This window comes from Aythya fuligula, chromosome 2 (genome assembly GCF_009819795.1).
Source record: "Aythya fuligula isolate bAytFul2 chromosome 2, bAytFul2.pri, whole genome shotgun sequence".
Lineage (NCBI taxonomy): Eukaryota > Metazoa > Chordata > Aves > Anseriformes > Anatidae > Aythya > Aythya fuligula.
In genome coordinates this window covers 69,572,475-69,715,186 of record NC_045560.1, presented here as the reverse complement: position 1 = coordinate 69,715,186, position 142,712 = coordinate 69,572,475, and the positions used below count along the sequence as shown (strand labels likewise).

Genomic DNA, 142,712 nt, shown 5'->3' with positions numbered 1-142,712 from the left:
TCCCACACCATGCTGAATAGGGACCTCAGAGCCTATTACCATTTTAATGATGGCATTGTTAAGCAAAGTAGTCTCAAGATGAAACCATTTACTTCATTACGAAAAACATGCTATTTGTTGAGTGTTGTACCTTTAGCTACCAAAATACAGCAGTGTCTATCTTTCTTTTGAAACTCACTCATGCTGTTTCAAAGCTTTTTGCAGCTGAAGATTGTCAGCCGCTCACTGTACTTACAAAACAGGTTTAAAAGCAGACACGGTTAACAGGATGTGACATAGACTCTCTTCAGAGCACTATGTGACACATCCTTGTACTTTTCTAATACCTTTGAAAGAGTCTGTTTAAGCCTGTAATGCAACAACTCTCCTTAAAGCTTGGGTTCAGCAAGAAAGTCTTAATGAAGGTATATTCCATATGTATCTTATTCGGAATTATTTCAGCGAACTTCTGCTTATCAGTACTGAAAAGATGTGTTAAAACCAGTCCGACAACTTTTTTTTCTTTTTTTTTTTTTTTTTTTTCGTAACGCCATGTGCTGGAGGGCCTTGAGAAAACAGTTTTGAAACAATATCAGAGCTGAACTAGTGAAATGCTTTGAACAAGAAGAATGTTCATTAAACACATTTCCCTGATTTTTGTAGTGTCCCAAACAACAAAAGTCAGGTATTGAATGATTTATAGCCCCTTTTCCAGTCAGATGCTTCAGAAGGAGCTCAGAAGATTTGCATCTTGCAAGTAAGAACATGGTGGACTTAAAATGTTTAACCTACCCAATTTTTTCAAAACTTTAGCCATGAATTTACTGGATCCTGTTTCAAAACATGCATATAAAAGTCTTAATTACCCACCCAGCTCCCCTTATCTTAATTCACTGTAATTCAGCCAACACCCACGGGAGAGGCTATGTAGTGACTGGACCACGGGAAACGTAGGTTTTCGTACTTCATCAGAAACAGTCAATCCTCCTTTCTCTGAGTTCTCATTAACTAGAACTCCTTGAAGTGAAAATAGGTTTCATTGCCCAAGGTTGTACTCTTTGCTCTCCCGCAAAAGGGCTGTACTTCAGGTCACAGGGCTGTGCATAGGTCCTCCCACACCAGCCCCGAGCAAATGAGTGCCTGGCAGATCAGCTCCTCTGCAGCCACCTGGCAGTGCTCGCTCTACTCTGTAGGGTTGAGGAGGAAGGACACAGGTGGATAAGGCCTTTGCAAAGTGTGCTAGCTTCCTATTTGCTTCCCCTTTTCCAAATGCAAAGTTCTCAGTACTTCTCATCACCCCTTTTTGATGGGTAGCAAAGCATTTCAGGTCAGAATGAGTTACTCAGCACCTCTGAAAGACATAGTCACACTGTACGTGGCTTGCTCTGAAAAATAAGAACTGAGTGGAATAGAAAAGTAAAACAGGATTTAGAAGAAGTTGCATACATCAGTTTTCAGGATAGGGACATGAAAAATGATGCAAACAAGCAGTAGCATCATGTCAGAGCATGGGGAGCTGGGTTTAATTTAGTCTGAAGCATACCAGCTCAGACTAAAAAAAAAGTTTTCCTAAAGGTGGAAGGCCTTCCAGTGCGATCAGTCAGTAATACAAAAATAAAAATGATAAAAAATAATAATGTAAAAAGTAAAAAAAATCAAGGCATTGAGAGAAATGTACACCTTGTGTTATTATAAAAATATAGGGCCCAACTCTGGAAATGTACATCTTGTGTTATTATATAGCGCCCAACTCTGGAAACATGCATGAGTCACTGGAGATGCTTCCTGAAGTAGCTAGCCAGCAGGGAACAGTAAAGGAAGAATCTTCTTTACATCCAGGGCTGTGTTTTGAAGAGCTGCAGTTGATGGTGCTTCCTCCTAAGCATTCCCAGGAGCTGTGTCTATGTCTGCTTTGGTAAGTAGAGAATAGATGGTGGATCCTGGTATTGACATGATCATTTGCACATGCATCTTGGTATTTTCTTTGAAGTCTTAGGTAATAGCAAACACGAGTCTCTGTAGAGATGACTTTTGCAACACAGGAAACACCTGTACACCCTCTTCAAATTATTTCTCTGTGTAACAAACGCACACCAGAGCTGCTGTGTCACAGGGCCTTCTCACCCTAAAAGCTGGGGTCAGGAGCTACCTCAAGGAAAAACATCGGACGAGGCAAAATCTTTTCCCTAAGCCTTCCCTCCTCTCATCTCCCACTTTGTTTTAAGTTCTGACTCTCTGCTTTTTTCTTCTGTATTCCTCAACCCCCAGCTTGCTTTCATAAAAGCATCAATCCATCACTCCCTATATTTATTTCTGTATGTATTCCTGAGTGGCCAGGGAACAGAAGATTCTTCTTTATTACCAGTGTGTGCAGACTCCAGCTACAGTCTGGTTTGCATTCAAAAGCTGTAAAAGTAGAACTGCATCAGTCAATGATGTGACTTCTGTAATTTCTAAGGTTTTATCTTTTCTTTTTTTTTTTTTTTTTTTTCTTTTTTTTTTTTAATTTTAACATGGCTATATGGCTGACAGCTCTCTTCCTCATTTAATGACAGCCAGTTCTATTTCCTGTGCTAAAATGAGCGCTATTGATATAAGCAGGCCAGGAGCTGGAAGAGGTGGCTCTTATTCCTGGCCTTTCTACATCTTGTTGATTAGTTCCCCTCTCATTGCTTCAGTTCCTTCAGCTGCAGAACGAGGCTCACAAAACTGTCCTTTTTATTGTAACGTACTTTAAGATTCATCACGAAGAACATGACATGAAATTAGGCAGCAATAGCGGCTGCAAAAGTATTAACACACCATTGTCACTGCATGAGGGAGTTCTGGCACATTGTATTAGTATACATGAAGCAGCAAAACTTTTTTCACAGTTAGCATCTTCTACTCTTCAACCTGGCAGGGGTACAATAGCATCTTAGATAAGAAAATGTTTGTGCAGTGTGATATCATTACTGTGGTCTTCTTAAGATCTTGTCAGGATCCTGGCAGAAGTGAGCATCAGGTATTTGCAATAAGGCCAAAAAAAAAAAAAAAAAGAAGCAATTTCTCTTTTAACCAGTTATTAACCTTGAGACAGTCTATATTTACAGGGAGGTAGTTTAGTGTTTAAGCATAGTATCTCTTCCTTTGATTTGTGAAATCAGTGTGGTTTCTAATCATTTCAGTGTTGTTATTTTATTACGAAGTGCTACTGTATTTCTTTCAGTGTTTTACAAAAAACTGATATTAAGTGAACTACACAGTTCTGGAATTCCTTACAGTTGGGAATGTCAGCATTTCTACAACTTCATGTGCTGCAGAGCAGGACTAAGAAACTGCTCTTGGAGGATGTAGCTATCATTAGGCGATTCAGTAATGGTTTGATAAGCATTTAGACCTCTCAGCCACACAGCCTGATTTTCTCTCTGAAGAAGCTCAATGCCCAGCTTGCCATTGAGTTTTTTTTTTAAGATAAGCTCAAAGTAACTTGGAGTGAGAATCATCCAACTAAAAATAAATGAATAAATTTGTTGCACTGAATCGTGGGCCAGTACAAAACTTTGATACCAAAGGCTCTGTTCCTTAATCTGATGAAATCTTAATGAAAAATCTTTCATTTTGTTTTCAAAGTAACTAAAACGCATGTGCGTGTTTAGGGTTGGTATTTTTCTGGAAGGAAAGTAATTGCATTGCACCTTCATCCTCCCCCAACCCATCCCTTAAAAAAAAAAAAAAATCCACCGAAGCAGCAGGCTGTACAAGCTGTGCAATGATTGTATATGTTGTATGTTTATTAATCTGACAGTGAGCCTCTTCATCCTTGGAGCATTTTGTCCCCAGGTCCTGTAACTGCCTCGCACTGGGTCAGACACCCGTTTTGTAAAGAATGCCCCAGAAAGCACTGTGTGGGTGATGCTATAATGCTGCATATTCCTACAATGGAGCAGTGTGTCTGCGTAATGGTATCAGGAATTTTGCTTTGGAGAGTTAATGTGAATGCCAAATGATAAATAAAATGCTGAAATGAAAAATAGGCCCTAAAGAATGGAAAGCATTGTAATAAGACAACATTTATCTTTCTAACCGTGGGCCCTCTGAAGTCTGCAGAAAGGGTTTATGGATGAGACATGACCAGCAGAGAGCACGCGGGATCATTGTTAAGAGCAGATCACCGGAGTTCTGTAGAGACCCTGTCACAAAACACAAGGCTATTTAATGTTCAAGTTAATAATTCATAAAGCATGGATTGTGATATTCAGAAGCATTTGGCAAACATCATCTAATATTACTGGATTGTTTAAAGATGTTTGCAGGTCACGTTCATAAGCAGATGTCTTATCTGGTATGTTTTATACGCAGTATTTTTAACAACTCTTTTGGCTGTTACCTGTGCACTACCTCCTTCCCTTCATAGATAGCTAACTCCATCCTCTCATTTTTCTTGCATAATGGCTGTCGCGAACAGCCTTTTGGGGAGGTCATTTTGTTATCCTGTTTGCAAATCCTTATCATAGGTGCCTGATAATCAAAGTAAAAACTTACTAACCATATGTGTTTTGAAATTATCTAAATAAATAGCTCTCACCTCGTGCCACTCTTCTTTAAAGTTCAACCCATTTCTTCATTATATTATTTGCATTCCTTAAAGCCTTTTCTTTCGTGTTCATGGTAACCTTCCTATCTCCCATTAATTGCAGTGGCCTCCATCACTTCTCCCAACCGTTTAGAATTTGTTGGGAAGAATTCATCTTGTTTTCTTATTGTAATAGTTTTTCAAGTGTTTCAACGTGCTGCAGCACATTGGACAAATTGTAGAGGATTCTCAATGAACACTTCTTCCCAAGCTTCATTTTTAAATTAACCTCCTGGTATTATTATGATAAGTAGATTTGCTTTGGATTTTTTTCTGCAAACTTTTGAGATACAATTCTCTCACATCCCAAATTTTTCACTTAAATGTCTGAGCGCTGATCAAGCCCTTCTTGCAAGGATTTCTTTGAGTCAAAGGTGTCTCATTCAATATCCCAGGAGTTTGGGCAGTTACCTGAGATGCAGAAGAGTGTTTCCATTCATTTTCATTCCAATTTTCATCAGAGATCACACAACTAGTTATATGTGTTATGCCATTAAACTTTTAAATGGAATGACCATAGTTCAGCATCTAACTCATACTCATATGCTTAAGTTTAAGGGTTGTTCAGAAGCCATTTAAGTAATGAATGCACTCAGTATCTCTGAAAAGCAGGCTATGTAGGCACCTAGGAAACATAGAATCAAATATCTAACTGCAGGCATCCTACCTGGAAAAAAAAACGTTTGCCTTTTATTTTCTAATTAATTGAATATGGCTGAAGTATTGGTTCCCAGCAGAAGCACAGTACATGACTTAATGGATCTCTTGCTCATTCAGATATGGTAAATCTGATACACAGGTCTATGTTGTCCAGCAAATTTTGTGTCTTTTCTATTCCAAAGCTAAAAAGTGGTTACTGAATTCTGTAGTCTGATTTTCAACATATTTGTTTCATTTTCTAAATTATAAAAAAAATCTGTTATATTTTGTAGAATTTGGGGAGAACTGGCAGTGTGTGTTGTGCCATGATGTATTTTACTGATCCTGAAAGCTTAGTGTAGGCCCTCCTAATTACATGAAGTTCCCTCTTCTCACGTAGCCCTGGGATAATTGGGTGGTATGGCAGCCTAAAGCCTTTGGGATGCTAAAATAATCATGCATTAACCCTATAAACATGCTCTTGCTTTGATGTTATCACCACTAGCTGCTAGCTGAATAATTACAGTTCCCTTGTGATCAACTTTCATATGATAAGCGTGATAGCAATGGTTTAAATAAAAGAAAAAAGTGAAAAAAATGCAAGACACTCGACATGTTTTTAGTTTATATGATGAAAGTATATCAATTTATAGAAACTGATGTGGAGGGTGCCGTGTAATTAAAGCTTTTGGTCCCCATTTTGTTACTGCAGGCAAACAGGGCTTGCGCTCCATGGTGGGGAGCAGCCACGGGAACTGGTTGTGGCTCTCTGGCTGAGATAAGTTTATGCCGTTCCCTTTGGCAAATCATTGTCTTTTAAATTCCTCAACGCTTTGTTCAAAGTACAGCTGTGTTTCAATAATAACTTATTTCTGTATAATTCCAATTCGGTGGTTTTTATTACATATGCTGCTAACATTTTCACACGAGTACTCCAGCTGTATACCAGTTCTCTGCAGTCTGCACTACCCAAAAATCATGCCAGGAACTGTCTCTATTAGTTTCCATGTTACTAAACTTTTGTATGCTGAACTGTACACTGCTCTCATTTCATTTTCCCTTCATTCCACCGTTGTCCTGGCCCTCCAAACCTCTTTTTTTTTTTTTTTTTCATGTTTAGGCTGTTTGCTGCCACAAGCTTTTGCTGCAGTTCCTATTTACACACAGCATTATCCAGGTAACAAGCTTTAAAAGAACTGTCCGTTTCCAGATATGAAATCTGAGCCCGCTCTTTTCTTTCCCAGCGTGGTCAGGTAATGTGGTGTTCGTAATAGGACGGGACTAATGATACCAGCTCTACTTAATCACCGCATGCAAGTAAGCACAGTGTGTATTTCCTCTGCTTTGCTGTGTCAGTAACCAGGAGTCTAGACCAGAAACATCATCTGCAGATCTGTCTTCAAGATTAAGCCAAGAAAAGTGTGCAGACTGTGGTGAATCGTGCCCGTTGGCTGGTGGGTTGAGGGTTTAACAACTAACACAAAAACAAGTATTTCTATTGATTAAGTCTGTGCCCAGAGAACGATGGAGAAGATCTTCTGAGGTGAATCATCGCCACTTATAGCAGAAACCACAGTTCAGAATTTCATGTCTTTATCTGCTCTTTATTACATGTAACTATAACCATAGCAAAGCCCCAATAAATACCAAGGAAAAATGAGCAGGAAACGAAAAGAAGGGTTACTTTTCAGTTTGAGAGACCTTAAATGCAACTTTCTAGCTGTGTGTGTGCATGTATAGGATAAGCAGTGGTGGAGGACATCGGTGTCCTTCAACAGATGGTATTTTTACATGTGGACATGTGGACTGCTCAGAAGACAGTAGGGAGAGTTCATCAGATTCATTTCTATGCGTACTTTAAGTCATTCGTGTCTCTAGAGGTAGAAAGCCAGTGCTCCAATCCATTGTGCTACTGGGTGCCTTACTAGTGTTCTCCTCAGTCCTTCCCTTGGGTTGTCTTCTATATGACGCTTCTTTTAGTGGTTAGGCTCCACCCTCAGGCCTTTTCTTGTTTCTTTCTTTGCATTTTACCATTTTTTTCAATAATTTTGCTGAACTATTCAGACTATTCATTTGCACTCTATATTTTCAGTTACTTCTGAGGGCAGGATGGTATTGAGTAAAAGAGACAGCTTAATCAAACAAATTTGGAAGGTCACTGTGAACTGAGTACATAAGACTGTTCATAAAATTATTAAAGAAAGACTTTTTGCAGTTGCCATCTAATCAAAAGTAATATCTGTGAAGACTATTTCACCAGTGAAATTAGGGAGCCACAGCAGTGTATTATCAGTTCACAACAGGTTGCAGGAAAAAATTTGTATGACTGTTAGGACTTCAGGATGTTCATGTAGGTATTAATCACAATTTACTCCTTTGCTGTAGGCACGTGGGACACTGGCTGCAAGCTGAAAATGTGGACTTCAAATGTCTTCTGCCCTTCATAGTTACTCGGAATTCTGTAGAAGGCACAGATGTCTGTGCACTGTGCTTAGAAAACATTTCTTTCAAGAGTCGAGATTTCCATACAGTGAATCATTTCAGGTAGCAGCTTTCTTACGCTCATTTTAATAATAGTGGTTTGGGTTTTTTTTTTTCCTTTTCAAGTTTCAGTTTAGATAGAGCACAGTCCCGTCTGACCACCAATGTAATTGTAATGGGGAAAAAAAAACGTTTAGTAGCATATCTACCAAATCTAGCTTCTACCAAATCTTTGCTCTCTAGATACTCATTAAGAGAGTTTTCACCTCTGTAGCTCTCTGTAGCTCACAGAAGGAAAACAAGATTACGAACATTATCTATCATACAGGCTGAAGACAGGAACAACCCAAAAAAAAAAAAAAAAAAAAAAAAGTATTGAGAAAGGTTTCTTCTCAAGAATCCTTTGTCTAAAAATCAGGATAATTTAATGACAAATGAATGTAAAAGTGTCAGTATTGGGACTCAAATCCTCTTAGCCATGTTTTCTTAATATTCAGACACTTTGCAAGCATTGAGTCTTCTTTTTGTGGAAGCAAGTATTTTCCTATATGAAAGCTCCAGCAATGATCTAAAACACTTCATATCTGATGGCCCTGTGGTCTACAAGCCTGCATTGTTCTACCAGGAGAAACCTTCTGCTGACAGTTTTTGCTATAGCCTGGAAGCAATTTTATTATATCAGTAGAAGTCCTTTTACCTGTCTTAATCATGTCTGTGTTACGGACAGTCTGCTAGCTGTGTGAGTGTGACTGTTTTGACAAGCAAAGAGCTCTTCCAGCGTAGTTACACCTCGGTATGCTGTAGCAGAGGTATATCTACCATAGATACAACTTGCATCAGCAAAACTGTGCTTTTGCCAGTGTGGCTTATCTTATCGTTGTCCGAATGACACAAGATGTGCTGGTGAAAGTATAGTTCTGCCTGCATAACTGTGAACATTAGCTGCTTTGGGGAGTGTGGCTCAGTTTTAACCTCAGTTGCAAATCATACCCCTTTGTATATCTGACTAGCATAAGTAGGCCTGCACAACTTTACAGCAAAGACCTGGCCCGAGGCAATTTTGCCTCTGGTTTAAGGAGGCACACAGATTTAAGTAAGTACAAAGCTCAGGGGGCAATTTTCATGCTCATTTACCTGATGTTTTTTCTGCTCCCCATTGCTTCTTTGTTTATCACATCCTCCGGCCATTTCTTCCCTGATAGTTCTGTTCCTCTGTTCTTTTCCCCAAATCCTGTCACTGCATCCTCCCCTGAGTTACATTAATCTCTGCCCTTGAAAGTCGTCCTGCTTTTTCCTTCCCTGCAGGGTTGCTGCTCCCTTGCATACTTTCTTCATGACTGCTGCTTCACTTCCTATTTCTTCACTTCTCTGCTGTTTCCTGGCCCTCTCTGCCTGGTTTCTCCTGCTCTGTGGGTGCATCTCGAAGCGCTGCCTACCATGTTTCCCTGAGCTGGCTGGGCTTTCCTTCTCCCCCACCCAGTTTTCTACTTGCAGTCTGTCAGCTATAATTAGCTATGACATGAAGTTAGGAAAATACAAATGTAGGCTGGAAAAATCAAGGAAAACATCCCAACAGCGAAGTCTGAAAGAGTATGGAGCAAGATCCCAAGGGAAGCTGTTGAACAATCCATAATTGAGGATGTTTAAAACTAAACTAAGATAGTTCTGAAAAAAAATATATTGTGTAGAGCTATACTGTGGCAGCCTCAGATGATGAACAGCAGGTATTTTTCATCTGCCTGTGACACCAACAGATAGTAAATACTGCTTTAGGTGGATATCGTTGCCTTCCTTCAGCTCCTGATGTCTCTGTTGGTGCTTCTGAACAACTAAACATGAAAAAGTTGCTGTTAAAAAAAAAAAAAAAAAAGGATTGTGGGAATTTATTTTGTTTGTCAGAGGTTTCAGAATCAGCTCTCCATAACAAATTGGACATGGGGAAACATGCAGCTGGCTTACTGCTTGCCTTCACTGGGGAAAATAATCACATTTAAACTAACGACCAATTAGGTGTGAGAGGCTGGGTGGTCAATAAGATTGAAACGTGTCATATGCAGTACCAAAGCACAAACTGGGCATTAAACACTAACTTTTTTTCACGCATGTGTTTTTTGCATTACCTGGCAACAAAAGCTTCTCGGCAAAAATGCAGAGCTTTAAAAGAAGCAAAAATATTGCAGTGGGTGGTTTTGCTTACCGCTGTTCTTTTTCCTGCTCTGTCTCTACACACAGCACATGGGCTATACAACCTGTTTCTGAAACTGTACATTAGTGATCAGAGAACTGTTTGAGAACGTAAATGTCAAACATCTGCTTGTTAGGTTTTCACGCTATGTTTTTTGAACAGTTTGGGCAATAAGTAGGCTGTGCTGTTCCAAAATTTGCTAAGTAATTAAGTATGTGTGAGTAGGTCTTACTTGGTTGTATCCAGTTGAAACATACTGTTTTTTTAAACCCTCCTCTTTCAAGAATTTCAGTTATTAGAATTGTAATAGCCCTCTTTTGTGCGCCTGCTCTTTGCTTCACTTATGAGGCTCAAGGACATGCTAGTTGCTTGCACATCACTGCAGCCGTTCTCTGCAGTTACCACTGTATATAGGATATAAACCTCCGAGTCTCCTCAAAGAATAGGTTTTGGTTGTTATCTTTTCCAGAAATGATTTAGAAACATTGGCCACTGCTAAGGTAGTTCTGTGGGAGAGTTTATGCTACCTTTTATACCCTGAAAATCAGGGCTGGGGAGGGGACTTGTTCATCAAGCTGGTCCAGTCCCTGGGCTGCTCTGCATTGCATCTGCTGGAGACTCCCACAGTGAAAGGAGAGGAGATGGGGGCAGCAGCTGTGGCAGGCAGAGGCTTCAACCGGTCCTGCAGTATGCCCTACACTCAGTGACCTATGGGGAAAAAAGCGATGTGGGTTTCACACTGTCTTCGTGTTGCCAGATGAGTCTTGAGACAGGAGGTACTCTTAGCGGGCCAGGTGAGCCAGCAGCAGGTCTCCTTTGCACTGCTGGAATGGCTTGAAGCAAGCAGGGAGTAAAACTTAAACATTCAATCTCTAATTTTTGCTGTGTGTACTCAGTAAAATACTGTATGCTGAGGATAGGACATAAACCAGTGGGGATGGCTTAGTACCTGAAGAACCACTCCAGGATTTCGAGGGAAAGCTGGATTTTATTTCCTGCTCTACAACTGCTCTCCCGTTGAGATGTCAGGCAAATTGCTGAAGTTCTTTGTGCTACCTCTGGTTTTCTTTCACTCACTAAAGGCTAATGTGAAGATAAATTTGGACTGAAATGTAGGTCTTGGCTTTCTGATCATCCAAAGCTGCCCTTGGAGATTAATGGGTGGGGTGGCTGCAGGAGCAAGTTCCACCCCTGTGCACCCTAGCTGCAGGATTTCCAGAGGCCAGGAGAGCAGAGCATGGCAGTACATCACATTAACCCAGGTACCGAAAATGGGAACGTTGTATGGTACTGTGTTATCTGACAAATGCTGGGAGACTCTGCTCCTGCTATTACACCAAGTGCCATTCTGTGTTGTTTTCCTCTGCTGGAATTCATTAAGTTTAGCTTTCCCAACATTTTGTTGGAAATATATTTAATTGACCATGCCACCTTTTATTCTGTATAATTACCCTGCCTGTATAGCGGCCACTGTTGACAGTTCTGGTTCTCGAATGGAGTTTTTGATCCAAGAATTGTTGGAGAAGAAACCCCTCACAAACAAATCAAAACAAAACCCCGGCCCCAGAGGAGACCCAGCAGTGGCATGTTCGTTCATTTAAAGAAATGCTTGGTTGATATGTAAAGGAAATTCTAGAATTTCTTTTGGTCTTAGGTATTACAAAGACTTATTTCTCAAAGCCCTCGGGGCAGTGTTCTCTGATCCTTCGAGTACGCTTTTCCCTGTGTTAGTATGTCAGCTGGATTTTGCCTCTCGGCATGAGCGAGGACATCAGAAGTAGGATGGAGGCTGAGGGGACAAGGGGATGCCAGTTTTGTTGCACCAGATGCTGTACAGGCGTAAGCTCAAGCGGCACACAGGGCCTCTGATACTCGTAATCTCCTCTGCAGCTGGACAGGGTGAGGGAGCTGGCCTCGCCCAGCCTTCATCGCAGCCTAGAAAGCCAGGGCTAGAAAGTCAGGGGCCACCGCTGGCTCCCCAGTGTGTAAAACACTCCTGGCTAGTAGAACTGACTTACCAAAACTGCTTTGGTGGAAACGGAAGTGTAAGCATTGGAAGAAATTGAAGTTACTTCTAAATGCTATGCTCTGAAGCAGAGAATACTGGTGATGTCTAGTAAGAGAAGGAAAAAAAAATATTTTCTAGCTAATCTTTGCCTCTTCTTTTAATGCCATTGTTTGCTCTGGTCTCTTCACTTTAAGACATCATTGTATCCTCAAGCTGTGGCCTTTATATAAGCTACATATCCTGTTTTTCTTCTCCCCTTGAATACCTTTAATCAGCATCTCTGATATTTGAATTGTGGGTGGGGGCAGAGTTGTCCTTTCCTTGGGACCGCAGCAGGTGATGTTTATGTCACCAATATGGCTACATCGCCCACTGTTTTTAATGAAATTAAGACCACACAAAATATCATCACAGAACAATTTATTGTGTCTGTACTACTGTTAAATGTATTTAACAACACCGTGTAGGATCAGAGAGGTGTGTGAGGGTTATATAGGAGACGGAGGAAGTCTTCTTGCTCCTTAGCATGCTTACCATCACTTCTGAGTGCTGATGTCACAATTCCAAAAAGCGTACAAGCCGCATGCACTCTTAGGCAAACAGTGACGTGACGCTTCAGTTGTCACACGCACAGTGATCAGAGGAGATGGGATGAAGCACAGGAATGGAAATGGAAAAAAACTGAGAAAGAAAAGGAGATCTGTATCATTTAAGCAATGTAGCAACATTTTGGGGGAGTTGTTTTATTCATAGTAGTGGTTTCTATCAGGCGAAATTATATCTACTTTCCCTTTCACTGAAATACAAAAAAAATGAAACCATTTGCTTGAGATTTCACATTCAGCCTGCGACCACAGTGGGTTTTGACCTCTGCAACAGATAATAAAATTTCAAGTGAGGGGAAGTTTGAAAACTGAGTTATTTTAATTTCTCTTGCCCTGCGATAGCCCGGAGTTAAATCCTAAACCGTTAAAGACATATCAATCTTTTGACACTTTCATAAACCTTGGTAGTTAATTTTTTTTTAGTTATTATATCGCATTTTTACTTTTTTTTTTATTATTATTATTTACAGCATTAACATAACATAATATATACTGATTTACCCTTCATTATTACATCTGTCTGTAAGAGTAGGGATGCTTAAACCATAAAAATATAAATGCGATTAAAAAAACGATCTACCTATTTTCCCCAAACAATAAAATCCTCTGATTTTTTCCAGCGAGAGGTTTACAGTACCTACATTACTTGCATTTCCATGTTTCCAGAGTAGGTTTCAAATGCTGAACTGATCAGAGCTGGTTTCCTACACTATCAATGCCCTGGCTAAATTTCCTGTGCCGGGCTGCTGAAGGACCTCTGAAGCTGGAAAGTCTGGGGAGGGTGGATCAGAAACTTCACCAAGAGGTGGTCCAAAAATCCCCGAGGAGTATTTGACAGAGATTAGCAGCAGGTGAGTTGCCAGCCTCTAAAGAACTTGCACCAGTTTAAACGAGAGCAGTTTATGTAAATGTCTGTGCAAACGAGGCCTTAGGTTGTAAACTCTCAGGCCTAATCTACAGCCAGCTTGTATGGATGTGCCATGCAGGCTGAAATCATCGCAGTCTGCTCATGCGAATAAAAACATGTCGAAGGCTGAGCCTGAAGTGGACAACTGTTCCGTTTCTGGTTTGAGGGGATGCCTGTCAGCAAGAGATACTCAAGTAAAGAGGTAAGGTGGCTACACTGCTACTCCATTTACCAACAGCCTTATCACTGTGGGTTGGCAGTCAGGACAGCGGCAAAGATAGTTAAAGGCACCTTACAATTAATTTATTTGCAGTGACTTCCCTCGATTATTTTTTTGTTTGCTTGCTTTTTGCAAAACAAGAACCTTGTAGGAGAACAGCTGGAATGCACTTTCTAATGTTGGCTGTCTTGCGGGGACAGCTTTCTAGAGCTGTTCTGTCAGTCAGCATCCCAGCTTTAACAGACCTCGTTGGCACTGAAATTTATACACAAAACTCACATGTAGTACCGCACAAAGCTCAGCTGACAAAAACTCAGCTTGCAGAAACCACTGCGGCAAACACATGTAAGTTAAAGCTGATGTTTTGTGTTGTGGATACACGTGTGAGCCTTTCAGCCTTGTGGTTGTGGCCTTCCCAGGTCCCCGATCACCAGAACTGCAGATGTTTTACTTGGAGGCTGGAAGGGAAGATGGTTATTCCTGGCCCAAGACACAGCTGATGGCCTTGGGATGGGTTCTGTCTATTCCCAACATGATGAAGCCTTCATCCAGTGTGTGCAAAGAGCGGTGCTTAGACAAACTTAACGAGGGCACCTTGCAGGCAAAAGGCTCGCTGTCACCTGCCTGGAATGCAGCCCTCCTTTCCATTTGATGAATCCCTTTTCAGGACAGAGCTAGGACACCACACCGTGTGGGCTGGTGCAAGCCGCCTGCCTCCAGGCCAGATCTCAACTTCTTCACACGCCAGCCTGCGACTTCAGGTTCCACCTCGCAAGGAACCGCTGCGAAAGGCCTGCCTGTATGCGCTCAGAAACAGCGCAAATACCCATTTCCTTGAAGACTAACCCAGTTCCTCCTAGAGCCACGACCTCACTCCTCCCATCCAGTTTTACTCTTCTCCCCCGTCCAGCTCCGAGTGCTCGGTTTCCACGCGCTCTTCCCACTCACCACAGGGCGAGTGTGAATCCCTGCTGCCAAGGGGCATCCCTGCGCCTCCCCCCAGCTCCCTGCGTCCCACGAGGAGCCCTCCCCAGCTCCCCAGCTCCTGGAGGGTGCACCCCCCGCAGCCTTGCTCCCAGCCGCTGCCGCTGCCGCTGCCGGCGCCGCTCCGACCCCGCAGGTAGCGGCAGCCCGCGGGGGGCGGCGCGGGCTGCAGCCCCGGCACCTGGCGGCCCCCCGCCGAGATGGGATGGGATGGGGTGGGGTGGGATGGGGTCGGGTCGGGTGGGATGGGATGCGATGGGGCGGGACGGGATCCCAGCCCAGCCGCGGATGCTGCCGAGCGGCAGCGGCGCGCCCCCGGCCGGAGGCGGCCTCCCCGTCCCCGTGAGGCGGCGCCTGCCCGGGCCGCGGGGCTGCGCGGGGGCGGGCCGGGGGCGGGCGGGCCGCGGAGCGCGCCGGGGTCCCGCCGCGCGCCCATCGCTCCCCTGCGGGGCGGCGCGGGCGGACGGCGACTTTAGCGCCGACTTGATGAACTTTGCACAGCCACACAAACGCCATTTTGAGCGCTTTCCTTTCTTTTTTTTTTTTTTTTTTTTTCTTCTTCTTCTTCTCCTCTCCGGGAGCGAGGCCGCGCAGCCTCCTCCCCTCCCCTCCCCTCCGTGCCCCCTCCCTCCCTCTCCCCAAGTGGTGCCCCCCCCCCCGCCCCGGCTCCTCCCGGCATGTCGCGCCGCAAGCAGCCCAGCCCCAGCAAAGTCCGGCGTAAGTACCGCGCACAAAGGGCAGCCCCGGGACCCCCCCGGAGGGAGGAGGGCTCTTTCCGGACCCGGGGAGGGAGGTGGTGGTGGTGGAAAGAAAATTAAAAAAAAAAAAAAAGGAAAAACTTGCTTGCTTGCTGGGGGGGGGGGGGGGGGTGGTGAGGAGGTCGCGGCGTGCTGTCGGCCGGCCGGGAGAGCGGCGAAAAAAAGCGAAACGCTCGTCCGGGGGGAAGGAAGGAAAAAGTTTCCTTGCGAAAAAAAAAAAAAAAAAAAAGGGGGAGGAAAAAAGTTTGGCTGGCAGCGGTGGAGATGATGATGAGTTCGTGCAGCCTCCCTCTTCCCTTCCCCCGCTCCTCCCTCTCCTCTCCTCCCTCCGCGGCTCCTGTTTTTTTTTTTTTTTTTTTTTTTCTCTTTCTTTTTTTTTTTTTTTTCCTCTCCCCCTTCCCTGTTGCAGACTTTCTACCAACCAGCGGCACCAGCCGCGGCGTTTTGCCTCCAGGACCTGATGCTCATCCATATTAAACCGTCTGAGCTCAGGAATCCGGCCAGCTCATCCCCCCCCTCCCGCTGCAAAGTTTATTTTTAACCAGCCACAATTTGGATGGGGCTGCGAGGAAGCCACATCTTCTAGCCCAGCTCCGGCAGCCCCCCCGGCCCGGAGCCTTTTCCCTTTTCCCTTCTTTTTTTGCCCCGGGGCTCGGTGCCCCCCCCATTGCTCGGGGGGGCCGGCGGTGGGAGCGGGGCCCGGCCGGGAGGCCCCCGCCGAGCGACGGAGCCGGGATGAAGGCGCCCCTCCGCAGGTAGACCGGGCATCCCCCCGACACACCGCCGCCCCCCTCCTCTCCTGCCTCCCCTCCGCTGCCCCGTCCCTCTTTTCTCCTGCTTTTTCAGGGCTTTTTCTCTTTTTTTCCCCCCTCTCTTTTCCTCCCCCCCCCCCTCCTCTCCCGGGACGTGCGTGTCCTTTCCCCTCCCGGCCTGCGCGGCGGGGCGGGGAGGTTTGGGATGTGGGGGGGGTTATGGGGGTAAGGGGGGCAGGGGGACGTGGCCCCGACCCTGGGGGTGTCCCCCGGCCCTGGGGATGTCCCCTGCCCCCGGGGTGTCCCCCAGCCCCGCCGCCTTTGTGCGCCGCTACAGGAAGGAGCCGGGCAGCATCCGAGGAGGGGGGGGGGGGGGGTCCCTGTTTCTTCTCCCCCATCCCCGTGCCCCCATCCCGTCCCCTTCTCGGAGAGCCCCCAAATCCGGCTGCCCCGGGGCTGGAAACCAACTTTTGCCCCCCCCCACACCCAAACTCTCTCCTCCGCGGCCAGCCTGGGGGGGATGCGGCGTGCGGCGCCGGACCGGGGGGGGCCGGGTTTGGGGTACCGGGGGGCTCCGCTGCCGTGCCCCCCGCCCCGGCACGCTGCTGGGGGGCAGCGCAGGGCGGCGGGGAGCGCCGAGATGCTGCTGCAGCCCCACGGGCTGCTTTTCTCTGCCGAGAGCAGAGGAGGGAGGGCGGTGGATTGAACTTTGTCATGTCGCAGATAAGTTTCCTCTGGCTTCTTCTCCCTGCGCTTCTCCCCCCGCCTCCCCTCCGCACGCACGGGGGGTTGGTTTTTTTTTGTTGTTTTTTTTTTTTTTCGTATTTTTTTTTATGCTTTATTTTTTTTTTGTTTAGTCTTTTTTTTTTTTTTTTTCACCCTAAAACGAGCCAACTTTCCCTCGTTTCACCTCTCGGCTGCGATATCCTTGTCTGCTCGGCATCCTCGGCCGGGAGGAGCGAGCAGGGCGCTTCCCCTGGCTCAGCACATTTCCCTTCCCGGCCCACCGAGCCCCCCCCAGCTCCTCCAGCCCAGGCTGGGGCTGATGCTGCCTTGGTGCCGGCCGCCCAGCAGCCAGCATCCTGCCGGGGAGCCGCCGAGCTGATCCCCGGAGGGAAGCAAACCAGGAGAGTTTGAATCCCTCGCAGGCAGGCGGGCAGCCGAGCCGTGCCCCGTGTGCTCAGCCACAGGGCAGGCTGCAGGTTTCGCAGGGGCACCGAGGGCTGCTAGCGCAGTTCCTGTTTTCCACAGGGTCAGCCTGCCCGAAATGCAGGGATGCAGGGGCTCGGGGTCAGGCCAGCCATATTTGTTTTAGGTCCTGGGTTTCCCTTTGAAGGCTGGAGGGTGTGCAGCCTCTTCTCGGCGCGCCTGCATAATGCCCAGCAGCCCTAACGGGGGTTAGGTACGTCCAGGGAAGAATGGGGCCTTTTGTCTGCTAGAAACCCAGAACCAGCGTGAGCCCAGCACCCAGTCAGCCCCAGTACCGGGGCTCTCCCTCACCTGCCTGCCTTCTGGCTGCGGGGCAGCTTTGCTCAGCCTGGTGTGGCCTCTTTCGCTGCCTCACCTTCCTCCTCCCAGCATCCGTCTCCGGAGCGGAATTTGCATCGTGCAGTTGGAAAAACACCGTCCCGTAGGTGCAGTTGAGTAAACTTTTCTGTTGCTCCTACTTCGCAGGAAGCTTCTAATTGTCAGGCTGCCGTTTGTCCGTCAGGAGTGGCTATTTTTGTCGCCACTATTTCACATTTCCTTTAATAACTGACGACCCTAAAAAATACATATGTGTATATACGTATCATGTATTTACTATATACATATAGATATCACGCATGTATGTATACGTGTGTATATATACCTACTTTTTTAAACAATATTAATTATTAAGACAATATAACAGGGTGTTTGCTGACTGTTTTGTTCTTTTTTTTTTTTTTTCCTCCTCACCCAAACCTGGGCTTTGGAGCTTCGTTTGCTTGCAGATTTTGGTGTAGTGGAGCATCTTACTGCACCTCTGCTTACTCAGGTCGTGCACCCCTTAACTCCTTGCTGTGTTTGCTGGCCCTCTGACCAAATAGCTTTTGGCTGTGATTTTGAGGGTTCAGGAGATGCTCGAAGTTTCAAAACTGTGAAAGCTGAATGTCTTAATTATCTGTGAGTAATATCTGCAATCGCCATCGGTACCAAAGGCAAGTGTAGTGTTTCCCAAGGCATACAGACAGTGACTTCTGTAGTGCTTTTCTCAGTCCTTAAGGATGTTATCGCTTTGTCTACATTGAAGTCACAGGGCAATCATAACAAAAGCTTGACTTTAGCCAAAGCAAGTTTCTTCTTAAGCAGAAATGCAGTTTGGATTGCCCTCGGTTGGATTTCTTATTTAAATAAAAACTGTTCCTGTACTTACATTGTGTAGATTAAAAACATATAGATAAATCCCTTTGGTTATATTCATTATCCCTTGTAAAAGTAGGTGGTGCTTAGAAGGTCATAGGATAAGTGTTGCTAAGCAGCTAAACAGAAGGATGCTAAAATTAACCTGAGTGTTTTTGTAAGGGATTCACTTTTTAAGTTGCAGTGGTCTTTTAATTGACGTAAAATGCAAGTTTCTGATAGTAAGACATCTGAAAAAAAAATGCTTAGATGTGTGAATAAAGCTTTCCAGAGGACTGTGCTGAGCAGTCAAGTTGTCTAAGTAGAGAAGTAATTCCAGCCTCCCCCAGTATGCCTAAATGTTACCAGGATCGGGCCCTCCATTTGTGCCCTTTGCAAATGTCCTTCCAGAGTTATCTGTTGCTCACTTCTCCGAGAGCATCTGATGTGTATTGGATAGCAGCCTGTAGGGACGGTCTTGGAAAAAAAAGAAACTGCAAAGGCTCCCCAGGAGCAAGCAGAAAACAAGTAAATCCTGTTAGTCTCAAATCTATGCAAGTGCAGAAAAAAAAGCCCCTTTTAACTTTTTGATGGATGATGCCTGAGATTGGAAATCTGTGTTTTAGGTGTACGCTCCTGCAACGTGTGAAGTCATGTCTGCTGCTTCCCGTGCAGCAGAGGCTGCTGCGAAGGGAGCGTGCTGTCGGACCGTGCTGGTAGCAGTTCGAGACGGCTGCCTTGATGATGTGGTAGTTTCTTTCTTGGGAGGTAATCGTCTTCAGAGGAGGACGGCAGCGCTGCTTGCAGCTCTCGGGAGGCAGGGAGAATGCCTGTTGCTCCGTGTCCTTTTCTTTTACCTCTTTTGTGAGTTCAAGCAGAACGGCCGGTCGTGGGATTACAGCTTTAAAATATGCTTTTTCAGGAGTATTCTGCGCGTTGGAAAGGGGCCAGGAACTGCTTTGCTTCATCGTGGATGTAGTGCTCAGGTACCCGGCAACTTTTTTGAGAAGTGTCTGGAGGAGCAAACGTAAACTTGTGGGGGTGAGAAGGAATTGCCTCCTGAGACTGTGCGATGATTTAAACAGCCTTGTTTCTGGCTTTGAGGTGGGAGGTTTGACTTGCCGTGTTGTTGTCCAGAAGTTACAGCAGATTTTCTTTGGGGAGGCGCAAGATGAGCCCTTCCTGTGTGTGGTGGTTTGTAATATCCTACGTGAAACGGCAGCTGTGGGAGCTGCCCCCTGCCTTCCATTTAGAGGTACCTTTATAGGCAGCTGGTCCTCTGGAGCTGGGGAGGGCTCAAAAGTTGCCGAGCTTTGCCGGGTCCGGTTTGGTTATCAGCCTGTGGTTACAAATGAAGGGAGGTGAGCTCGGCTGAGCTGCAAAGTGCTGGCTCTGCTCTGGGGTACTTCTGGAGAGGAATTGTCCTGAAACTGTCCTCTTGTTTTGAGGGCCAGCGGCTCAGAAATGAGCGCGGGGCAGCAGTACCAGAGCATCTCAGTCACCTTCCCTTGGCGTGTTGCTCAGAGCAGGGTGTGACAAAACTTACCTAGAGCTCACGCTAACGTTTTATGGGGAAAGGTGAAAAGTGCAGGTAATTGCCAGCTGGGCCATATGCTGTGGACTCCTGTTGGGTGGCTCGTTTGGCTTGTGCTGCACTACCCCAGTGGTGGAAAAGGGTCGGAACAAGAAAAAGGGCCTGGACAAAAGGGAGAAGAGTCAGTGGGATACTTGGCTCACAGCTGTGCCAGCAGTAAAGCTGTTACAGATGCCTGCTGCAGTCAGAAGTGAATTGCTTGATGTAACCGAACAGCACCTGGACCCGTGTTTCCTTCAGAAATGACACAGGCACTTCTGGTGTATCCTACTTTTTTTTTTTTTTTTTTAGTAGTAGTATTTCAGCCTTCAGGTTGGCCAGCCTAGGAATCAGTAAAGGTGCTTGCCTTTGAATAGGTGCTTTACACAAAAGAAGTAGTTGATGGGTGGAGACTGTTTATTCAGAGTGATTCAACTAAGTAATGCTAAGAGAATCTGAATACCTCTTTAGAGATGTAGGGAAAGGCAGCTGTTTTAACAACAGGATTCACCTGCAGAGTCCACAGAGATGCTAGAGCAAGGGAAAAGAAAAGCTGTCAATATCCCCCAGGGGCGTTGTTAGGCTCCTGGCCTGAAATAGGTATTCAAGGACCATTAGAGAGAGAGGCCTTTAACGCCTTGATTGCCTCCCCCATCTCCTTTGCTGGTGTCCCTGCAGGAGCACCTGGAATGCAACTTTCACATTCCGCTGCCTTCCTGCATCTAACCTTACTCACCAAAACCACCTCGTGCTTAATCTTATTTGCTTAGCAACTTGAAAGATTTTTTCCTTGTGAAGAAGACATTGCCTGCCTTGGCCTGGTGTCTGATGTTGCTCTGAAGATGGGTTTGCACGAGGGATGTTACTTCGTGCAGAACGCGCAACAGGTGTTGGGAGAGCTGATCACACACTGACTTACCAGCACAATCACTGGCAGCTTCAAAAAATTAAATTTTGGCTTTTCAGTGGCTTTGAGTAAAAACTACATTAAGCCATCCTAGAAGTTTTCTATGCTGGTATGCCTGGGCGACTTGCTAATTTGCCGCTGAAAATAAATGTATTTTGTGGTTAATGATGGAAGTGTCAGCCCCTGATACATGTAAGACTTCTCCGGTTGGCATCTCCTGGTGGAGATTTTAAAGCATGCTTTCTTGATACAGCACAAACTGACTTGTAGGTGTTGTAGGAATGGGTGGCCTGCATCACCCCTCCTTTGAAAACTGAGGATGATCAACTGCTGACAAACTTTTTTTTTTTAGTTAATTTAGGTATGTATCTCCTCTGTAAAGGTGAGAGGAATGAAATGTTCACGTTGAAGTGTAGCTGGCCTTTGCTTTTACCGTGTGTGATGAGCTGGCGTTAGCAGGAGCCCTTGTTAGTCCTGCTCCTTACGGCAGGTGATGTCAGTGCTCAGATGTATCAGCGCCTGGGAGTGTTTTGCTTGCAGTACTTGCATCACAGCAATAAATCCATTCCTGTGTTGAGGCCGTGCTCCTTCACACTGCTGGTGCTGCAGCTCAGGCAAGGGAGAACTGCTTTGGATTTTGCAGTAATCAGCAGCAGTACTTCCTTTTGCTTCCTTTGGGGAGCAACATCACTGTTAATTTGGACCACTCGCAGCTTTGGGTAGGGGAAAGAGCCTAGTTTAAGTTCCTCTCCTTGTTCTATTACACAAAATGCATTTTCCTCCTCAAATTAAGTTTATTGTGTCTCGTTGCTCTTAGGGTTTTGAGCACATGAGAAGCGGCCAGGACATGAATACCCATGTACTGTTCTTCATCCAAGTGCACGTGTTTTTCTGCTGCTCATGCAGTTGCCTGTGTATTGAGGACAACAGGTGGCTGTGGCGTCTTGGGCATGTGCTTGCTGGCTTTGTCCTCTTCTTCTCCCCAAAAGCCTTAAGGGATCCTGAACTGGTGTGCACTTGGATAACTTGTGGCACCGCTCAGATGTTCTGCAGTCTGAGCGTCCTGATCTTTTTGGATAGAAGGAAGGAAAGCTGCAGCAGGAGGCTCACTTTTTAGGTGAGACTCTGAAGGTCCAGGAGGTGGATCTGCGTGCTGCAGAAGACAGTTGTGGACGAGATGGAGCTGGGTTACTGGGGGCTTCTGTTTATGAGCTTTGACTCTACTTTCCAGGCAAGGAAGTATGAGTGCAATTACGAGTGCTTCTCAATGGAGATGTAACTTATGCCTTGTGTTTAGTTGATTTGGAGGACACATTTCTTTTGTTCTCTTTTTCTAGCAGCTGCAGGTATCAGTGGTTCTTCTTCCTTATCAGACGGCCCAGCCAGGTGCCAGCTAGTACCTCTTACCACGTTTCCAAGTAAGGTTCAAAGCTCTGGTCCTTGGCAGCTTCTGGAACAAGTCTTGGATCAGCTTCCAGCTTTCACAGCAGATAGGTGGCTTTTCTGCTTGGGAAGATCTCTTAGCAGTGTTTGAACTGGCAGGAGCCCGACTGTCGTGTTGCGAAATGGTAGAGAGAGCTGTATCACCGTGCCCCTAATTCCCTGATGTAAACTTAGTTTATTGTTGGAAACCGTGCTTCTCTTTAAACTGCGAGGAATTTCTCATTTTCATATCAGTGTCACCTACATTTTGAAGTAGAAGCCTTCTCGGTCCTCTGTCTCCATTCCTCCTTTTTGGGAAGCATCAGTGTTGTTTTGCTGCGTGTGAAGTGACTGGGAGTGGCTGCTGCATTCTGCCTACCCAGAGGGTGAATTCCTAGGGGTGGGCGAAGTGATCGATACCTCAGAGTGGATGCCAGTTACCGCAGAAGGAAGCCATGCAGATTATAAACTCTGCAGGAAGGAACTGGTGGATTCTGTACGCTTGGTAGCCCCGTTAACTGCACCTCAAGCCATTCCCAGTCTGTACTTTCAAAGCTCTTGGAACTTTTAAGCTCTTTAAATCTAGTGACTCAGGATTTTCCATGGCTCCCTTTTCCCTTGAGAAAGAAAAAAAAAAAAAAGATTGGAATAAGTGGTAAGGTTTCTCATCTTAAGTGCTCCATAGTCAGCAAATGCGTTCACGGAGCTGCTAAGTGGGCCAAGCTGAACACAGATTGTGTCTCATTACGGTTGCTTTTACGTGTTTAATAAATCAATAGATGTGTAAATAGTATGTAGAAGTGGAAAACATGGCTTCACTCGAATCAACAGCAAAATTCTTTCAGACTTCACTGGACTGAGGTTTTATGTGGGGTATGTACAGCTGAAAGCTCTTGAGCATTCATAGCATGAAAGACGCCAGGAAACTTTAAAAAACTGAAACACTAATGGTGCCTTTGTATTTTTCTGCTGCTTGAAATTCCTACAGGTGTAGTTACAAATTCAGTGTATCTATTTTAGGAGCTTGTTCGATAAACAACAAACTGAATTTGAGCTATAATAGCCTATTTGACTAAATTCTCTTCCATCCTGGGTTTGGACAATGCTGAAACAGCGTGGGCATCCCTTTTCTAAATCGTAGAGGCTATGCTCTAGCTTTCGTGAGTATATTCCCTCTGTTGAGTGGGAGGAGGACTTGTCCTTCCCAAGCCTGTTGTTCCCTGCAGGAAAAGGAGAATGCAGAGAATTCTCCCCAAGGATGGATCTGGGGCAGAGATGGCCCCTGCGTCTTTGGGGATGGAGTTTTTATTTACACCCTTGCGTAACCCTTAATCTCCATAGGAAAAGATGTGGGCTAGTAGATTTGGAACGCCGCAGGCTTGCATGTGGCTGTGGTCTGCCCGACGGCCGACGTGTGCTGGTGTGGCATAGCGAAATGTCCTGCTGCCTGCCTGGGGTCGTCCAGCGAGGCACCCCCTGCAGAAGGATCTGCTGGTGCCTGACTTTTGGCCTGGTGCGTTGGCAGCCTCTGTCTTGCCTGCGCTTGACTTGCAGTAAATGCTTCCGTCTGTGTGCTCACTGTCTTTCTTTTCCAAATGATCACTAAAAAGTGTGTGGGCCAAAAATAATTTACGTTGGACAAGAGGATGCCAGCAGCACGTACAAACGGCGCGCTGTATTTGCCGTCCCGGCGGGTGATTCGAACAGGGCTGCGCAACTCGGTAGCACAGATGTGGATTAAGAAAGTCCAGATTGCTGATGTAAAAATTCCCCCTCTTTCTGGTAATGGATGTTTATACGAGCTGCCTAGTCCACAGACCCGAGAAAAGAGCTGGTGGTGGTCTTTGTTTAATTCCCACTATACAGATGCCAAGTGTTAGGCTTTGATTTCCTACACTGTAAACTCTTCGGGGCAGGGATCAGCATTCAATTACTGAGTTTTGAAAAGCCACCTAACACACTGTGGAACTGACCTGCTCGGCACTACCTCAGTATAAATGTTTAATTATAACTATCTCCTTACCCCGTGGTGGAGTCTTTCCAGATATCAAGGTTGAGGCATGCTGGGAACCTGCGCTGCTGCTGCGGACGTGTCCGTGTATAAACAGAGAGCTTTGGTTGCAAGGCACAATTTGGGTAGCTCTCCTGAATGCCTAGGTTGCACACGAGGGACAAGGATTCGGGTGGTTTTTTTCTAGGTAATAGTGCAAGAATATGCACATGTTCAGGGGGCTGCGTGGTGCTTGGTTTAGAAGGAGGTATGCTCCTCAATTTAATACTAGTTTGAAAACATCAGTCAGAATGCATCCTCTCTCGCTTTTGCTTTAGGTCTGAATGTAAAAATGACAAATATTAAAGTTATGAAACGCAGAAATTAGAAGAAACTGGGATTAGAAAGGTACCACCCCTCGACACGTCCTGTTCCCAGGACTGAAACGAAGTGCAGTTGCTGGCTCGTGCCGTTCAGAACATAATCTAATTCTCTTGCCTTGAGTGACTTGCATTGTAGCTTTAAAATGAGTTCTTAAATCACCCCAACAGTGATGTATGTATCATTCGTTATGTTTATATAACATGAAAGCATATGGAGTAATGGAAACATCTAGAAATTAGACCTCCGGAGAAGACTCCCATTTTAATCAGGTTACTTACTTGGATTAAACCAAACCAAATTTAAAACATGTGGGCTCGTGTACTAACCTAGTCGTGTTTTCAGCACTCCGGGGGTCCGTCTGGGAGTTTATCGGTGCGCTGTCGTAGGCTGTTGCAGCTGCCTTTATAGGAGCAGTTTGGTGTTACTAAGGTTGGAATAAGCTGATGTCAGATTTTTGTCCACAGTGCATAGCAAGTAGAGGTCAAACACTTGCACAGCCGGTGATACTATGACTTGTTAAGAATGTACGCAGCAGGTCGCTTTTCAAAACATCTTTTGAAAAGCAGCCTGTGAGAGCGGTGCCACGTATAAGAGACATGCATCTTCCTCTGGCATCAGCAAATGGATGCATCCTATCAAATTGGACTGCTGAGCGTGTTTAGTCATGTTTCTGTAATAAGCTCTGGGAACAGGAATGGGTTTTACCCTACTGCACTTCATGAAGATTTGAATGAATTTGACTGGTTTGTTCCAGAGAAACTTGTGTTTGTTATCTGCCACTTTTGTGCTGGGTATACAGAAGGAAGGAGTCAGTTTTGTTTCTTGGCTGAAGGGGGTTTCTTTGCAGTGGAGGATTTGCTAAGATTACTGCACTCAGTTGGACCTCTTCTAAGGAATAATAACTTTTAACAAAATCCCAAGCGATTCCTGGAAGGGTCAGTGTTTCTGGAGCTGGTGGTGTATGTGGCTACTCGATCTTGAGACTCACCTTTGCCCTGATAAACCAAGTGGTGGGGACCCTCCTCTTGCTTCCCGCTGTAGCTTTCAGGCGCCTCTACCTCTCCTGTCCCGATGTCTTGTCCTACAACATGCACAGATGTAAAATTTGCTGTGCTGGGTGTTACCATCTTTACCTTTTTCTTCTTGCCTTATCGCAGCTTGGCCTGATGGCTCTCACGGTATTTTTAAAATTTGCCTCTGTGTGTATGTCGGAGGCAAGCCTAGATCATGCCAAGCACTGATCCTGCAGACACTTCAAACATAGATATAATTCTGCTTCAGGAGGCTGTTCCATTTAAGTTAAAATGCTGGCATGGGTGAAGTTAAGGGAAGTGTTTCAGGACTGGGGCCTGTGTTTAACTTGCAGAAAAAGTATTCGTGACACAAGCCAGAATCTTTAACCCATTTGAGCTGTGTCTCTGAATGCATCTTGCTGCCTTCCATTTCTGACCTACTTGAGGAAGCAGTGCTGAGCTCACGGAGGTGCAGCTGGTCTCGTGGCCTGAGAAGAGCCAGCCTTGAGGAGACGCAGCGCTAGACATGGCTGCAAACCCAAACTCCTGCGGCACACGGTGTCTGCAAGAGTTAAAGCAAAGCGCTCCAGCAGCTCATGTGTTCTCTGTGTGTGCATACTTTCCTAATCTTGACATGGGGTCTGAGCTGCAGGCTCCGAGGCTGTACGTGAAGTTGGCTTGGCTGCCACCTTTTCGCTCCCCGAGTCTGGCTGCGGCTCAGCGGAGGGATGCTCTCTGCCGCTGGGATTACTGCAGGCAGCCAGCTGCCGAAAACTTGCGCCCGTGGGGCCGGCCGGACCAAAAGGTGTCCTGGCACAGCTCACGCATCCTCGCGCTGCCTGGTGCCTTTGCAGGGAGCAGCAGAGGGAAGGAAAAGTCCCACAGTGGCCCCTTCGCTGCTTCTGGAAGACATCTCACACCCGCCTTGCGCTCTCGGGTTGGTCTGGGCGAGCTTTCTGCTGCTCTGCTATCATCATTTGGCTGGAGAACAGCTGCCTCCGAGGATGGGGGTCTGTTTTAAAACAGGGGAACAGCTGTACAGAGCGGGGCCTGCGGGCTGGCAGGCAGTCCCCGCGTCTGGGCAGGGGGAGGACAGAGCACGTGTCTTTCTCCTCTAGGTGACAAAGTCCTCAGGGCAACGTGGGCCCTGCCTGTCCGGGAAGAAGAACTGCAGTTCCTTCACCCCACAGCCCGGCTGTCAAAAGTTACTGAACGCTTCTGACCAGAGGCTGCAAATGAAAACAGCCTTTTTTTTTTTTTTTTTTTTTTTTTTTTTTTGCTAAGGTTTCCTTGGAAAGGCTGCCAGTGGCCACCTCGCCCCACCCTGCAGACGTGTGGGCGGGAGTGGGGGTAGCCGGCAGGAGGGAACATCACCAAAAAGGCAGAGCGACTTGGCTCCCGGCCACGAACAGGAGCAGGAACAGCTGCCTGGATGGCCCCCGGAGCCTCACTGATGTCAGCACAGCCAGCGCTCCTTAAAACCCCGCACCGTGTGTGGGGGGCGCAGGGGGGCACGGCTGGGAGCAGGTTCGAGGGGGGAAAGCAGTGCATAAAAAAACTGCTTTTTTTTTTTTTTTTTTTCTTTCCCCCCTGTGTTTGCTCTTCGAAGCAAACCTCTGTTTTCTGTAGCAATGGGAAGGTTTTGGATGAGTGAGTGTGAGTTACGAGAAATTCGTAAAAGTCGAACGAGTTTCCAAAAGCAAGGAGCAGAAAGAATAAGCGTTGTAAAGTTTGTGTGTGTCTGCGGTGTGTCTGTTTGCTTGCCTTTTTCCTCTTAAGAGAAGCGTGGCTAAGAACAGTTGGGTGCTGCTGGAGAAATCTGTCAGTGCCATTCCCTTCTCTCTCTCCTGTGTTGTCTCTGAGAACTTGTCATACTGTGACAGATCATACTGTCAAACATCATACTGTGTTTGAAAAGTATCTGGCTTGCCTTGGGGAGCCGCATGAAGTATGGCAGGATGTGGCATCCTGCAGTCAGCGTGTAGCGTAGGCTCACTTTGCCTCCTGCGCTGGCTTGAGCAGGGGCAGGGAGCGCACATAAGAGCAGCGTTGTCTGTGCTCCCTTCTGCTGATCCAGAGAGATGGCACCCGCCTCACCCTGTGGTTTACTGAAGCTGTGTTTCCCCGTACGTGGATAGCCGGAGTCCCTCTGTGAATAAGGGCTGTGGGGGTGTCTGTGTAGCCGCCCTGATGTGGGGTTCACAGTGCAGAATTACCCTCGGCTGATACTGAACCAAATGAATGCGAGTTCCTCTCAGGCCTGAGACGGCTTCTTCCTATTAAACACGAGTGCAGTAGTTTCCAAAAGTCACAGGAGAATCTGACGTGTGGCTTGCAATGCTGAGGGAAGAGGATACCAGCTTTTCCAGAACTGTACAGCTCGATCGCAGAACGAGGTTGGACTGGACATGAAACTGGATTCCAGGGTGACGTGGTGATTGCAGTCTCCGCCGGCTCTGCTTCTTCCCACAGCTGGGGAGTTGATTTTCCCAGTAGGCCTGTGCCAGCATGGTCCTGCTGCTAGTCTTGTGGTGTTTCCCCAACACAGAAGTCGTGCTTGAATTGCTTGCAAGTGGTGTGCAGCGCACAAATCTAGGCGACAGGGGTAAGCCAACCTATCCAGGCTTGTTGCAAAGCTGAATTTGCAAAATGCTGTCTCCATCAAGGCCAGTGTAATAATAAGTTGCAGAGAGTCTGTCTTGAAAAACAAACAGCGTGACACAGGCGTTCAGGGAGGAGGTCGTTGTGCTCTTGTGTAAGGCTGATGCTTTTTGTTAACTTTACAAGTCGGGTTAACGTCTCCTGTATCGTTCCAGAATTCTTGTAGCAATTAGCAGAAACGACACAGGGTCATAGAAGTTGTACAGGCCAGGATAAGCATCTGTTCGTGTGCTTTTCGATCCGGAGAGTGGCATGAAAAATATGTTTGCTGAAGGTGACAGAGAGACAGGAACAGAGTCAGGGAAAGAATCCACACACTCTAAATCCTGCCCCGTGTCTTCACCATTAGATCCTGCTTCCTGTCTAGGCAGATGAACCCACATAAAACCCCTGGTTCACAAACAGATGACTTTCAAGTACTACCAACATTGGAAAATACAGCTAGGGCTAATATATTTGTCCTGACTTTCATCTTGAGTGCCTGGTGGAACACCTGTAAGTATTTACATTTTAACACGAGCTTTTGTACTTGTGAAAGCAGACAGTTTGACAGCAATGACCTCTCGCACAAAAGCCTGAATAAGTGATGAACTTCCAACAAATCCATGACCTGAACTCTGCTGGATGCATATTGAAGGCGACAAGTTAATATGGCCCGTGGCAGTACCAACAGGAGGCCTGGCTCTGTGCTGGGCTCTTCTGCTGGAGGTGGCCTGCCTCTCGCCACCCAAAGGCCTTCATGTAAGTCCTGGGAAATAAGGGTGCCTGTGCTTGCTGCCTAGGTGAGGGCCTCAGGCACATGTTTGCTGCAGATTTGACTTCAGTGTTCCTGGAGGTTTCTCGTCCTGCTGCTCTGCTCAGACGCTGGGTGAAGGGCTTGGTTTGAGTAGCTGAGAAGGCGGGAGGGTGGATGTGTCTGGGGCCTCCTAAGTGCTGCACTTCAGAGTTTGCTGTGCTTAAATTGAATTGAGAGATAGTTAAGACTTCAATTATGGGCAGCCCTGGTGTTGGACACGTCTCTGCTGCAAGCGTGGTAACCTCTGGCTGTCAGACAGGGAAGACAGCTGTGGTATGGTAACCTCTGAATTCACTCTGACCTGAATCACGCTGAAGCTGCGGTTCCAGGGATGTTTCCCAGTTCTGCCCTGCCCTGGAATAAGCAGTTCCTGGTACCTGCTTCTCCACTGAAACTTTGGGTCACAGCAGGGAATGCCTCTTCGAGCTGGCACTGCTGCTGTGAGAAATGCCTCTGGATCTCTGGCTGGAGGTTTTTCAGACCCATGGAGTACGTCATGCTGCATTTTTCAACTGCAAACCTGAAAACTCAAGTGAATGCTATTTGTGTCTAATACCAAGTCAGACCTAAAGCCCATCTAGCCCAGGTTGCCAGTTGATGTGAGTTTATCAAGACAGAGTATAGCAAAAGGGCACCTGCTGCTGATGCTTTTCCTAGTGAAGTCTTCCAGGATTTTGTAGCCTCTGGAATCTCTTCAGCCAAAGGGTTCAGTATTTAGGTTCAGGAATCCTGTTTCCTGAGCTTGCCCAGTGGCTCTTTGAACCTGTACAGGCACTTGGCATGTGTCTCACAGTTTCACTACATGCTTTGTTGGAGGGAAGGTGAAAAAAACAACTTTGTAGACCTGCCATTTGATGCTTCCACTTGGTACGATATAGGACGTGGGCTGTGGGAAGTAATGCGTGATTGACCACTACTAACCGTCCTCATGCCTTTTGGGGTTGTGTGGACCTCTGTCGTATCCCGTCTGTGGCCTTCCTCCCAGGCTGGAGCCCCGGTCTGATATCAGTGGTTATGCAGAAGCTGTTCCATGCTCTTGATTACGTTGTTCACTGAACACTTGTTAAAGCCATGGTTTGCCTTGTTAACATCTATCACAGACACATGCCAAAAGTACTTTATTTGCCTACATATTTATTGCTGTAAGACATATACTTGGAGAGGCTTAAAGATTTCCAGGTGCTGCCAGGATTCTCCTCTTCAGCAGCTTTTTTAGTGGAACTTTCTCTGTATTGGCAGGTTACAGGCAGGAGATGCTGACTGGTGAGGGTGTTTGCAGATCTGGCTCATCTGCTGAGCTCCTGATTACTTGAGAACTGCTTGTTTAGATGGTGCTTAGCTCTCTGCCTTCCTCCCTTCTGGTATACTACTGGTTTCTAAGAGCAGTGTCCGGGTATCCCTCCACTTAATATCTTTTTTCCCCCTACAGATGGCAGCCTGAAGCACGCCCTGCACATCTGAAACCTTAGTGAGTGGAATTTAGTCAGAGACAATGGGCATCTGTCCTTGCCAGCTGTGGGGGTATTTCTTTGAGCTCCGCCCGAGCCAAGTGATACTGCCCACAAAAAAGTTAGCCTCCTTTCTTCATCTGCACTGCTCACATGGGATGGTAACTGGGATTTGCCCATCTGTACGGTCTCAGCAGCTGTCAGAGGAATTGTTTTGAGCTCCTTGAAGTGAAATGCTTATTGATGTAACTCTCTTATGTTTGTATCCCCTTGTCCACTTGTAGGACTGCTGCATGTTGCTGAACTTGGTGATTTTAGCTTCTTGCAACCGAAGGAATGTTGCTTCAGCACTACCATACTGCTGGTATTTAATTACGTTAGATCACTCCCAGGCCGCTTCACAAATCAATGCCTACAATACTTACTGAAACGCAGATACTTGTGAAGTGCAGAGTGAGAACGGGGAGCTGTAGATCAGGTCATGCTAACCCCTTTCTCTGTGTAAAGTGCTGCACATTCTTCAGTACTGACATAGCCTAAAAAGGAACCGTGGCTTTTAAAGCCCTACCTTACTTAACCTGTGTAACAAATGATGTGTGCTACTTGATTCGCCTTTAGTTGGTGTAAAACTTTATTCTGACTTGCCAGAACAGGGAACTTGGTTCCAAGTAATATGAATGGTGACAATAGTGATTCCAAACCTTTTGGTAAAGAAAGCATTTCACAAACAGAACTCAAATTTATCTAGGTTACTTATTTCCTTTATTAAGCATGTGAAGATTTATGAAATATAGCGGTCTTATGAGAAACAAACCCTGCTCGTCGTGTAGTACTGGTTTATAATGATAATCTTTCAATGTAGCTGTGTATAAAACCATTCTAATAAGCCGTTGAGCACTTAGTCCTGTACTCTGTGGGCCCTGTGATTTATGTAGTGTTTGGAAGTAGCTAGCATATCTGTTCGCAGAAGGGAGGCTGGGGCTGTCCTTTGAAACTATCAAGCTGTGTCTGTAGTTCTTACAGTTGAATTCGGAGCTCGTCTTGCAGCGCGCTGCTGCTGCCCTGTGCATTTAGTATCCTACATTTAAATTTAGTATCTTAAGGGTCGCACAAGGACCAAGGAATGTAGCTCTAGCATGGCATTCGCTTTGCAACTCTCTCTCTGCTGTTGGGTGTCGGACCAGGAAAAACTAAAAGCTAACATGGAGTCACTGTGTATGTGTAAACAGTAGGGCACATCTTTGTTGCTTTAATTAGAAGTATTTTCATTACTGCCTTTTTTCTTAGGGTACATATCTGAAATATTAAAGGTCTTAAATTTCTTAAAGGTACATCTTACAGTGCTAGACCAAGAGGCTGATAAGGATGTTTTTTTTACTTGTTCCTCTGCCTTCCAAAAGAAGTTTAAACTTGGCTGGATCAATTCTCTAATCTGACTTGCTGTGCAGCTGATGTAGCTGTGCTGGCACAAGGAGGCCGTGGAGAAGACATAGCAGAAGAGGACAGGACTTCTGATTGCGACACAGACAGGAGAGATTTAAAATGACCATGCAACCAGCATTAAAAAGACCAGTGCTCAAGCCATCAAAACCACCACATCCTTGTAGCAAAGCAAGGGCCAGGAGGAAAAGTGGAGGAACTGCATGGAATGCCTTTTTGCCAGTTCATCTTTGCTGGGGCCTCAAATCAACCTTAGATGAACCAGAAGGCATTGTTTGCTAGGATGGATCCTAGACTCCATGCAGCTATGCTGCTGGGTTGATTAATTCCTGCTCACAGAGCCTAATCCAAGCTCTGCTCCATGGGTGGGGGGTCATTAGCAATGTCTGTTGTATCTGTCCTGGTGTATAGGAACTGCATCTGCTCTGTTCCTGTTGTTGGGCTTAGGATATTTGCTGGCTTGGAGTTGCAATGTTGAAAAAACAGCATGGCCTTTTTTTTTTTTTTTGGGGGGGTGCTTTATTTTTAATTTTAGTATCTTCTTGTCTGCATTCTGGCTTCCAGAGTCACTGAGGGTAAGTGTGAGCATCCAGTCCATGGTTGCTTTTAGTTCAGAGGCATCTTTGTACCATGATGAGAGCAAAGTACTGAAAGAGTGGCATGCTTATGTTAATAGAGTCACTTTCCTCCTTCTTCCCCCTTTTCCTTTTCCTACTTGTCCCTGTCTTTCAGGTACAGTTGTGGTATTTGCCTTCAAAGGTTGTGTTTAACACCACTTGTGTTTAATGCTTTTTCCTCCCACCACTTCAAGGCAAGTATTCTTCCAGGTATGTGACTACAAACAATGCAAAGGGAAAATCTCAATGGAGATCTGTGCGTGATGTTTGTTATCTCTTTGAAGCTGCCTTTTTCTTAAGAGTCTTTTGATATTTAGGTATTTCCTTCCATCTTTCCCTTCTGGTATGTTTTTACCTGGATAATTAAAAAAATTCATAGTGATGTCAAATTACTGACCTCGGAATGGTTTTGTTGGCAACCTAAATGTGTGTTTGGCATCAGAGCATGAAGAAGCAGTTTACAATCTACAACAAAAACAGCTTTGGAGGGTTTTTTGTTATTGTTTTCCATAATTTGTTTACCCCCTCTCCTCTAGCCATTCACTCCTGCCTCCTTTCCAGAGGTGCTGATACAAGTGTTTGTGGGGTTTCCCTCTAAGCCTAATCACTAAAGTGATCCAGGTCGCCAGTCCTCCTCCATTTTTTTCTTTCTTTAAACAGTCACACCCTGCAAAGTTCTGTTTTGTTCACTGAAAGGGAAGCAAACTGTAGGCTTTCCCTGACAGGGGAATGAGCATCTGGAGGAAGGGGAAGAGCTTCTGGAGAGATGTTGACCCTAAGTGCAGGCATCACAAAACTACATGCTGTTTGTGTAAATAGGTTTTAGAGTTTCAGCTGTGCAGATAGACTCGTCTTCCCACCTTACCACACATTTGCTGGCTGCTCTCTTGATGCAAATAACTTCATTGTATTAGCTGTGCAAAAAATCTGTTGCTTCTGTAAATTGTGTTGTCTTCAGCTGTTCTTTCTGCTCCCAAAGTAATTTCCATCTTACGAGAATATCTGTCTTAATTACGCTTGATATTGTGTAAGGAGGTCATGTTTCATCATGTCAGACTGTGGTCCAGGTTTTGTTCTGGCTGAACTGGTACAAATCGGGTGCACCTACTGGTGCCCCTGGGTTGCCAATGCTGGTGCAGTGTCTTCTGTGGGAGAAGTTGGTTTGTGTAGCCAGGAGCAGAGTATCAATCACTGCATGGAGATACCGGGTTAACTGAAATAATAGTGAGAACTGATGGAGATTTTATTTGAATGGCAAGGTTTCTGCTATAAGATAAATAATTAAATATATGGTAAAGGCCAAGTAAGAACTGCAACAGCACATTTCTACGAAAACTGTCCTGTTAAAAATGAACATGGATTGTGAAGGGGCTTTGTGGCATATGCAGGCTTGATGCAGGCTCTATCAGCAGCTATCATCACTTACAATAGTCCATTTGTTTTTAGATTTCTGAAGTTACTTCTTACTGTTTTGGGGAGTAGCATGTAAAACAGGACGGCCTGTAGAAATCTAAAACGCCAGCCAAAAGACACCTCCTTTTTGTGTCTACGTGTTGCAGCTGTCTATCTCTTGGCAGCAGGCAGCGTGGTGTAGAATGTGAGGTTTCAGTGCTGAAGCATGAAAGAGTGAAATAAGGCAGTGCAGGACTTAAAATGCTTTTCTTTTCTAGGGAATTTCAGTCTTCACCGTTGCTTAGTTATTTGGGAACTATTTGTAGAGTTTGTTTTTTGGTTTTTTTTCTGACGGTAACTCCTTGCATTCACAAGATGAGAAACTGAGACAGGTCGCTCTTTAATTTTCTCAGTTATTCTGCAGTTTAGTAATCAGATGAATTGTAGTCAGTTGCATTGATACCAAGCTGGGAGGAAATGGAGCACGTGTGTATTTCTTACAGGGAGGAGGGGAGGAAAGGGGAGACTGAACTTTTTTTTCCATTAAATAGACTCTTGTATACGCCAAATGACATTTTCATTTAGGAACATCAGCACTGGTAATATCATTTTGGTTTGGATCACATTGTTTCTGGATAAACTCTGGGCGGCATTGTAGCACCTTTTAATCTCCCCTAGTTCAACCTGGCAAAGCAGGGGATTTTGCAAAATGAGCCACCATAGATTCCCTCAGCTTGCCAACGTGACATTGAGAGCCTTTGTGTTCCGGGGTATGTAGGTGCACAGTTTCATACTGTGCATGTACAGGAGATGTGGGATGATAGGCTGTGAGGTTTCCTGGTGAAAGCTGTTTTTGCAAGCACGCCGTGCGTTCGGTTAGGCGGGTGTTCTCAGAACGTCGCATGGACACAGTGTCCGGGGGCTCGGAGCCCGGTGCTCCTGCACACGGTGTTTGGGGGATGACTCCAGTCCCTGGTAGCATTTAGTATTGGACCTTGCCTTTTGCAGAGGCTTTTCGTTATTCCAGCCTCGCCTGGGACACAGTTTCCCTTTCGGCTGATGGGTTTGTAGTAGTGCAGTTGCTGTGCCTGCACTGGGTGGGCTGAGAAGGCAGTCGGGGGCTGCTTGGTGTGCCTGTCATGCTGTCCCCATGCTAGCCAGGGTTGTGCAATGCTGCCTTGAAGAGGTACGGTTATGATCGCTCAGTCTCTGTGTGTGTGGATGAAGCCTGACTTTTCTCTCCCTGAAACGCAACTTAAAGGCTGTGTGGTGTTTTGGAAGTCTTGGGCATTCTTTTACCTTTTTTTTTTTTCCCCTCTTTGCTTCTAACTTCCACACGGTTTTTGAGCCTTTCGAGAGGCTGGCATTCGGGGGACTGGAAGTCATCTCAGGGAGAGGAAAAGGACGAGCTAACCTTGGCACCTGGGGCCTGGCTATTACGTTGCACTTCCCTCGCGCGGCGCGCGGGGCCAGCCCCGGTGATGTTCTCGCAGCAAATGGAGGAAGTGGCGCTGGCGGCGGCCTCCTCGCACCAGGGGGATGGGGCTGGTGGGCTGGATGCAGGCCGCACACAGCACCGAGGGGGGGGAGAGGCAGGAAAAACCCAAACCACTTGGCTACGGGCGAAGCGAGGCCAACTTTTCCAGAACTCCTCGTCCCTGGGGGCAGAGATTGTTTCCCCGGGCGGGAGGGCGGTGGGGAAGGTACCACGGGAAGGAGCTGGGGAAGGATGGAGGGGGGGCAGCCGCTCCTCTGCCTGCTTGCTGACTAAACAGTTATGTCAGCTGGCAGCCGGCGCAGCCTGGGGATTTGCGATAGCTCCTGCAGGGTGGGGGCGGCTGCGCGGGGGGAAGGGAGGGGAAGGGAAGGGCCGGCCATGCTACAGCGCCAACTGCTGCTCCGGCCTCCCTTGGCGCAGGGGGCAGAGGCCAGGCCTGCGGCTGCACGCTCCTGTCCGGCACTGGGAAGCTTTCGTGGCGATGTCCCAGCTCAGGGGACGAGCCATCCTTGCTGGCTAAGATGCCACACAGCAGCCCGCTGGAAAGCCGTCCGGTGGGGGAAGGCCTCCCAGCCTCTCCTGCAGTGCTGGAGCCCACACACCAGGGTGTGAGGAGCAAGTGCTGGGTGCTGCTGCCAGCTGCTCGGGGTCAGAGCTGCCCCTTGGTCCCCCGGTGGCCCCAAGCCCTGTTAGTGAGGCTTTGTCACTGCTACCTGCTGGCCTGCCACGGGGAGGGCCCTCCCTGTGCAAGCACAGCCCGAAAAGAAAGTGGATGGCGAATCCTGGCTACTGTTCAAGTTTAATGTTTCCTCCTTGGCCTTGAAGGCAGATGGAGCCCGAGGTAGCCTTTAGACAGAGCAGGAGCAGTTTGTAATGATTCCTGCAAGTCGAAAGTGTTCAAATCCCATTTTTTCTGTGCTTCTCATTTTGTTTTCCATAAATCGGATGCTGTAAAGCTGGAACAGCCTTGGAGCAGCTGTGGCTTTTCGCCCATGTGCTTCCCTCCCCTCCACCCCCCATCAGGAGTATGCGAAGGATGGGTTACTTGTGAATCACCTCCCTACCTACCTAACTTCTCCTGTCCCAGCAGCAAGACAGAGAAGGACCCTGTCCTGACAGGCAAAAAGGGTGTGTGTCTCAATTGTTTGAGGTCAACTGAGTTAGCTGAACACAATAATAAAAAAAACAGCCCTCTTGATGCTCCTTAAGGTACAGCCTGCCATGTCCGAAGCCATGTTTGTGGCTGCGTGAGACCAGTTAATGTGTTAACCTGCATCTTAATGAACATTCAGACAGATTTTTAGTAATGTTAGTCTGACTCAGCTGAGCTGACACGACTGCAGTCGTGAGTGAACCTGTCTAGCCCACTTGGACAAGCTTGCTTAAGTTAGCAATACAGCACCAGTGGTTCTAATGGCCTAGTTAAGATGATTTGCTTTAATTTTTTTTTATTTATTTTTTTTTTGACAAACACGGAGCAAGGTGAGTGAAGGCCGTAGAAAAATGTTTATATTTGCGATGTGGAAATCTACAGATCTCAACCAGGAGTTGCTTTGTTTTACCTTTGTGCAGCTCTCATCACCTCAGCGCAGTTCTCAAATGGGTGTGTTGTGCCTGGCACTCCTTCACAGCACACCTGAATGCTATTTTATGCGCGAGTCAAATGGTAGCATGATTTCATAGGGCCTTGCAATCCTTTGCTGAATGGCCTTACAGATGAGCTGGGCAGTTGGGCTTCTGGCAGTTTGTTCAAAACCATCTAGGAGTTTTTTAGTTGCTGTGGGAAGGTTAAAAAGCACTGAAATACCTACGTGACACCTCAGTCTCCCTTTTGTTTTAAATGTTCCACTTAGAACAATCCAGGAGAACGAGCACTTCGTGAGAGGGTGTTAAAGCTGATAAAATTTGAATCCTTAAATCATCCCTAAATCCATCTAGTTCTTTTTTTCCTGCTGGATGTAGGTAAAAAGGCTTGGTTGTGGTTTGGTTTGGTTTTTAAGCAGGGGGGAAAGTCTCCTGGAGATAGGAAACCACTCAGAAGTTACTGTTGAGGCAGCTGTATATTATCTGTGTTTTAAAGCAGTCAGATGGTCTGTGGTTGTATGAAAATGGGATTATTTTGAAACAAGAAGGGTATATAACTGCTTGAGTACTTAGATGTAGGGTCTGAAATGCTGAATAACTGCAATCGCAGCTAACTTCTCAAGGAACGCTTCTGGAAACTGCTCTTGATGCACTGGGTACAAAGCACTACAAGTGCAGGTAAATAGATCTCTAAAATATTTTGGCACACTGAGAAAACTTCAGTGAGTGCTACTTGGAAGCCGAGCACTTGACTTTTTGTGGCTAAGATCAGTTTAAATAGGTGGGTTTTTCTTCCTTCTGTGTGTAGGAGAGAGGGGAACAGAAGGGCAAGTAAAAAAATCAGAGGAAAGACCTCACTGCTGACTTGGGAGACGTGTTTGACCTTCTTAGCCTTATGCGCTTGTCTGTGGTTTCCAGCCAAAGGCTCTCACTTTGAGAGAGCCTTGCTTCTCGTGCTGAACTATTTTTTGACGCAGTGAATGAATGCAATATGTTAACACTCCTGTAAGTCCCAGAATTGCTTGGCTGCCCCTTGCCCTGCCTGCCTCATACTGGCTGAAAAGGTACCATTGTTTGTTCTGCAAACAGTGGGTGATGTTTGTTTCCAAGGTGACTGTGGCTCTGTTGCTGCCCTCTAGTACAAAAAAGAAAAAAAATAATTAAAAAATTGGTTTTAAACACCTGAGAGCATCCCACTGTCACCAGAGATGGTGGGAGGGTATAGCTCTCTGGGCTGTTTATTAGAACAAAGACAAAGAAAATGACAGTAATCTAAGAAGTGGTGATGCATATGTTTGCTTTATGCTATGAAACATTATTCCTAAATAGTACACAGGTATCACTGTTGAGACACTTGATTATTTCTAAGGACATATAAAATTTCTATTTCTATGTATGTCTTCAAGGAGAAGAAGTTAATATGAATTTCACGTCTCTCAAACATCTTGGTCAAATGTTAGCTGTAGGTTCAGTTTACAGCAGTAATGCTACGCTTTGTCAGTTATTTAAATGAGAGGATATTTTGAAGACTTTGCTCAAGCAAGGATGTATGAACTTCCTAATAGGAAAGCTGGAAGGGAAAAATCAGTAGTTCTGCTAAACTTGTAGGTTTTCAGATTGTTTTGGAAAACTACTATTTGGCAATAAAATATGCATCCCCGAGGAAGAAAACTCCAGTAATCGGTTCTCTCATTCCTTTTGTGTATTCTTGGATTCCGTGGTTCTATGTATATGATACTCAGCATAGTGCTTTAAGTGTTTAGGTAGATGGATTGGAAGCATTTTGAAGTGCTTCCCCTCTGCTGCTTGCCCATCTACTGATGTCTGCTTTAGTATGGAGGGAATGAGTTGGAGAAAAACAAGACAAAACTTTTTTTTTAAGCTGGTCATGGATGCTGCTAGCAGAACTTTGCCTTCCTCCCCATCGGGTTTAGTACAGTTCATACGCAGGTTTCAGTAAACATTAACTACTTTTATCAGGGCTCGCAGCATGTTGAATGGTTAGCAAAGAGCATGTACCGAGAGAGACAGAGAAAATGAACAAGTCCAAGGTCAAAAGGATGGTAGATTTTCCTTTACTAAAATACGGGGTGAAGAAGGTTGACACCACTTTGTGGAAAAAGGTCTGTGAAAAATCCAGTTCTTGTCCTTCAGCTTTCCTCAGGGTGAAAGCACTTGGGGCCACTGCTAGGAGGATGTGCATTGTAAGTGTTTTTCTGCTGTAGTGAGATGATCAGAAGACATCAGCTCTTTCACACTCGCACCGGCTGGCAATGTGAACTCCTGACTTGGATCAAGTCAGAGCAGGGTATGATCTTTGTTATCGCTGTCACATCTTTATGTGGCCTGCTCCTGCCCAGCATCACCAGAACTCCCGTTGACTTCAGCAGTGCACAGCCGAGCACGGGCAGCAAGAGATCGTAATTTCCTCCCTGCCGTGCCTGCATGAAGCGATGTTACAAAGCCATCCTGATTAAGAAGAGTTGGTTAAGAAACTGTATGGTTTAGCAACTTGCCTCACCTTTCTTTCTTCTGGGTGGCATGGATGTTTCTTTATTACTTTTGAGGGGTGCAGTGCTACTAATTTTGATGCAAAGTGATATGCTGTAGCGATTAAAAAAGAGTTGATCAGCTTACGAATGAAAAGGGGGAAAAATACAGTTAATTAATTTTAAGTTGAGGTGTGAAAAGGAGCATTTTGAAAAGAGTGTGCGACATGCCTTAATGAGCTCTGTTGAAACATCCGATGCTACAGTTCAAATTCTAAGTTATTTTTAATTGTGCAAATCAACATATCCTGTCCCTCCTAATTCCAGTCAAATAACGTTTTGCAAAAGAAGGAAGCAGCAGTGTTCACCTGTGTGTTTCCTAGAAGCTAGAATTATTGAAAGGTTGTACCTCACTGGAAAAACACAGATTTACTTAAATGACACATCAAACACACAAGAAATCCAAACAGTCTGTGGATGATCTGACAGTAGTTTGAGAAACACCCTCTGCTGCATGCCCCTCAAATAAGAAACGTGTGCGCACAGTTAAAAATCTCATCTTTGTGGTGACACAGATGATTCAGTGCAGGAAACGAGAGGAATCTCATTCAGCAGCTAAGCATTTGTGGGGCGGGGGTGTGAGGAGGTCATGGTGTTCAGCACCCGGCTAGAAAGCTTTGGGCTCCTTTCTCTCTTGAATTTTCTGCTGATTTGAATCAGCATCGGCGCGAGATGCAAATCCCTTCCTGTTCGTTCTACCTGGAGCAGCTGAGAGATCAAAGAAAGACAAGACGGGAATCTCCTGCTGGTGCTTTTTTTAACTTTAACTACAGATATTAGCCATCCTGCTCGAAGCTGTGCCCTGCAACAGGAGGTGCAGGGGCACAAGTGCCTGCACCCTTGCCACAGCCGAGCTGCGGGGTGGCCAGCCTGGCAAATGGAGGAGGCCAGCGCTGCAGCCCTGCTGGTGGCCTGAGCCCTTCCTCCTGCGGTGGCTGCACATCCTGCTGGGGGTGGCAGCGGGAGAGGAGCTTGAAGTGCAGGCTAGCAGTTGTTGCAGCCTCTTGGAAGATGCCACCATTCGTCTAAATATAAAATACGGACTGTGGTTTTGGTCTTAAATATTTGTGGGATTTTAGCAAACCACTACAAACAAACAAACAGCAGCAAAAAGTGACACGTTTGAGGCAGGATATATTTTTTATTTTTCTTTTGCAAGGTAATACGGAGGCTTGTATTCTGTGACTCAGTGTTCAAAGGGAAGACATTTCTCAATTTGAGAACTTCTTTGTTCATCTCTTATTCACAGACTTCCCTTAAAGAGCTTTATTTTACTTTTTTTTTTTTTTTTTCAGGACGCTAGGATGTAATTTTCTTTTTAACTCTGATGATGTTCTTCCACAGCTTCCCAGGTGTTTTCGCCTCCCTCTGAAGCTTAGAAAAAAAAAAAAAAAAACAAAAAAACCAACTCCCTTCCTTTCCTAATAAGTAGATCATGTGTGGTATTAGCAGCCTTTATAAAGCCTGCAGAGGGAAAAAATCATGTGTTCAACTTGAACTCCAAAATATATTCATTTGGTACTAAGGGCAAGTTTAACTGGAATGTGGACAAAACATTACATGTGTGTTAACTTCTGTCTTGCCTGGAAACTGACCAAGGAATAAAGTAAGAAAAAAGATTTTTAGATTTTTTAATGTCTCCGCAAAGGCATTTGCAGTTATGTGGTTGCTGTAGGTCCTCCACTGATAAGCAGCATTAATGAAGCGGCTTTTCATGCAGTTTTATTGAAATTATGTATGCAAATACAGTGCAAACTTTATTGCAAGCACAGTTATTTACAATGCACAGTTGGTAAACAAAAGCATTGCCATTCATTCTCCAGTGCCTTGATAGCTTGTAGAAAGCCGGCTCACTTCTCTCCACTTTAGCTGGCCGTGTGTGCTCCCAGCTTTTATTCCTTGTCTCCAGCATACCCACAGGTTTTGTCAGCTCGTAGCACTGAGGTGCAGGAAGGGCTCACTCTTGAAGAACCGCTCATCCTGTTTTGCCTTTTTTTTTTTTTTTTTTTTTTAAAGCGCTGTGGAAAAATATGTGTGCTGTCAGTCTGTGAGACCACAGTCCTGTTCCCCTCTGAAATTGTTTCATGAGAGGTTCTCAAAGAAGAGCTAGGTACGCTGTGGGCAGGAAGAATTACATCTGTGTCCTCTTTTAGATACCCTTGCAGAGGCTTCAGTGCGCAAGCACTCTCTGAAATCTCTGATGTACCAAGTCTTTTGATAATGTCATGTAGAGACTCGCTCTGTCAACCATTACCAAAAATGTGTCCTCTCTCCTTCAGCTGGGCCTCCCCTGGCTGGGGAAGACATCTCTTTACCACGTAACTACTGTGTTCAGGCTCGACTTGTTGCAAAATCTTTGGTCTGATGGTGAGATGTGAGAGGCCTCCGTGCTGTGCAGGCACTCACAGAAGACACGGTGGATGCCCCACCACAGCCTTGGGGCAGCCAAGAGGGGTCGGTGTGACTTTTTTCATTTCCTATCGACGTGTAGGCAGGCCTCAGTGCATTTCTCCTCTTAGAGAAACTCTTGCTGGCTTTCCTGTTGAACTTTAGGTACAGTCTGTGACTTTGGGCTGGTTTTTAATGGCCAACCTTAGTAGAACAGAGGAGGTCATAAGTATTTATTAATACGTTGTACTTCTTCTCTGCCGTTTAGGAACCCTTCTCTGTTGACTTGCGTGGGTGCCTCACGTGTCCGAGGTTCAGGCAGGATTCCACCTCAGCGCTGCAGAGGGAGGCGATGGTGCCTGCTTCCTGGGCCGAGGGCTGACTGTAGGGCATGGCCCCATCCTGCAGCAGGACCTGGCCATCCACAGGACCTGTCTGCACACAGGGATGTCCTGGGATTTTGGGCACTTGCTGGTTTCACCCACAGCTGGCGTCTGGCAGCCTTCTGTCCAGGAGCACCTCGGAGCGGGAAGTGGTAGAGCCCAAGATGAAGGCTGCCACCCTGACAGGGTTTCTGCATCCTGTGGCTTGTTAATGGACACCAGGCGTGGGGTGTTGGTCTGGTGAATCCCCCATACGGGTACACAGGGCACTGAGCATCCCCATTGTGAGGTGGTGGGCAGCCCGGGAGGTTCCCTGTTCACGCCGAAGCCCCCGGTCTGCCCAGCTGAAAAGCCTGGATTGTTTCAGTCCTGCAGCTCTGGTGCAGGGTCCTACATTCAAAGCACTAATGACTTCCTCGTTAGGACCCAGACTCTTTAAATTTTTATTAAAGGGATTGTCTGTGCTGACATTTAGCTATTACCAGATGTTGGCTTTTAGTTACCAGTGTGGAGGTGGCATGGCTAATAAAGGCAAGGGTGAGAAACTTGTGTGAAGCTGACTGTCAGATGCGGCTTTGTGTACTGCAGCCTGCGTGATGTCTGTCGCGTCTTCATGGGCCAGTGTTCTAGAAGAAAGCCATTTTTTTTTTCTTCTTCCTTTTCTTCTATACTCTTGACTGGCCAAGTGTTTTCCAAGTGCTTGTCTTTTTCAGGTGGCGTCGCTCTTTTGTTAGAGTCTAGCTAATGCAGGAAGAGTGCAAAGGTAGCTCAATGGCAGCTTGTGTTTTTTTTTTTTTTTTCCTTATATTTCGGTACATAACTTTACTGTAGATCATACTTCTCCCCCTCAACCTCTTTTCGCCATACCCTCCCTCAGAAAATGTCAGCAACCGATTGTTTCCTTTGCAGAGCGTAGAGCCCCTAGACAGAGGCTTTTCCAGTTTTATGAATGCACCATTTGTTGCTGAGGGCACAACTGTTCGATATAACTGGCTGCATCCCACTCTGCTTGGGACCAGCATGCACTACAGCCAGTCTGTGCATAAACCAGATTTTTGTATTAAATGGCACCATTTTGTCCACAGCAGCAGTCTGTCTGTCTTTTGTGTGTGCGCGTGTGAGACTTGCAGCTTTCAGATGCAAAATATATAAAGAGCAGCAGTTTTGCAGAAGTATGTGTTTCTCAGTGAGCATACATTTCCATTTTAAGGTTTATTTTCCTAGGGAGTTCCTGATGAGTGATATTTCTTCGTTATTTTGTGTAGGCGGACCGAGGCAAAAACAAGTTTTTAAATATTTTATAAAATGGATGCAGGGTGTAACATTACCAATGTAGTAGTGTTATTGGGGGCACGCTCAACTATAACTTCAGTGAAAATGCATTTAGCATGTTGAAAGCGTATGTGCTCATTTATGTTTTATTCTCTGTCATCAACCCGCAGTATTCCCCCTCCTCTTATTTTGTTGAGTGCTGTAGGGTCGGTGACTGTATAGATGTACCAAATTAAAGATGCTCTGTGCTTCACATGTTCCAGCAGTATCTAAGAAGTGGCATGTGATGTGAAACCCGGTGCTTTTCCTCACTGCCTCCAGCAGCTACCCCCTTTCCAAGGTCAGCACAAGTCATCAGTTTCGGACAACAACATGTGCGGGGCAGCTGGAGGGGCTGCATGGGCACCACTCCACACTGGCTGCATGTCTGCAGCCGGCGTTTTGTGTGTATAACGTGGCATCCGCAGCCTCCTGGCAGAAGGGAAGGTGCCACGATGGGGGCAGAGTTGGCTCTGGGTGAGTGGGTACCGTGCTGTTTGTTTGCCTTCTCACCACCCTTCCCCTTCTCCCCTTAAACGCAGTTTCTGGAAGCGCAGCCCCCGTGTGCAGTGCTGCGAGTGCAAGCTGCAAACCAGGGAGGCTGCGTGGGGCTCTGGCCCCAGCGGCTAAGTCACGGCTTAGTCCACACTGCCTGCCTCGTTTGTCTCAGTGCCAGGAGTTTCTCCTCGGAAGCACAAGGCATTGCTTCCCCCGTCTCTCCACTTACGTACCTGCTGAGTGTCCCCAGCACATAAAAGCACCTCCAAAGCAACCCCGCTGCCTCAAAGATCGCCCACTTTTACATCAGTAAAAATGCTTTCCCTGCTCCGCCTTCATGGTATTTAAGAAATGGGGAAAGCTAGAAGCACCCCTAATATTCCTGCTTGTAAGAAGGCAGTGGTACAGAAGATGGGGATTCCCCACCTCACCCTCCTTTGGGTACCCAAACGACTGAGCATTGGGCAGGCTCGTCTGAAATGTAATAATCCCTCAGCTAAAGAGAAATAATAAAAAGTACAGCTTTGCAGCCTTTCTGTGGAGGTTTCCATTGCCCCCCTCTCACCACGTTCCTCTGTATATTCACTGCCCACATAATGTTGCCCACGGGATGAGGGCGGGAGGGGGAAGCTTGTTCTCTTTCATGTGACTGCAGCACAGTTAATAGTTGTAGCAGACTTCAAGCGCTCCTGTGACCAAAGGGATCGATCAGATTCGTTTCTTGTAACTGGAGGGAAAATTTTCAGGCACATCTTCGTGTCTCGGCTTCCTAGCAGGTCCAGGGAAGGAGCCAGATCTGCCTTCTCTGTGATTGCTCATTTGTTAGGAGCTGGCTAGCGTATAGTGTGCAGAGACAAAGGCAGCCCTGGCCTGAAAAGCCCCCAAAGACAAGTAGTATCGTAAATACATCTGTAAAACTCTTCAACTTACAGGCTGCATGCGTCTTGCACTCGTGCTCCATTTCTCCCCCCACTGTCTTAAAAAAGGGATGGCAAAATAGTTTGATAAAACGCATCAAGTACTAAACTGTTGATACAATTTAAAAAAAAAAAAAAAAAAAAAAAAAGAGAGAGTCACAGCTCAAGCATATGTCTCCAGCACTTTAATCTTTTATGGGTTGCATACTTGCTGTGGGAGTGGAAGGGGATGTTGCAGGCTTACTTTCAGTGTACTTAGAAACCTTTCCCACAGCAAGAAAACTCCCCGGAAAACATGTGAAACAACTGACTGGAAACCAGGACATTTCTTATGCCCAGCACTCATTGCTCTGAGGGATTTGCTGTGCTCTGAAGGTCATTTAATAATCTTTCTTCTTTGTTGGTTTCTTTCAGCGTAGCTCACGCATGGTGCTGCTGCGATCGAGTTGTTCATGTGTTGCGGAGCTTTTAGGGGCCCTTGTTTCTCTACCATGTTTTTTGCCCCTGGTTCTTTTGTTACGGTGCTCCCATGATTACTACAACTGTTGCTTAAAATGGCTACCGAGCAAAAACACGTTCTTGCCATCAGTAAGAAACTGCTTAGCCCGTGTCAAAACCACCCTGCAAAGCTTTGAGTTGATGCCTGCATTACTTAGCTGGTATATTTCTGGTCTTCAGGCTATCCATTAACCCTGTGTGTACTGTTCACAAGGAAGAAATAAATCTGCTGCAGTGATGGAAGTGGGTCCTGATGCTGTGATCGCTGCTGCTGCCCCTCACCGCACTCTGGTTAGATTTTTGTGGCATGCAGTCCTTTGGGTGTGTGGTTTGGGGTTGTTTTTTTTGTTTGTTTCCCCACCCCTTACCGCTTTGCATAGTTTTTATTTTTGAGGTGCTGCAGAAGTTGCTAATGTAGAAAAGCAGCGACGAAGGCGGGAAGTCTGGCGCTGGAGGGCTGGCGGTCCTGACGAGTTGATAAGGAAGATCCAGTTCCCTATCATAAAGAGGCTGTGTGTCCAGTTTCAGCCTGCGACGGACTCGGCATTTTGCTTTCTGGCATCTCCTTTCCGTGGGCCGATGTTTGTGCTGGAGTGCGATGGAGTGTGAAAGGTGTCAGAGGAGAGAAGGGGCTGCAACCCAGCTCTGGCTGCCAAAAAAAAAAAAACACAACCCAGACCAACAAAAAGAGAGTTAAACGAAACATACCACAGAACAGGTTAGGCAGGACTCTGAAGCCAGATACGAACCTTCTCCTGCACTTTAAGGCATCTTTAGTACACCCTCTACCCTTTCAGGATTTCCCCCCCCCCCCCCCCCCCCGTTATGAAATAGTCCTGCGCGGACTCGTGGCTCGCATGCGGGGCAGGCGGGGAGTTGCAGTGCTTGCTCGCCTGCTGCCAGCTGTTTCTTAAGAAAGAGAGGGTGCACTTGTCTGTGCCCGTCATCCCGCGGCAGAGGCAGCGCTCCGCGCGGCATGAGCCCCTGTGTGCCTTGGTGCCCGCCGCCTGGCTGCCTTGCGGACGGCCCGAGCCGAAAAGTAGCGGGGGAGGAAGAGAAGCAAGGAGATGGGGAATGCTGGCGGGTGGAGCTTGCTGGGCTGATACTCCCCGTAGTTAATCATTACTTGCAGCATAACCTGTTCCTGTTTTCTAGAGGTTTCACTGGCACCCGCAGCCAGGAGCGTATGAGGAATATGTGACAAACTGCTCTCCGAGCGAGACAGCTCGCCTTGCAGCAGCAAGCCCGGCGTCTAATACGAGACATCCTTTCTCCTGTAACATGTTTATGCCTAATCGTTCAGTAAACATACCATATATAGTCTGGTTCGTGCTCGCTATAACACCCTGCCGCAAGGCGACTTCACCAGTACCGTGCAGATTCCTCAGCTCCTGGTAACCGGCTGACAAATAGGATGGTGCCATATGTAACATAAATATTCCCCACAACTGTTTTTTTTTATAGTCCTGCCCATAGAGCGTAAAGCCTGTGGTGCTGACCATGACAGTCTTAAGTCTGGCGCTTTGAACAACGAAGAGGATTGCACAGAACAAGTTGCCTGTGGAAGGATGGGCTGGGTCCCATGCATGCACGGTTGTTGCAGAGCAAAGATGCTGCTCTTGCCATACATGTCAGACAAAGCTCATATTTATGAATCAGTGGTTCATCGACTCCTTTTTTTTTCTTTTTTTCTTTTTTTTTTCTTTTTTTCTCCTCTCTCCACTTCAAATATCTGTTGCCTCCTATGGGTTGGGTCCCAAGCTCGAGCTATGATTCATTGAGAACTTTCTCTTTTCATTCTAGCATCTTTCGTAGAATTTCTGCCCTTCCTCTTTCTCTGTGCCCTCCTTTTGTTTACCCAGCACTAGCAGTGTACTCAGCGCAGCAGAGGACATGAAAATCAGCATTGAGGTGGATTCACAGCTTTCTTAATCAGCTGTTATGTATGAATAGCCTACAGCTTTTTTCTTTTTATTTTTTTTAATGTTGTGAAATGACTTTCAGTAACGTTCTGACTCTTTTTGTGCTAGCAGAAGTGGTTTGGGAAAAGGAGATGAAGCCTGTCTACCTAGACTGGGGTAGGTTTTGTTTGCCTTTTGCTCCCTTCCCTGGTCTATGCGAAGACAGCACAGTGGTGCGGACCCAAGATAGCCTTGCACAAAGCTTTTCGTCTCTCTGCTTGGTAATGGCTGCTAGCACCTGGTTCCAGCAGTTTAGTGAGTGGCGGTGCCTCCTACAGCACTGAGATGATTTCTGAATCGGAGAGGGTGCCCATTAGGTGCCGATGGATACAGGTGGATTTTCCTCCCGTGGCCTGCTCCTCATTTAGGCAGAGCTCCAAGAAGGGGAGCGCTTGCAGCAGGGGAATGTTTAGGTGTTACATAAATGGACAGGACATGCATTTCTCTGACTTGTCTCTCATTGGCCTCGTCAGAGTGAATTATGTCTGACTGCCTGGCAGTTAATTGGACCATCCTTCCCATTTCCTAAGCTGATAAGCCCCTCACTGTCTGCCTCAATCAGGCTTCTTTGTTTGAGAAGTTACTAATGCTCCAGAAGAAGAGAATAACTACTTTCCTATGTACTGTAAGCAAGTGAGGTGCTCTGATCATTTAACTGCTGTGATAAGTCTGTGAAGATTCACCATCTCTCTTCAACAAAATCCTTTCATGAGAATTATTTGTACCGTAACACCGACAGGAGTTGGCAGGCAGTGAAAGTAGGTACAGCTGGTGTATTTACTACATACCTTGTCACTTTTTGAAAGAATTGCATGTGTACATAAGGTATCCTGTGAGCAGCTTTATTCTGGCAGATCCTGGTAGCCGTGCGGTGTACTGCTGGTGTCTGTAATGCTCTGCCCATCAGGATCGGGTCTCGTTTTTATGGCTCCCTTTTAGCGCAGAGCCGTCAGACTGGGGCCGTCTTCCTGATGAGTCTGGATGGTGCCTAGCTTAAAGTGGGTGTTGCCAGAAGGTGAGTAATAAATGATGATTAATCGTCTCTGCTCTATGGATGAGTTAGTATGAAAAAGCACTTGGCTAAAGGCTTCAAGCTCATCAAAATTAGCCATGCAGGAGACAGTAGTGCACCATCCTGAAGGCCTGATTCTTGCATCTCTGACTGGTTTTGTGTTGACTTCCGTGCACTTGCTGCTTCTGGTTGAGGGAGAAATGTGGCTCCTCTTGTCTCCTATGTAAAATGGTATCAGTACTACAGGTTGCAAATGGGTTGAGTGATACTGAATTGTGTGTATTAAAAGAAAACAACCTTCAGTTAGATTGGTCAGTAACCTTTTTGATGCAGAGGTATGGTTATGAACCTTGCAGATACCCATCCTCGTGTTTGTACCATTGAGTCTGTGCTATGAATGCAAAGATCCTGTATGATATTGTGTCTTGAAGTTGAAAACTCATTTTATTCCATGGGAAATGATTCATCTTTTCCTGTCAAAACTGTAAATAAGTAGAAGGAGAAAACCTAAAGCCGTACCAATTTTTGAAAGAGTTTACATTTTGAGTTTTCATATTGATTTGAGCAATGCATTACATCTGTTTGATTATGCAATTCATTCTAAAACCTTTTGAAAAGCAGGATTCATCACAGAAATCTTTCTTCTCCCCCCATCCTTCAACTATTTCTGGCGGCTTACAGGGCCCTAAGCACACAAAGGGAGTATTGGAGGACTTGCTCCTTGCACAGAAGTTGGAAGGACTGGGCTTTTTTTGTTCTTTCTTTTCTTCCTTTTCTTAAAAAAAGCTTTCCAAGGACATTAAAGTATGCAGAGAAAATAAATGTTTGCGCATTGCACTGTGTGCCTGCATTTGTAGGTACACTCTGACCTCGGGAAGTGACCACCGGTTTATTTCTTGCTGTAACTCTGAGTTTGTACTGTTGAGCCCCAGAATGTCTGTGGCATAGCTGGAGGAAGAGAGGGCACACACACTGTCCATGCGAATTCAAGCCACTGTTAGTGGTGCTCAGTGGTAAGTCATTCATTAGGTCAAAGAGAGGTAAGGGCTGTGGTGAGCTGGACGTGGGGCCCAGCCAGCAGGACAAGGTCTTGTGGAGAAGCTAAGGGGGGCAGGTGTTCAGAAGCCCCATATATCCCACCAGTGGTGGCAGCGTCTCTGTGCTCTCCTCCCAAGGACTTGTCTTGAGCCTCCAGACAGCTAGCTGAGGACTTCTCTTACTGGGACATCCTTTACTAGCATTAATGTTGCCTGGCCTTCAGGAGGATGGGCAGAGAATTTGCATTTGGGTTTCAAAGTTTTTGGAGGAGTGTGTGTGCTTTGTGTGTTGTCCAAACCTCAGTGAGGCTGGTAGCTAACAGCCATTGAGTGGCACTCTGAAGGCCTTGCCATCTCCTAAGGGGGCCGCGAGCTGTGGTCGTGCTGAATGGAGGTGCTGAGGAGAGAGGGGGAAGAAGTGTCCATGTCCTGCAGGAGATGAAAAGGGAAAACTGGAAAATGAGCGACTTATCACTCAAAAGTTATTGGAAAGAAAGGTGCTGCAGATGTAGTACTTAGTGCAAATGGCACTCTGCGTGCATGGAAATGCAGGCTGGCTCTGGTTTTTCAGAGGGCAAGTCGGGATGCTGTAGTGGCGTCACTGCAACAGTGAACTGAGAGAATTCGGAAGGCAGTCTGACTTCCCTGAAAGAGTTAAGGGAACATCAGGGATGGAGAAGTGTAAAAAGTGTTTAACCTCAAAATTAAGGCAACTTGAAAACAAATTAACTGCTGGGCCTGGAGTGATCTATGAATGTATAGGACCTTAAGCACAGAAAGTATTGGGGTGAATCTGGAAAGGGTCCACATGTAAGGAATGTAGTTCTTCTGGCTTCTGAGATAGCTTTTTGTGTAGACAGCATGGAAAACGATTACAAAAACAAGTATTGCAAGACACTTAGATGGCAAACTGGCAGTGCTAAAGCCTATGGCTTTTGGAATCGAGTGATTGTGGGAGAAGTGCAGCTTTGCTCTGCTTTGTTTTTCCAAGCAAACATTTTCTGACTCGTGAATGACCATGAGTGGAGTTTACCCCATGGGCTTAAAGTCAGCAAGCACCAAAAATGCATTGAAAATCTCTCTTGGGCTGAGGGGCTATGACAGCGACTGGACTTGGGGAAAAAAGATATTTTTGATGTTTGATGGCAATTCCACCAGTGGAGTCCAAGATTTCACTTCATCTTTTGAGAAGATGTTGAACTTGTCCACTTGTGCTGGTTAGGAATGGGGTTGACTGGGACTGACCTAACCAGTTTTTAGGGAGCTTAGTTAGCTTCCTAATTTCCAGGTATACTGGGAGAGCCATGAGGAACAGGAGTGGGGAATGGTGGTAAATTCCTCTGCATGAAAGAAGCTGGGCTGCCGGGAGTATTTTCGATTGGAGATCACCAGGCAGCTTTATTATGAGCCCTGTTTTCACTTGCATACAGTTCTACCAAGCTTTAACCATTTGCACTGGAACACCACATTTCAGGTGTTTAGCTTCAGGCCACATTTGTTTGAAAGAAAAACAAGTAATAATAATAAAAAAAAATCCTTCAGTCATTTCTAAGAATGCAACTAAGGGAAAAATAACTTCAGCTTTTGAATTCTCTTTTGTGACCTCTCTTTTCTTATTAGAAAGAAGACAAAACAAACCAAGAATAGCTAAAAAGGGGGAGAAAGCCTGACCTTTTTTCTAGTCCTTAAAGCACTACTGCGGGAGCACTGAGATTTGGGAAGGGGGTGGGAGGTTGCAGTTACAGCTAATGGTTGAATAAGCTAGCAGAGGTGTCAGCAGTGACGCTTAGTCTGGTGTGTTCTGTGCCTAACATCTGTCGTAATGTGTGTGGGGAAAAAGGGCTGATGAAAGCCAAGCATCCTCTAGTCCCTCTGACCCCGGACTGGATTAAGTTGGTTCAGCTCTGTGAATACTCACGTTGGCAACCTAGCCCCTTATCAAGTTAGCAGCCTCGTGTGCCTGTCTATTTGTGTGCTCTTTCACTAGCGAAAAGTGTGGTGAATGCCCAAATATTTCTCTTGCGCTGTGACATAAGGGTATAGACCTTCTGTTTGAGGGGTTTGCTGGTGTAAGATGAAAATGCTTCTTGTGGATGTGTTGAGCTTTATAGGCACTTCTGTTCCATATGGAGTAAGGGTAGCTTGAAAGTTGTCTGGCGAGATTTGCACACCTTGCCAAGCACAGCTGGTCTCTTAAATTAAAACAGAGGCCCAGGAGTTCATAAATACCTGGGCACGTGACATAAATAAGCCTGATGATGCACAGGCCCTGTAGCCCTCCCTTGCAGACCACAGCTTGCCCAGGGACCTCTCAGCCATGCCGATTAGAAGCTTCTGTTGACGTTAATGGGTCTCTCCCGTAGAAGGAGCCTGTTGGTATGAATTCATTTGCAAGGCCGAGGCCTTGATTTGTAGTGAGCCCTGCAGTGTGGTTTGCAGTGGCCTGCCTGCATCTTCCTGAGCTGCTGTGGGTGTGAGAGGGAAACAGAGGAAGGCTGCAGAAGCCTCCACCACCTTCACTTCCAGCCAGGAGCACAAAGGAGCTGCGAGCGCAGAGGATGAGATTCCACCGGTGCTGCACGCACAGGGCATAGGCGGCCGCTGTCTGTAAAAATATGCATATGAAAACGGAACTGGAAGTGACTGCAAAGCTGCATTTGCAGGTATCGTAGTTTTTAGAAACTAGGTCCGAGGGGTTTAGCAGCAGAGAGTATTGCAGGACACTCCCTGATCTGTTTCATTTGTTTTGCCGAAGCATTAAAAGGACCCCTGGTTTCCATTGCTAAGGCTAGCAATTAATAAATCAGTTCAGGGTTTTACTTTATGTTTTTGTTTTGATTATATACGGTATATGTGTATAGTGTGTGTTTTAATATACACCTTAAAAATAACTCCTTTATTGCTTGATTATGGAAGCAGACACAACGGAAAGAGTATTTTGTACATTCTTTGACAAAACACCTGATTGAAGACATTTATTCTCGTTAACCACCCAGGAGCAGAATTGATTAGCTCTGTCCATCTCTGTTTTGAGAAACTCATCAAAACGAAAGAAAAATCACTTTTTTGTTTGCTTTCCAAGAGAGAAAAAAAAAAAAAAAAAAAAAAAAAAAAAAAAAAAAAGAGTTTGAAGAGGGGTTAAATAGCGCTTTGTATTCCTTTTCTTGCAACCTCCTCCCTCCCCCCAAAAACCCTAACCACTCTTCCCCTCCGCCGTTGCCCACAGAATTACCATGCATCTAATTTTAGAGGTGGGTTTACATGTTTGTTCTAAAAAACGCCGTCGTCTCCCTCTCTGGTAATCCACCAGGTGGAAGCAAATGTGTAGAGTATTTGTATACGTATTTGTAAATCTGAGTTTGTGCAGGGCGGACTTCTGAGAGAGCAGCGTCCGCGGAAGGGCGAGGGAAGCCTCCCTCCTCGGTGCAATACCCTCGGTAAAGCAAAAACGTGCAGTTAACCACCGGCTCGGATCGTTGGTGGTTTTTGTTCATGTGGTAGGCCGGGTGACATTGTATTAGCCAATTCTTCTGATGGATGGTTAGAGATCAGTTGCCTGGTTGTTCTGAATTGCAGGAGGGAGCAGGCTGCCTGGGAGGGGATGGGGAGGATCGGATAGGAAGTGGTTTCTTAGAGATGGGTGCTTTTCTGGTGCTAACAGAAGTTCTGGTCTGTTAGCCACGAGTGTGCTTTTCTGACCTGCAAGGGTACGTTTGTAGCTTGCTGCTGTGCTTTTCCCTTCCTGCTGTCTTCCTGATAGCCACCTTGCATCTGGGTACATCTCTGCCCTTGCAAAAAATGGCAGCTTTGAAGTTTGGGGAGTATCCCTTTGCATTCAGCCCTCGCAAGCATTTTGCTTTGAAGACACCTTTATCTAGAAGTGCTAACGGGCTTGTTCAGTTGCTTTGGTGAAAGGGGGAGTCCACGCTCAAATGGGGAGCTTTAAGTAGCTGTGAATATCTTGAAAGCATCCCTCTGGCCTGCAGTTGTTTGGAAAGGGACCGTGCTATCAAGGTTGACATTGCCTGTAACATTTCGTTTAACATAAACCCTTTGTCCGCATACTGCTGCAGGTTCTTGGTCTGCTTTAATACAATTTTTGTTGTTTCTCTGCTGACTTGTCATACTATAATTAATGTCAAAGGGTGACAGATCATGTTCTTAATAACTGAAGTTTCACTCGTAGGGCAAAGCCTGAACAGTAAGTCATGTTGAATAGGTATTGGTTTAAATCACTTGCACAGTTTGGGCTTTGCTTTACTCTGAACACGTAAGAGTAACAATCCAATTGCTTAAAATTTAAGTGCTCCTTTCCAGCTGTACCAGTGAATATATTTGCATTTTCAGTCCAGGGTTGCAAAACCTAGCCCTGTGCTTGTAGTTAGTGCATGTTAGGACAAAAATAAAATGGAGGAAGAGCTGAAAGAAACTGTTTGCATCACTTGAGGCCCATGGGAGCTGAGGGTCAGGATCACTCTGAAAATTAATCAGTTCACTAGAGAATATGATAATTCAAGGAAATGATGGTATTGCAATAAGGTTTTATTTTTTTATATATATATATATATATTTTTATTACTAGCAGAAACTTTAAAAATAAGATGAGAGCGAGAGAAAGCACGGGAGCAGAAGTGGCTTGAAGGGGAAATGACCAAGTCCCCTTTAGAAATGCAGAGCGTGATGGTTCAGGGGTACTGCTTTCTTCCTTAGAAACTCCTTTCTGTCTTGGGGAGGAGTTCACAGCCCTGTGAAATCTGATTTCTTAATACTGTTTTGATTAAAGCAAAATAATTCTGGTCCCTCCACTTCTCTGGAGGATTGAGGACTTAAACAGGGTGTGCTGGGCCTGCAGAAAAGCGAGTGTAGTCTCAAATCTGTAAGCGGTATGCAGCCTCTATTGTTATTTTTAACAAATTAAAACATCACAGAAATCTGCGCAGGCAAACTTTTGGTCCTGCTGTACCCCAGTGCAATAATTATAATGCAGAAACAGCTGATGGGTCACGTCTCCAGCCCTGCACAGCGTTATGACTTGCTACCTACATTCCATGTTTAGCTTTGAGCGATCAGATGGTGCAAGCAATGTGAGCTAGCAGCGCCTGAGGACATGCAGCCAGGCAACACGTCCTTTCTCCGTGCAGCTTTGGTTTCTTTTCTCCGCTTCTGTCCCACCCCATCCCCTTGAGGTGATGCACCGTACAATAAATGCCGCTCTCTGGAGGTGGTCAGCTGCTGGCGTGGGAGCATGTGTGCCATTCCCACCGCGCTGCATGTTAAGTCCAAGGGTCCAAGGTTTGTAAATATTGTTTCTAAAGTACCTGAGAACTCCAGGTGAGCCGTTTGCCCTACTTACCAGGTACTCTGTAGCTCTGGTTGAGACATGTGGTGGCACGTGGTGGCAGACTGTTTCAGCTTTGTTACTGATGTGGCTTAACAAAGCAAGAGTTGTACTTTTTTGGGAAGGGGATAACTTCATCTTTGTGCATGGGGAAGGGGTCATTTACAGAGGTTTACAAACAAAAAAAGGTTGAAAATGCAGTTTTATTCAGCCCTGAAAAATTTGAGGGAGGCCAGAGGGAGATATTGTAGACTTCTGTTTGTTTTGTGCTTAGCACTGCACAAAAGGTACACCCAGTCCTTGATCTGGGAGAGATTGGACAGGCAAGTAGAAAATGGCTAACTGGCTGCCTGGGACTGCTCCTGCTCTCTTGCTGCCCTCTTGCAGGGATGCCTTGGAGAGATGCAGTGCAGACATTTTAATTGTTGTAGCTCATTTTATTGTGAGAGTCTTTTCACTGTGTTTAATTGGAGAGCTGAACTTCAGGTAGACTTTTAAGTGGAAGGAGTTTTCTTCAGTGGCAGAAGGACTGCAAACGAACTCCAAGCTGGAGCAAAGGGAGAGAGGAGGAGCAGGAGGAGGGACTGCAGATGGAGCTGGCAGTGAGTTCGTTCCCCGACATCTTTTCATCTTTCCCTGGTACTGCTGCACCGCAGGAATAGAGTTACAGACAACATTCTTGCTCAGGTCTCTCATCCCGCACTCAAATAGAGGGTGTAATTTGACGATGCTTCAGCTACCCTGTTTGAAGGCTGTTGATGAAACTGTATGTCTGTGCATATATAAAGAAAAACAACCCCCAAAAAACCACACATCCCAAAACAGTGTGACCAATTCCATGATCCCAGATCACTGTGCGGCTGTTCAAATGCCAGGACTGGCACAATGCTGGAGGGGGAAGGTGTAGCTGGAGCTGAGGGGTGAAGTGAGGACTGGCTTGTCTCTCCTTCTGAATGACAGCCGTGGCTTACATCAGGTTAAATCAGCCTGTACTCTGCAAGCTGAGGCAAAGCAGAATGGATTAAAAACGGTTTTCCACTTCTAACCTTGAGTTTCCTTGCAGCTGTAGCTCTAAATCAGCTTGTGTGGGGGACATGTATTCCTGCATCTCAGCAGAGAGACGTCTTCTTACAGGTCAGTTCTTGCAGTCGGTATTGGCTACAGTTTTTTTCTTATTGGCACGTCTGTGTTCACGACTTCCACAAATAGATTTTGAACTGGATTTGCATCTCCTCCTCCATCCGTATCGGCGGGTTAGCAGTGAGGCCTGCAGGGTGGCTGCATGGGTGGCCGCCTCGCGCCCTGCTTGGGCTGATGCAGATCTTCTCAGTTGGCCAAGGTTATCTTGCTGCTGACCTTGTAGCCAGAACTCAGGCTCTCAGAGGCACAGTAATTGTGAAAATGAGGGGTTTTGAAAGAATCTGCAAAGGCTGATTGTCCTTACTTGCTTTTGTAAAAGCCACGGTTTATTTTCAGCACCACGCTGAACTAGGAAAGAAAGCGACTTTGTGTTAAATCCACAAATTCTGAGAAGGTCCCGTTTGAAGATTCTTACTTCTGAAATCCACTGTGGAGACTTCTTAAATTTAGCATGACAAGAGGCTGCTTTACCACAGCTCAGCCTAAAAGCCTGCTCCTGGTGTACTTTCTCGGTTGTTTGCTGACGGGGCATTGATAGCTTGCTGTACGTGATACATGGCATCTGATTTCTTCCTAGCTGTGGCCGTTCATACCAGAATGTCTTTGCCTTGGTTGTATTTGGTTCAGTGTACTGAACTAAATATGTTTGCATGCTTTTGGGATGAAGAGGGACTTCTGTTAGCTGTGTGTCAGAATGAGGCATGGGGATTAATGGGGGGAACGGCGAGAGAGGGAGGAGTTGTATGGGTTTTCTTTTTTTCTCGAGGCATCAGGCTCCTCCTGTAGCGAGGGAGAGCACAGTACATCGAACCTAAAGACCTTTAAAGTACATGCTGAAATGGATGCTGGGAAGATACAGTACAGTGCTTGGGCACAACTCCAAGGCTCCCAAGGCAAGTAATATTTAAACAAGCTGAACAGCCCCTTTAGGCAAGCAGCAGGAAATCCAGCACTGAGCTTTGTGTTGTTGCATGGTCAGCAGAAGATAAAAGCTCAGGCTATGCAGCTGGGGTTCCCTCCTATCACTGGATGGCAAACTGTTAAGAAAAGATAAAAGGACAGAAAAGAACAGGGGGTCGTCTTACTGAAAAGCATTCCTTCATATTGTAAGCTGTCGCAGTACTTTGAAATACACCGGGCCTGGTGTAAGTCAGAAGCATCGTCATTCTGGTGCTTGTTGGAGCTTTTACATCAGTTGGCAGGTGAAAGGCGACTTCGGCCCTCGGCTTCACCGGAGATCAATGTTTAACATGGGCAGGATCATGACACACATAGGTGCCTCGCAGCAAGCAGGAGCCTCCCACGTACGGCCTTTCCAGGTTCCGCTTTCTGCAGCTTATCCTTGATTGGGCACTATTTTAACAATGAGGAAAACAAATTTAACTGAATGAGATTACTATTTCAAGTCTTCTAATCACTATTTACTGTGTTCCTCCCCTCCATCCCTCCCCCTTTTTTCCTGCATCACAGCACTGGTGTCTTGGGAAAGAAAATGCTTCAGAGCATTTGTTACCAATTTAGCAGCAAGTACGTGCTCAAATTTGGGATTTCTAAGATCTGTGTGTGCCATATGTAGGCAAAATGTAATCTTTGCTAGTTCCAGTAGAAGGGAACAAACACAAATTTGCTGTTCTTCAGATAGAGATTCTTTAATCTAGTGAGACTTACATTTGTGCAGCCTTTTTGTTTTGGTAAGACAGTTAACTGCCCTCCCTGGGGTGCCTAATTGCTTATCATGAACTAATCAGTCCCCAGGGTATATGAAGGAATGAAATGCTGCCGAGATAGAGCCTCTGACTTCCCCCAGAGGTGTGATAACCCTCCCAACTACCCCACCCTTTCAGGAGCTTGCTTATTTTAAAGAGCTTGCTATTTCAGAAATTATCCATGCTTTGGTGTTTTCAGGGAGTTTTAAAGGGCTATATGTGCTGAGGAACTTTTGAAGTTGCCAGCTTTTTTTTTTTTTTCTTCTGTCAGATGTGTATTGAATAACATTTCAAGTTCGGTGTGAAATATGCTGAACATGTTGCTGCTGCTGCTTCTGTTTATGGAAGTGTCTACCTCCGTAGTCTCCATGTCATGCAAGACCCTAACAAATGAGGAAAGGCCTCCTTTCTGTCTTCAGCTGTCAGTAAGCTGGGCTGGTAAAATCTTCTAGCTTCAGAAACCCTGTTTGAAGTTCAGATGAACGAACAAGGGAAACAAATCTGGTGACTGTCTTCTAATTTTTGGTAGAATGGTACTTCCACATTACCATGTGTGAAATGAGTGGGTAGGCTGAGAAAAGTTTTTCACCTTACCGTGAAAAATTATTTATTTGGCTGGTGTTTTTTTTTCTTTCTCCTTTTAGTTTCTTGTTTTAACTCATTCAAATATGCACTTCTCTGCTCAACAGGTGAGACTGCTGCTAATTTCTTGTTTTCTTCCCATGTACCTCTTTATACTGAACAGTTGAGCTTCAGAAGGCTTTATAAAGCAATACAGAGCAATAATGTCTGAACTGGAAGTGGAAAATAGCTCCTGCTATTTAGTATCTGACTGAAAGTGTGAATTCTGGCATTGAAGTTTTCTTCATCCTTTACTTTTGCTTGGAATTAACATCCATTTTCTGTGAAGTTTGGAGGATGAGATCTGTCAGTTAGGTAGCAATACTGTTTGTGCCTTTAAAGAGTTGTACCCCATTCAGAGAACCACCTCCAATGATTATCGTTTCTTTTTTTGGCTCTCTTAAAACACTTTTGTTCTTGTTTACCTCTTGTCATGGAACAGATCCTAAATGACCTCAGCAAGATTGGTGTAAACATGTATATATTGCCATAATATGGACTGGCTTATAACTGTAAAGCAAGGTGATTTCGTTTTTAGAATTAAAGGAAAATGGCTGTGTGGGTGTGTATGTATATGAACAAGAAAATGTTCATGTGAGAACATCACTCATGAAAATAAGTATGAATTTCAGTATCACAAGTTTGATTCTAATACTTTAGTGTTGCTTTGCTATGTGTGCACATGTAAAAGCAATTGGTCAGGGCTCCACTTAGCGAACTGTTGCTCTTCTGCTGTTGAATTGGGGTGGCCATGAGTGGATGCACAGGTCACTTGGTTGATATTTTTGTTTGCATGTGTTGTTGGTCATTTTTTTTCTTTGGTTAACATCAGCAACTAGTAGAGAATCGGGTTGAACCTTTGCATAATTCATGCTACTTTGTTCCAGATTAATATTGTGGTGTGCAATCTTACATGTCAATGGGAGTGAGCAGAAGGAAATAAGCTGCCCTTTTCATACATAAATTGTGGGAAGAATTGTCTGTGTCATCTGTTTGATGGTAATGTGTGAAGCGCTAGAAGTGAAATTGTTTTTTTGGAAGAGAAGAATGATTTTGGACCAGCAGCAGACGTTTTTGGCTGGAGGAATAGCAACTTGAAACTTCACTTAGTGAAGAAACCTGTTCACAATTTTGTCTGTTTTCCTTTTCTTTTTTTTTTTTTTTTTTTTTTTTCCCAGCTTTCCTGAAATAAACTTCCTACAATTCTTTGCAGTGTGCAGGTGTCCAGACTCCCCTTTACTCATACTCACTTGTGCAGCCCGTCAGCCAACTGAGGGCTGTGCCTAAAATTCTGCCTGTGGGTCTACACTGCAGTGGTCTTGGCGGAGTTACAGTGGATACCTTGTGCACCTACAGGCTGCAGCATCCCTCTTAAGCTGAACAACTGAGTATTGCATTCCAGAAGTCTACACATGGGGAGCACTGCCCATAATAGACAAAAGAAAGCTGCAGAGGTTGTAAACTGCTACTTAATCCCTGTGGCTGTGGTGCCGAGGAGCATCAAAACTTTGCTGGGTGGATCTGACAGCTTATTGTGGAATAGAGGGTCAGTCTTGCTGGTATTTGCAGTTACTAACCTTAGCGGATTTTTTTTGTTTGTTTACTTTGATTTTTTGTTTTTCTCTGCGTGTGTACGAGGCTTGTGGCCTTGCCACCGGAATGCTCGTGTTCAGAAAACTTAAGACTGTTCCCACTGAAGAGCTTTGAAGATCAGCAGGCGTTTCCTCCAGGGGCTACAGCATTGTTGGAGGAGCCAGTTGCTGCAGAAATCTTCAGGCCTATCCGCCCGACTTTGGTCATTCCTTACCTCACCACCTCACGTGGATTATGCTGTTTGCAGACTGTCTAAGCTCCATGATGACCTCCATGGATTCCTCATGAGCTTTTACAAGGCCGGGCCTGTGTACTTTGTAAAATCCTTTTGAAATGCCTGCTAGGCTTTTAAAGTCCCAGAGCAAAAGCTATATTACAAGGAACGTAGAAGGTCAGCAGCGGGATGTGGTTGTGGATGAAGGGGGATTTATGTTTGTGAGTGTGTAGGCAATTCTTGGTTTTAGTATGCATCTTTTTCAGATTAGATAGAGAGATGTCTTTTCTGAGGAGGCTTCTTGTATTCATCTGATAAAGCTGAGGGACTTCTGAATTCCATAAAAAACTGTAGATCTGGATTTCTGTGCTCTTGTTTGGCATGTGTGCTGCACTCTATGAAAATTGACAGATGCTGTTTCATTTTGTCAGTGTGCAGGAAGCACCTCCCACAGGTTAGTTTCACTGTGTTTACTTCAAAATAGAATGAAAACTCGTACTGAAGAATACCACTGACAAGTAGTTCTGCTGTTTAAAATTTCCCTGCTGGCTCTCCTGTGAGGATCTCAGCTTTGCCTGCTTGCCAGCACCGTCTACTGCTGTAACTAATTTACCTAACTAAAACAAGAAGCAAACACTGTATTTCAGAATTTAGAGCTCCACAAACAACCCTGGAGGCTACCTGCCCAGCTGGTATAAGCCGGTGGGTGTGCGCACAGGGCTGCAGCAACTTGTTCATCAGCGATGGAGAGAGGTATTTTTCTTAAGGCTGGGTTCTTCCTTCACCTTCAGGAGGCAATAAGCCTCAGTTTGAGTGATTTCTGGTACTCCGGCATCTACGGCAAACATTGAATTAGAACACTCCAGGTAAAATTGAACACCTAGCTTGTATCTCTTGTCTCTGCTTGAAAATAGTGGGAGAACAGTATCCAATGGTCATCTAAACTTAGCATCACCTGGAGATGTAGATGGCATATATGTGTTTCTGGTCTTTAGCAGATTGTAGGAGGTGGTTGACTTAAAACCTGTTGTGTCTCGTGCAGTGCAGTGCAGGAGGGTGGCTTTGGCTTGTGAGTCCGTGCAGGGTCTGCCTGGTGTGGGGATACGAGGAGCGCTACAGGTTGTCTTGCTCATGAAAAAGCTGTGTAGTTGTGTTGGATATTGCACTGGAGGCTGACGTTAAAAAGAATGAGGTTTGTGCAAAAGACTTCTGACTCCCTTTGCTCCAGCACATCTCTCTTTCCTCCTTGTGACATGTGGTTTTCCCTCCTAAAATGTCAAACTAAAACCTTCTAATTAAAAATCTCTTTCAGTGTGTGTGTGTGTGTTTGAACATTTTAAATTGTCTTGGTTATAGATTTTTTTGTTTGTTTGTTTGGAAAGTGTGATAGAGGGAATAGTTCCTGTGCTGACCAGATACAGAAGACAGGAAGATAATGATGTTAACAAGGTGAGGGAGAAAAGGAGGTGTTTGTTTAGAAAAAGCCTAGTCACTAAAGCCTGTGGAGCAGAGAAACCCTGCTGATAACACAGATGAAATTGTCTGCCTTGCCTAACTTTAGAGGAGTGGAGCTTTGTAATAAATGGCTGCCATGTGGCAGCTGTCTCCCAGCTTCGTGAGCCTGGCAGTAGTTAATCCTGTCAGCAAGTCATGCTCCCTGGAAAAGAGCAGCAAGAAGAGCTGCAAACTCTTGAATCATTCTCTCTGCAAAACATTTGCATGTTGAATCCCTTTCTGCTTAAAACGAGTTTGGTAATTTGGTGGAGGCTCTCATCTTTAAGTAGCATTAGAGTGCAGCTGTGTTGGCTTTTAAATAAAAAGTTAGAAACGTGCCGAGATGTAGAGATTCTGTTCCCTCTTAAATAAATAAAAAAAAAAGAAAGAAAGAAAGAAAGAAAGAAAGAAAGAAAGAAAGAAAGAAAGAAAAAAAAAAAGCCATTTTAGTTTTGGAGGGTGTATGTTACAGGGTACAAACCACACTGTACAAAGAAAAGACTCCATGTTGATATCTGTGTGTTAATTCAGGTTTAACATCTGAGGTCATGATTATCCTTAAAAACTTGAGCCTTTAAGATACAAAACCATTCACCTTGGTTTGTTTTTTATATTTTGTCGAGCATCTAATGTTTCTGACCTTTCTCCACAACCCGGAAAACTAGAACTTTTGCTTAAAAAAAAAAAGTTTGAGATTCTTGTGCAGTAATGTAATACCATCAGATTTTTACAGGGCTCATGATAAAATCGTGATGGTTGACAACACCACCACCAGGAAATGAGTTTTAATCCCTGTAATTTCCGTCTTTCTTTTCACGTCGCGCATCATTTTACTGTGTTACCCTGTGAGGTGTAGAGTGCTTTGGCACGCTACCTGGTAAGGTGCTGCATGCGGAGTGTGCTGGCATCTCCCTCGCAACCAGCACTGTCGGGCTGCAAAGGATGCAGTAAGTGAGCTGATGCTGTCCCCTCTGGGCTTGCCTACACAAGGAATGTTGCTGCGTGTGGATGCACTTACAGTGGCAAAACTCCATGCAGGACATAGTGCAAAAGGAAAATGTCTTTTCCTGGTTTAGCATGCCCTGTTTCCAGAACACTTCTTGTAAACTCGCCTCAGTGAAGCCTTCTTTAAATCCGTCCCTGGAGGAAGAGGATCGTAACCAGGGTGCTGTGCAAGAAACAGGGCACTGGCACAGGAGATTTTCTGTGCCTTCCTCTGCGTGATTCATCCTGCCTCTATAAGCCTTTCCAAACCTGTCCTGCTGCACACGCACAGCTCCAGCTACGTGCAAAGAACAGGCGTGAAGGAGCGAAACATTTGCTCGTTTCTCCTAGCACTTTCCTCCAGAGCTTTGCCTGGGACCTTCGCCCAGAGCCGCGGGTCCGAGGCTGCCCTTGGCCAAGCTGTTGGCCATCAGGGCCGCAGGGGCGAGGGCTGGGGCCGGGCCCCCCCTCCTGCCCCAACAGCTGCAGGCACCGATTGCCAGAGAGCGGCACAGCGGCGGCGTTTTGTGGCTTTTCTTCCTCTCACTGTTACTGTTCCTTCTTCTTTCTGTGATGCTGCGAGGAGGAACAACCAGACTGCTTGTCTCCCTGCCGGGTGTGTGCCTGGGCATCTGCACAGCCAGTTGGTAAGGCACAGAAGCCCCTGTTTTTTTAAGCGACACCAGGGGCTATTGATTGCAGGCTCGGGCTGTGCTGCTGCTGCACAGATGCTTGCTTTTGGCCCACCTTAAAAGGACAAGACATCCCGCGGTTTAGACTGGCCATATATTGTCGGGGATGCCAGCATCTCCGTCACAGCTACCCAGCAGAGTTGAGCGTCCCGTTTTGCCCGCGCCCCGTCCTTGCATCCTTTTCTTCATCGGAGTCGAGGGGTGCTGCAGTTTGCCTTGGCTGGAGGGGAGGTGGCTTTTCTTTCGTACTCTGAAATGTTTTCCATCTGGCTTTCCCAAGTGCAGTCCATCTAGCTCACCCCTCAGACTCTTGGGCAAGCATCCCGTTCTCTCAGCACAGTGCTTGCTTAGCTGTCTAGGTTATGGCACATCAATGTGTAGCTTTTTTTGTTTGTTTCTTTCTTTCCCCCAGGGTTTTAAGTTTACTGGGTTTGGCTGTGTTGAGATTCTTCCTCTCAGCACAAGGCAAAAATGTAAAAAGAAAAAGAAAAACCCACAGGGCTTTCTACTTGCTTCGCTTCAGATTGTTTCCTCATTTTACATCCCTTGCCCCTCTCTCAGGCAGCAGCAGCAGCAGCGAGTGAGGTTTTGCTTCCCCAAGGGCTGCTGGAGGGGCTCAGCTCCCATCTCAGCAGGGGGACATGCAAGGCCGAGGGGTGCCTGCTGGTCACCATTTCGGGCTCCTGCACCGCTAAATTTTCCTGAGTTTTCCTCAGCTCCTTTTGGGTAGCATCTATTGCAGCGGATGGTGCGGCACTACGTGCCCGGCCTGCTTTCTCCTTCACGCCAGCCCGGCATCGCTCATGCCTTCGGGGCTGGGTCCTCCAGGCCCTGGCGCTGCCAGGGGATCGCGGTCCCGGGCTCCCACGCTCTCCTGCACCACGTCCCACGGTGTCTCCTCGCCCAGCGGGACGTGAGCCAGTCCCGGCCCAAGGGAGGGCCGTGGTGGCTGGGCTGGGGAAGGCCCATCGGTCCGGGGAGAGACCCTGCGCCGTGTCTCAAGGCACGCCGCCGTCTTGCGGCTTGCCCGCCCGGGGGGATGCGAAGGGACTTTCTTGGGTCGCCACTTCATCTAAGGCAAATAAACTGGAGTCGAAGCCAAGAAACACATCAACTTCCTGGAACTCTGCGAGCCGTCCACACAGCTGTCCTAGCTTGCCGAACACATGCAAAGCAGAGCTTATAAGGACAGACAGTATTGCTTTTGTGTCCCTCCTCGGCACGCGGGGAGGGAGCAGGGGAGGGGACGCTCTGGGTAGTGCCGAAGGCCCGCCTTGCCCGGCGTGCTCCTTGGCCGCATTTTGGGGAGCTGAATCCCTCCCCAGAGGCCTCTTTGCACCCTGATGGTGCACAGGGAGCTGGCAAGGATGAGAATGGAGGGGCGTTTGTACACGGGAAGGAGTGGAGGGACGTCTGTTTACAGCTGCTTGCATTACTTCGCTGTTTTCCCGACTTCAGTTTTTTGCATGTGTCTGAAACCGGCTCTCATGGCCCCAAGTTTGTTAAGCTGTCTTCAAATCTCAGTGTCCTTTTTGCCTGAACAAGTTCTCAAAGCTGACTGCAGTTTGGTGACAAAGGCTTCCTGGAGGGCCAGGTGCTAGCCCGCAAGCTGATACAAACGGTGAGGATGAGGAACAGCTTTTAGACACATCTTTGATATGGGGGAGGAGGGATAAGGCGTTAGGCAATCTCAAAATTTTTCAGCAGCTGGTCAGACAAAACAAGGGGGGGTTGCAGCTCCTGCAGGGCTGTGCGTGTTGTGTGGCATGGCCATCCTGGGCATGGTGATGCTGGAGAGGTGCTCGTGCAGGCTCAGACTGAACCCCTGGAGTTGCAGAGCATGCTGGCAGAGGACTAGGCTTTCCCATCAGGGGCCTGGGGGCTGTCAGATTTTGCTTTCACTCTCGAGCAGCATGTGCCTCGCTTCTCTTTTCTAGCCTAGCAAGACCACAGGCTGTTGTGTGAGCTGCGATTCCCACAGCACACAGCCATTGTGAAAGAAACAAATGGGGGGATGCTGTGTAAGTTAGAAAGCTGAGTGCAGGGCCAAGGAGACAGGTATGAATGCGTCTTATATTAATGCTGTCTAGTGTCTCCTTGTATTGCTGTAAACCAGTTGGAAAATACAGAAGCATTGCATCCAGGAAGCCTCTCTTTGCCAGTACAGCATCTGCCTGTTAGATTAGTGTAGCTTCCTTGTTTTCAGTGTGACTTTATCAGCACGGTACCAGGGTATCATGATGATTCAGAGCTGCAGTTCACTTAAGGCAGTAACAGAGTTCAAATTCCAGTGTGTTTTATGAGAGATGCTTTTGGTCAGCTAAGTCAAAGTCCTGAGGACCACTAACGTTCAATAAGTCATCCAGACATGGATTTCAAAACCTGCATATAAACTAAATACGCTTGCATATCTCATCGTGCTTGCAAAGGAATAAAACCAGAGGATTAAACATACTTGAATATTCAAAATTTAGGCTGGCAGTTAGGTGTTGTAACAACAGCGTGCAAAGTGATCTGTATACACAGGGGTCTTCTTGCTCCTTTGGTGCTTCCTCCCCTGCCCTGCCCTGCAAACAGGTGGTGCTCCCCAGCTCTGCTTTAAAGCATGTCCGTGAGCATGTGCTTCACTTGTTTATTCAGTGTCTGTGCATATCTGTCTGTGTCTGTGTTAAATAAGAAGAGGCATATGGCCATGGTGGGTCGTAGGGTTATTTTTCAGGGCAAGGTATGCTAACACAGGTAAAACAACTGTATCGGTAGTAGCTCCAAGAGGTTAAATAGGAAGATGAGCAATCTGTCTTTTAATGCTCAGAGAGTGCCTTTCCAGAGATATAGCTCTCTTTGGTTGGTGTTTTTGAAGGTTTGTGGTGTTGGCTTCCCCTTGGTCCCCCCCCATGGTCCCCAGAAGATTGTAGTTAGAGGTACAAGTTCAAAAACATTGGGGTAATATTCTTAGTGTCTGTTTTTTTCCAAATACTAAGCGAACAAACGACCACCAAATATTCCCGTGCCACTGTCTTTTTTTTTATGCTTGTCTTCCTTTCCCCGTAGGCTGCTCTGTACTGGTGCTCCAGCAGTGGTGACAGTGAGGTGACGCTGCCAGTATAATTCTCTACCGCTGGGGTGCCGAGTCAGCACCAACACTTCAGTAGCAAGGGCAGAGTTGGTATTAAAAAGGTCAGTTGGGAAAACTTTCTTCTTTTGGTTTTCCTTTGCCTTGAGGCAGTGGCTTTGAATACCATTAACCCTTTTTTCTTCCCACACAACGCATTTTCACCCTCTTTCCTTCCTGCCATCTTTGAAGCAAAATCACATTCAAAAAGTAGTTGGAGCGATGTGCACATCTCTGGGGGTGGGAGTAGCTGTTTGTGCTTGGGAGTGTCACCTCATGCCCTGGGAAGAAAATCTGCTCCTCCGGGTAGAAACTTGGTGCGAGACCAGTGCATCAGAAACATTTTTGAAAGTGGTGTAGCAGTTCTCAGGTATTATAATCTCAAGGGTAAACCATAAACTTTTGTTTATTCAAATGTGATATCCCTCTTTGAAGTTCTGTTCTTGTCTAAATTTGTATACTAGAAGTTCTGGCCTTCATTTAAATGATCCTTGTGTTTTTTTCTACCACTAAGGGGAAAAAAAAAAGAAAAAACAAAACAAAAAAAAAAACAAAAAAAAAAAACAGCGGGAAAGCCTTGAATAAGCTAATAGCATTGCTAAGATGGAAATGATGAGGAAGGCTCAGGATTCCTGTTTTGGCCTCATGGGAGAACGTGGTTTGAAATGCGTGTGTGTGGGGGGGTGCATTCCTCAAACTGTCATTTGTTTCCCCCATTTCTCCTCCTCCCACCGTGTTCTGTACTACGTACTGCGGCATGTTTAATGAAACCAATAAAAGTATTTGGCGGAGAGTGTTAATCTTTCCCTGGCCCAATTAGTGCATGGCTTCTACTTTAACGTTGATGTGGACTGTTTTTTTAGGGCAGAACAATGAGCAGCTTTGTGCTACACGCAAGGTTTTCCCCCTCCTTGCCTGTATTGTGTATTTCTTCCTATCTATTCCGAAGGGAGAGCTCATGTGCAGGGACAGTGGAGCAAACTGGAGCAGAGACTTGTACCAGCTCCACGCTTGTATAGCCACCTCTGGCTGGCAAGTCAGGTGACTGTGACTCTGAAGACTCATCATCTCTTCTCCTTTCTTCTTCCTTCCCTTGTGGCCTGTGTTCTCCTTTTTGCTTCGTCTGTGATGCTCTTCACCAGAAGGAGAAGCAGATATAGCTGTTGAGAGTGGTCTTCAAACAAGAAAATTAAATATAAATAACTGCTGATGGGCTTAGTACAGTGGACACACTTTATCCCAGAGGAGGAAATAGGTCTAGCAAGTGTCTTCCTGTACAGACTGAATGGGAAGCAACAAGGCTTTTTTTTTTTTGGTGGTGAGCCCTCTGCTTTCTCGATGACTCTCCCATTAGCTGGTTATGTGCAGCATCAGGGGTGGGCCTCTGGCAGGAGGAGGAGCTGAAGGCCCCTCAGGTTTCTCAGTGGGATTGCAGTTGCCCCAGTTACATGGTTTTAGAAACAGCATCACATGGAGGGAGCCAGGTCTCTTGATATGGCCGGCAAAGCGGGCTGTGGGGATTTTGTATTGTGTTTTTTTGTTGTTGTTGTTGTTTGTTTTGTTTTTTCTCCTCACATGTCTTAGCACTCTCTGCTTTCATAAGAGAGGATGACTCGGGGGGGGGGGGTTCATCAAAGTAGAAGATGACTTGAATGCTCGTGACCACTTCCCTGTTTCCTAGAGGCTCTGGTCAGATGTTGAATGCAACCTGAGGCCGCACTGTTTGCCAGCCTGTTTCCTGTTTGTCCCTCTTTCCTGGAGGTCTTTGTTCTCTTTTGGGGAAAGGGAGGAAGGAGGCTCCATCAGCACGGCCTCTGCGCTGAGGCCTCCACTGTGAGCTGAGAAGGCTTGCAGTCCTGCAGGCAGCCTGGTGCAGGGCATCCATGCTGGTCACTGCCTCACAGATTCCCTGGGTTTCTTAGGTCTGTGGAAAAAAAACATTTCCCCATCCTCAGTGATGCATTTATTAAAAAAAAAAAAAAAATCTGCAAGAGAAACCTCTCAGTATGTTCCTGCCTGAAGGCTTTCTGCCATGGGTTTTCCCACAGGAAGGAGTGATTTGGCCCAGTATCCTTATTGTTCCTATATCCTATTGCAAATAGAAAGTTAGGCTTCTGAAATTGGTGCGTGCTGCTCATGCAGTTGTCTTTGTTTCAGAGGCACATTTTTATTTTGTGCAAGAAAATGGAAAATACATATGTAAATAAAAACATGCATAAATCTATTTTTTTTGATAATTTAAGGATTTTTTCCAACTGCTTATAAATTAGGAAAATTTTAATGTATTGAAAACAATTTTAAAAACAAGGTCTGTTGTTTGCATTAGCAGTAAGATGTTTTAGATTCAGAAATAAAATAGCTGTTGATTCATAGAAATTGTGAAAGGCTGTAATAGCACAAATACAAAATTTTCCTCCTGAAAGAAGAACAGAAAGCAGGCTGGCAGGTGTTTCAAAATCAGGAGGTAGGTTTCTTAATGTGTGCCTGTATGCCTGCCTCTTCTCTTTTTGATGAAAAAGTCACGTTTTCACTCTCGCTAAAACCATCACTAGGAATTCTGACTCCAGTACTCTGGGAAGATCCTCAGCAATTTTAAAGTTACCTTCACTGACACAGCAGTCTTCACACTTATACAACAGATTAACTTTTTCCAGGATGTAACAGTGATAATATTAATGTTATTGGTATTGACTGAAAGAGAAAAAAATAGGTCTACTTTGGAAGGAAGAGGGTTTTTTTGTTTTGGTTTTGTTTTTTTGGTTGGTTTGCTTGTTTGTTTTTAAGTGCTGAAACGCTTATTTGCATTAATTTTGACAGCAATCCCTCCAAATAATTTAAAATGGTGGTACTAAGCAGATATAGCAGCAACTTAGAATATTTATACCAGTCTTGAAAATAACTATAGTGTTTGTTCTATTCAAGATTAAGCCAGCTACCACATAAGCGGTTAAAAAGAATAAAAAAATAAATGACTGTGTTGCTCTGGAATAAGATGAACCTTTTTTAAAGACCCTAACAAATCAATAGCTCTTGTGCTTGCTGGAGAAAATACAGAAGGATGGATGCTTGGCTTCTCTTTGAATCAGGCAGTCCCTGCCATCATAGGGAACACTAGTGTTTTGCTTAGCAGAAAAATACAAAAATGACCAGGGAAAAATTAACTTAAATTGTTTAGGATAGCATCAAAATGGTCTTTTTGTCAGTTTTTGGAGACTTTAACCAAAAATGCTGTTTTAAGAAGTTAATGTTATCTAGAGCCTTAGTCTAGCCTTAGTCAGGTCCTGCATTTTGGCTCTATCCTGTGCTGGTTCACTGTGTCAAACCATTCACCCGTGTGCAGCTCCCAAGAAGGTAGGCAGTTAACTATAGGGAGCTTGAGCCTATTGCTTTTTCTTGTGTTGGGTGAAATAAGGATCTGCTTGACACAAGTCAAGAGAGCAGAAGCTGGGCCTTTTCTCTTTGTCTGCCTTTTGGTGTGCACTGTGAAGTGTTAACAGTTAGGATGCTGTGATTTCTTGTTTGCAAATGCTGTTCAGAAAGCATTTGGAAGTGTTATGTGAGTGACCAATTTGCATGTCACCCTAGAGAGCATGTTTTTTAAAAGGAAGAAACCCCGTCAACCCCAGTTTGAGACTGAAGGCCTGTGCTTTCTGAAAAAAAGGGAAATCTGTATTAAGTCTGCTGGATGCAATCTGGAAATCTGAGATGATGCAATGTCCACAGTGTGTTAATTTACGCAATGAACCATTTTGCTTGTAAAGTTATAAAGGTGTATTTCTCCATTAAAAATGTATTAGTATCTTTCAATATTACAAATGACCTTTTTCAGAGGCTATCAACATGGGTGCCACAAGGCAAGAACTCCTCTCTTTCTCCTGTGCCGATCGTTCACCATCACCTCTCAAAATGGTGTTCAGCTGCCCTATCATTCTCCAGCCAGAACAGGCATCCTTCCTGAAACCCCAACGATAGCATGATAAGGTTGTGGTTTCAGAAAGGGGCGTGGAGAAGTTCTGTCAGCAAATATGGTGGTTGCTTATGTCTTCAGCTCACCTAAAGCCCTTGGGCCGTGGGTGTGAGGAATGTGCCAAATGGGCCCAGAAACCTCAGTAGTCATTTCACCGCTGCTGGAAGGAATACGGTCACCATGAAGTCTTCTATTGGAGTAAATGTTAATCCTCCAAGAAGAGAAATAGGAGGGTGGGATATTCATGAATGAAAACAAATTACTTATTGTATCTTTAGCTGCAGAATGTTCTTCCAGCCTCCTAACCAGATATCACAACTGTCAGTGATGTGCTGGCTTGTTCTCTCCTTTGTTTCCTCCTCCTTTTTTTTCTGGATGAATACTGGGGACCATGTTGGGAGGGTTTCCTCGCTTTGTTTGCCTGGTTTCCAGCAGAGGCAGATCTATCTCGTGCAGCTGTATCTCGTGCCAGGCCACTCCTGGGGGCAGGCGCTTGGCTGCGCTGTGCTGGCTGTTTACGTGCTTCCGTCATCAAACCTACGTACCCATTGGGAGAGCTCTCAAACTGAGGGATTGTAGTCTTACTTTGCTAAAACGTCTTCCAGCAAAACTTAACCCCTTTCTCTCTCTCTCCATCTCCATCACCTAGTGCTAGAGGGTGCTGCTGAAGAAGAGGCTGAAGAGCCTGACGCTACTAAACCTACTACACTAACTGAGGAGACCAGCAATCAAGAAGAGAGCCTCAGTCAATCAGGGGATAAAAATGAAGGTAACTGGTTTGACTAGCTCTGAGTAACTCTCTAATTTAGGACATTGATTAAAGCTTGTAGAAATATTTCTTACCCAATCCATAACCCTTATCTGTGTGAAGGGTGTAATACACATTGAGCAGAGGCACTGGTGCATACATTTCTCTCCCCATCCCTAACCTTTATCTATGTGAAGAGTATATGCTGAGCAGAAGCATGGGCACATAAATTCTCAACTACCACTGCAGGCTTCCAAACTAAAATTTTCTTGGCTCCAAGTAACTTGGCACCACATTACTTAGCCTCAAAAAACACCTGTTTATAATGCTCAAGCTTATCTTTCAAAGACAGTATTATGCAGAGATCAAATGTTCACAAACATTTTCCTCCTTGTTCACCCTCACATCCTCTTGTGTTAGAGTGACTCTCACAACACACATTAAGATCCTGTGCTGTCCACCTGAGATGACAGAGCAGTAGACTCACAGGGTGTTTCTGTTCAGCTGGGAGACTCCTTTTCAGGGAAAGGAGCATTTAGGTTGAAAACATTCTGCTTTTCAAACTCCAAAAGAGGAGAGTGGAGGGCCTTACCTATATGCTTGATGCACTAAATAGAGAACATGATGGAGAAGTCTGAATCTGAACAGCTTTGCCTGCAAGGCAACATTAGTCGTGGATGTAATACATACTCCATGGACTGATAGGAGTTGGTAGACCAAAAAGAAAACAACTCTACATTGATGACAGCTGTGGCAGTAAAGAGGCATTTTAGGGGATTTGGGGTTGGATTTTTGCTAATTTAGTTTACTCATATGCAGAGCTGGCTTAAGCTATGCTAGGCTGAGAACCCAGTATCCTTTGCTGTGTTACTAATGCCTTAATTGTGCAGTTCTGCTCAAAACACATGCTTGTTTGGATGACTCTGTTTGCCGGCATGTGCATTCATCAGTACTGCTCTAATAGTTCATTGTGATCACTAGGTACCACAAATAATACCATTTTATAGCAAGAGAATTTAAGGTAAATCGCTCCATATGTGCCATACTCAATTAAGGTTGAAAATCAAGATAACATGGATGTTCTGTGAGAAGAAATGCACACCTTAACCTACACATTCCAGTATAAGAAACTTTTACAAGAAAACCTCCAATTATTATGGGCCATTGTATATGGTCCATGAAGATCAAACAGTGTGGTGCAAGGTACAGGCAGCTGAAAATACTGTGAGGATTTGTTTTCTTTCAGATGACCTAGCAACTCCTGTGTGTGTTTTTGTTTTTAATTCCAGAGAAGCAGCTGGAAACCTTAAACAGTTACAAGGTATCACCAAGTTCACCAAACAGTTTGGACGGAGCGGACTTGTCCTCCATTGACGCCATGATGTCAGCAGTAATGAATGTGGGGAAGATAGCTGAAAATGGCGGGAACTCTCAAAATGTTAAATCCCCCTCCAAGTCTCCTGCACCAAATCGGATTGGCAGGAGGAATCAGGTATGTAAGCCCAAGTGCAGTGGACGAAGGGAATTCAGACAGCTGCATGGGAAGTGATAAAATGTAATTATGTTTTGTTGATGGTTTTGTCTGTTTTTCTTTCAGTGGGTATGCTTTGCCTCTGCCATTGCTCCTATATGGATGTTTTCTTGTGTCCCTCCATAACTTAACTTCAGAAAACTGGGGGTGGAAGGGGTCCACTTGCTTGGATTCACATGTAAAACATTGGAGCACACGCTCCCATATCATACAGTGGGCAGGCTGATCTGCCAGATGACAACAGCAGAGGCAAAGCCAAAATTGCCACATTTTCCCTGCCACATCTGTTATCCAGGCTCTTGCATTTGTGAGATTTGTTGGGAGACCAGTTTGTTCCATTAACCTAGGAGAAAAGAAGTAGCAGGAACTGAACTTGCTCAGAGAAGGAGCAGGGTGGTCTGGCAGGGGGCTGTGGGGCTTGGCTCAGCTGTTGTGGGGGTGGCTTCATGAGGTGTGTGATTGCTCCAGGGGAAGACCCAAGTGACTGAAGGTTAAAGGTGGTGCTGGAATGAAAGGTCCATCGGGGTGCTCAGTTCACACAATTGTACTGTAAGGAGCCCTTACTTCATTGTTAATGAAAGTATGAAGAGCTATTGCAGAATGCTTTGTATAAATCTTAGGGAGCAAATATATGTAGTTTTTATCTTTTTTTTTTCAATTTACCAGTTGATGGCATCAGTTGATTGCAATAGTGGTCTAGAAAAGTGAAAGGAGACTGTTAAAGCTGTGATTATTGATACCCATGTTCCTGTCCTGCTGTGTCAAGCCCTGCACATGCAGGTGCTACAGAACAGCAAGAAATACCCCAAATCCCTTTGCCCATTTGACTTCAAAGCTTATGGCAAAGCACAGAGAATTTGTAAATAAATCAAGATATAACAGGGACCAGAAAGGCTGAGAAGCATGACTCATGTGATGTTCCTATAGTAGTTTATTAATAGCTTGCAGAGTAGCTGCCCAGTTGACAGACTTATGACTTGTCTTGAATTTTTTTGCTTAAAAGGAGTTAAAAGCTGTTAACAGTAAATGAACGTGGGAATTCTTAAATAAAGAGCCTGGGCAGTGTACTGGCAACTGTATTTGTGGGGTCGTACTGTCTAGCACCTGGCTTTGAGGTTTATTTGCAGTGTTGCCAGTTAAGGGCTGCCATGGTTCCTTGATTTCATCATGTGAAGTAAGGCACTGGAGTTCAGACGAGTCTCAGTGGCGGTGCTATTACACAGCTGTCTGCTGGTACACCATGTGGTTTGGCTTCAGGGAAGTTTATTAGCGTTGGTGACCTTTATTCCACCTGATATTTCGATGGGCATCGAATCAAAGGAAGCTCGAGAGTAAATGTGACAGGATTAAGAGGGATTCTTACAGTGTAAAAATAAATAAATACATTGAAAACATAGTAAATAGCCTATTTGTTTTTAGGCTGAAAGATTGTTACTGCCAGAGGGGCAAATGGCTACATTACTGAGAAAATAAAAGTGTGATGTGAAATATTAAGTGGATATCAATCTGGTTAGCAACATCTAATACAGTGAATTTCCATTTTCAGAGTAGCAGAATGAAAGCACTGAATTGTTTCAGTGTGTAACAGCACACAGATCTCCGATTCTGATCAGAATGTGCCCCTTAGTACAATTGCAAGGATAATAACAGTCAGCTAGTTTTCTGGGTCTGACTGCTGTTTCCCATGAGTTGGCAGTGAAACATTTTGCCCTGAACCTTTGTCCCAAGTCTATGGTTCTCTTTATAATGCTGACTTTATCTTGGCTCTAGGCTACCCATAGTCTAACAAACGTGTTCTCACATCAACCTGCATCCATTTGAGCTTCTCATTTGCTTTGCTCTTGAAGAAAAGACAAGATGTGACAAAGGTCTTTCTTGAGCTGGAGAAAACCCTAATGCACAAATCTCGAAGCATTTGCCATCAGCTGAATGCAGAGCAGTCCTGCCAGGTTGACTAACTTGAGAGTAGCTAACAAATTAGCTGCTAATTTAATCTTTTAGTTCAGGAAGTGTGTTTTCACCAGCCTGGCTCCAGTGAAGTAGGCAAGTGCCATGTTTTACACTTGTGAGCCAGGGGGGGATGCTTTTACAGTAGGGATGCTAATGTTTTTTTGGTCTGGATTGAGTCAGTCAACAGCAGTCCAGTTGTAGCTACCCTTGATTTGCTTGAGCTGTGTTACGGTATGCAGCATGTACCCTGTGTGACCACTGGAGAAAGTTTGGGTTTTAGTTAATAATAAACCCCAGATTCAATAGTAATCAGCTCTGGCAGAGCTGTAGTGTGTTTCTGATCTTTGCTTCAAGGTGAACCATTAATTACTCTATCTTCTGTTAATTTGCTGATGCAAAGAGCAGGCAGTCTAGAAAGCAGCCTCTGAAACAATTAATTGCATCATGTAGAACTGTATCGCACATTTAGAAGGGGGGCAAAATAAAGTAGTAGGTTGATAATTTCACAGAAACACCCTGGGGATTAAACACCATCTAAACTGTCAGCACAGCTGCAGGGATTTTCCTCGCAGCACAGTGTGTTTGTTCTCTGTCCTGAGCCAACTTTAACAGGGTTGCAGTATAATTGGAGCCGAACGTTACTCCACAGACTGGTTGCATATAGTGAAATTAAAGTTGTATAAGTAGGATGGAATGCATGTGTGTGAATTATATGTTTGTATATAAAAATGTGTGTGTGGGCCACTGGGATAATGCGTTTTAATTTTCTTGGTGTGTTCAGACTTCATAAATGCAGCCTTTCTTGCTTGCTTTCTAATGTTTTTTGAGTAACAGTGCAGTAGGCTTTGGCCCGTGTGCATGGCCTACAGTGATTAACTTCAGGATGGAGAGCCCTGAAAAACATTTGGAAAAATATCTGCAAGAGAAACAATACGGGGGAATGGGAGAGCGTAACTGATGTGATCCTGATACTTCTAGAAGTGAGGTCTGAAGTTTTGTTTACTTGAGGCAAAATGAGAAAGTAGCTCTTCATTCATCACTGAAGTTAACAGAAAAGTATCATGGAGCCTACGTTTGAAAAAATGTTAGATTTTAGATTTTAGCAGATTCTGTAGATTTTAGTTAGATTTCTCTATAGAATTTTTTCCCCAAAATGATGTGGAAAGCTTTATTAAGTCGAGACTTAAAAAAAAACAAAACTTGATCATTGTGTCAGCATCTTTCCTCACCAAATGCCCGAGGATTTGTCACAGGGGCTTGAGTCAGTCATTCTCAGTGTTCCCCACAAATGCCCATGTCTGACAATCCAGAAACAGTCCTTTCTCAACTGGTGACTTTTGGGACAGCGATAGGGAATAAGAGTTGTTTGGAGGGAGAGGAAATGGATAGACAGTCACTTCAACCCCCTCTCATTTCTGACTGAAAAGCTGCTTATGTTTTTTGTTTGTTTGGTTGGTTTTTGTTTGTTTGTTTTGTTTTGTTTTGACTAATGATACCTACAGTGGCCAGCAAAGAGATTCATTAGAATGCTTTCCTTTAGCATAAATATTGTCGTTTCCCGTCGGTCACACAGAGATGGTTTTTGGTACTCTCATAACCAGAAGCTGAGATAACAGGCGGTGGATCTCTCTAGCTGGTAAAGATGTGCATTATTCTACAGAAAACGAAGATTTAACTCAGTGCCAGACCTTCTTGCTTTGAGTCATACAGGCTTGAGTGCAGAAGCCTCATCTGGGCTTGTTAGCGAGATGGTGAAAATGCCCATATGTTACTCAGTAGTCATCCTTGCGGACAATTCAGGCAAATCCCTTTGGTTCCTGTGAGAGTGCCATTTCATCCTTGGCTGAAAGAGTGGCGGTTTTGCTCAGTGTCTCAAGGGCATACTTAAATCAGGCTGAGCTCTCCGGGTCGGCTGCACTGTTTGTACTCGTGGTTTGACCATGGTTACTCCTGATTCTCACCTGGGTGGAGAACAGCCGGGTTCATAATGTGTTCTTTTTGAGTCACGTACACTCCTGCGTTGTCACCTCTTTCTCGCTATGATCTCATCAGATCTTGCAAGCTTAAGAAGGGTTGGGCCTGGCCGGTGTTGCCTGGATGGGATGCTTCCAGGAGAAACACAGGATGCTCAGGGAAATGGTGCTGGTGATTCAGTAAATGCCGCTCTTCCTTCTGAGTCAGACAAGGAGCAGAACGCACAGCTCTGAGAAAAGGGCACAGGGCTAGCGCCCTGCCACCAAGATGGGGTGGAAAACCCAAAATCCTGAAGACGTGTGCTTATTAAAGATCTTTTTGTAAGATTAGTGGTGTTTGCCCGCATAATCTGGCGGGTTTCCAGGCCGGGTAATTACTTTCTGCTCACCTAAATTCCTCCTGGCAGTTTGAGCTGGTCGCAATAATTGCCTTCACTTCCTGTCCTAAACTGCTACTGCTGAGTATCAGTGTGCTGTTAAAACAGCTGCTGTACTTCTGTGGTAGCTGAAATGGCCCCTATTTATAAATTCAGAAGTTTCTGAAACTTCCCTGAGGGATCTATCAGGATGATAAATGCACACAGACAAGTTGTTCTGTTAGCAGTAGCCTTTTGTACTTAGGATGGCTTCTATTTTTCCATCCCCAGCAGTAACAGCTTTCCAGTTCTTTTATATTGATACTCCTTCTGATTTTTTTTTTTTTGTTTTGTTTTGTTCACAGGAAACAAAAGAAGAGAAGTCTTCCTATACCTGTCCTCTGTGTGAAAAGATTTGCACTACACAGCACCAGCTAACTATGCACATTCGTCAGGTACACGAAGTACAAGCTTGATTCTTTATTAATTGTGCCTGGTTTGTCAGTATGCATTTGCAATGGTGAAAAACAATTCCGTGTACAAATCAGAAATGCTTCATTATAACTTTTTTTTTGCAATCGATTTGCTTTTATTTAAGCCCTCCCCTGCTATTTCTTTAAAACAACAACAACAACAACAACAACAACGGGGTAATTCTCCTCCCTTCCTCCCCTTCCTCTCCCCACCCCCCGAGTGGCTCAAACAAGGATGTGTGTCCTGTTCTGCATAGCTTAAGGTATCCTAAGGATCCGGAAAACCACTTCCATCATGAAGCATAAGTCCTGTTTTGTTATCCTGTTTGAATACAGTTCCCTTTACTGTTCATGCAAATTAAGAAGCAGGAAGACACAATTTTAAAATCATCTCAGCATTGAAGAACCTCTCTGTCCTTTACAGAGTGCAGCAATTTTGGGAGGCATAATTAAAAATACACTTTACAAATATATGGTGCTTTTTTTTTTTTCTGTCAGCTACAGACTGCCTCCTGCTCCTCTTGAAATATATATGTATTTTATGAGGAGCTTTGGCCTTTTCTGTCAGAAAGTTCTACTTTAGTTGTTAGGTTGTGGTTCACCATTATGACTCCACTAGATACTACTTCAGTTTTCCCTTCTGTACTGTAGCTGTTACTTAATTTTTTTCCTAATTAAGCTGTAGCTGTTACTTAATTTTTTTTTCCAACAACACCTGCTTTGTTGTTGTTGTTGTTGTTTTCTCTCTTTTTTTTTTTTTTTCTATGTGAAGAAAAAATCATTTATCTGAATGCAAGTAACAAAGAGTGGTACATATATCACAGGTAGTTAATAGCCATATTTTGCCCTATAATGCATTCATATGGCCATAGGAGCCTGCACGTGAATTCAGAAGCAGCTTCCTTCTGTTTTCTTACTACTCAGTTACTTCAAAATCAATATCCTTAAAGAGCATTTATTGTGAAGTGTCTTCTGCCATAAAGTTCATAATTACATCCTCTTTCTGTTTTCCCCCTTACCACTCACCCAACCCCAAACCACTGCATAACTTAAGGTATCCCAAGGTACCATTTGTCTGATGGGTTGTTGCTGGATCCCTTTCTGTACCCCTCTGTTGCACACCCAGGGGAAATGTGGTGGGCACTTCAGGCTGCACAAAGCAACTGCCTGTGCTGGTGCATGAAGGAGTTAAAGTGAAGGGTGAGGGTGGAGTTGAGGGGGGAGTGCTCAGGAAAAGAGAAGTTTATATGGGGCACACCTTGATATAAGGCATTGTGTTAAGTGGCTCTTCAAAGCTGCTTTTAAGATGTTTGTAAATGTCTCTGATACTTTACTGGCACTTTAGAAGGGGCATTCAATGAAAAAAAATCATTGCTTTCTCTAGCATAACACTGACACTGGAGGAACAGACCATTCCTGCAGCATCTGTGGAAAGTCTCTGAGCTCAGCGAGCTCCCTTGATCGCCACATGCTGGTGCACTCAGGTGAAAGGCCTTATAAATGTTCAGTATGTGGACAGTCCTTCACCACCAATGGAAACATGCACAGGTGAGTGCTGATTCTGACCCAGGAGTTTGGAAAGCATTACAAGATAGGGGGCTGGTTTTGTTTCTGTGGAAGGACTTTGAAGCAGATTAAAGATCCTTACTTGGGCAGAAAGTACGGACTCTGGTATCAAATGTGGAGTGACACACATGCACGCTCTACAGCTACAAGGATGCTTATGTTGTGGGAGGGCACCAGAATTGAGACAGGTCTCCTTGCTCTCTTCACATAGTACTGAGTTGTTGTGGATATCCAGAAGTATTGTGGGTTTTTTTGTTTGTTTGTTTTATTATTATTATTATTTTGACAAATGGGATGGATTTTTCTTGAAGGATAAAAATATATAGCTAAGCTGTAGAGGAGCTTCTGATTTCATAGCTTCAGTGTAGCAGATGCAAATGGTTGTACCAGGGCATCTTTGGTGTTGGAGGATGTGGGGAAGTGAGGTATCCAAGTGCCATCATGAAGATGTATCTTTAGTATAATTGCTCTTGGTTTTAGCTACACGCATCAGTACTTACTTGCACTGTAGACAACTTACTGCACTGTGGATCTGGAAAATTCTCTGTAACTGGAGTTGCCAAACATATTTCATATAGTTTCTTTAGTAAGAATAAAGCAATATGTACAGCTGTGAAGTGGGGAAACTGAATGTTAAACCACATGTATGTTCCTTCCCCCTCTCTCATCCCCCAATTCAGTATTCATTTATTTGCATGGGTGGAGCACCTCAGAGCTGATTAACAGTTTGTGAATTCCCACATAGCTTTAGTCCCCATATCAAAGAGTTTACAACCTACAAAGAAACTGTAAAACAGGTGGGGGAAAGGAACATAGCTTATAAGCAAAATGACAAGAGCAATGGTTACGGACTGGTTTTGTGTGGGAGGGAAGATACCTTGTTTCCTTGATTATTACCAATCATTTTCCAAGGAATATGCTTGGAAAGGGTGGAATGAAAGGTGTGATTTCAGTGACAATGGAAGAGATAACATACTCCTGCACAAAGAAAGCAGTACCTGCTTGCAGCTCTACCTTCTCTGTATCTTATTGAACAGTTTAAACAGTCACTTAAAAATGGAGGAGAAATGAGAGTGTGTGTGGTTTTGTAACTCTATTTGTTTAACCTGTACTTGATCAGAATTGGAGAGAAAAGCGTAAAATGGGAAGGGGAGGACATAAAGATGCTCGGAGGAGATAGTGGCCTTGGGCATTGAATAAATCACGTCTGACTCATCTGACCAGGAGGCAGTGATGTTGCGAGCCACATGTTCCCCAGACTGGGTCATTGCTCCATGTGCCATGAGGAAGGCAGGGCTGTTTCTGAGTTGCAGCTGATGCCACTGTTGGCATCAAGAGGGTGAAATCCAGCACCAGGAACCTTTTGTTGGACACCTTTGTGTCCTGTTCCTCAGCCCAGGCTGCTTGCTGAAGGATTGCATGTTCTGTGTAGTTTTTTGCTCCCTAGGCATCTCCTCATCGTCTCCCAGAAACTGGAAAGGGAGGCTTCCTGTGGCACTTTACTCCAGGCCTATCAGATGTTGACGTAATATCCTTTGCTTAGTGGAGTTTCCCTGTATAACAACCCTTATCATGCTTTAAGTAGTTCATCAGAGTTGCCAGGCTGACTGACTTGCCCAAAAGAAGTAACCATAGATTAGGACCTTCTAATGAGAAGATTGTTCATTTAAAATTTTTCCTCTTAATGAGATGCTACATGAAGTTTCCAGGATGGAGCACCGTGTTTACTGCCCACACTAAGAAGGACCTGAGTTCATGCAAGGAAAAGATTCCTGTTAAAAGTTCTTTCACAGCTGTCAGTTCCTGTCTGCTTTGTAAAATTCCTTCTTGTGTAGGCCGACGCTGCAGCAGCGTGGTGGGATATTGCAGAAAGCTCATTGATGCTGCGGCAAGTGGCCCCAGACCTGGGACAGGCAAGATCCTGAGCCTACCTACAGAGGGTAGTTTTGCAAAAGGAGGGTAATGGTTGGCAGGACAGCACCAAAATTTTTTATTTTTTTTTCAGCAAGTTAACCATTTCTTGATGCCGTAACAGACTATAAAAGTGAATCCTGATGCCAAGGTGGAAAATATGAATGTGCAAGTAGGCAGATGAAAATAAATACAAAGTGAAATTTTATTTGTTATCTGGTACTATGACACACTCACAAGGAAGATGCTCATTTTGCCCACCAGGTACTTCCTTCAGAAACAGGTATTTCTAGTCTAAGATGGTCTGAAAGAAATTCTTCTGTAGGCACCGCAGACCTAGCTAGCATCGGGTCCCATGGCCTGCCAGTGCTGTGGATGAATGCCTTTCGCATCCCATTCAAAACTGCTTCTGCCTCAGGATCCGGGGGCAAGGACCTGCTTGCCAGGTCCTGCCTTGTGTGCAATACCTGCAGGTCTTGCTTGTGGTGGTACCACGTCTGCTCTCCTGCGCCAGTTGGGTGATAACACCAGTGCATCTTTCTCTGCTTCTGCACGCAGTTCCTTGATTGTTCTCTGGCTTTGTGCTCGGGTGTCTAAGTAGTGACAGATAGGTGTCCAAACCAGCAAAGAACAAGGTTCCTAATGTGCCTCTGGTATCCAGGGTTGCAGTCCCCATGGAGCATCACACAAAATGTGGGGTCAGAGAGAGAAGCCGTGGGTTTAGCAGAAAGTTGTGGATGTTCTGCTAAAGAATCAGCATAGCTCGTGGAGGTCCTGAAGGAATCTTCCCATGTATTGCGGTATTTACACCAAATATGCTCAGTGCACAGGGCAGGACCAAGGGAGAATTTAGTCTGCTGGGATCTGAATTGGGGGGAGAAGGTGTATGCACATACTGCGTACGTTCTTCTCTTCTCTTTCTCCATCTGTGCCTTGTTCTGGCTCTTACTTAACTGCCTATGCTATTTTTTTGAATCAAGACTTTTTTTTTTTAAAGACCTTTTAGGATTAAAAGCCCAATGAAACAGTTTTGTCAAGGGCAATGCTGTACTGTAGGAGTGTTTATTACTGTTCCGATAGAGGATGAAATTTGTGATCCATTTTTTTACCTCCTAGCAGCCAGGTCATTAGACATTTGGTAGAGAAGAGGAGGGAGGGAGACAAGTTCCAGTTGGTTTTCAGGGTTAGAAAATGTGTTCTTACACTCTGAGGTGCCTATCATCTCCGTGGAAAGTAATTTTTCTCTTCCCTCCCTTTCTTAACGGAGAAAAAAAAAATAAAAATAATAAAAAAAAAAAACACCTCTAATTTGGTGTTTTTTTTGCACGACGGCAAAACTTGGTTGCAGTACCCAAACTTTTTGGCAAGTGGGAGCACAGTTTTCTGCCTGGCTCTCCTCCGGGTTAGTCTAGCTGTGCTGGGGTGTTGCTTGTACTCTTTACCTGTTAAATTGATGCTGCCCTTCCTGACTCCCACAATACAAGCAAACACTTCATTTGTAAATGAGTCAGAGCCTCTCACATAAGGTCCAGTTTCTTTTTGTTGTGCTCCTTGGCTCCTTGTCAACATGTCAAGTTGAATGGGCACAGCAAACGGAGGGGTGGAGAAGGAAGGCTCCCTTGTGCAGCACCATTCAGAAAAAGAGGTTAAAACCTGCTTCCTTTTCTGACCAGGGTGACTCTTGGCCAGGATTTTCAACAAAGAACTGTGAGCCCAGGGCATCCCCGAAAACTCGCCTGAAGCTGCCAGACTGCTCAGGAGTGGCCCCAGCCTCCTGTGGGGACAGTCACGGTTGGAGAGAGCAGAGGTCTCTGGAGATTGCTCAGTGTCTAGAGTGAAGAGCTAATTTTCTTGTTCTTCTGAATGTGCTGTCAACCTAATTGCCTCTTTATCAGTGCCCAGGCTCCTGTTAGAAGGGGGTTGTTGCAGTCTGGTGTGATAACTGGGAAACCTGTCCGTGCCTGGGATCCCTATCAGGAACATGGATTGCTCAGGAGGAGGAGAGCTGGAGAGGGTGCTGCCTTTTTCTTTTCGAGCAGTTCCAGAAGGAGCAAGCCTTGTAGTATAAGGGACCGGGACCGATGTGGGGTTTGAGGAGCTTGTATTGTTGCGGTTTGTAGGAATTCAGAGGAAGGGGTTAGATCATTGTAGTTTTGAGTTCAAAATTCCTGCAGCTGGAATGGAACTGTGATGATCAGTACGTAAGGAAAATGTACGTAACTCAGTACGTAAGAAATACAGCACATGGTAATCCTTCAACTTCCGTGCTAGAGACACAGGCACTAGGGCTTTATCTCAGTTGCAGTAACTTGAAGTTGAATACTCTCAGATCTCCAGCAGAAGCGTAAACTATATGGAAAGAAGGTGTGTGCATATAAGAGTTTTCTGTGGCTCTGAAATAGCTGAGCATTTCCGAAGAAGCATCTAAAATCAGTAGATTGCAACTACTAAAGGCTTTCCATCTGTAGCTCTCTCGGGAGTTTATCTATAAATAGTGAGGAGCCCTTTTGGGTCTAGACTCTGCCACCAAATAGGAAGTTGCAAGCCTCTTCTTCCATCGCCCCCATTACATCTCCCCGAAATGTAGACAGAAGAGTTAGCCCGCTGCTGTGGGTTTTGATGGTGGTGTTGATTTGTGAGCTTTAGCAAGGGACCTTAAGGTAGAGAAAAGAGTTTGCTTGACTTACTGTGCTGCATTCCAGTAGAACATGCATCAGGCTTCAGTGGGAAGAGTGATGCCTCCACTTGCTCCAGAAGGGTTTCCTCCGGGGTAGGAGAGTTTGCCAACAGCTCCTTTTCCATTTCTGTAGCTAAGGATGGTCTGTACCTATCACTTTAAAATCACATTTTCCTCCCTGCCAAAGACATGTTCTGCATGCAACTTGGAAATGTTAATAGAATATAAATGCCAGACAGGAGGCGAGAAATGACCTTCCTGCCAGTTTCCAGTGGGTAGCTATTAAAGGCTCTGTGGCAAGTCTGAAAAGAGTTAAGGGATAATATATGTATTTCTACCACAACTTCCCCAGTTTGGTAAACTAAGCTGCAGTGTCTACGGCTGGTGGTTGCCATGCTGTCTGTGAGTGTGACCGTGCAAACTAACTGAAGCGTTGTGAACCAGAATGTCACACGTATTGACCTTTTCTCCCCTTCCACTCCTTGCCCTCTGCCTGGCAAAATTCTTCATAAAGGCTTTTTAGTTGCATCCTGCTTAAGTACTCATAGGCTGTTTATGTACTATCTCAGGAATAGGTCTCAAAGTTTGGGGATTTTTTTTTTTGGCACATGCAAAACACCACATGCAACAACCACATGCAGAAGTCTTTGAAACTCAAATTGGAAGATCTGGATTGCAGAAGCTATGCTTTGAAGCATGCTTACAAAGGGTCCTATCAAAGAAGGTATTTCTTCTTTTAATTAAGAAGGCACTTTCATTCTCAATCCTATTCTCAGTGTTAGATAATTTTCCCAAACTTCTTTTTTTAATGTGCTTAGAGAGACAAACAGCTGTTTTTGTTATCAGTGTATGGTCCTGTTCTGCTATTCAGATTTTTTAAGCGATGCTTCGTGTGTATGTATATGTTGCCGAGTGCAGGTTTTTTGAGAAAGATGGAAAATGCATGTGCTGGAGGGGAACCTGTGAATTTTGTTGTTTCAGCCAGCCACCTTCACTGGCAAATGAAGAGCATACACTTAGTGAAGGCTGTAACTTACTGTTTGGATGGTGCATGCTGGATCCCCATAACGGCACAGGGATTGAGATGCATATGCTTCAACGATTTCCCAGCTCTCTTTAACATGGATCTGTGTTTTATGGGCAGGCACGCATACAGGCTGCCTGTGACTTCTCAAACATCCAATACGCAGAGTGTCTTCGAGATCTGGCTAAATCCATCCTCTCCCTGTGTTCCACCTGTGAATTTCTCCTATGTTATTTATGGCACTGGCCCGCTTCCAGTAAGTTGTGTGTGCTTTGTAGGGTGCAGTGCAGTAACAATGCCCAGCCTCGAAGTACAAATAGGATCTCTGCAGTCTAGCACATGCATTCAGTCTAGCATTTGCTTAAGATGGGAATTTTTGGAGGCAGAACATAGCTAAAAAGGCATGATGAGCTGTTGTTTCTTTTTTTTTTTTTTTGGGGGGGGGGAGGGATGGGAAGGTAACAGGAGGGGAGTTGCAGAAGGGGAGAGGAACTGTCTTGTTACAACAGTGTTTGGTTTATGGTGGTTTGCAAAGATGGCCAAGTGGAAATTTGGTATCAAATTTTGGGTAGCGTTGGAAGATTGAACACGTAAAACTTGAAACAAAAACAAGTACCCAAAGAACCTGCCACACTGAAAATGACTGACACTTCGCGTGTGTGAAAAGGCCATCGATTATTGTCTTGCACAACAGGAATGTCTCTTTGGTCTTCTCCTGAGGAGCTTTTATTTCAGTGCTCTTAAATATGAAGAAGCAGGATGCATACAGGCATCCATAAGGAATGCATTTCAAATGCATTCCTTATATGTGGGGAATGATTTAACCACTGTCACCGTGCTAGTAAAATATAAGCTTCAGCAAATACAAGTGCCCTAATTCTTGAGCGGGGATAACTAACACAAAGGACTAATTTCTGCTTCTGGTAATTGATAACTGTAGCTGTAGGAGACAAGTGAGATGTGATACCTGTTCTGGTTTTCTTTGCGGTTAAAAAATATTCCTTATGTTTTCACTAATACATTTTGTAAATAAAGGTGGGGAAACGGATGGAGAGAAATGTTTTTGGTCTCTCCTGTCAGCAGATATGTCCAGAGTAAATGTTGGGTACCCTGCTGGGACCTCCATGTTAAAAAAAGAAAGAAAGAAAAGGTCAGGACTTTTCAACAGCAGTGTATAGCAGAAGGAGTCTGTTTCTCTGTGTCTTTGATAAGAATTGGAGGAACAAAGTAATTTTAATAGTACCAGGCAGAAACTTTTGTCTGTCTCACTGTTGCTGAGTAGATTGGCCATCTTTGTAAAGATTTTACATAAACCATTATTTAATTCACATGATACATAAATAGGATGCTCAAAAAAAAAAACCACCATGGATATCTTCAGCTGTAAGTGACCCTAAAGGAGCTCTTGTGTCACAGTACCACTGTGAGCCCTTGGAGCTGTAAGGAGATGCCATGATTTCAGATGTGTTGAGCACTGCTTGCAGCCTTGGACAGTATCCCCCTTCAGTTATCATTAAAGAACAGCAAAGGAAGTTAACACAAAAACACTAATGCTGAGATCTGATTAGAATCAAGCAAAGCAAGGAAGTGCAGAGTTAAGATTTATATGCTGACCTTAATTAGCTCCATTGTTCTTGAGAACCAAAGCGTACACAATGAGGAACATTATACTTGCATCTCCACAGCTCTTCGGTACCTAAACATAAGAACCACTTCCGTGAGCTTTTCAGCCCCAGATTTTGTGTGTGTGCGTGTCCTTTAATTAATACCTAAATCTGAGCTTGCACCTTGTAAGGTTGTGGGTTTTTACGGTTTGGTTTTCTGCAGGCAAAGTGGGGACGCTCTGCCCTCAGTGGTCACTTCAGGTTTTGGGTATGAATCGTGCCGAGGGGAAGGTGGTCCGACATTGCTGGGTACTAACACCCTCCTCACAGGCAATAACATAAATCTCCGTGTAACAGAGTGTATTCAGCATAGCTTAGTGCTGCTTTGTTACCCGTGTCACAGCTCAAATGAGCACAAGCCAGTTGACAGATTAGACGCTAGTCGCAGAGCACATGGCTGCGGTGACCTTGATCTTTCAGCGTATGTACCCTTTCAGGAACATCACCTCCTCTAAAGGTTTAGTATTCCTGGGGATGTTACTTCCCCTTCTCACCTTGGAAGAGCCACAAAATAAATACAAGCTTTAACTTTGCAAGCACTAGAAAATCCAGGTGATCTTTGCAGCCAGTTGAGGGGCTGTTAGTCCTTTGCCATGAGCCTGACATTGTAGCGTGTCTTGTGGATATGTTGGCTCTCAAGGTTAACAAGCAGCGTGTCCGGATGGCATTCTGGTTTGTCTTCTAGGTCTGTACTTCACTGTGGGCAATTCTGTGTAGAAAATGCTGGTTGCTGAGAAAGTTTGCTGGGAAAGTTTGTCTGTTAGGGAAATCTTTGCTTAGCCTGTTGTGCGTGCATGTCAGAAATGCTTGCCTTGCTGCCCTAATGAGCGCGTGTTGAATGTTGTCTGAAGAGACTCCTGGGCCACGTACCAAAGAGAAGGAGGAAAAAGTCTATCTCAAACTGCATTTGTGGTTGCTGTCGTTCCACCTTTAATGTGTCTTCCAGCTTTACCTTTTCTCCCCCCAGTATCTAACCTGCTCGACCTGTTCTAGTTCAGCATGCTGCAACCAGCACACTGTAGTATGTGCCCCCTCTCGGGGTCAGCGGGTTTATTTTGCCTTTCTCTTGTCTCCCCTTTTAAAAATAAGCTCTTCATTCACTGGGGCCTTTCACTCATGTTTTTGAGCTGTGATGTTCACCTGCACGATGCACAGCTTCAGAAAAAAAAGAAAGAAAAAAAAAAAAAGGTCTATAAAGCAGTAGCACCATGGTGCAGCTGGTGAATACCACCCAGAGTACAAGCGCTGCTTTCTCTTTCTTGAGGGCATCAATAGGTGTGCTGACTTTGTCAGGCTGCTCCCTTAGCTGAAGTTTTCTGAACAGTCTCGGTGATTTTTAGTAATTCCTCAGCGCCAGCACTCCAGTGCATTGTGTGGAAAGATGTCGTCAAGCAGAGGAGGTGTGCAGCTTCTGTGTGGGCCCAGCATCCTGAACTCCCCATGTCCTGCTGCAGTTTCTGCTGCCTCCTGTAAAGTAGCAGAAGTCGTGCAGGGACTGCAGTTTCCAGCGACTCTGCTGGACTAAAGCAGAGCCGTGGAACGAGACGAGAAACCTTTTCCTGGTGCTGTGTGTGAGATCACCGCTGGTGAGGAAGGAGGACCACATGTTCAGGAACAGGAGAGGAAATGGCCTGAACACGTGAAGCCGGGCCTGCTAGGATGCCGTCTGCAGCGCTGGCAGGAGTTTGCACAACTTGTGTGTGCAGCGATAACCCTGGCTTCCTTGCCCCTCGAGTCACTTGGTGACTGCAGATATCAGGGTTATGTGGAGACCCTGCTTTAACGAAGATGTGCTTGTTATCTGGCACAGCTTCCTTGTTTGCAGGCCTGCGTGTGGGGGGGGAGGTACTGGGCTCCATCTGCGCAGCATCCCCAGAATGGCTGTGGCCCTGTGGCCGTCTGTTTTTTCCTCCTTGAGCTGTGTGACGCAGCAAGTTGTTCTCTGCTCTGTGCCATCGGGATTGCTCAACACTGGAGTGTGACAGGGCAGCAACTGCACGAGGGCTCTGCCTGGTTCTGGGAAGTAGCTGAGGCTAATGTTTGCTTGGTTGTTAAAAGGGTGCGGTGTCGGGGGAGGCAGGACGTACCTGGGACTTCTTCAGCCTTGCTTGCTGTTACGGATAAGACCTTCTGACATCCCTTCTCTATTTTTTTTTTTTTCTCTCTGATTTTTTTCCCTGATGCTAAAATTTAAAACAGCTTCAGTTGTCCTTACCATCTAGTCACACTTGTTTTACTGTGAACTTTAAAATCAATTCTGAATGTATTGATAAGCCTTTTATACCATGATAACTAAAGGAAGTGCCTGAAAACCACAAATTTCCAAAAAGATGAAAGAAAACAGCAGTTCAGAATGTCCCAGGCCAGGTTTTTCATACACTTTGAAAGCCTTTTTCCTGCTTAGTTTTACTGTTGTTAATAAACTTTTGTCTCCAAGCTTAAAGAAGCATGGGGGCCGCAGAGGGATCTTGTTTAATACTTATTAAAGAGTTTCTTACGGCTTAGAAGTCTCCATGCAGTATTTGGCAATGTTAATTTAGGTCTGCTCTGAATTTAATGCAGACTGCAGGCAGGCAGTTTGGTGAAGTGATACTGGGAAGCTCAGACTGTATTTCTCGCCTCTTTTGCCCTCCCTTCTGCAAGGTTTGATGCAGTCGGCAAATGAATACTTTCTTTTGCTGTCCTTTGGTAAGCTTTGCTTTGGAGGCATGTTTTGAATCACTTCCCTGTCACAGCATCATCAGGCAAATATTTGTCTCCCTTTTTTTCCTTTGAGGTGTTCTGACAGCACTTCTGGTAGAGAGAACAGGAGTGACTTTGAGCCAAGCTGGGAATGCAGTTGTATCAATCCCAGCCTGTTACAACTTGCTGATTCTGCGTCGCAAGTAGTTGCTTAAATATCTGTGAATACAGCATAATTATTCAGAAATGGTACCTCCCCCCCACTTTTTGGATTTGTAGATCAGTATCTTTCCTCTCAGTCACGCTTGCAACTTGCCTTTATTCGGCAGCAAAGGAAAAATTTTATTCCAGGATAAAAATACAAAATACTTTGTGTGCATGTACGTGTATCATATGTCTTTAGGTGTCACATACTGGCAGCTGTATGGCACTGGTTAACTTTGCAGGCCAGCCTGGTAGTGCTGGAAGAGGTTTCTAGTCTGTTGTTTGAACCCAGTCACAGGTGGCTTTTGCCACTCTGGTGCTCCCAGGTAGTCTGGGCGGATCTAAATAATTACGCTTGTGTCACCCAAATGATGCTGCCTGCCACCCTGCTGAAAGGCTGGTTTTGCTGTGCCTCATGTCGCAGGGAGATGGACAGGCCCAGCAGCCCGCACTGGGCTCGGAGGGACACTGGGGGCACGTCTGCATGGCAGCACGTGGCTGCAGACACACGGCCAAAGTGAGTCAGTGCTTCCCCACCTGGTCCTCCCGGGACCTGTCTGCCCTGCCCGGGCTTTTCAGTGGAATCGTCTGCATTGCCATGGCGCTCAGCAGCTGAGCCCTGGAGATTGTGGGCTGTTCCCTTTGCCACAGGTTAGCATCCGTCACTGGCTAAGACTAGGCTGTTTGGTGGGGCTTGAAATCTGTTTTGAGATTGGTGTAAGAAAGCGTTTCCCAAGTAGTTGAGTTTTTTGTGTTGTCACGCCTCTCAATTTGCTGTGAAGTGTGCTTGTGTGGCTTAGGGCTTTTGGGATCATTTTTGTAATTTTGAGGATAAAAGTAGCAAAGGAGCCAAGGAGAAGAAAAACAGAAACTCATCCAAGTACAGATCAGGTTTGATTTGCAAAATTACCTGCATCTTTCTGGTTCCTGTGATTACAACTGGCAAGGGCTGAGTGAATTGCTCTCTTAAGTGGCTGCTGTTTGTAATTAGCACTGGAAATACATTGTCGATACAGATTCTGTACATGTTTTAACGAACAAACAACTGACTAAACTCTTTAACCCAAGGGTATAATGTTACTGTACTTTTGACTTAAGTTCCAGTCATATTCACGAGACACTAAGGAGAGGGTTAGCAGAAGTGTATTAAGTGATTGCTCCAAAAAATGCTGCTGCTTCACTTTCTGTTTGTTTAAGATTCATTTCCCATGCATGTCAAATAGCAGAAGCTTTGAAGCATAGTCCCTTGTGTTTTGCTACATTTCTGGACCATTTGGGCTGAAGTAAGATTTGTTAAGCAGAACAAAGCAACAGTGACAAAGCTGAGATGACACAGAAATTTCTCAGAGGAGACATTAGCAGTGTAATTTTGAAGGCTGCCTTCTCTCGCTCTCTGAGACTTTTTTCATTTTGTGGGGTCCAAATAACATCATGGTCCAATTTGCATCCTGTGTGCACACATCCTGCGCTCTTGTTGGTCCTGATATGGTGACACAAAGTTGAAACTTAGATAAAGCAAATGTTTGTTTGTTTGTTTGTTTGTTTTTAAACAGAAAGTTGCTCACATATTTAATGTTAGGTATGTTCTTTACTGCAGATTACTGAAAATATATATTTTTTGATTCTTCAGAAATTTTACTGTTATTTGAAAGTAGTAATGTAAGTGAAAAATCTCAGGGTAGAAAACAGTGGAAGAAGTAAAGCAATTGTATCAACCAAATCATGCGTAGGGAATCTGACCAGCTCAGTCCTTCCCAGACTAGCCTGGTGAACTTGAGGAACTCTACTTTGGGAAAAAAATAATACAGTAGTATATTTTCAATAAGGTAAAGCCTAAAAAGCATTATTTTTTATTTTCATTCTGTGAGTGTCTTCAGATAAGTATCAGATGTGTGAGAATCATCCCCTAGATTTTGATACCAGACTGCTCAGAAATCACAAGGGAGATGAGGAACAGCAATATGCAATTCAGTAGAGTATAGGGTACATCTAGTGGTAAAGTGGAGAAACTTAGAATAATATGTGGGATATGAAGCCAGAACCTGAACTTGATACTGTCAGATGATCTCTCTGGACTGATAATGCCCAGATTCATTGGCCTCCCCACTGTGTTTTCACAGAAGTGGAGATGTGAGGGAGGAGGAGGGTGTTTGTACATGCACTGGATCCTGTGCTCAAGAATTAATCTTGATTTAGATGCTGGGACTTTCCCAACCGGGCCCCAGTGAAATTGCTTGCTGCTCCCCCTCTGGACATGCTGCTCCTTCTAATCAGACCTACCTGGCATAAACCTCTTGACTGAAAGCCAGCAGTGCTTGTGCTGCCATGGTTATAAGGGAGAGGCTTTAACCCTGGACCCTGCTCAGAGGCTGTAGACCCACCCTTTTGTTCCACACCTTCCTTTTGCCTGGGCCTCTGGGGCAGGCATGCCCTTTTTCAGGGATGTGGAGCACATCGGCAGCCACAGAAACCTGGGGCGCACGGATGGTGCGGTTTTGCTCCCCAGAGACAGAGGTGAGGGATTCCCACACAAGCTGAGGCAGAGGGATGCTTCCTCCCCAAGAGCCAAAGTGGTGCTGCTCGGGTTATCTGCATGCAAAGCAGGAGCTCCTGGTTTTGTTCATAATTCAGCGGGACCCGGAGCTGGGAGCAGCTGTGTTGTGCAGTTGCCTCTTTCAGGATGCTTTGACTCCTGGTTCTAGCCTTGAGCCAGCCAGTCAAAACCTTCCCACGTTCTGGTTTTGGCACTAGAGATGTGGGCTGCCCTGTTTCGAGACCTCCAGAAAGCTTATATGATCAACATGCAAATCCCCTCTGCATTAAGAAAATGCAGCAACCCTTTTTGGAGACGCAGTAAAGATGGGGATGTGACCAATAGAAACTGCGTATCAGTTCAGTAGGGCACATGCTTCCCCCCCTCCCCGTGAGTCACCTCCCTTAGGCACTGATCCAACACGATCCAAGGAGAGAAAAAGGAGTAGGGCACTTGAGTTCTGCATTTGTTTGTTTTCACAAAAGTCTCTTCTTCAGTGAAAAGCAGTGAAGTATTCGCTTGCCACTGTTCTGGTCCAGTGTTCACCCTTCTGAAATCACGCTCTGCACTGTGCTGTTGGGACAAAGACTTACTGCCCATTTGTTTTTGGCTTTGTTTGTTTTGCTTTTTTTTTTTTTTTTTTTTTTTAGAAAAAAAAGAGCAGAAGTGAGGGGAATTCTTGTGCACTATCATCTTGGTCATTCTGTTCACGTGATGCTTGGGGGAAGAGGAAAGCTGTGGCACAAGAGGGGAAGCGGAAGGTGATTCTCCCAGGGAGGATGGAATTTTTCAGCTGCAGTGAAGCAGTTGAAAAATGTGGTTTTGTTGTGAGGGCCGACTGGCACACAGTCATAGCTCAGCTGGATCCTCTTGGCTCACCTGTGAAATTCTTTTTGTGAGGGGGAGGAAAGAGATTATGAGGAGAGCATTTTCACGTACAGCTGTGCTGTGAAAAGCAGAGCATGTAGTAAGTTATCTGCATTTTTTGCATAGCAATTCTTAAACGTTAAGAGTTCAGATCAGAGGTGGATCAGACCTTGTTTGGAAAATACTTAATTTCCTCTTGCCGTTTCAGGGCTATTCTTTGCAAATTCTTCTGGCTCTGTGTCTGGACTCATTCTAAATAGAGATCTATCACTTGCTTGGAGAGTTTAATCAAAGCCAACTAGCACATAGCGCTCAGAATCCTCACTGGTATTAAGCACAGATTTTTGTCTCCTTCATTTCATCTTGTGAATCATGGTTGCATTTTAGTGTTGCACGCCACAGAACTTGTCCAAGTGTGTGTGACCTACCTGCGTGCTGGGGGGACTGATAACCACTGCATGCAGTGCAGTTTTCAGGACTCTGCGCCATCCTGAGCTTGTCTGCTGCTCGTGGGCTGCCCTGTAGGATGGCTCACAGCTACATTTCATTGATGTAAATTAGAAAAAAAGCAAAGTTCCCTCAGCTCTCCTGAGCCGAGGTAGTGGTCACTTCAGAGATGCTGGCAAGTGTTACTGTAAGCTGGTTCTGTGGCTGAACATGAGCATTTCCGTGCATGTCCTTATTTTGCCCTTCTTTTTTTTCCTCACTTAAAGTGTTGAATGTTTATCTTTATTTTTTAGAATTTATGAATGTCATATCATTTTTCTTTGTCACTGTAGATTCTGAAAGCCAGGCTGACTTATGAGCCGGACTTTTGCGTTTGAAGTATGCCAGTGTTGTCAGGCCAAAATATGTTGTTATAGTCACAATGGGAAAATAACTTCTAAGCACAGCTTTGTTCCTGTTCTTCTGGTGTCTTGGCAGGCTAAACAGTGAGGTCGAGCATTTTCAGTGTTACATGTAAGATCTAATCAAGGCAAACTCTTCTAAAGGAGAATAAGGCAACACTTCCCCCCCTCCCCCCCCTTAATTAGGAAACTTTTAAAGTAAAAGGAGCCTTGGTGAAGGGAACATCTAACTTTAAAAGAAAGTCTGTGGATGTGACTTGGCATCTTCTGCAGTTCAACCTAAGTTGGGTGATAAATGTTTTCTTGAGGCAGAATGACATCCATGTTGCAAGGTAAAAGAGGGAGATGAAGATTGTGTCTATCCTTTGTACTGCTCAGCTTTATCTTCACGCTTATCTTGGGTTGTAGCTCTAGTAATCTTTTTCCTCTCCACCCTTGACTCGATGTAGTGAAACTTGCTTAACCTGTCAAAGGAATAAACCTGCTTGCTGTAATGAAGAGGACAGGTTGCAACTCTCCTTGAGAACTCTGGAACCTGTTGCTTTGGTTTCAGATTTTTCTTTTTCCTTAATGATTGGATGCAGGGAGCTATCACAGTGTCTGTGATATTTGACCTACACAGTAAAAGTCAAAGGTGCAGTCAGGGTGTCTTCCTGTTTATAGCTCAATAGCTCAGGCTGCTTCCTCTCAAATATGCAAAGCTGAAACATGAAGGGATTACCGTATTCCCTGCTGGGGGTATGGATTCTGCTCATGCTTTTCGGGCATGGCAAAAGCGTGCATGGGAATGCAGGCAGGAGAACTGCAGGCTGGGGACAGCTGGTGACTTCAGCGCCAGGTGTAGTAGCAAAGCCCTGTCGCTGCGGTGCTGCACCCACATTAACAAGCCCTGCCTTATTAGCATGCATTATATTGCAAACACAGGTGGACTGCTTCTGGGACTTGCAGGAGACGGTGTATTAGCATGGATTGTGTCAAGCCGGCCGGAGGTGCCAGGCTGGACTGGCACTCACCTGGAGGTCTCCACAGTTTCTCCTGTTGGTACACCCTGGATGTGCCATTGCACCCCTCTCACGTAGGAGCAGCTCTGTTGAAACAGGCAGAGTTAAGCAGATGGATGAACAGCAGGGAAAATAGCTCAGCCCTGAGGAAGCTGTTTTGCATGGGTAGCTACTAAACAGAAGTTCTGTATACTTGATACCAACAGAAAGAGACTTGGAAAGAAAATAGAAACAAAAAGTCCCACGCTTTAGGTATAGCAGTTTGTTGTTGTTGTTTGTTTTCTAAGTGAATGTGATTTAGCTCGACTGCTTTCACTCTCTACCTCTGTGAAAAGTTACTGGCCAAGTAATACTAGCTAGGTGTCAGCCAGGCTGCCAGAAGGGTGAGCGTGCAGGCTGTCTGTCTGTTTGGCTGGCTGGCTCTGTCTGGGGGGACAGGCACATGCAAAAAGGAGATCTCATCAAAACTAGAAAGCACTCTTTACCAAAAAAAATAAAATTAAAAAAAAAAGGGCCAACAGACCACCTTCTGCATTTTGCTGTGCCTCTGGAATTGGATCCTTTGTTTTTGGCTGGTCGTTCCCAGTTTCTTTCCAGGTTTATCTGTAACCACTGCAGGCAGCTCTTGCTACCCAGCCGGCTGCACACATCTGCACACAGATGCTCTCTTCTTCTGGAGCCTCCCACACTGTGACCAACACATGTCACCAGCATCCATCCCCTGGTTATGTGACTGGTGAGGGTTACCAGGGGGCTCAGTCTGGTCCACCAAAAGGCTGGGAGCTGAAAGCTGTCAGCATCTTACCAGCCATGTTAATCTTGCAGTGGTTCTGATACATCCGGAGCTTTTGAATGCTGGCTGTTCCTACATAACACCCTCAGAAGCCCGGGTGTAGTTTGAGACAGTAATTTAGTTGGCTTTATCTAAACGTTCACAGATTGTGAAAGGAAACAAATAAAAAGCATTGTGCTGGGAGACAGTCATCCCAGCAGCTTCTGCCCGTGGGTCAGTTTGGTCCAGTGTGCTATCTTGCAGCATCATGCCCTTGGCATTCAAAACTAAAATTGATTTTATGTCATAACACCCAAGCAGTTATGAGGACATATGAGACTCGTTTAGATTACAACATTCTCTCATGTTTGAACATGATAGCGTGCAGTCAAGTGAAATGGCACCGTCCTGAGCTGAGTTGGTGGTGTGACTTCTGAAGGAGCGTGCCCAAATGCCATTAACATTGTCTCCCTTGTGCTGCTTTGAAGTCAGTCACACAGACAAAGGACACCTCTCTCCTACACTCCTATTTCTAACTATTAGAAGTGAGAATTTCCATTGCATATAGGAAGGTAGGAGCCTCAGTTAGATTATTTTTGAAAGCACTTGAGTACAGAAAATTTAAGGCCCAAGGCCCTACATCTGTTTTTTAAAAAAGCACTAGTTAAGCTTTGAGTACTCTGAAGAAGAAACGCGGGAGTAATACCTGTCATCTAACCAGGTGAGAGTATCTTCCTTGGGCTGCAAACACAGCGGACTGTGGGGCAAGTGGGTCAGGTGTGCAGATATTCGTGAGATTCCTTCCTGAGCCACTTCCTTGGGTTTATACACAGCATCAGAGAACCAAAGAAATGCACTAGATGTCTCTCGGTCAGTCTACTGGGGTTTAGAGACCCATCCTGCAGTGACGGTACTTGTAACCTGGGGCAAGGATGGATGGGCTCTGTGGAATCTTTTTTCCCTTTTTCAGTGCCTCTGTGACAAGAAATAGTCATGGTCCTTGGGGACAGGGGCTTGTGAACACATTTTGGCAATACTGAATTTCTCAAGCCATACCTGCTGCAGCTAAACAGTATTAGCAGATACATCCTGACTTCACATTTGCAGCTGAAATCTGATTTTGGGGTGCACCAGTATTCTGTGTTAAGGCTGAGAAGGAAATAGGAGTGCATGTAAGTGTCGTTCTGACACTGGGGCATACCGATGCAATTTGGGGTACGGTCTGAAGCAGCAAAAAGGAGAGCCAGCTGAAGACAGGGCATTTCTTTTGCATTGAGAAAAGTAGGTGCTGAACTGCAGGCTCTTACTTGCTTGACCACCACCAGACTGCGGCCAGATGTGTGGATCACCGCGTGGCTTTGGGCAGAAGCAGAGCCTCACGGGTGATGGGGGAGAGATGCGGTGCTCCTGGGGCCAGGCGGTATCGGGGTGAGAGCCGTCCTGTGGGCTGGGGCATGGGGACAGATGCTGGGCACTATGCCCACCACCCCGCACGCTCAGGGGCTCAGTAAAGAGCCCATGCTGGATCGTGCCCCAGCTGCCTTTCAGAAGCACGATGCAGTTTGTGGGATCTCTGCCGCGATCCTTTAAAGGCAAACCTTGGAGGAGTGTTGGCACTAAAATTTACGCGGACTTCCCGTCCCAATTATTTGCCCGCTGACAGTGTCGTCTTCCCCCTCCTGCTCAGGCACATGAAGATTCATGAGAAGGATCCAAACAGCACAGCGAGCACAACTCCCCCGTCTCCGCTGAAGCGCAGGCGATTGTCTTCGAAACGGAAACTTAGTCAAGATGCTGAGATGGACAGAGAGGAGAGGACGCCTGCAAAAAAGGTTCTTTACCAGGCATGCAGCAAAAGGCTTTCCTGGCTGCCTCCTAAACTTCCAGCTGCTGTGTTCATGCAGTCGGCATGGGAATAGTTAAATTTGGTCTTTGTTACAGCCCTGTACATTTTAAGATACCATGTTTTTCCTTTGTTGTCAGCACTGTTGTCTGAAATCAACAATGAATTTCTAATTTCAGAGACTGAAATAATTCCTTTTTTTTTTTTTCTATGCTGTTTATAAATTTCTGGTTTGCTTATGATTTGTATTAGCTGATGTTGGATGAGAAGAGGATGAACTATTCTTCTGCTACCATAGATTTTCCCCTATTTTTTCCCTTGTTTAATTATTAGTATTATTGCAGGATAGTGATTGGAACTTTAAAAAAGAAACAGTGTTTACTTCAAAAGCTGAAAAAACTTAAGTGCATTTTTGTTTTGGTCTGGAGAAAAAAAATGTATAGCGTGTTTCCCTTCTGCAGTAGCATAATCCTGCATTATTTGAGTTGCAAGAGCAACCAGAAAATATTTATTTGAAGGCTAGACATTTCCATTAGAGTTTTGTTTATGAAATATTTTATTGCATTTCAGTCATTTATACAAAATGTATGGTGACTGCCAAACTTAACTCAACCCTTTCCACTTACAATCTCTAAATGGCGAACTAGTAGCAGCTCCATTTAGCTCAGTATCCCCTTGTTCCTGTGCAAGCTTTCTCCCTGTAATCAGAAGAGGGCTATAGAAAACATGCAGAAGTTCATTGCTTTTCCATGGACCACTTGAGTTAGCAGTTGGCAGTATTTCAGTGGCATAAATAATTTAGTCTGACAGCTCGCCTGGCTTTCTGAAGGGGGAGGAATGCTAGTTCAGTGGTATATAAACATAGGGGTTTATAAGTTGTTCCCATCACAGTTTCTCATTAGAACTGATATATCCGTGACTTAGCTGCACGCTTCATCTTTTGCTGAGCCTCCTTTTCTGTTGCGCGTATTCTCACATGTGCCTCTCACCCTCTTGCTGCTCCCGAAATGAGCCATTTCTGGTCACCTGCAGCAGAGTTGCAGGTGAAGCCCGCTGCTTTGTTTTTGAGAGGAGGACTTTGAATGGACTGCATATTGGGTTTGTTGCTTAAAATTCACTCTAGTGAGTTTTTTTTTCCTGTCTCTGAAGGTCGTCGAAGATGGTCAGTCAGGTGAAGGGGATAAGAAGGACGACGACGTTTATCACTGTCCAGTGTGTTTCAAAGATTTTTTTTGCAAGTATGCGCTAGAGTCCCACATGGAGACACATCCAGATAACTCGCTGAGGTAAGAAATGGGCCTGAGAGCATTTCTGGTCACCAGATGGTCTGAGAGAGCTTGCTGGGAAGGGGAGAGACCCAAGCGTCATTCAGACCTCTGCACTGTTAACTGTCCCCTGTTGTGATTTTGAGCTGTTTTTTAAACCCTTCTGCCTCATCTTATGTCACAAGGGTGCTGGAAGGCTTAATTTTTGGGGGGTAATTTTTTTTTTTTTTTAATACAGAAAATCTGCCAGTTAATAGCTGGGAATGTATTTAGAGGAAATTAAAGCACCCTTCCTCCCCTCCAAACTCATCACAGTTGTTATGTGAAACTGTAAAATGCCACCATCGCAAAATTTTAACAAGTTAAACTAAAGATGCTTAAAATAAAAGTGTTCAGGTAACAAACCTATGACATTTTTCTTCTTGAGGAAAAGAAGAAGACTGGATATAAAAGTTTTGTTGTTTGTCGTGGGAGTGAGTGAAGATAGATGAGTTTTTGGTTCCAAACGTTTTGTAAAATGTATTATGCTTTTCTGCCTGTTGAGGTTAGGGAATGTTTTGGATTTTGGCTTAAATCAGCATCTCTTAACAAGGAAAAATTAGTTATTAGTTGTCTGGGAAGGTGTTTCAGTTTAGTGTTTTCGTTCAAGTAATTGCTCCTGGGACTTCTGATACTTTTTTATTTCCTGTTTTTTACCATAGAAAAAAGTAGAGCCAGATACATGAAGATATAAAAGAGGTATTCCAAGTCTAGTTTAAACACGTAGAAAAGCTGCTATTTTATGAAACCAGATTATCCATTTGCAGAAGCTTGTCAGTGTTTTGGGCGTATTTTAGGACACTGGACTCTCCAGTGATCTTTCCAGAAGGTTGCAAAATTCAACATCTTGAAGTGTCAACATTCTTTCCTGAACACTTTGCCTTAGTACGATGGGATGGAGCAGACCTGAGGTTAACTTTTTTTTTTTTTTTTTTTTAATCAGAAAGCCTTGGTAAATAAGTGCAAAACCATTTTTTAAACAGGCATTGTATGTATTGTAATTAACAGGGAAGGGATTTTAAAAGCTGTTTCTTAAACTTAGTCCAGCAAATAGTAGATATTTAAATGAAGTTCACTGTTTCTGAAGTAAATCAAGTAAATTTTCATTGCAGGGCAAAACTAAAACAGTTGTTATTTAACCCCCACTGAAGAGTCAAGTGTATGGCAAAATTATCTCAGACACATTTTAGAGAAAATGGCTGTATTACTAGGCTTAACCTGATGTTAGCCTCACTTTAAAGCTTCCATGAAGATACAACCTCGTTGCTAGGCCATATGCCATGAAGCTGAGTGGAGAGGTGGGTTCTGGCTTTGTGTGTTGGATAAAAGATAACAGAAGAGATGCCCTTCTAGCCTGGCAGCTTTACAGTCTGCTGCTGCAAGGCAGAAAGACACCGGCTGTGCAAACAGTGCTGTTCGTCTTCATGCAACTCTTCTGCTGGGATTGGGAGACTTGCTTTTCGGGAACTTTCTCCTGACATGGATTTTGTTACCCCTAGCTGTGTTGAGCAACAAAGGCTAGAATGTGTCCCTAAATCAAAGCCACGACTGTCGGTGTTGATAGTCAGGCTCTGTGGGCAACAGTTAAGGGTGGTGCTGGGATGCTGATCTTTATGGGCTTGTCTAGATGCTGGTAATGTGTTTTTTTGTCAAATGTTTGGTTTAGCAATTTAAGACATTTCAGTGGAGATAGGACAAGACAAGGAAGCCAGGATTTCCCCTGATCAGCTAACGTACTCAGATGCAGCTTGCCCTGTCTATCTGGCTTAAAACACACCTTTTGTCCTGGTCTAGACAAGTCAAATGACACTGTCTGCTTGGCCCAACCTAGCAGAAAATCCTCTGGTAAGCAGTCAGGGCTGCTGTTAAGGTGACTCTTTCATCCCACAGAAGATGGGTTAAATCCTAGGCAGGCATGGGCTGCAATTCCCTGGTTCTGAGCTCTGCAAGACTGTAGGATTCAACAAAATACGCCAAATGTGGTGTGCCATTCTCAGCCCTGAGTTAGTGTGACTGAAATGATTCCTCTTGTGAGGCTTAGGGTTGTTTTTTTGAGTGAAAGAGATGAAGAAAACAAAAAACATGTTGCTAGAATAACAGAGCAGGAGGCATGTGTGTATGGGTGTGTTTGTGGCTGGGGAGCAAACTGCAAAGTGTTAGAAGGCATTCATCAAATCCTGGTGCTTCCTTATTGTAGAAGACAAGGAGGAAGAACTCTGCTTAAACAAATTTCAAACAAACAAAAAAGCATACCGCCTGTGTTATGAGCAAAGGGCAGAGAGCAGAACATGCCTGGTCTCCTTTTATTGCCAGTATTGTAAAATTAGAGTCACTTGATCAGGACTTCTGCGAGGCAGGTATCAGGTGTGCATCCCACAGCCAGATGCTCTGGGTCTGGCAGCTGGTTTGCGGCTACGGCCGTAGGTAGCCCAGCACAAACTGTTGTGTCACGGCCAAAAAATAAGCCGTGCTCTGTCAGCCTAGCCGTGCCTTTCCTGCTTGGACCACAGGGCAAACATCCTCTCTCCCCGAGCGGGGCATCCGTCTGTCCCTGTGGAGAAGCAGGAAAGGTAGGGCTGTCTGGCAGCCCCTGGGTGGGTGTGTGAGCAGCTAATTCACGGGGTGGGCCCGTACCCTTCCAGAGACCGTCAAATGAACAACCGGGAATCGCAGGGTTAGCTGTTCAAAGGCGGATGAAAAGACATCCCGCATTGTCCTCCCGAGGAGGGCTTTTTCATGTAAAGCCCCGAGCTGGGAGCACCTCATTGTTTACTCGCAGCAGAATAAACAATGCTTAATCCATCGATTGTGTCAGAGAGGCTCCCGCTTGGGAGAGTCTCTCTCGATTATGTAAAATCCCAAATCGGGCATCTTTGTCTCCTAATTACGGTAAGAAGTGCCCTGCTCCAGGGAGCGAGAATAGGGCCCTTTGTCCCACAGACAGCGGGCTGCAGCACTGCATATCCTGCGCGCATTACCCCCCGGCCAGCCTCTGTCCCTTTGAAGCCCTGGGACCCGCACCCCAATTAGTGACACCAACTGGTCCCGGCGAGGCTGCCTGCATCCCTGTTAGCCAGGGGGAGCCGCACAGCGGTGCTTTCTGAGCCTCCCTACCTGGATTATTTAAAGCCGACAGCCATTTCCCTGCAGCCGGGGCCTCAGGACACCGTCTATTTTGGTGAGTTTGTATCTGAGCGTCGATATAATTAGCAGGGCGCTGAAACGCCGGGCAGCCAGTAGGGAAAATGAGAAACCTCGCGGAGCGGGGTAACTTCTCTGGAAACTTTTGTGGCTGAGGGTTGCTGTCAAACATGGTAATGTGCTTGTAAAGGTCGCCTGACAGGCAGCGCTGAGCACCATCAGCAGCCCGAGCGAAGGAGACGTGAGGATTTCCTGGGGAGAAGCCTCTCGAGGCGCTATGTGAGGTTTCTCTTCTTTCCCTTGGCAAGTACAATGGAACAGGCTTAAAGTAAAACGTGTGGCTTTTAAAAAATTACATACACTGAAAAATTCCTCCGTTGGGTTTCTCTGTAACCAGAGCATACCCTTTTCATTTCCTCTCTCTCTCCTCCAGGAGGCTTCTTACAGTACTTTCTGTACCAGCAGCTGAGGTTTTTTTAATTTTCCTTCCTCTGCAGCAAGGAGACATTTACGCTGCTCCTTGTGGCCGTGCATCTTTCCGCGGAGAGGAGGAGGGAGGTGGTGATAACATGGCAGTTCCCACCTTTCACAGAGGCATGTTTCAACATTAGCTCTCAGCGAGGACAGATTGTACAGTTTGAAATGTGGTAAAAGCCTGTGTCTTAATGAGCGCTAGGTGGACTTTTTGATCACACTCCGTTAAGTGTGGTGTTGCTTACAATAACAGGATTTGTTTCTGCTGACTTTTTTTATAGGAACCAAGCAGACAGGAAAAGAAAAAAAAAAAAAGACATTGCAGGGTGTGAAAGACACTGCCTGCCTCAGTCACTGAGCTGACCTAGAGACCAGTACCAGTAGATGCCTGTTGCCATGAATGGATTCAGGGTAGATGAAGTTTTCTGACCTTTTACAGAGCATGTCCAAACAGTGATATGATCTATTAAGCTCCGTAGCTTGCCAAATCCCAGGCATATTTTCACAAGAACAGCAAAAGCAGTTCTCTTGCTCCAGGGTAATGTACTTCTGTAAAACTTCCAAGCAAAGAACCAACAGCCATTCACAGTCTACCTTGTTCTTCAAACTAGCCTACCCAAGTTTTGCTGAAACTTGTAAAGTCAGATTGGCTGGAGGTGAACACCCCCATAGAAAGCTGTTGTTTTGAACAGTTAGATCAGTAAAAGATACAGCAACAGAGCAGCTCAGGACCTGGAATGAAAAGTGTCAGGACACCCTGACCATTGGAGTTTGTTGTCATCTGCCTGCAGTTTTGCCAGGGTAACCGCTGTGAGCTCAAGTTTCTGAAAACACTCCCAGGTAGGAAATGCTGCTGTGGTGGCCTGGTGTAACATGGCTTTGCTCAGAAGGAAGGTGTATAACTTCAGTGCTCTGAGAATGGTCTCCTTGACTCTGTGGGTAAATTGTTTCATGAGATGTTGCATGGAGCTTGTGATTCAGTCAGTCTCGTCACCAGGCTCCCCCCTTTGCCAGCACACCGCTGTTCTTCAGCGCATGGTGTCAGGTGGTCGCATGGTACTTGGACCTGCACCCCAATACTAGCCATTTTAGCTAATGCACATGAGCAGCCTATTTTAAGTAAAGTCAAAACCAAGTGGATTTTGAGTCAAAATTATTCCAGGTACTTAGAATGTTACATGTTCATTGCCCAGTTACCGTTCTTCACAGTGGTTCTCTACTTTGGTTTTGGGGAGATAAAATACCCAGGAAAATAAAACACTTATTTTAAAGTGTACTGAGATTATTATTTCATTCTTTGCCAGCAGTAGAAAAGACTAGTACAAGACTGAGTTGTGTACAGAGCAGCAATGTGACTGAGTAAAAGTACATTGTACAGGATGTAAAAACAAACAAACAAAAAAACACCCCCCCAAAAAAAACACCAGAAAAAGCCCCTTAAGTTTCATTCCTGTTTTTGCCAATGCCTACTTAAGCAACTTTAGGAATTCACTTTCTCTCCTTATGTAGTACAGAATAATCCTGCTGACTTCAATTTTGTGAAACACATTGCTTTCTACACACAGTCATCATTTTGTAGGAAGGGGGTGTTAGTGACACTGAAAAATTAAGAGTGAATGTGTTTGAAAACCAAATGTTGTATGCAATTTTTATTATTTGTGAGCCAAAACTACAGGTTTGTGGTGAGAAGAGAATTTTCTTCCTAGTAGTTGACATCACTGTTACTGGAAGCAACTTTGAGCATGAATGACAAGTAGTCTTCATGTGGCATTGTGAAATACCATACTTTTCCATCTTGATCACAAGCATTGGTGTGTGCATAGATAAGTCTCATTTGTTGTTTGCACTTCAAAATATGAAACTTGAGCTCTTACTATGCTGCTGGATAATTCTGAGGTTGTTGTAACCTGCACAGCTGTTGAATACAGAGAAAGAGAGAGAGGGGATGCTCTAGCATGGACGTGTCATGGACTCCTTGACCTTTGGTTTTGGCACTCTGTAGCCCTGACACTTCCCTTCTTAGTCATTGCTTTAGGTTCTACCAGCAAGGATAATTTATGTAGGAATGTTTGCTAGAGTTACCAAGTGCTAACTGCTCCAAGACTTCTTATAACCAAGGACAGAGACACAAGGGTCAGTTGTGTGGCATTGCCAGCTGGGCCAACTCTCCTGTGCTCAGAAAGCTGCTTGCTTGCTTGGTACCTGGCTGAGAAAAACTAGGAACTGAATCCTGATCTCTGTTCCAAGCATATTCAGTGCAGGAGCAACTCCATGAGCCAGCTGTTGGCAATAAAATCCAGCTCTGGTAAATAGTGGGATCAAAAATATGGCATGGTACAATGCAACTCTTAATGCCCATAAGGCAAAGGAGGGGGTGTGCAGGAAAGCTGGTGAGTGCATCCTTTTACTGAGCAAATAAAAAGGGGAAGTAAAATCTGTGGGTTGAGCATCTGTCTGTATGCTGTCTTGCAAAAGCAGACCAGAATTGCATTTTAAGTACTTTCTGAAGTTTCTGCTCAGAAGAGAGAGATGGGAACCATCTGAAGAGCTGCGCAAGTCCGGCTCCATCCCAGAAGTGGTCAGCTCACACCACGGAGCTCATTGTGCCACAGGACTGGGAGTCCAGAGCAGCCGGGTAAAAATACCAGATAGTGAATGGACACAAGGAGTGACGCTCTCATGTGAAGCTGTGTGGTGTGTCACATGGTGGTGAATATCTTAGCTCGGTTACCAGAATAGAAAGTGGGTAAAATGCAAAGCTGACTGCAGAGGAAAGCTTCTCGTAAAAGGGAATACAGGAGGGAAAGAGGGCTGAGCCAAAGTGGGTTATTAGCATGCCTGTCTGGTCCCGATGACCAGGGTTTGTTTATACGCACACTCTCTCCAAGTACTGGCTGCTGCTTATTGTGTTAACAGTCATGTCTGCGTGCTGAGCATAGCTTACCTGTGAATGTAGATAAGGGCAAGTGTGTTCAGTCCAGATTCGGCTGCACCCATTTGTGAGCCCTGTTGTCACCAGTCGATGGTTGTAGGATAGCCAAGTGCCTGTAGATGTGTTTCTTCTTACGTGACTTGGTGAGGAGCGTTAGTTTTATTTTTTAAAAGCCTGTTGGGCATGCACAGACAGTTCATTACAGTGTTAGGGAAAAGTGAGATCTTTTTTTCTGATTTGTCTTTGCTCACACACAAAGGAAGTCGAAAGATGTCGCAGATGGATATTTGTGCCAAAAATGCCTTCTTTCTAAACCGTCTGGTGGTCGACCCCACTTGAGGAGCTCTGGCAGTGGGAGTCACAACATCCCAGGACTGGTGCTGGGACTGGTGCTGGCTGGTGCTGCGGCATGCTGACAGGTCTCTGAAGCACGGCAGCACCACGCTTCATACCGGGCCCACATCGGCTCCTGCGCGATACTTTTCTCGCCTGGACCAAAGCGTGGCTGCAGGAATGCGCACAGCGTTGGGCATCCCCCTATAAATAGAAGGCCTGGCAGGGTGGTTTCAGCTTTTGCTACAGCCAGGCATGGCTTCTCTGGGGGAGAGGATGAAAGGGAGATACGGGATATGCTGGGAGCAAAGTCAGACGCACAGTGGGGAGGCAGGAGATAGGACAAGTTAAAATAAGTCCCTCCTTCATGGGAGGCAGCAAGCCCTGCAGTTGCGGTCCCCTGTGCACCTCTTGGGAGCTGGCTCCCTGTGCTGTCATGCAAACCCCATAGCACAGACCTGCAGCAGGGTTCCAGCGGGGTTTGCCCCTGTTCTGTGCTGGCAGGAGGGAGGAAGAGTTGTGGGGCGAGGAGGAGGTGGGGGAGCAGCAAATCCCTCGGGGCTGGACACGCTGTGATGCTGGGGGGGACCCGCAGGGATCCCTGGGAGGGAGGCAGGAGCAGCGTTCACAGCGCTGCTGCTTTTCCATCACTCATCTGCAGCAAGTGGGGGAGATTAGTGCAGCTGCTGGATGTTGTTTCCCAGGGCCCTGGGTGTGGAGGCCAGGAAGGGTTTTTCATCCAAAAAGAGATGAGTATCTGGACCTGGGTGGGGTTGCACAGGAGCAGAAACCAATTTGCTCTCTCTCATCTCCCTCCCCTTGCCTTGCCCCAAAAGAAGTGAGAGAGAAGTAAAGAAACCTTTCTCCTGAAGGGGAATACATCTGTAACCTGACATTTGAAAGCCCTTATGTGTTTTAAACCATCCCTTCTCCATCCCCCTGCTCCTCATCAGTCTCCTCTGCAGTGCTTTGCTGGCGGTGGCGAGGCTGGGAGGCTGCTCCCATCCGTGGGGCAGGCAGCAGGCAGCTGGAGGCAGTTGCCCACCCTTCTCTCATGCCTACTTGTAGGCACATCCCTCCGTGGATGGGAGCCCAGCTGTGTTCATTTTCGGTCAGGGTAGAGTTTCCTTTGCTCATAAGGAGAGCTGCGCTAATGTGAGGCAGAAAGGAGAATAATATACAACGAGGGTGGAAATTGATTTAGGGTGCCTATTAGAGATTTAAGAGGGAGGAGTTAGGTGATTTAACAACCTAACTGTGTATTAATGACTTCTGTCTCAGGATATGTTTCATCCTTGCTTTGTTTTCCTTGCTTCTGTTTGTGGCAGTTGCTAAAGAGCAGAGTCAGGAAAGGAAAAAGAGGTACCAAGCTTTTTATTTTAGATAAGGCCTAGAAGTTTATTTGGTTTTACTTGTTAATGCCCACAAAGTGTGCAACGCAGTGTTAGTGAGCTATATGGGTGAAGACTACAGGTTTTGGTCTACTCATGAATGTTTTCAGATACCTAAGTACAAGAACACTACAGAGCACTTTTCCCACAAGTCTCAGATGAAGCTGAGTGTGCTACGTGTTTAATACCTTGGTGAGAATGATGGATATAACTATTTGGCATTTGAATCTTGACTACTGAAATGCAAAATCTGTAAGGATCAAATTAAAAGCCTTTGCTATTTGACCGCATCACCCGTGATAAAAACCAGGGCTGATGAATTTTGCTTAAAATTTGTCATTTGTCTCTACATCTCCTTTCTAAAATGTCTTTCCTTTTCCTAAAAAAAAAAAAAAAAAAAGCAAGCTACTATTTTCATTGCTGGCAAATTGGAATTGGCCGAGAGGGGAGTGTAATGCAAGGCAACAGGCATTACTTATGTAAACTTTTCTTGCATAGGTGCCGCTTGTCCTAAGTGTAGCAAATCCTGGCTTGCCTCTTGAACAAGCTGCACAAAGGATTGACTATTTCTTAAAGCATGTTAAAATGCTTTTATATCCTAATTAGCATTACAGATTTCAAGAATATTAATTTATTTTAATGGAAAGCTTTTTAATGGTGTGTTTTTACATAGAAGCTTTGTCTGCATTTTCAAAAAAAAAAAAAAGTGCAACAGTGTAGTAATAATTAAACAGACTCGCCTGGTGTGATACGTGGACTGAGCACCAAGGTCAGTCTGGTCATTGCACTGTCATTGCAGTTGCCTTAGGCTTCTGCTTTTGTGCTTCAGCAGTTCTCTTTTTCTCAGCCACTTGATTTGTGCACCTCTGTCAGCAAGCCGGAGCCTAGCGTTGCACTCGCTTCATACAGGTATGAATGACTGTAACGTAAAGGCTACTGAGAGTGGAGCTCACTGGAAAGCAGTCTTAGCTGCTAACAGCAGGTTTTGCTTATAATTGAATCTCTGTTTGGAACCGAACGGCTTTCCTCTCTGTTCTGTAATCATATTTATAGAAGAATGGAAAATGGTGGCCAATGCCAGCAATCACATGATAACACGACAGCTCTTACTTGGTACATCTGGAAACTTACCTTGCAAGTACGGTGCTTTTATCTGCACTCAGGTGTTGAGCCATTGCTCTGCCTGTTCTGCTAACACCCTCAGAACCTGTTCCCATCTCTGTTCTTTGCAGTCATACCATCCCTGTTTGACTTGGCACTACACGTGGGCAGACTTGTGAAACTGTAAGGAGAGGGGTTTTGTTTTGTTTAAGTTCATCATGAGCAAAGTATTACCATATGTTTCAGATGCTTTATTTGATATGCTGGACTTTTCAGACTTTCCACATTAATTCTCCATTTTTTAAAAAGCAGTTTAAGCAAGATGAAGAAAAATGTCCGTATCACCTAGGATTCCTTTCTCCTTTGCTTCTTAAACTGTGTTTCTGGATTTAAAAATATTGTAGGTATTGATATTACTTAAAGAAGGAAAATAGTACTGATGTCAAAACAGTAATTAATGGCTAGGCTTCCTTAAAAAAAATTAAAGCTGCCAGTCAATGCATTGTTAGGCATGGCAGCCTTCTCCAATTTAAATTAACACACGAGTTAGTCAATACAGCACAATGCTTGCCTTAACTAGTTCAGTTTTGAAGCTCCATACCTGTAAGTTTTCCTTGGAGGTGGTACACATCCTTATCTACATCTGCAGTGCTAATTGTATTCAAAGCTTATTTAATGTCACTGGGGAGAAACTCAGATTCCCGTAGTCCCTGAGGTGCAGCAGGGGGAACTCAACAAAAAGGCACGAGAAAAAAAATTTAGTGCATGCGGCTGGGCGACTGGGCGCTGCATCTGAATTAGCCAGCACCCATACTGGAATGACGAGCCCAAGTGAGGTCTGCAGGGCCTGAGGGACTTCCTGGGGCCAGCAGCTTGGTGGCACCCCATAGCACCAGGGGCAGCTTCACGGTGATGTCCTTCGTCCTCGGTGGGTGGCTGGGGCGCAAGGTGCCAGCCAGGGCGCTGGAGCTCGCCTGCAGTGCCTGTCCCAGAGGAGCTGCCCCGATTGTTCCCCCTGAGGGCTTTCTCAGGCAGATTTTACTCCACCTCTCTGAACTCCTCACAAACAGGTGTTATTGGGGTTGGTGCTGGCATCTGGGAGGCGTTAGGGCCAGGACCATGGAGGAAGGGGCACGCTTTCCCCCTGGGGTACGAGGATAGCAGTGGGTGTCCATGGCTCCAGTGTGGTTCCCTAAGCTGCAGCACCAGCCGAGCTGAGATGGGCAGCACTGATGCTCCCTGCAGTGCCTGCATCTTGAGATGACAGGCATGATTTATCTGCTTGTTTCTTTATTTTTTTTAGCCAGGATCTTGGTTTCGGCCTAATGGGAAAAAAAAAAAAAAAGAGTTCAATCTTTTTTCCTGACTTTTTGCTTGATCCCAACAAGAAAGAAAAAAAGAAGACTAAGGAGGAAAGAGAAAAACCCAGAGGAGTATTTAATTGTATGCTTTATGGAAGAGAGAAGAACACGTATGCCTTTTTCAGAAATAAGGATTTTGTTTTGGGGGAGGGAGGGAGGTTCTTTTTGCATGAAAACACCATTTTTAAATTGCAGATTTTTACTCTCCTGAGGCGTAATAGTTGATACAGGTGTACTATGAAGGCCTTTCACACGCTCTGAAAAGATCTGGTCTCGGGTGCAGCTTTTGACGGGAGCCCTAGGTAAAGCAATGCTGAAAATCAGCCTGCCACGGCCAGTGCAGGGAGCGCGGTATGGATGAGGTGCCTGGGGGGCTGGCAGCTCGCCCAGGAGCGCTGGCTTCTGCTCAGCCCAACCCTTGGGGGCACTGTGGTGGGTGCTGGCTCTCCGGGAAGGGAGCTCTGCAGTCCCCTCCGCTGTAGCTGTGCCTGCCCCGTCACACGCAAGGGGACACGGCCAGCACAATGGGTCACCGGCCCAGGGGAGGCCAGGCACATCAGGGACCCCTGGAGCTGCCTCGAGGCTCCCAAGGAGAGGGCGAGGGTCTGTGTCCCTCCGTGGAGCAGCTGGGCTTGCTCATGGTCCACGTGCTGAGGTACCAGGAGGAGCGTGCCAGAAGCGCTGCTTGCTTTCACAGCGGGCTTTTTTGCCACCTCTAAAACAGGGTTTGTTCCGGCAGCACGCGAGTTCTTGAGGTGGCTGCCCTAACCCTGTGGTGCCCTCCTTCCCCCAGTGGTTTTGGTGGTTGTGTGTTATTGTTTTCCCCGAAGATGAAAGCTTTGCATCACGGAATAGGTACTGCCTGTTGGCGGTACTGCCAGGCGAGCTGTCCCGGTGCTCGAGCAGCGCTGCACGTTGGCATTGCCCCCACACCACCAGAGACGGCTGTCACATTTAGCAGGTCTCTTTAAGGGAACACTTGCCTTGTAAACGGCTGTGGCTCTGTGTTTAAAGGAATGCCAGCACTATGCTGGCAATGATTATAAAAAGGTAGGATGCAAGTGAATTGACAGGGGAGATAAAACAGATTAAACCTGCAGTGCATAATATTTATGTCCCAGCCTTCTGGGTACCGTGATAACAAAAGCAGTGGTACATATACTTCACACTTGCCTCTTTCACCACTCAGAGACTACGAGTCCGATTGCTTTGTGAGTGACTCGGTTATCTCTTCATTTTCAGGGAATAAAAGAGGTCTGTGGAAGTTTATGTAGTGATAAAAAGAACAACAATGGGAGTTTGTTAGGGACAGGACAGGGAGGGGGTTGTTTCAGGATTTTGTCAGAACTCATTTCTAATTGCAGGATGTTTTCTTAATGAGTAGGCACATGTCCTTTTCCTTGATGTGGAAGGCAAAGACGGTATGGGGAGAACTAAAGAGGGGAGAGACGTGAAAGACTCCTAGTGCAAATAATATTCTCAGTGACACAATCTGTCCGCTTCACATTCACTGGTACTCTCTTCCGTGAAACTCAAGCGTTGGTCACAAGCTGGAGGTGTAACCACGAGGAGCCGTGTTGAGTGAAGCTGTGTGTCACTTGTTGGGTTCAGAGTGGACGTGCTCTGTCGTGCTGCAGGGCTCAAGCACCCGGTGTTTAAAAGTGCTTGTTTGCTGACACGTTGGCCAAATGTCGCTGCATAGTCCTTGCTGCCTCGAGCATAGCTGCGTTTCCCGTACCTTTGATTGTTTCATGCAAGTCTACCGTGCGCAGGAAACTTTTGTTTGGATGAATGTGTGAAGAGAAGTGAAGAAAAATCCTGTGTGGACAGGAGAAGATGTTTCTTCTGCATTTTGGGGGGCTCACGCTGTCTGCGATGGACATATATGAGTGTCAGAAGTCTTGAACGTGTTTCAGGTCTTCCTCCTGGCCCTCCTCCCCTTCAAGAAGCATGCATTTTTCTTTTATAGAAAGTTTATTTGTCGTAAAAGCTTTGAGAAGAATCAGTGGAAGTTTATGGAAAGGCAGTGCATTTGGGGAAAATTTACATGCAGGAATTTGAGTGGTATGCAGTAGCATGTTTTAAGTAGTAGTTAAAAAGGTGCTACCTAGCCATTTGCAGCTGTGTGCTGTCTAGGTCTGTTTTAGCCTTTCCTTGTCACTAATGTTCTTTGTTGTTGTTGTTTTTTATCTTAACAGTACTTTTAAGTAAAAACTTGGGGAAATGAAATGTTATAAAGCCATTGAAATATTTTATGTTGGATAATGAGGAAAGTTGTCAGAAGGTTGTAATCTTAGCTGCCACTTCACTGTCTGCCCACGTGTGATGTTCAGTTCTCATTTGCTCTATTCTTTGAACTTCCAGTGAACTTAATAGCCAGAAGCTGGTAGAAAGTGACTGTGATTGAAATGGTCTTTCTGTGGCAATAGTTTTCTGACGTGCTGTGGCCTTGTTCTCCATTTAGCAGGTTCTTAGTACCATGGGGAAAGCGGAAGGAGGCCAGCCTAATGTGAGACGAATGCTAGTCCTTATGCTTGCAGCATTCCCTAAGTCATTTTTATTTTATTCCTTTCCTTTCCAGGTGTGACATCTGTTGCATTACCTTTCGTACTCATCGGGGCTTGCTGCGCCATAATGCAGTTATCCACAAGCAGCTTCCCAGAGATCCCACCGGAAAGCCTTTTATTCAGAACAACCCTTCAATTCCAGCAGGCTTCCATGACTTGGGATTCACGGACTTCTCCTGTAGGAAGTTCCCCCGCATTTCTCAGGTACACTCTGTTCTTAGTAGCTTAAGGTACCAGCTGATACTGTGCCTGTTTTCTGAATTCATTGAAAGACTTGACCTTGATCCACCAGAGGCTGGATATACCATACTCCGTGGAACCCACGTTACTGCTCTCTGCCTAGGCTTCAGACACTTCCTTTCCTTTTTCATCTAAAGAATATTCACCTCTTTCTTTCTTTCCTTCCTTCCTTCCTTCCTTCCTTCCTTCCTTCCTTCCTTCCTTCCTTCCTTCCTTCCTTCCTTCCTTCCTTCCTTCCTTCCTTCCTTCCTTCCTTCCTTTCTTCCTTTTCTTCCTTCCTTTTCTTCCTTTTCTTCCTTTCTTTCAGTATTCCAGTGGGTAACTATTGGTATGAAGATCTATATGTGTATTTTAAAGGAAAATGGTGGTGGTGGTAGATCCTTGCCCTTCCCATCCTGCCTATTAGTTCTCTCCTTCCTCAAACCATTTCACATCTAAAATCAATAGGGAGGAGACATGGAAGGGAAGGCATTATTTATTTTAATTTACAGCAGCAAGGATGTAGTTGTGGTGTGAAATATTTTTATCATGAAAAACTTTGGGAAATCATCTTACTTACAAAAGGGTGACCTCTTCAGTGACTTCTTCATGAAACATCCCCAAATACATTGCTACACATTTGTGCTACATTCCTTATATGAGGTTTGAACGTTTTGCACCTTTGAGGGGAAGAGACTAGGAAAAGGCATGGGGTAGCCTGTAAACATTTTTTCTGAGATCTTTAAAGCTTTCTATTAGATTATATTATTCCTCCTTCTTTCAAACTTTGCCTGTCTTAGTTATTGTGGGTCTAGATGAAGTTGCTTAACTACTTAAAAAAAAACAAAAATAGAAATCAACAGCACAATCCAGCAGGATCGTGCTTATTCACAATCTGTACTTTTCTTACTCTCCTTGGATTAAAACATTGATTTCCAGCTCTCCTGGCTGCAAGGTGCTAGACCTGAAATTTGTCACCAGTCCAGGAGAACATGTACGTCATTCTGTAACTCTAGTAGAATTTTGATGTAAAAGTTGCATATTGAGGAGGAGAGAGGACTTTGTAAGCAAATTGGTTTTATTTTATTTGTGGCAGTCATTTGAAGTTACTAATGGATTTGAATGTTGGGACTGCCGTTTTGTAATAGTTCTGATTGCGCTGAGAGGCATGACCTACTAGTTAGCAGAACAAAGCATGTACAGTGTACATAAAGATCCTACCAGCCCTATACTTAAATTATCACTTGTGCTCTCCTTTGGCGTGGAACATTTGCCACATATGAGCCATCTGGGTAGCATTCAAATATAACATTTACATTTATGATCATTTTCAAGGACAGGCATAAAATCTGTTTGTGAGTTTAGTATTTTTCGTGGGAGAATGAATGTAATCAGACTTGACTAACCAAAAGCCTGTTTGTTTTGGTTTTGTGTTTCATTGATTGGCTTTGAGGGATGTTATTTTATTTTATTTTTTTTTTCTGTTTTCCCTTCTTGGATGCTTTTTTTTTTTTTCCCTTCCAGTGTCTTTGTAGTAACAAAGCTAACGGAGGTGATTTTACTTCCCAACTTAGAGGTGTTAACTGGATAGTCCCCTGAAGCTACCGTCCTGTCAATGAAGAGAGGGGATTTCTAGAAGGGCAGTTCAGGGTAGAAAGGTATTTGAGAGCCTCAGTAGCTCTCTGAAGGAGTTTGCCTCTATAGAAGGGAAATTTTGGAGAATCAGCCTCTAATATAGATACACCACTTAGGTGTCTGAAGGCTGTGGAGTAGTAATGTTTCCATGCTAGCTAGGTGGTGGCTGCTCTAAACTCCTTAACTTGGACACTAGAAGAGAGTGTGAGCTGGTGTAGTTTTGCAGTAGCTTGTGGTGCCTTTGCCAGATGGAGGTGTCTACTCTAAATATTTCTGCGTGTCTTGCAGGTGTGGTGTGAAACGAATTTGCGAAGGTGCATCAGCGAATTCCATCGGTTTATTTGCGAGACGTGTAACAAGGCATTCCCCATGCTTTCGGCACTCAAACTGCACACAGAAACTCACGTGATGGATCAGGGAAGAGACAAGCACAAGCCACAGTCCGCGACCCCACCTGGCGAGAACCCAGACCAGAAAGCCTTCATGGCATCCTTGGGCCTACAGTACACCAAAGACATCAAGCCTGTCAAGCAGGAGGACGATACACAAGACGAGGTCCAAGAAATGCGGCTCAGAGCACTGAAGAGTAACCTACCTCAGGAACCCGGCAGCACCAGCCTGCTCAGCCTCTCTCCCCTGGAAGCTGCCTCCATGGGAGGGTCATTTTCAGTCCTCCCCCCTACAAAAGAGAACATAAAGCTTCTCTCACTGCAGCCTTTCCAGAAGGGTTTTATCATCCAGCCTGACAGCAGTATTGTGGTAAAACCCATCTCCAATGAGTCTGCCATCGAACTGGCAGACATTCAGCAGATCTTGAAGATGGCTTCCTCCGCTCCTCCTCAGATCAGTCTTCCTCCACTTTCTAAGGCACCTTCTGTCCCCGTGCAGTCCATTTTCAAGCATATGCCGCCACTGAAGCCAAAGCCTTTGGTAACGCCCCGAACAGTTGTCGCAACTTCTACACCTCCTCCTCTCATCAGTGCCCAGCAAGCCTCCCCTGGCTGCATTAGCCCAAGCCTCCCACCGCCTCCTCTGAGGCTGATCAAGAACTCGGTGGAGTCCTCCTCCAACTCTCACCTCCCCCAGCCAGGAGCCAAATCAAGTCCTTCCTCACAGTTGCTCCTCCAACCCAAAGTAGAGCCTTTAACTCAGCATGAGATGAAGACACAGCTGGAGCAGGACAGCATCATTGAAGCTCTCCTGCCCTTGAGCATGGAAGCCAAGATCAAGCAAGAGGTGACGGAAGGGGACCTCAAAGCCATCATCGCAGGGGCAGCAAACAAGAAAGCCCCAACGATGAGGAAAGTCTTGTACCCGTGCCGTTTCTGTGACCAGGTGTTTGCCTTCTCTGGTGTCCTGAGAGCTCATATCCGTTCTCACCTGGGTATTTCCCCATACCAGTGCAACATCTGTGACTACATTGCGGCTGACAAGGCAGCGCTGATCCGGCACCTGCGGACACACAGTGGGGAGAGGCCTTACATTTGCAAAATCTGCCACTACCCGTTCACAGTTAAAGCCAATTGTGAGAGACACCTGCGAAAGAAGCACCTCAAAGTGACCAGGAAGGATATAGAGAAGAACATTGAGTATGTCACCAGCAACGCCGCAGAGATGGTGGATGCCTTCTGCTCCCCGGACACGGTGTGCAAGCTGTGTGGCGAGGACCTGAAGCATTACCGGGCCCTCCGCATCCACATGAGGACGCACAGCGGCTGCCAGAAGAAGAAGCCGTTTGAGTGCAAGGAGTGTGGCACAGCCTTTTCAGCCAAGAGGAACTGCATTCACCATATCCTCAAGCAGCACTTGCACGTGCAGGAAAGGGAGATTGAGAATTACATCCTGGCGGTGGACTGCAGCGCCCAGGAGGGCCACGCAGATGCTCCTTTATTGGAGGACAGCACTTACATGGACCGCAAGCCCATCACGCCTTTCCTGGAGCCACAGAACGGCTTCTTGCTTGGGACATCATCTCACGTTCCCATCAAACTTGAACCTGCGGGCAACTTCCCGATGGATTTTGATGAGCCGCTGGATTTCTCTCAGAAGAACAAAAGCCTGAGTGCCGTGCAAGTGAAACAGGAGAACCTCTTTGGCTCTTCTCCCCTGTCCCTCTATGATTGTTCCATGGAGCCCATTGACCTGTCCATCCCCAAAGCCCTGAAGAAGGATAGCGATGTCCCAGGTGAAGCCAGGAATCAAGAGCTGTCTTCTTCTGGGAACAGTGACGCAGCCTATAACTGTCAGCAGTGTCCTCTGGCCTTCGGCACCAATGGGAACTCAGAGAAAAACAGGGCTGCCAGACATCCCCAGCCACTGAAAGGTTCATTGCATTTGACTGTCCCGATCATTTCCCCAGCTCTCCTTGGCAGTTCTGCCTTGCTGAGACCCTTGAGGCCTAAACCACCACCACAACCTCTCTTGCCAAAGCCTCCAGTAACTAAAGAGCTGCCACCGCTGGCTTCCATCGCACAGATCATTTCGTCTGTGTCTTCTGCTCCTGCTCTGCTGAAAACTGAGGCTGCAGATGCCAGTCCCAAGGCAGTGAGCAGCTCCACTGGGTGTGACAAATCAGGGAACGCCAAAGCAAAAGTGACAATCGTGACCACCGTTCAGAGAGACTCCAGCCTTCCCAGTGACCTGACTCAGGTGTGTGACTCGGAGCAGTCTCCCATCGCCGACACTGGGCTGGCTAAGAAAAGAGGTAGAAAGAAAGGAACGAAAAATAAGCCTAAATTGGGCAGTGGTGTGGATCTGGAGTCAAGTGGGGAGTTTGCCAGCATAGAGAAGATGCTGGCTACCACAGACACTAATAAATTTAGCCCATTTCTGCAGTCCACTGACAATTTCAAGGAAGAAAGCGGCAGAAATGGAACAAGTGAGGACGAAAAGGAAACTGCCGAAGATAAGCTGCTGAGAGGGAAGAGGAATGCTTACTCAGACTGCCTTCAAAAAATCCCCTGTCCTTCCTGTCCTCGAGTCTTTTCATGGCCAAGTTCCCTGCAGCGGCACATGCTCACTCATACAGGTAAGAGTGCCTTATCCTGGAGGGGGCCTGTAGCCTGAGAATTTTCCTCATTAAAGGGTCTCCCCATGGAGGAATCCTTCTTTCTTGTCCTCTCTCTAATGTCTGAATCATGTTCTTCGTTATTCTGCAAAGCCTCAGCTGTTGCAGTTGCATTGTGGTGGTGTTAAATTTTTTAGTAATGGAATAATCTCTGTGGCTTTGAGTATCAAGGGGGCAAATTAAACTGCTAAACCCAGTTGACTTCAGCAGCGTAACTTAGCGTACATGGAAGAAGAATTTGGTTTCAGGTTTTCTATTATTACTGTCTCATCTTGACCGTGAACATGTGTGCTGAATATTTTATTGTGCCTTACGTGGTTTGTTTGGCCGCATCCAGTGGCTGTTTGTCTACTTCAGTAACGATAAAAACATCCCATCAAAACGAGAGCAAATAAATGCAGAATTGTGGCAGGAAAGGAAAATAACTTAGCGTTTAGCATTTCTTTTTCTTGCGGTGGCTTTTATTTGACAGATCAAAGGAAGTGAATGCAAGAAATATCATCCCAAACATTATGCAGCAGCTTGCCTCTAGGAGATGTTTCTTCTTAGTGTTGACACAAGTAAAGGTGGGCTTACGCCCTGGGGCATGGAGGTGTGTATGGAATCTGTAGTATTGTGCTGGTGAGTAAGTAACCTCAAACCGAGGGGTAGACAAAAGGAGGACCTGGGGAGGAAGATTTGCTCTAGCTTTGGGGTTCTTCTTCATTCTTCATTGTAATGGAAGTAGTGTGTTGAATGCTGTGTCAGTTTGAAGTCCACTCCTTTTTCCACTACGCTGTAATAATTAGATAACCCAACAGTAGATTCTCATCCTGCTTGGAGAGGAAGAGGACGAAGCTCCGCTTGCTGTTGCTCCCTTTGAAGTCAGTCACAGTTGTTGATATTGTTCTCTTCATTATGCAATCTCAACTCATGTTGTAAAGAGTAAAAGTTAGAAATATTTGTAAGAAGCTTCTGGGAATTGAGTACAGACTTTATTTTCTTTTTTGTTTTCCCCTGAAGTAGTTGAGTTTTCATGAAGCAACAGATTCATGTTGGTCCTAAATGGGAACCCTGGAGAGGTAAAGAGGTTAGCTAAGAGGTTTAAAGGCAATCTGAGCTGTGGAGCAGCCCCTGTTACTGTTTGCTTTGAGTGACACAAGGATGTAACTTGCAAGGTATCTGTGCAACAGTGAGGCTATAGTTTTCTGGCCTGCACAGACCAAATTCTGTCATCTTACTTCGTATATATATGGTTTGCTTTCAGTGGTGAGGGAGAACTCTTTACTTGTATCAGTTGTTTTCTAACACCCTGCCCTCCAAAAATAATACATCGTTACTGAAGAACTGTTCATGAGACAGAAAACAATGAAGGGAGGTTTTGCCCAGACTAAGGGGGTTGACCTGCTTATTGATGGCAGCCTTCCAAGGTAGCAGCACTGCTGTAAACCCTTAATGAAGACAGGAAAAATGCACTTGGCCGTGAGCTATACTGGTAAAACCTGCCTCCCCTACCATAACTGGGCTTGGAAGGAGACACCATCCTTTCAGAAAGCCTGTGCTGCAGTCCCCACAGGCAGGACACACAACTGCAGCAGTAGCAGGGTTGGGTCCTCGGTGCAGGTACAAGATTTTGGTGATGGCACAGCAGTGGCACTAATCAGATTCAAGCTGGTATGCGCTGGCACTGCTAATAGCGAGCTCTTTCTAATCATCATCAGAGCAGTGCTGAGGGAGATTTGGTGCTGGAGAACCACTCTGCAGCTAGCTGTGGTCCTGGGGCATCTCCTTTCAGGTGACTCTAGCACTTTGTCTCTAAACTGGGAGTCCACAGCAGCTCCCCTGTGGCAGCAACGTAGATGAGACTGACAGGAGGGAAAGGGGAAAGGTAAGATAGGAAAGCAGAGGAGGTTTAGGCCTGGAAGGATGCATTTCTTCTGTCCCCACCTGTCGCACAAGCAGTGACTTGTTAGATAGCTCTGTTATTTAAAGGGAGCTGAGGAAAGATTTTGATCACTGATCTTACTGCAAAGAGAAGAAGTGAACTTTGTTGTTTGAACTGCTGCTCCCTAACCTGGGGAGGGAAGAGGCCAAGATAAGCTGATGTGAGTGTGCTAAGTGGGAGTCCTGGTGATCTGCTCCCAAAGCACGTGCGCTGGGTACCTGGTCTGTAGCGAAGCACTGCAGGCAGGCTGGTCTGTGCCCCAAGATTCCTGTGGTACGCTGCTGTGAGAAGGACAGCGCAGTCGTGTGAGCTCAGAAGTGGCAACCAGCTCCATCCATTTGTAGGGAAGGTGATCTCAGGATAATTTGTGCCAGGGGCCTGAGCTAATGAGTGAGTGTGGCTGAGGAAGAGGTACATCATTTTGAGCATTTAAGCAGTATAGATATTACCAGTTCTACAATACTGTCTTTATAGTATGACATGAAAAGATTTTTACAAGCATGTCTTCCACGTTCAATAAAATTTCAGCATGGAGGACTGCTTCCATGTGGTGTCAAGGTTACACTTACCTTTTGTGAAAGGGCACAAACGCACACTGCTACCAGTAACCCGTATCCTCCACGCAGCCAAAAGTCTCTGATAAAAGCCTTCACACTGCTCAGTCTTGCCTCAACACCGCTATGTGTTTTTTACTTCAAAAGCATTTCCCTGGGAAGCACACACCTTCTTTGTTGTTTTTGATTTTAATGCAAAGCTCACCAAGTGGGGCACTGGGAATTTGGCACAGCTTGTTTTTATACAGTGTTTAACATGGTACCTGTGTTTTGTTTGAACATGCTTGAACGCTTGCTTTTAATGCTTTCTTTCTCTTGATGTCGCCTTATTTAATTTTCTCTTCTATGTTCAACTCAGTTTGCCTTTCTGTCTTGCTTTTCTCTCCTGCTCTTGACTTTTTTCATTCTCAGAGCAGCAAATAGGATGTGCCCTGCAGATGATGCAGTTAATTTTGCTGCCTTTATGGTGTGTGAATCAGACTAGGTTCAATACAAAATGAAAGTAATGGTCCTTTTTGGCCATTAATTAGTTACAGATAACTTAGATCTATTTGCAGAGAATCACTTGAGGGTGTATTCAGAGCAATTGTGCCAGGCCATATTTGGCCCAGCATTGTTGTTTGTAGTAGGTAAGATGTAATGGCAGAGGTGGTTCTTTTTTTTTAAAAAAAAACAAAATAAAACAAAAACAACAGATAGCTATTGGCTTGCCAAGCATGCAAAATAAATACTTATCTTAGAAATTAAATGGACAGAAAAATATCTATAAACAAAATAAATGAATAAATAAATAGAATACAGTTATCCCTAACCTGTGAGCTTGAATGTTTCCTGTTGATGGGCAGATGCAAGTTGTAAAATAGGATCAGAGGGGATTTTATTCCTTGCTTTTACAACTTAAGTCAAAATAGAATTGTAGACATCTTTTATTTGCAATATTGCAATGGCAATAATGCATTTCCACTAGTACAGCGGTGGGAGGAGATGTATTAATTAAGGAATGATCTTTTTACATTCTGTGATTGTTTAGATGACCTATTATTTTGAAAAAGACTGCCTTCAAATGAACGACTTCATGAAGTGTCCAGCCTAGAATAGGCTTGCTGTGCTGCTAAACAAGTTCTACAATCACTTCTGCATCAGTACACAGATGCAGATGTATTTTAATCCAACTCATGACCATTCTTATGTAAAAAGATAATAATAAGAAAAGCAAATCACATTGCATTTTAACCATAACTGCTTCGATTACCTTCCAGTAAGTTTATATATTTTCTCAGAAGAGCAGGTGCCATTAAGGGACAATATGGGAAGCAAGGAATACTGCTTTTTTGATTTTTTTGTGTTCCTTTAAAGGTGACATTTTTGTAAAGCAGTGTAGTTTCCGTTTGGGAATAGGAATGTATTCTTGGGGGGGGGGGGGGGATGTTTGCACAGTAAGCAGGGTATTTGTTTGGGTTTTGAGACCTCCAGTTGGGATGTTTGTGTGGAAGGAAGACTACCTTATCTGTTGTAGTTATTGGTCCATATGACAAATACTTGGTAGATACAAAAGTTTTCAAGTCTGAAAATATGAGAAAATTGTGACCTGGGATGCAGGTTGAGTTTCAAGCAATTAATCCCCAGCTAATCCTGTCATTGCATGCTTGAAAAAATATGTGGAAAGGAATTGGGCTATCATGAAGGAGAAGGATTTCTGCTGAACTTTGAAGTTCTGTTCTGTATTTGCATTGTGAATAAAGCCAAATAAAAAGTGCAGAAAGTGGTGGTATTCGTAGCCATAAATTTATGGTTGATTTAGCAGGCATATAAAAAGAAAGAGTGAGTGACTTGAAAGCCTGCAAAAAGCAGTGCCATGAAACTTCTAAAAAGTTGTGTTAACACTGCAAGAAAATGAAGAGAGAGAAACAACCTACATGAGTTGTCCGCAAGATACAGGGAATCCCTCGTTCAGGTTGAGATGTTAATTAGGACAGATCAAACTCGTGGAAGATTAAAGTGAGAAAAGTACCCACAAAGTCATATCAAAGAGGCTGCTGGTTGTATGTTTGCATGTGTGTGTGTGCACATGCATGTCTGTGTTCAGGGGTTTGGTGTGAGAGGGGAAAGGTTTGACAGGAGCAGATCTTTTACTTTTAACCATCCTCACAACCTCTTTCTTCGTCACAGAGACGTCTTGAAGGGCAACTTCCCTCGTTCCACTGTGTGATCCTGGCTTTTTTTCCAGACGGTCCTGTACTCAGTCCCTTCCCTTGTTTTAGTCATTTAAATGAATTGCAGACATGAAAAACTTTCTCCTGTAGGGAAGTAATTGATAGTTTATTCAATATACGGGGCTTGATTCCACAGAAGTCTATGGGAAGATGCCCAGTGGCTTTGATGGAAGTTGTGTAAAATTCAAACGTGTGATAAACATCTCGGGAGATGACCTGTTATTGAAAAGCTTGCAATGAGCTTGTTGTAGCAGGTCAACTTTGACTAGGGATTTTTTTTTCCCCCCACAAGAGCAGAAGAGGATAAAATTTGGTTGCGAAAGGCTGGTCTCAGAGATTACTGACCAGGTGACTCAAGAAAGAAAGGGAGGGAGAAAGCAGTAAAGGGGAAAAATGAGAGAAAAAAAAAATAAAACAGAAAGAAAAACACAAGGAGATTTCTTACTACACGTTACAAGCACAGATAAGCACACTGTTTTCTTGTGTCAGGTCATGAGCCTCCATCCCATGTCAAAAATACGTTATCTTTTCTACCAAATCTAACAGAAGTTGCACAAACCTGGAGTTGCCATCTGCTCCCTGGGGAGAAACGGGCTTATTCCCCAGTCTGAGGAATGCTGGATCTCCCCCTAGAGCAGGCAGCTCGCCCAGGTTGTTCAGAGTGGCAAGACTGAGTTGTGTTAGTTGTACTGAGCACGGTAGAAGAGCAAAGCGTAAAGATGGAAGAAGAGTCCTGCTGCATTAGAGCAGTGGTCCATGCAGCTGTGTACTCTCTCTGATGGTATCAGTAGGATGTGCTATTTAGGGTGAGCTTGTGGGCCTGGCCACTTCCTGCAGTCTGTGCCTCTTGTGCTCTGCCAGCATCCGCAACCACTGCATTGGGGTTGCATCTGGGAGGGCACATCCCTGCCCACTCCTTTCTGTATCTGTTTATGGTCCGGCTTTCTGTCGTTCTCTCCGATTGCTTTCTGGACCTGCTGATGCTGTCTGCCTCTGACCTCACATACGTGGTGTCAAGCTCCAGAAGTTCAGTACCTGCTGTGTAAAGAAATATTTTTTTAAGCCGATCCCCTGCGAGCTTCAGAGAGCCTCCTTTTGTTCCAGCACTGCAGGATTCAAAGCTCTGTTGGTTGCTCTCTTTGCTGCCTTTGTGATTTGCAGACCTCAATCTTATCAGCCCCTTCTCTCTGCCAAAATTAGGATCTCGAGCCTTTCTGGTGTCTCCTCACAGGGCAGCTGCCCCATCGCTTGGATCAGGTTTGCTCTGCGCCTTCTGCATCCCAGCTATGTCCTTCTTGTGGCGCTGAGACCAGAACTACATGCACAACCTGAAATGAGGGCACACCAGGCCTTTACACCTCAGCAAAGGGACACCCTTTGTCTTGCTTTCAATACCCTTGCTTGTGATACCCAGCGTTTTTTGGCTTTATTTTGGCTGCTGATGCAGGCCAAGGCAATGATCCTGGGGAACTCTGAGAGATGGCTCTGAGACCTCCTGCCTAAGCATACTGCCTGTACCACCTTCAGCATCACGTAGGCATGCTTCAGGTTACTTTTTCTAGGTATTTTTTACTTTAAATTTGTCTGCACCAAAACTCACTTGTCATCTTTTGAGAGTTTTGCAATAAAGGAGACCACCTGTCAGATCACACAAGGCTTTTTGTTGTGGGCAGGTGAGTGGCATTCAGAAGAAGGGGTGAGCAGACATGAAGCCACGCTGGGTGCAGCAATTCAGTGTTCTTCTGTGCTGGCCAAATGGAATCGATGCACGGAGGAAGCTTGGCAGAAGGTGGTGCACGTCCCCTCCCTGGAAAGGGCCGGCACAAAGCAGCCACCTCCAAGAGAGGCAGGGCAGCGGTGTGTCACTCTGGGTATGTTTCATGGAAGATTTGTTGAAGTAACAAATCTAAAAGCAGCAGGAAGTTTGTTCAGAAGAGCGTGCCGTCCTCACTGCCTCTCTCATCCTTTCTCTTCCTTTTGTTACGGCAGGTTGCATTGCAGTGATTCAGACGCAGTCTTTCAGGTCTCGGTGCTAGTCTGGCAGTAAAATCTGCCGTGCTGGAGGCATGTTGCGACGTGAATTGCTCCTGCCTAGCGCGAAGGACGAGGCTGTCTGGTTACCATGCTAACGGCCCGGCGCAGTTAGGGGCTGCTGGTGCAGCTCGGTATCCGGCTGTCACGTGGGCTGATCCTGCCCATGCAGACAACAGATGGTTGCAGCCTGGGAGAGGAAGACTCATGTTATAACACGATCCCCTCGCGGAACAAAAGCCTCCAGGAAGCGCTCTGCGACAATCTTAGCGGTGGGACGAAGCCGCAGCGCCCTAACGGGGTCTGGTGGGAGCTTCCCCTGTAGCCAGAGGGATGCTGACGGCAAGGAAAGCCTTCCTAAAGTTGCTCCGGCGAGCGCTGGGGTGACACGTAGGATGTGCAGGACGTTGGTGGAAGGTAAATGTTGTTCTTAGTGCTTGTGCAGGCGGCGCTGGGCTGGTCAGAGTGGTTCGACCTGCCCCCGGCAGACAGAGCCTTGGGCCACGGTTGGATAACACAAAGCACTTCTCGTAGGTACTGGCTCGACCTGTTCCCAACTGTTCATCCCCACAGCTGTAACTGACCCAGCTGCCCAAAAAAATGAAAAGGGCAAGGGGAGGGACCGGCAGTCGTGAGATCAGTTCCCGGATCCGGCTCGTGGTGCGGCCCTAAAAAGAGCACATTGATGCAGCCGAGGCGTGGAGCTGGCAGCATCTCCTGGGAGGCGCTGGGGATGGATGCTGTTGAAATTGGCTTTGCCATCAAACGCTTTGTGTCTTCAAATAGCAGCTTCAGAAAGCAAGGAAGGAGCCTAGCTCATGTGCTGGTAGCGTTACCACGTGCACTTTGTAGCATGGCTGAATATTTCTAGCAGGCTTCACCAGCTGGTGTTTAATCATGGGCCAGAATCATTCAGCAGCTTTGGACCTGTGGTCTCCCTCCACTGTCCAAGCAAAATGGATTTCAGAGTCAGTGGAAGTAAATTACAATTTGATGCTGTGGCTCAGTTTAAAAAGGGCCATTTCTCTTTTTGTTCTGGGTGAGCAGCATGGTTGGGAATCACAGGAGAAGCCCTGCGAAGGCTAGACCTGCATGTGAATCATAGTCCAGATTGCACTGTGTGCTGAAAGGAAAGGGAATGAAGGGAGATGCATTTGGTCTGCCCTAAAGGAAGCGGAGAGGAAAGCTTTAAGATGAGGTGTAAGACAGGAAGTGCAATTCAATAGAGTGTCATTGGGAACAAGTTTATAGAGGGCTTCTTTTGGTCTTGCTTTAAACTGAAAGGAAAAACAGGATGGTGGCTTTGAATAGGAGTCAGGCAATGTGTGTAAGCGATGGGGCTCATGCGTGTCCTTGCTTGGTGGAGCAGAAGGAGCAGCCTGACGACAGCTCCTGACACAGGAGGAGAACATCTAATCCAGGAGGGGCGGCTCGCAGCGCTCGGGCCAGGGCAGACTGCTACAGCTGCACGGTGGAGCAATTCAGTGAATCGCCCACTTTCATCACGTTAAAGCAAGCCTGCCCTCGCCTCCTTAGGGCTTTCTGAATGCTCCTTTCTTGCGACAAAATGTAGTCGATGGAGGCGAGATGTGGGATGGGAATGGGGTAAGGGATTATCCGTTACGTAATTCAGAAAGACACTTTCCTAAGGAAGGATCAATTTCTTTAAAGAGCTTGCTTCTGATGTGAGACAGTCAAAAACAACTGCTCTGTGCTAACTAGGCAAATATTTACGAAGTAAGTATGCTCAACAGTGAATTTTCCGATTAGCGTTTAGCAGAATTCATCTTTGCTCTAGAAATCTGCCACTCTGTGATCCCCACAGAAATCATGTGAGCCCTGGTTATAGTGGAGGACTTTTTGTTTTTCCAAACTGTTGTAGCTGTCTGTACCTCTGAACTACATTTGTGGTTATTTCCTAGAGGACAAAGGGCTTGAAACTGCATTTTCTGTCAGGCAAAGTTTAACAGCCACTCTAGAGCTGTGGCTCATGGCAAAGCAAGAGTTGCTTAGTGCAGGAGTGAGTGGCAAACAGAAGAGCCATGAAGTTGGACTGAATGCTAGAGCTGTTGTATAGAAGATACTGAGGAGATGATATATAACTTCCTGAGTGTATTGCCAGCTCTGCATAAAACTGCCTTTCTGATAAACAGGAGAATTCACTGTGAACTGAAAGTCTCTGGCCTTTTTCCCCCCAGTTCAGTGCAGATTTCCACTTGCTAGGTGCAGTCAGATCTGGTCCTGAATGCCTTTGTTTGTGTTGGTGAGTTGAACTGCTCACTTGAAGGTAATGGGGGATCCCAGCTTGTGTGAAAGGCAAACAGCATCGTGCTCTTTATCTGTTCTCCAGAGTTTTAGTTTCAACCAGCTGTTTCATTTAATAACCCATTTCTTTTCCAGATTTGGTTCTCTCCTTTTTCCCCAGATGTGTTCAGTTCCCTTTACTTTAAAAAGTCCTTTTCTATCTTTAATGTTTTCATTTCCAAGAGGCATGCAGATATGACCGAAGATCCCTCAACCATGGGCAAATTAAATATTTAACTTTGGGTATGATTTAAAGTGATGTAATGAAGGTGGCTAAATGTTAGAGTGTTTACAATAAAAATGGACAAAGATAGCCCCCATGTTTTTGCAAGTTGACTGCAGGTTGGAAAGATGTTCTCCGAACTGCGCGTAGAAGTAAGAGCAACACGGTGCGAATTCATAAAAGGTACCAAATTTACTAATCTGCTACCACCTAGTGGTGGCTGCGGCTATCGTAAAAAAAATAAAATAAAAGCTGGGGTTATTTCAGTTAACATAGGGAAAATAGTAAGTCATTGGCTCATCTGACTGGTAATGCCAGCTGCTTGTCCAACATTCATTTCCAGTGCTCTGTCTGCTCCAGTTTTGAGCATTATTTATGTGATGGGTTTGCTGACATTTCTCTTGGGATGTCAGGAGTGTTTGGCAATAAACACTTGCTTTAAAGTCCCCAAATCATTTCCACTACAACACCCTGTTTTATCTAATAGCTCCTCAGCATCTCAAGCTTCACTCTCTATTCCACCTTAGTTCCAAGGAAAAAAAACAGGAAAACAGAACCAAACCAGCAGCCTCCCCGCCTTGATCTCTATCTGCTCTTTTATCTGAAACTTTCCATGTTCAGTGTCTCTCCTGATAATTTTGTTTGTGTATGCAGGAAAGCAGTTTACTCCTCGTTTTGTTTCTGCTTGCCATCTCTAAAAGATGAAGTGGACTGTTCTGACTAGGCCAACTTAAAATTGCAGCTTGAATTGTAAATAGACTTCAGCAAAACAGTCTTCTCTTGCCACAGTTTGAAGGAAAAAGTGATTTTGGCTACAACTATATAGTGGTTTCTTTCATGCAGTAGGAAAAGTTTTTGCATTCTCAGATGGAGTCCTTGAGGTTTTGCTTATGAATATATCTCCTGAGAAGTTTGTTTTTTCCCAGAAGCTGAAGAGGCAGCAGCCGAGCTGCAGCTTCACATGGCCGCCTCCTTACGGCCTCACCTCCCCGCCTGTCCCCTCCCTCTCCTATCTTCTTTGTCTCCAATCTTCTTTGGCTCCTGTGTCATGACTGACTCTGTGAAACTGTGCCGCCTTCATTGCCTCGCCTCAGAGAAGCAACACAAACGTGGTCAGCCAGGACAAGGTTGTGTGCTCTGCAGGGGCTTTTGCAAGGGCAGCTCTCTGCTCTTGTCCTCACCAGCTGTGAGTATCTGCAGGATAAAAAGTAGACTGGAAAGCGTTTTACAGCCTTAGTGAATGGTGAATAGGAAAGGATGAAAGAAATAGCAGGCCTTTCCCATGCAACCTGCCTTTCTCTCTGCCTACATGTGGCTGCTCGGCACTGTAAATCAGCAAAACCCTGGAGCCACTGGTTCTGGAAATAGGAATGACCCGTCTGAGAGGAGCGTGGGCTTTTTGCAGGTGTGTTTGCCCAGATCTGAAGGCTCGGTCAAAATCCTTCCTTCTGTGTGGCCAGCAAGGTTTTCTGTCACTAGCAGTATGCGTGTAAAGGGGGAAAGGCCATCAGCGTGGGCCAGGCCTCAGCTCTGCAGGAGCAGAGAGAGCAGTGCCTCTTGCACTGCCAGGAATCCCAGCCCAGGCGCCCAGCGAGGCTGTCCTCACGACAGTCGTCTCTCCCACACACCTGCCCGGCTCCTGTGCTGCTCTTCCAGTTTGTCTGCAGCGGAGCAGGGCTGATTTCTCACCCAGCCCCAAAGAGCCGGGTTTTGTGCAAAGCAGGTCACTTTTTCACCAGCTGCGAAACCAACCACGCAGGTTGGGGGTAACCACAGAGCAGCTCGACTAGTCGGGAGCTGCCATTTTACGATATGCATGCAGTTTCGTAAGGGGCCTGTGAAACTCTTCCCTGACACGGAAAACAGCAGGTCTAGTTGGTGCAGGTAGGAAGGAAGAGCGCTCACCCAAACACGTACGCATGTTAACGTGATCCCGGCTCGGCCCGTACCTGAATTTTGAATGTGTTCATTCAGTGGTGGTGAGCCAGTTTTGGAAGAGCGAGCACGTGTGTGCCTGTGCTGCCAGTGTCTCAAGTCTTCGCCCTTCCTGAATGTGTGGTGTTGAAACTTCACCTTCCTTTTCTCGGTGTCAGCCTCATCCGTCTGCCTGTGCTGGTAAGGCAGCGTGGCTTACCTGTGGCCTGCCTGTCCCTCAGAGCCTCTCTCTCCCACATGAAAATGTAACCGTGGGTCAGCCACACAAGAAGAGAATAACAGCTGAGAGGGGTACAAAGGCTAGAAAAATGAGATGGAGTAAGCAGGACAAGGAAAAGTTAGGGAAAATAAGGGGAAAAGTGGAAAATCATGCCTGATAAGCAAAATGCTGAACTTAAAAGTTGGTAAGGTTTCTGCATTTGAGGGATTTAAAAGAAAGCCTTCCAGTTTGAGCTTGCTCTTGCTTGAGTGCTACTGATGCATATTCCCCTCCTTAACATTGCTCCCAATATTTCCTGTCTGAAAAGTCAACTTATTCTGCACCCACTGTCTTGTGTTTGGTCAGCAAAGAGTTGCAAAGCATGGCTCCTGCCATGACAGAAGAGGAACTCCATCTATCTTGGTCTCCTCACGCTCTTTACCCATCTCCATCCTAACAGCCTTTCCTGCCCTGCTCCCCAGTAAAACCCTCCTCCTTGCTTTGCTTGCAGTTTTAATTCAGCCTAGTGCACATACCCTCAGGGGAGCATCTCCTGACCTCGACTCGTGGACCTCACCTTGCTGAGGCCTGGAGCTGAGGCACCAGCACTGGGTGTGCAGCAGCCATTTGGGTGCTTTCCATTGGTATTGCTTCAGGATCTCCATGCCGCAGCCCACTTTGCCACACCAGTTTGTTGGTTTTTTTGTCCATCATTCATCAATATGTCTTGGTGGCAGTAGCAACCAAAGGCTGCTGGCAAGGAAGCTCCTTTCCTCCTTGTTTCCCTTCTCTCTTGGAGCAGTGGTTCTGGGGGTCACCTCAGTCCAACCTAAATCCATGTCGGTGAGGAAAAGACCCTGCTGACTGTGCAGTTCTGTGAGTGTTAGGATCACGTAAGGGTTGGGGCAGGAGTCGGTGGCCAGGGACAAGGACAAGGACCTTTTCAGCAGCATCATAGAGTCGCATTGCTCATCATTAATCCTTCCTTTCATCCAAACTCTTGGGCCAAGATGAGGGGTTCACAGGGATACACAGATGTCCTGTTCCTGCCCCCAAAATGCTGCGTGTGTAAGAAGGCAGCAGGCCAGGAACCCACAGAAGTGCTTCTTCCTCTGTTTTTTTTTTTTTGTTTGTTTGTTTTGTTTTGTTTTGTTTTGTTTTGTTTTTTAATAATTTTCCCTGTATGGACGTGGCCTGAGTTTGGGTTCTGGTTTTGCTCCCTTGCCTGCAGCATCAGCCACAAGATCCTGCTGCCTGCGCGGAACCAAGAATGCTTTGTGTGCCCACTGCTTCTCATACGTGCCAGTCTCACATTTCTCTGCTTGTAAAGCAGTGCTGCCCCTTAATTATTATGCTTTGGGATTTCATCTGGATTTTTAGAAATTGCCTCTTGCAGTTTATAATAACTTTAATTTTTTGTCTTAATTTATCCAAACAAGAAGCAACGAGTCAAAACAGAATTCAAATGCAGGTTTGTAAGGCACTTGTAGGTGACCTTTGTTTTCAGGTGCGCACATCCTCAAACTCTCCAGCATTATACACAGATTAGGGCTTAGTTGCAAGTTTTAATGGGTAGATAATTAGATGAGGAATGAATTTTGTCAAATGCTTTTGTATAATCCACTGTCTATGTAAACTGATCTGTTTTGATTAAAAGGTAAGATTATTTTTTTGACAGATGACTTCTCCCCTTCAAACCCCCAAGAGAAAGCGTATCATGGATTATGCTGTATTAAGTGATAGTTCACATTCTGGAAATGTTGCTTAGCTTTGGCATTTGTTTAATAGCCATTGATTATCACTTTTGCAAGGAGATGGGGTCAATGCAAGTTAACCTGCAAAACTACATTTGGACTACTAAGTGGCTGAGAACTACCTTCATACCTTCTGCAATTACTCCTTGCTTATGAAAAAAGCCCCTAATGGGCAATCCATGCAATTTAGAGACAAGCACACATGATGCTGTGTCAAATGCAGGATTTAAGTCCACCTTGTAGATACTAAGTGGTTATTGGACTTGCAGATAAATGCTGAAATGACTGTTAAGTTGTGTGGTGCCTTGGCTGCATGCTGTCGACAAGAAGGAGGTGGGGGAATGACTTAAAACAAGGGAAGTTTCAACTTCCAGAAAGCATGACTTGCTAAGCTCATGTCCTGGAACGGCCGCTGGAAAGTGGCACAGGAGATGCAGTTACATGCTGTGCATCACTCAGCTTTAGCATCCAGATCCAGTCCAGCTTATTTCCTATTTACACGTACACTATTTGTATAGAGCTTGGGAGAGGTGCAGCTCTGCAGCTCTGCCCCTTTGTTCACCTTACCTGTGTTATATTTTTTGAACATGTTATGTCCTCAGCAATGGTAATGCTGCTGCAAACTGATAGGGTCATGGAGGATGTCATTCAGGTGGACATTTTAGGTGTGTTTTGGTCTTTAGTTGGGGGAATGAATGGTGAAACAGCAAAGGATGTCACCTATTAAGCCATCTTGGCTTAATATTTCGATTCCAGGTGGTATCAATGTAACAACAAGCGTGCATCAAATACCCACATGGAGACAAACTTCTGCAGCTTTTGCTTATATGATGTATACCCAATTTTTTAACTGTCCTCTCTGTTAATGCGTGTGATAATCTTTAACATTTAATTGTACAGATTGGTTGCATGAGGCCTTTACGTTCCCTTGGAAAAACATTTCTCACTACTTACAGTTTATCAGTTAGATTAATACATGTGTTACTTGTGTTAAATGTGCTACATACATGGTGTTACTTCAGCCTATCCATATTTCATACGTGAGTTTATAAATACTACCTCTGTGTGTCTCTGATACAGCGTATTTCTAACAGCAGTGACCTAAACTCATCCTCAGTGTCTCAGCGTTTTGTGTGCTCTTGTAAAAGCGATTACATCCCACTTCAAGAAACTGCCACGAATGCGTGTGTATTTTGGAAAAGAAAGCATCTTATTACAGATTTTTAATCGTGTTGTTAACTGGGTTCTGTGGTGTTTTGATCTCTTTTCAGCTGTAAGTTACTGGCCTGGGTCACAGATAAGAAAAGCAGATGTTGGGACACTTGATCAGCAGCCCTGCTCGTGGGTCCGTGTGAAGCCTTACTGCTGATAGCTGTGAGTCAGCGGAGGGCGTCCCACTGAAAGCTTCTCTCTGTTTGCTTGCAGACAACCAGTCCGATGCGGAGACACCCACCACAGGAAACGAAGTCTTGGACCTGACCTCCTGCGAGAAGGAACAGCCAGAGGAAGTAACAGAGCTACCAGGGAGTGAGTGCAGCCCCAAGGAGGAGCAAAAGGCTGACTCCCCTCCGGCAGAAGAGGACGCTGAAGAAAAAGCAGATGAATATGAAGAGGGCCCTGAAGAAGATTCTGTAAGTAACAAAAGTCTTGACCTCAATTTTGCCAGCAAATTAATGGACTTCAAGCTGGCAGAGAGTGACCAGAGCACAGGCAGCAGTTCTCAGACTGAAAAGAAACATGCCTGTGATGTTTGTGGCAAAACCTTCAAGTTTGCTGGCACTCTTAGCCGTCACAAAAAGGCCCACATTCGTGAGGACAGAAAAGATGAAAGGAGCAGTGAGGATGAAAGCAAAAGCATCCAGGATGATGCAGGTGCTCCCTTGATGCAGGACTCTGGTCTTGAGCAGGAAGAGTCTCCGATGGACTTGAAGGTAGTGGAGTCTCCTGTGGACTGTGAGGCAACAGGAAAGGAGAATGAAGAGAGCGAAAGCATCTCTGAGGGGGAAGGCACAGAGAGAAAGTCCACTGAGAAGAGCAGTGATGACAAAAAACCAAAGACTGATGGGGCTAAGAGTACTGCAAAAGCAGACAAAAGAAAGAAAGTCTGTACTGTGTGCAACAAGCGTTTCTGGTCCCTGCAAGATTTGACGCGACATATGCGGTCTCATACAGGTAAGAGGAGATTTCAAGGCAGAGCAGACTGCAAGCCAGTCTGCCACCAGACTGGTGCATCTGATCTGGAGGTGCACAATTACTGCTAGCACTCGAGGTTGGAGACACTGCTTTTAGTCCTGCAGGTAGCTGCAAGGTATCTTCTCTGCCCCAATCTCCATGCTGCATACAAAGCCTATTAAGGGAGCAGGAATAGTCACAACACTGCCTTACCTTCAGTTCCCAAACAGTTTTCCCCTATGCTTACTTAGAGTGTTCAGAGGTGAAGGCAGATATGGAGAGCTCCACACAATTGTTCTTGTCCAGCTTCTCACTCCCTTCTCATGGTGTGTGCATGGCTCTACCTCTTCCCAGTATTACTCTTCCCAGTATTTTGATGAGCAGTGAAGAAACCTGGCAGTACATGATAAGACTTCTCTGAGCAGAAGTTGAAAGAAAGAGGGTTTTTGTCTGATTGTCAGACATGCTGCTATGCTGATGATGTGCATGACCTGCTGCCTGAGTGAAAGGCACAGCTACAACTGGCACTCTGCTTTTCCTTCAAACTTGGGCAGAGAAAGTGGAATACAGGTAGTAAAGTCTTTGCCTCATGACTTGGCTCGGCAGTTAAAATACTTGAGATTGCTTTATGGGATAAATTTCAGTAGTGCATTGTGAAGGAGATGAAGTCATGAGCCAGCTCAAGGGTGAATTAATCACTCATCCTTATTAATTCATCCTTATTAATGATGTATTTTTACCTGTCAGTGAGCTGTTCCAATGTGGGAAAGGAAGCTGGTGCAGTTTGAAGTTTTGTGTCTTTTGAAGGCGCTTTCTGCTGAAGACAGTATCTTTGAGATTAACGTTGAGTACAAAATATTTGTGCTGTACTTGAAGGTAAAGGTTCAATAACCTACACCAAAGACCAGTGCCTTAACCAAACGTTTTACCTTCTGAACTGTAAATATTGACCTCTGAAGTGCAGAGATGACTTGTTTTTTTTCTGGCATCGAAGACTCAAATCTTGAGTGAAACAAGGGGTGGGCCCCATTCTCGTGCCTATTTTTATACTAATACAGAAGCTTTGGGAAGATTCTAGTATCTCAAACTCCGAGCTTTATACCCAAATGAGTGTAACACTGGTGTGTGTCTGTGGAGATCCCATAGTGTGTGTTTTAAATGTTTTCACTGCACACTGAGATAGGCAGACCTTGTTGACATGCCAATTTCTTTGCTGTTCATTTCTCTGTCTTATTTGACACTGAAGGATATTTCAACATAGACCAGCTGCTGAATAGAAACATGGGTCAGTGCTTTCTTCAAATAAATTTAAGTACCTACTGTTCAGATCAGTGCATTTTCAAGTGATGGTTTTGCCTCCATACTGCCAGTTGACTCTCCTCTTTCCTCTCTCCATCCCACTCGCTCAGACATATTGGCAGAATGCTGTCTATGTAATATTGCCTACACTTTGGTTATAACTTTTTTTTTAAGATAAGTGTGGGAAGTTTTTGTAATTCTTTTACTCGAAAGAGGAGCACAGGGGCACACATAAGCGTGTAAGGGATCCCTGTTGCAGTGCCTGCCTATGGATGGAAATCAGGCTGAAAACAATTTCCCTCACCCAGTGCAGGCTGCCCCCTGGCACGTAGTTGTAGGGGGCTCTGGGGCACCCTTCCCAAGCGCAGGGTGAGCCATGGCACTGTAGTGTTTGCATCCAGGTGGTGGATGGGCAAAGGCTGCCGGCTGAAAAAGCTCCTGGCACGGGGCTGGAGCTCTGTCCCCTGACCTCTGTCAATAGCAGGTGCTTGAGCAGGGCACCAGGGAGAAACATTGCTCAGAAGTGTCACACCTCTCGGGGACAGCAGGAGCAGCTTGTACACAGCAGCCAGTCTTTGTAATTTATTTACATTACACTTTGTAATTTATTTACATTTTAATGATCCCAAGTGTTATAACAGAGAAATTAGCCTCAAAAGTGTTGTTCTGTGTGCTTGTTTGCACAAGTTGGTGTCTTGGTGGAATTGCACTGCTGAGAAGTCTTTAATAGCTACAATCAAGCTGAATCCATCAGGGTGGGACCTTTGGTTCTTCAGGGTTGGTAGGGCAGCAGTGGCAGGTAGCACCTTGGGGCACTTTGCTTCATCAGGAGTTTGGGGGAATTTTATCAGTGGGGCTGTGGCTGCGTTGTTTTTCCATGAACTCATGCTCAGGAAACTCTTGAAGCATTTCAGGTGCAAAAAGCGGTTCTGGAAGCAGAGCAAACTGCCTGTCAATTACAGCACAGGAGCAGCTTTGCAGCTGCTCTGAGGCTTAAGGTTGCAAAGAAAGTGGAAGAATTTTGCCTGGAGAGTAACATTTCTTGCACAGGTGTAAAGAGGTTTTTTAGGGGCTTTCATTCATTGCTCCTATCAGAGATCAGAGTAGAGCAGCAGGTTGAGGAATATCAACAGCGTTGTAAACAATATCCCAAGGCAGATGTTTTCCACTCGGTCAGTAAATGTTGATCACCTCTAACAGACACCTCTGGTGTCCTGTAAATGCCTGACAAATCTAGGCCCTGTAGCTGCTTTATTCTTTCTTGAAACACAGCGATGCCATCAGCCTGCTTCACAAAAAGAGTAGGGGTTGTTGTGTTGAGTAATTCACGACAGCTTCTCTTTGACTTAGCTAAATAACTCGGGTATTACTCGCCTGCCAGCATCTAAGAGAGGGAGATGTTTTTTCATTTTTAAGTCCTGTTGACCGCAGGTGCCTGGGCAGTATCCCTACCCTTCCATCTCAAATCCCCTCTCTCTGCATATACCGGGGCCTGACCTGTAACATCGAGCACCCGTGGAGGGGGAGCTGCTGTAGCAGTGCAGGTGGCTGCTCACGAACACATTTAAGCTCCATAGGGTGACTACAGAGTTCTTCCAGAAAAGTTGCTGGCTAACCTAGATGGGATGCTCACAGGCACCTGGGGCGTATGGTCTTCTTCCCTGCTTAGAGCGGGGCCATACCAAGTTTGTAGAAACCTCCAGACACCTAGGTTTTGGTTTTTCATTTGTGCCCCATGGCATTCGTCTGTATACCTGCTTGCATACCATGAGCTGGTTTGATGGTACGGAGGCAAAAACCTGCATAAATGTGGCACCCAAGTTCAGTGAAGGTACTGAATCTGCAGGGTGTGGAGCATCTCATGCTGCTTGAAACAGGAGGGCGGTGCGTTTGTGACCTTACGGCTGACTTTGCACTTCCATTCTCTTGTAGGCGAGAGACCGTACAAGTGTCAAACCTGTGAGCGGACCTTCACTCTGAAACACAGCCTGGTTCGTCACCAGCGCATACACCAGAAAATCAAAAATACTCGAAACCACGGGAAGGAGAGCGACAAGGAGGAGACCCAGTCGAGGTGCGGAGAAGACAGCGAGAACGAGTCGAGCCACAGCGGCACCAACCCCATCTCAGAAAACGAGTGCGACTCCGCGGGGGGTGTTGGCAGCCACCCATCCACCTCGAGAAGCCGAAAAGAGTCCGTGGCTGGCATGGCCAAGGACTCCCCCGGCAGAGAGGAGAGGCCGAGCGGGCGAGGGGCTGGCGCCTGCCTCCCGGAGCCCACCAAGAGCGCACAGAAACAGACTGCAAAAGACCAGGAAGCTCGGGGTAGCTCCGAGCTCGAGAGACCGCCGGGTTTCATTCAAGACTTGCTGGAGATGCACAACAAGAAGTCTCCCATGAATCACATTCTTGCCTCTGCAGACAGTGCGCCTCAGCTCTTGGGGGTGGAATGAATTGCTAGGAGGTCGGACCCGTCCCAGCACACAAACTAAAGCCAGCAGAGCAAGGTTTCCAGGGTCTTGTTTTGGAAGAGCGACCTAGAGCTGTGGGGAGAGTATGGCAGACTGGATGCAGTGCCATATGCCTTTCAGTATAATAATGCAAGAGACTACAGTATATACTGATTTGAGTGCCTTACTACTTTATTAGATCTTTTGGTATCATAGATTTTTTTTTTTTCAAAAATGATTTTTTTTAATATTTTAATGAATTATTTGGAGAGGACCTTTTTCATTTAAGCATTAATGTTACCTTTTGTATTGGTGTGTGTGAGCTTGGTCTTGTATATCTGTGATAGTCGCTGTGTTTGTTCTCTGAGCTGGAAATGGGGCAGTGGGGTGGGAGGCCCTTGGATACCACAGCCAATAACTGGAAGAAAATTATGTGAATTTCATACAAAATAGTCAGAGGAAATGCAGATGAGATGTTGATTTTTTTTTTTTTTTTCTCAGTAGATGTTCTTGCATTTGCCACAGGGTGGAGCATTAAGCCTGTTCCAGGCATTAACAACGTGGCAGTTGAAGGTGTTCAAAGTGGTTCGAGCCAAAAGCAGGAAACACAAAGAATTTCAACCTCATACTTGTTTCCACTTTTCAGCATTAGAAATGGTGTTGTAGTTACTAGGGTTTTTTTCTGGCCATCGTGGACTGAGTGTGTATACAGAGAAGAGTTACATAGCAACGTAACCTATGGAAATTATGCACCCGCTGTTATATATGTTTGATTTGCTTCAATATATTATTATTATTATTTTATTATTATTTTATAAATTCATCAGTTCGCTTGTCTCTGCAGTCAGCAGAAACCAATGGGCAATATTTGCCCACGCAGATGTATAATGCAGCTTGGATCCCCTCTCTAAATGTTTTTGACTTCAAGCTTTCACCAACTCCTCTTCTTATGTTGCAGCTCTTCTACTGTACTTTAAATGAAACCCTTCCTCTGACCGGAGAGTCAAATGGAGGCCAGCAAATTACCATCACACCCGTACAGGGGAACATCTCACTCGTGGTGGGGTGTGCGTGAGCGTGTGTCGTGCGTGTGCGAGCGTGTGTGCGTGTGTGTGCTGGGGGGGGCACCTGGGAGAAGACGCCTGCGAGAAGGGGGTGGCCGAAGGACCCTCCGCGTGCGTGAGAAAGGCACTGCAAGCACGATGTGGGTCTCGTTGCAGTCACGTCGGTGACAGCGAGTGTTACTTAACGAGCAAAGTTTTTCAGTCTTCCAGTTGAAAGCAAGCAGGAGAGAAATGCGAGCCTTACCGTGATCTTGCTACTGTCATGTTCTAGAGCAAGAGAATACTACTGGTAATAAAACTACAGATATAAGACATGTTAAAAATAAATAAAGTAAATTAAAAAAAAAATCTTCCTGAGATTTTGGGGTTGATGCTTGAAGACTTGAGGTGTGTGTCTAAATTTCATATCGATAATTTAACCCCTTTAATGCTGGGAGCTGGGATTTCTCCGAATGGCTCCTGTTGCCGGCAACAGGTGACACTCCAGCCACCAGGATTGAAGGGGTTAGGCAAAATGTCTCCTACTGTAGCTGTGCGCTTTTAGGAGCACACAGTGTTTTTGTTGTTGTTGTTCTTGTTGTTCTTGTTCTTGTTGTTCTTGTCGTTGTTTGTTAATCGTCCTTCAGTCATGACCTCTGGGACAGACAGAGCCATAATAGCATTGCCGGAGCCTCACTGTGCTATTCCACCACTGCAGCCCCCCCAGCCCGCACTGTGATCCTCCCCACCCCTGCAGAATCGCTTTTCCTGCTTTCATCAGACATGGAGGAAGTGGGCCTCAGACCCGTTCTATATTATATAATATATATCTATATATATCTATATCTATATTAAAATTCTCCAAAAATTTCTGGAGACTGAAATCTAACTGTCCAGAATTCAAAGGAAGAGAAACCTTCTTGAGTAATATTCTTGCAAATAGAATAAGAAAAAATGGTTGAGGTATATGTGATTTCTATTTTGTTTTTGTTCTGTTTTGTTTTTAAATAGGGATGTATGAACCAGTTCAGAAACAAAGCTAATGCCAGATAGATAAATCAGTCAGAACCAATGATTCATGTAAAACTCTACCCAGGTGCATTCTACTTAATTAAAACCAGTTCACACATCCCTGAAATTGTTATTACTATTATAATTATAATAATAATTATTATTATTATTTTGGGTATTTTTTGGTTTTTATTGTTTGTTTTTTGTTCTTTTTTTTTTGTTGTTTTGTTTAGTTTTTTGTTTTTTGTTTTTTTGCAACTCTCCACACTAAACTGCGCAATACTGTGGGGGAGAAGCCATTACTAAACTATATGCTGCAGAACAATGTAGCAAGTAATTAATTCCCAGCAGCCTGCCGGGACATCTGCTAGCAATAATCACTATTGATTTAAAGCTTTATTTAGCCTTTATCTATATCCTAGTAGAGTATAAGGTCTTGCCACATTTTATTGACATTTTTATTAGCTGAGTTTGACTGAGAACTGTTGCTGTTGTTGGGTTTTTTTGTTTCCCCCCCTCCCCCAATATTAAACTGTGAAATTTATAATGTGTTTAAACTATGGGTGAATCTTAGGCTTTAGTTTGCATGTTCAGCTAATTTGTCTCTATACGATTTTTGTTTGAATCTTTTTATTTTTTTCTTCTCTCAGGGCTTTTACAAAAAACAAAAAACAAACAAAAAAAGGATCTTCTGAAATTCTTTTGCCTGAGTTGCAATGGACTTAACTTGGAGATAATTCAATCACTACATTAAGCACTTGACTGTGAAAGCGCAAAAAAAAAAAAAAAAAAAAAAAAAAAAGGAAAAAAAAAAAAGGAAAAAAAGATTTTTATTTGTTTTTTAATGAGAGAACCTTGTTTGAGGCTATTCTGAAATAACTTTTCGGGGCTATGTGACAGTCTGATTCCATTTTCAGAATGATTCATAATTTTCTCTCTTCTCTGTGTGTCTCCTTTCTTTCCTCTCTCTATCCACGAAGGAAGTTTAATCCTAGTGATTTCATCCCATGCAGGAAACAGTAATAAATGTGTAGAATTCATATTTTTCTAAAGGGAACTTAAACTGCTGCTACGAATTGTGTACAAGACTGGTTTATGCCACATGAACAGAGAATCACACATTTGTTTTGGTACTTTTATTCCTCTTTTTATTCAGTTGTACAGTACTTCCAAATTCAAAATAAAAGTAAAAGTTGTTCTGTATCAAACCATCTAAGCAATAAAATGTTATATTTAAAAATTATAGGTTACAAAATGGACGTGGCTCTTCTTGTGGGTTTGTTGTAACTTGCTTTCAAGCTTTTCTGTTAGAGGACAGCATGCAAACCAGAGCTGTCCTGCATAACTAGTAGTACTGTTTCTCTTCCTTCATTTGGACAGAGTTTGAACCAGCGGTAGCTGTAACACTTTGAAAATCCGTGTGCGTTTGTTCTCTGGTAGTTGAAACCCTTTGAAATGGTGCTCCTCTTTGGTGGCAGTTTCTTAAAATAGCAGCTGAAAGCAGAAGAAAATGACATTGGTGCTGATTTTCCTGTACAGGTGTTAACTCAGAGCTGCATGTCCTTTCGTTGTTAACCATAACCCCATGGTCACAAGGGAGTGTCCTTTCGGCACGGTGTGGTGATGGAGAGCGTATTGATTGATTTCTGTGTAAAAGGAGCTTTCTGCCATCCTTGTTTTATTTTTGCGTAAATGCATATGGCTGTGAAATCTTCGGGATGTATTGGAAAGCCACAAGCATGTGTCAAAAGAGAAAAATCCTTTGTTTTATCTTGTTGGAGCCGCCTTAGTTGCATTTTATATGCTTTCTTACAAATAAAATGCATTTCACAGGATGGTGAGCCGAAGAATCATCTGAGTTGCGTATCCAGTTCTGGAGGCCAGGGAACCATAGAGTATCGGAGCATCTGCATCCTAAGTCTTGGTGGGATGAGTCTTTCTGGTAGAGAAGTGAAACAAATTCAGCATCAGAGAGCCATACCCATGGACTACTGCATGCCCTGCTTCTGCTTTCCTTCTTCTAGCCTCTGGTGCCATCATGGCAGCTGCTAAGGCTCCCCACAGGGCTTTTTTTGGTGAGGATCCAATTCCTCACTGCTGAACAGGGAGAGGTTACAGTAAAACCAGTCAGCATTGCCTAAAACCAAGGAAATCTGATGAGGCAGGACTCTCTGAATTACCTCAAAGGGGGTGGCTGAAGGGATTGAAATGATTTCTGAGGGAGAACTACAGAAAATCTCATTTTCCCTCTGACACCTATTGGCATGAGACATCTCCCTTCCTCTTGCAAGCCTGTGAGGCTGATGGGAAACTCATGTACAAGCAGTGTCAGAAGGTGTAAAAAAAACAAACGGTGGGATGAGCTTACATGGCTGGGAAGAGATCGTGAGCAATGATTTACAAAGTAGATGGCTTGGAAGCACTTGATATTGGCCACGGAAGGGCGGAAGGGCGCTAGCTGTCTGCCCAGCCCCTTGCTGTCTTCTAACTTTGTACCTGGTGTCCCTGGGTGGGGAATTTCCCTGTTCAGCGTGTTCAGCAGGGTAACACTGGGCTGGCCAGCTGAACCTTGCTCCTTGTTGGAGTTTTCCTCTCCTCCTCCCTGTACCAGCTCCTGTGGTAGCAATACCCAGATCTGGCCTGAAGCGTGGAGTTAACAGGGATGAGGTGAGGAGGGCTCCACAGCTCTCATCGAACTTGGTCCTTCCCCGCTTTATTCCCCAAAGCTTTTTTTCTCAGCTTTTTTAAAGGTGAAGCCGCAAGCTCGCACCCCTGATGTGGATGGAGAGCGTGGCCCACCCGTGCGGCCTGTGTTGTGGGCCCGCCTCACCACAGTGCTGTGGGTGCGGAGTCCCTGTGCTTGTCCCAGGGCGCTAAGGTTTGCTTGGGGTAGAGCTGAGGCCTCTGCCACCGCTGGGCCACCTTGGTGGTGAGGCGCAGGGAGGTGCTGTGGTTTTCTTGTGGTGTGGAGCGTGGATCTGTGGGCACCTGGTCGGTGATGCTGGGCACTTCAGCTCTCCTTCCTAGGAGCTGCATGAGGTGCTTTCCCTCTCTAGTCCCTGTGCCGTGCCTGGCCTGGGGAGATGATCGGTTGGCTGCAGTGTGTGTACTGAAATTTGTTAGCACTCCTGTCACCTCTGGACTTTGGGTCCCAGGAGTGCTCTGGAGTTCCTGGCCTCCAGCCTCGCCCACAGAGGGAGTGGGTGTGCAGCAGCCCTCTTCTGGCTCCATCTCCTCATGTGCTCACGCAGGAGAGACGGGAAACAAATGTCCAGAAGCAAAATGTTGTCACTGTCCCAAAACTGGTGACAACAGGTATCTGTGAATTTGTTGGCAGACACCAGTATTTCCCTAGTCTCAGGCAATTAGTGCCATGTTGGCTCACAGGACTACAGAAAGTGGCAACGTCCCTAAAATAACAGGAGGTTGAGCACAGCTGGGATTCCTGAGCTAATGGTGTGTACGGTCACAGTCTGGTCCTCTGGCTTTGAAGTAAAGACATTTAGCAGGACAAGGAACTTTTTTTTTTTTTTTTTTTTTTTTTTTTAAATGCAGCCTCCTCCAGAGCCTAAAGCATGTCCTGCAGATGTCCCAGCTTGTGCTCAGCAGCTCTGAGCCTTTCTCAACAAGGCCAAGCTGCTATCTCACTAACCACCTCAGCTGAAGGTTGTGTTATTAGGAGTGTGATTCTAGATGACTGAAACCCCTCTCACCAGTCCTGAAAGGATGGATCCATACCACGCAAGCATGAGGCGTTTCTTCTACCTGTTGAGTAGGTAGCAGACACTGGTGGCACGTGCCTTTGTTCCTATGAAGTTAAGAGATTCATTTGTCCTGACGTACACAAGTTCGGTTGGGACTTACTAGGGGACTGAGGGGGAGCACAGCAGAAAAAAGTACTCTGGAGAATTATTCCATGTTTTAAGGATCTCTCACCAAATGTAACTCTTCCAGGTGCAAGGGCTGCAAGGGCATCCCCAGGTGCTGCCAGGGCTCATCAGTGGATCACTACTTAAAGGAGGGGGTTGGTTGTGTGTGGGTGTAGTGCTTGCTGTTGAAGCAGTGGCAGGTGTTCTGTATTATAACAAGATCTTTATGAAAACTGTTTTTCCAGTAAGATTTTTTTCCTTTTCCTCAAAGAAACTAACTGGATTCTTCTTGTAATAGCACAGAGAACGCTCTGTGCTGTGTTCCCATCTCATGCTCTTATTAGTTTATTTTCACAAAGAAATTCTACAGCTTCTGAAGCCCAGGACACTGAAACCCTGTGAAGACAACCCTTCCCTGAACTTGCTCTACAGCTGTAATTGAGGGGCTTCCTGCTGCTTACAGAACAAGGCCTTATGCTCACCCAGAGCTCCTCCATCTTCTCTTTGCTGCTGTTTAGCATCTGTAATCCCAATGCTCAGCAGAAGTTTCTCCGAGGAGCCCAGCTCACAGTTTTTGCCTGCTTCAGCGGAAGGTGCTCCAGGAGCTTGGTATCAGCCAGGAGCCGAGCGGCTCGCCTTTGGCAGTGCTCTTTGGAGCAAGGCCTCCTGCTGCTGGGGGAAATGCAGGCGGCCCTAGGAGAAGGGCAGTGGAGAAGTTGGCCTGCTCAAGGACAGTAGTGAAAACCACGGGTTGATGGCAGGAGGCTGCACACCCTGTGTGCTACGGGGCTGTCTGTCTACCTTGCTGTCGTGGGCTGCCTGCCACCTCAGGTAAGTGGCACAAACTGTGTACAGACGATAGTGTTGGTGGGGTGGCTAACAGAGGAGAAAGTTGGTTTTAATTTTCTAGGGAAATGCAAACATTTGGATATGCCTAGGAAGGGGG

At 45.4% G+C, this 142,712-nt stretch overlaps 1 protein-coding gene across 1 annotated transcript; it reads left to right on the top strand.

Moving 5' to 3' along the window:
• The first annotated feature begins 71,290 nt into the window (after positions 1-71,290).
• Positions 71,291-137,867, top strand: RREB1 (ras responsive element binding protein 1). Its single transcript, XM_032182690.1, has 10 exons — positions 71,291-71,406; positions 72,675-72,877; positions 77,561-77,650; positions 79,053-79,216; positions 97,105-97,249; positions 98,410-98,546; positions 111,879-112,068; positions 114,007-116,746; positions 131,348-132,094; positions 135,326-137,867. Exons 2-10 carry the CDS (start codon positions 72,764-72,766, stop codon positions 135,844-135,846), a joined length of 4,848 nt encoding a protein of 1,615 aa, XP_032038581.1. The 5' UTR covers positions 71,291-71,406; positions 72,675-72,763; the 3' UTR covers positions 135,847-137,867.
• Positions 137,868-142,712: the final 4,845 nt, after the last annotated feature.

Coding starts and splice junctions, on each gene's coding strand:
- RREB1 (XM_032182690.1), top strand. CDS start 72,764: ATGATGTCAGCAGTAATGAATGTGGGGAAGATAGCTGAAAATGGCGGG. Junction 77,651..79,052: donor TAACTATGCACATTCGTCAG/GTACACGAAGTA, acceptor TGCTTTCTCTAG/CATAACACTGACACTGGAGG. Junction 97,250..98,409: donor AGAGGACGCCTGCAAAAAAG/GTTCTTTACCAG, acceptor CTGTCTCTGAAG/GTCGTCGAAGATGGTCAGTC.